The sequence below is a fragment of the Pezoporus wallicus genome, unplaced genomic scaffold (genome assembly GCF_028554395.1).
Source record: "Pezoporus wallicus isolate ANWC-B61680 ecotype Strahan unplaced genomic scaffold, APGP_CSIRO_Pwel_v1 contig_2384, whole genome shotgun sequence".
NCBI lineage: Eukaryota > Metazoa > Chordata > Aves > Psittaciformes > Psittacidae > Pezoporus > Pezoporus wallicus.
In genome coordinates this window covers 9,246,638-9,390,816 of record NW_026640488.1, presented here as the reverse complement: position 1 = coordinate 9,390,816, position 144,179 = coordinate 9,246,638, and the positions used below count along the sequence as shown (strand labels likewise).

The 144,179-nt window shown below is 36.3% G+C and overlaps 1 protein-coding gene across 3 annotated transcripts; it reads left to right on the top strand.

Annotated features, from left to right (window-relative positions):
• Positions 1-34,124: 34,124 nt before the first annotated feature.
• On the top strand, positions 34,125-108,376 carry GLRA3 (glycine receptor alpha 3). 3 transcript variants are annotated; one of them, XM_057419154.1, is made up of 10 exons: positions 34,125-34,248; positions 51,163-51,290; positions 56,175-56,242; positions 75,000-75,223; positions 78,445-78,527; positions 88,661-88,798; positions 97,210-97,424; positions 99,048-99,194; positions 104,216-104,335; positions 107,515-108,376. In XM_057419154.1, exons 1-10 carry the CDS (start codon positions 34,130-34,132, stop codon positions 107,782-107,784), a joined length of 1,512 nt encoding a protein of 503 aa, XP_057275137.1. In that variant the 5' UTR covers positions 34,125-34,129; the 3' UTR covers positions 107,785-108,376. The 3 variants fall into 3 exon arrangements, with proteins under 3 accessions (XP_057275137.1, XP_057275135.1, XP_057275136.1); XM_057419152.1 differs by lacking the exon at positions 104,216-104,335; XM_057419153.1 differs by lacking the exons at positions 34,125-34,248; positions 104,216-104,335 and adding an exon at positions 48,481-48,509.
• The last annotated feature ends 35,803 nt before the right edge of the window (positions 108,377-144,179 follow it).

Below are 144,179 nucleotides of genomic sequence, written 5' to 3'. Positions count from 1 at the left end.
TAGGGTTTACATTTATCTAAATAATTACATTTGCATCTATTTGCAGCATAATAAACTACAATAAAACCAATCAATCTGCTTCTCTTACCTCCTAGTAACTTCTGAAATAACAGACTAGAGCATACTAATAGCTAGTATGTGCAAGTTTTACATTTCCTTCCAGTTTCACCATTACAACACTGTATATTACTTGATCCATAACCAGTTATATTTAACAGAACCAACACTAGTTTTGAATCCTGCATTTGACAAAACTTGTCAAACTGCAGCATTATTCCATAACAAACAACATGTTATATAAATTTCAGGTTTTCCATGAAAAGGTCCAACATCCAACACAATAGGTCATAATGCAAGTCTCTACTAGACGTAAATGCTTTGGCAAACTGATGTTGGAAATATGAACCTTACCTAATATTTGTGTCTTTACATTTAAAGTCTATTTTCCAAAAGACTGTGTTGAAAACTTGATAATCTAATATATTTTTTGTGTTTTATGAGCTTTTTTTTTTTCTTAGGAGCTGCATATTAAGTTGCATCAATATTTTTCAGCAAAACTGTATAGCACCTACTGCCAGCTAAAAATATTTTTCATTAGGATGACATGCAACACATTGCCACAGAATGGCAAAATATTCATTTTCCTTCAGAAAACTCCAATAGAAAAAAACACCAAAACAAAAAAAGCAAAAGGCAAACAAGCAAAAACTATAACACAGCATGGGTTTAATACTTATTACCCTTCTTGTACACCAGACTGCAAATATTGATACCCTGCTTTCCCTCAAGTAACGTACTCTTTCAAATCGTCCAATGTAACAAACTCATAAATCTTTTCAATTTATGCAACATATGTATTCTTGAAATTATATTTGAGATTAGTCATCTCAAATCAAGTCCCACTCTGATATAAATTGGTTCTCATTCAAAGCCAGTAATATGCCACAACTGCCTACCAACAGGTATTTTTCTCCATCAATGATTGTTACAAGTGGAAATGAAATATTTGGATACGTATAAGCACAGGAGTAAGAAAGAAATAATCTCACAAATGTAAAAGCTGATGCCTTCTCCAAAGAATAGCATCCTTACAGAAAGAAAAAAAAAAAAAGAAAAACCAAGCAAACAAACACCCAAACAAAACCAAACCTTAAAGGATAGTGCTAAGGATGAATACATCTGGTGTAAAGTTGAGAGGAGGTTAAGAGGCCAAATGTGAATGGCAAGTCAGGAGAAAATAGGAGCTTACATGTGTCACCAGGGAAGCTAGTCTCTGCTCTTCCAAGAGCTGGAGGAGTCAGTTACAGATTGGTCTTTCTGAAATTTTTCTGACCTCTACTCAGTGTATAATTAAATCAATAAACCTCTTCCTAGTCCCGCTAGGTCTACTAGCCCCTAGCACCAGGAATATAATCAAATTCAAACCCACATATAAGGCTTTCTGGTAGCAGCAGACTACTAAGGGACAAGCAACAGATTACACTTCATACTAGAAGGCAATGTTTAGTGCAACAAAAATGCCTATGTTTGAAACATAGATATTCCCATGAACACAAGAGAAGTGAAAGACCGATAGAATTTGGGAAGGTACATAAGAAACATGGTCAGAGTATGTGAGGATGTAAGTAAGGAGTATGTTAGTAAGATGAGATTGACCTTACTAAACTGTGAAACATTTTAACAAAATAAAGTTACAGTCCTATCACTTGATTCTTCGCTCCCCCGATATTCATTCTTAAAAAAAAAAAAAAATTATGAAGGTAAAATGTATATTGCTCTACTAGATACTTGTTTACACCTTCCCTCTGGAAAAACAGACCATCATTGTAGTTAACCTTCCCACAATCTGGGGTATTTTGAAAGGGAAGTTTGTTTTCCATTGCACATGAAAGTCCATCAAAAAAAATCTGTTTGTAATTTCCCCTCCATCACCCAACGTGCAACATATCTATCATTTAGTAAGGCAGGAGGTTTGGAAGAAGAAAAGTGCCAGAAGATTCCTCCATGCCCCACAGTAATAATCTTCCAATTTCTAGCTGTCACCTATACATCTCCAACCAGAATATTAACAGCCAGAATATATAAAGAAATTCTATCTTCTTCTTGTACATTTAAAGACTTAATGTTTCCCTTACTCCTGTCATACTCATTTCTGTTAGTCTTATGAAAACTTAATCATCTGACATCAACACATGAAGACTGAAACAAACAGTTAGAAATAGAACAGAAACAAAACCAGCTTTCTATATCCCAACTGACTTTTGTAACCACTGGCACAAAGGCTTGAGTGGAAGAAAATCCTCTCATTAAAAAAAAAACAAAAACAAAAACAAACAAGCAAAAAAAACCCACAAGAACTACACACACACATAAAAAAAAAAAAAAACAAAACAAAACCCCACAAACACACCCCAACCCCCCCCAAAAAAACACAACCAACAAAAAAAAAAAAAAAGAATCCCTGAACACCCCGCACACCCAGGGCTGCTTATCTCAGCAGAGATTAAGCATTTCTGTGTATTTGCAGACCACTGCCAACAGAACTAGGTGAATTTTGCAGGTCACAAGCTTGATCTGAAGAGGAATATCAGACCCTTCTGCATCTGACCTGTTAGAGTCACAAAATGCCTTCACCAAGCCCCATCCCAGCAGTGTACTGGAGTGTGTAAAAATAAGATTTCTAATTATGCTTATTATACTTGGCGAAAACCAGCAGAAGGCTTATAAAAAGCACTTTAAACATTGTCATTTACAACACAATGACTTCACAAATAAAGCAAAAAATTTCACATTCATTTCTATTATGCCTAAAGCATCACTGAACAGTGAATAAACCTGCATCGTTCTGATTTATTGTAGTACAAGTGGCAATAAAATAAGACAGATTCTGCAACTGCATTCTAAAAAGCTTCTGTATTTTATATAATAATTCAAGTCAAAGCTCTGAAGTGACTGTGTTAAATTTATCTGTGCTTGAAAAAAAATTTTTTTATATCTCATTATAAACTGTCATGGTTTGGATATACCTGTATTGTGTAAAATTCAGTTTGTGACTTTTAGTAACGAAACAAGAATTGGTTGATGATTTATCAGTGTTTACAACATGAGGTGAGATTATCTGAGAAACAGTGAAATTTTATTATCAAGTAATATTGAATTAAAATAAACTGCACATATCTGATCCTGCGATTTTTTACTACAGGATACCTGCACCCTGAAAATATTCTGGGAAGATATATCCAGAAACTCCATCTTCTCCCTTTCTCACCAGATCCTTAGGATGTAGGGTCAGTATCTTGCATGGGGGAAAGAAGAGATTTCATCTCTCCCCTTCCTTAAGTGAGACATCTGTAAGCCAGGTCTGCAAGTCAAAGTATCTTCTTTATTGCTGTCCAAGATGTTCCAGCCTTCAACTCCCAGTAGTGTCTAGAAAGCCAAATATCGATCTATCAACTTTATCATAAATTCTTACAGTTGTAATCAGCACTAGGCAGCAGCTTAAGTTGTTTTACTTCAACAACATGGGGGAAAAAGTAAAAAAAAAAAAAGGGGGGGGTCCTTACTTCTTCCAGCTTTAACTTGAGCTATTTTTATTGAGAAATAATTGCCAGATAATACCATTGTTAGATTAAATAGCCTGGAAACTATTTCCTCCCTGCTCATAAAATCTGCACAAAGAAATTGTTTTTCCTGTCAAATGTTAAGACCACTCATGAGCAATCTGCCTTAAAAAACCTCACACTTCCACTGATAGCTTCTCAAATGGTTCACTAGTCACTGAGAACTCAGAAGACAGAACTGATTGTGTGAACATGAAAGTGTATTTAAAATTCAATTATAGACGTTGCATTATTTTTCATAATAAAGTTTTTAAACTTCAGATGTCAATTGATTTAACATCAGCTATTAAATTGTGATTAAGTCATGACTCATTGCAATAGTAAACATGTCTGACCCACACTCATATTTCTTGTTGAACCTACCTTTCGGCTAGGGGGCTAAAACTGTTTTCTGCACCTTGTATATTTGTGCATTTCACTGCAACATTCAGATACAGGATCAAAATCTGGCCAACTAAAAATTCACCTGATCCAACATTAATTCAAATATGTATTACATGGTACTTGAAGTAAAAACAAATCAAGCTAAATTTTTGGTGACAAGGTTCAATTCTTTTTCACATGTCTACATGTTGTTAAGATTCAGGACTCAAAACCAGAAATAACTTAATGCAGCACATCTTTGTCTTAAAATTGTATCATACTGAAAATTCGTCAGCTGCAAGATCAAGCTCAACAAGAACTCTCCACAACATTTAGATTAGAGGTTACAAGATGTTTCCCGAAGTATCACAGATTCAAGGAAAAAAAACTTTCCATTTTTCTTGTGCAAAACATAAGTTATTAAGTAGATTCTGCATATGGCTGAGTCAGTTATGTGACATTTTATGAAGCTAGACAGTCATCTTCATTTATTCTGCTGGACTATGTACCACAGAAGGATTGCAAAGAGTTACACATGAGGTTTGCGGCAGGCTTGAAAAACTGTTCTGGACTTTGATTAACAGTATTTCAATATCTAGTTTATAAAACTTAGAATGGACGTAATTACTGCTTTTGTAAGTATAAAGTTACAGGAAAGAACTGGAGAAAGACAGGGTGACTGACACCTTAATTTCTAAACTGCCCTGGAGCAAGCTATAATACTTCCTATTCTCCCCTAGTAAGAGATTTGACCTAGCCTTGTGGTAAATCAGATCAGAGGCAAGACAGAGAATCACAGACTCATAGAATAGTTAGAGTTAGAAATGACCTTAAGATCATCAAGTTCCATGGGCAGGGACACCTCCCACTAAATCGTATCACCCAAGGCTCTGTCCAACCTGGCCTTGAACACCGCCAGGGATGAAGCATTCACAACCTCTCTGGGCAACCCATTCCAGTGCCTCACCACCCTCAGAGGAAAGAATTTCCCCCTTATATCCAATCTAAACTTCCCCTGTTTAAGTTTTAACCCATTATCCCTTGTCCTGTCACTACAGTCCCTAAAGAAGAGTCCCTCCCCAGCATCCTTACAGGCCCCCTTCAGACACTAGGAGGCTGCTATGAGATCTCCAAGCAGCCTTCTCTTCTCCAGGCTGAACAGCCCCAACTTCCTCAGCCTGTCTTCATATGGGAAGTGCTCCAGTCCCCTGAATGTCCTCATGGCCCTCCTCTGGACTTGTTCCAACAGTTCCATGTCCTTTCTATATTGAGGACACCAGAACTGCACACAATACTGCAAGTGAGGTCTCACAAGAGCAGAGTAGAGGGGCAGGATCACCTCCTTCGACTTGCTGGTCACGCTCCTTTTGATGCAACCTGGGATACGGTTGGCTTTCTGGGCTGCAAGCACACACTGCCAGCTCATGTTCATTTTCTCATCGACCAGCACCCCCAAGTCCTTCTCTGCAGGGCTGCTCTGAACCTCTTCTCTGCCCAACCTGTAGCTGTGCCTGGGATTGCTCCGACCCAGGTGTGGGACCTAGCACTTGGCATGGTTAAACTTCATGAGGTTGGCATCAGCCCACCTCACAAGCATGTCAAGGTCCCTCTGGATGGCATTCCTTCCCTCCAGCGTATCAACCGAACCGCACAGCTTGGTGTCATCAGCAAACTTGCTGAGGGTGCACTCAATCCCACTGTCCATGTCAGTGACAAAGATGTTAAACAAGACTGGTCGCAGCAGCTATCCCTGAGAGACACCACTCGTTACTGGTCTCCAGATGGACATTGAGCCATTGACCACAACTCTTTGTGTGTGGCCATCCAGCCAGTTCTTTATCCACCGAGTGGTCCATCCATCAAATTGATGTTGCTCCAATTTACAGACAAGGAAGTTGCGTGGGACAGAGTCGAATGCTTTGCACAAGTCCAGGTAGATGACATCAACTGCTCTACCCCTGTCCATCAGTTCTGTAGCCCCATCATAGAAGGCCACCAAATTGGTCAGGCAGGATTTCCCCTTAGTGAAGCCATGCTGGCTGTCACCAAGCACCTTGTTGATTTTCATGTGCCTTAGCATGCCTTCCGGGAGAATCTGCTCCAAGATTTTGCCAGGCACAGAGGTGAGACTGACTGGTCTGTAATTCCCAAGGTCATCCATTTTCCCCTTCTTGAAAATGGGTGTTATATTTCCCTTTTTCCAGTCATCGGGAACTTCACCTGACTGCCATGATTTCTCAAATATGATGGCCAGCAGCTTAGCAACTTCATTTGCCAGATCCTTCAGGTCCCACGGGTGGATTTCATCAGGTCCCATGGACTTGTGCACGTTCAGGTTTTTAAGATGGTCTCAAACCAGATCCTCTCCTATGGTGGGATTAGAGTTTTCATTCTCACAGTCCCTGCGTCTGCCTCCCAAGACTTGGGTGGTGTGGTCAGAGCATTTGCCAGTGAAGACCAAGGCAAAGAAGTCATTCAGAACCTCAGCCTTCTCCATTCAATTCCAGGGTAGCCAGTTCTCCTGATAGCTTCCTGAGAGGGCCCACATTTTACCTCATCTGTCTTTTATTTGCAATGTAACTATAGAATCCCTTCCTTTTACCTTTATTATCCCTAGCCAAGTTGAATTCTAACTGGGCCTTAGCTTTCCAAACCTGATCCTTAGCTTCCCGGACAATATCCCTGTATTCTTCCCAGGCCACCTGTCCTTGCTTTCACCTTTTACAAGCCTCTCCCCCCCCACCCCCCCCACCCCGTAATTTCCTCAGCAGCTCCTTATCCATCCAAGGAGGTCTCCTGGCCCTCCTGCTGCACTTCCTTCTACTTGGGTCATAGAATTGTTTGATTGACATAAAAGTTGCATTTTATAACCCATACTACACTAAGTTCACTAGGCTGTTGCTTGCCACTTCAGATTGTGCTGACATGTATGTATAAAAGTACAAATAAATTCATAGCTCCTCCCCTTTACTATAGGGTATAACGTGTTTATTCCATAAATTCTTCTAAGGCCAGTAATCAACAGTTATTGATTCTAGCCAGAAAGTTGTTACCACAAGGAATTACTGGTACCCTGAAACCATGTAACAGTAGGGAATTAAAACGTCCCTATCATTGTACACATTCCTATTATCCCTATCACTTCTGTTTGACAGATTTTCATCAGTGTAAGAACAAATTGTAGGAATTATACAGTCACTTACCTCTTCACAAATCCAGCAATGACACTTAAACATCTAGGCTATTATAAATGAGGTATGGATAGATAGAACAGTTTGAAAGATCCTAAATATAAGTGCTCTAAACCAAGTCCAAGAGTGCTCCATGCAGGTGCACTTGCTTCTCTAAATCTGTCAGATACCAACAGGACATGTTAGTATCCAAAACCAGCAATAAGCAGAGCACTGATTGTGTTGAACTGTTGCAACTCTAAAGAATTTCAGGTGTTCTGGAATCATATTACTCTGGCAAGTGACAAAGTCATTTGGTACAACACAGGTATGATATTTTGCATTAGTGTCAATAGTTGCTGAAGTGAATTCCCAGTTCTCTTACCTCCACTCCTCCCCAGACTTTTCATTGTACAAAGCAAAGTTTTGGCACTTAAACCATAATCTTGTAACTGATATTAGGACTCAACCCCAGATATAATACTTCAGAGATTTTAAATACATTATACCCAAATTAAACCAGGAAAAAAAAAAAAAATCCCTGAAAAAAGTAAGTTTACTGAGCTGTTTTCTCCAGCTAAACCAACAAAAATTCTGCTGATATATTGAGAAGGTAATATATCAGAACTAAAATTCTGGAATTATTTCAGAACTAAAAGTCTGGAATATCAGTTCAACTAATACCAGTCTCACAAGTTTCATGTCTCTGCAAGGAGAAAGGGTTTTTTGCATCTTTGTCGTTTCATGCATATGTTAACATAGTCACAATAAGCTTACTTATATTTTTGACAAATAAGTAAATTTGGATACCCATTTCCCTTTGGAAGGTCAGAAATATGAACAAGGATTCTTAGAAGTAAATTCAATACTTTGTTTTTTCTGCATGAGACAACAAATAGACTAGGAATATCTGGTAAAATTCAAGTGGCATGGGTGTGCACATAACTAAACATCCCGCAGTTAAAGAGTACTCTATGGCTGTTTTAACTTTTTTTATTTTTCTTCTTTCAGCAGCTGAACAGTAAATACATTTTATGATTGTATAACAGCTTGTACCTGTTACTGTGGCTTAAATACACACTTGGTTGGTTGGGTTGAGCTTTGGATCAGAAGGGAATCAGAGCAAGAGAGCAAGAGTGCTACAAGAAGTGCTACCAAAAGACAGGTGGTAGAGACATGCCTGTCTTTCAAAATATCATTTACAGGAATCACTTTTCTCTGATAAGCATGCCAATCTCAGTAGTCACCGTTACATTTTATAGCTTTTATAAAGGCCATGCCTCGAATTCAGTGACTTTTTTTCTACTTTTCTGGTTGAGGAGCCACACTGCACTCACAGCAGCATTAATAGTTAATTCTTAATTGGTGATAGACACAGAAAGCCATACCCATAGCAATGACCCCATTAGGGAAAGAGAAATGAAAGTCTATCTAAAAATCAGAAATAGCCACATATTTAGATACAGATCAACAGACAATCCTCAGGCATCTTCCCCACAATCCTGATCCATCTCTCTCACATTGCCTAATATTGGATTTCAGTCTTTTTGAAGAAACATAGTTTCAGCTCCTTAGTACCCTGCCTTTTCCTCACAAGCTTCAAAAAGCAGGGAAAATGTGAGGAAGAAAGTCTGACATGAAGACAAATTTCAGTTCAGTAAGTTTGCCATTATCAGCCTCTACATTTACATCTCTTTTGTAAAACAGCAATTTAACACCTTACAGAATATTTCTGAAATTATTACTAATGCCTGTTTTCTAACAATTAATATTTACAAAGGCCAGCTACAGCAAACCATGTACCATAGCTCTGATTCAGCAGCATTTAAAATATATCAATCAATTGCAGGGGAAAAAAAAACAACTGAAAACAACATTAGATTAATGTTTGTCCCTCTTTAAATAAAGATAAAAAACTGTTTTCCTGGTCAGATTGTTGTTATCTGTTCACATGGTTTGTGAGGCTCAGGGACGGAGGGAATCGAAAAGAATGCTGGTCATTACAGTTCACTGCTGCTACACTAATGATAATAATGATAAAGGAAATAACAAGTATAATCAGGACAACCTCCTCCAACCCTGCAGTCTCTCATTCCGGCTAGTTATCCTGGGTATGACGTGCTGTGGTATAGTAGGTCAGTCTGGGTCAGGTGTCCTGTCTCTGCTTCCTCCTGGCTTCCCCTCCTCCCTGGCAGAGCATGAACAAAGTCCTTGGCCAAACCAAAACATCCTTGTTATCAGCTCTGTTCCCGAGCTGAAAGTCAAAACACTGCACTGCACCAGCTACTGCTGCTGTGAACCCAGGACAGCTGGTCATTGCAAAAATAATCATGACAAGCTGTTGATACTAGTTGCTTTAAAAAACTTTACTTCAGCAAAAGGTAACCTTAGGTTAAGGTCACTCGCAAAGCTTGCTAAAGTTTTATATACAAAAACTGCTTGTGTTTTTTTTTAAAAAAGAAGAACCAAACCTCCAAACCATGCAAACAGGTACCACAGCAAATTCTACATAGCAGGTCCATTAAAAATATGTACGTTATCAACTCCCAAAGGCTAAGGCCTGATTTCAGGTTAGGACTGGTAGCATTTATTACTTCCAAAAATTGCAGCAGTTGCAGAGTAGTGCATATTAGGCTGAACAGGGAGCACGCTCTTTTTTCAAAGCAAATGGGGAAGGACCCATGGGAAAGCACAAACACCCCCGTCAGATATACTTCTTGTGCTTACTATGGAGTCTGAAATTCACCATGCTTCCTTCTGTGGCTTCTCCTTGCTTGATCTCTGTGACTGGGAACCAATCTTGAGTAGATTCAAATGCGTGGGTATTTTTTTTCACTTATTTAATTAAATAAGCTTTGCCCCAGTTACTAAGGAGCAACACAAACAAAAAAGAATGTTGCGGCAAAACCTTTTCAGTCCTACTACTAAAGGGGCTTGAGGGGGCAAAAGAACACACCACCAAGAAAATCCACACATCTTTCTGTGAGATTTTTAAATGCTCTTACACTAGCCTCATTACTATCCTTTTAAATAAAACACCCTGTTCATTTGTTAGAGTATCAGCTCCCAGGGAAAAAAAAGCTTTAAAGCAGCATGAAAACAAAAAGGAAACAAAACCATGATTCACAAGAAGCATTTCCACTGGCTGTGAAAGACGCTCCAAAATGATCTGTCTGGTCATAAAAGGAAATCTCTTTGAAATTCATTAAGTCAGACACTATCAGCCCAATCCTGCAATTCTGACTCAGGCAAAACTGACATCAGTGAAAGCTTTGCCTTTATGAAAAAGTGAGAACAGATTTCAAGGCTGGAACCTAGTTGTGTTTTATTTCATTACCATCTTACTTCACAAGCAAAAAACAAACATTAAAATCAGAATTATATTCTAGTCTAAAAGAGAAACTGTACATCCAGGGAAGACAAAACAAGCCCAACATGAATTGCAGTGGAATTTTATTGTGGCCTTTATTTTAACTTTCCGTTAGATGTCAGAACAGTGCAGAAATCAACATATATTTTCTTTATGAGTTTTGGCTTCTCTCAAAGTGATTTATGAAAATAGATCTGCTGCTAGAAGTGCTGTAGGGTAGACAGAAGGTTGCAGGGAAAATGCCAACACACTAAAAAGACTAAAGAAAAATAGGCAATAACAAAGCATAGAACAAAGCAGTATAGGAATATTTGAGTATTTCCTAAGATCTTACAAACACAGAAGCAGCCATCCTATTCATATTCTGGGAAAGAAAAGAATAGACTAGGTATTTTATCAGAAAGACTGTTTTCAAGAACTCACATAATATTTGGGATTACAGATGTCCAGCTGTTTCTCACTTTTCAAGAGTTCCAGCTTTGCATGTGAGTCTAACTAGAAGCCTAATTATTTTTAAATTATCAGTTTTCCAGAGATGCAATAGCACACTCTATGATACTTTGAATGACCTTCTTGGAACAAGATTTTGCAAAACTGATTTGTCAATGATAGCTTTTTTTTTAAAACTTCAGTGTGCAAATTTCTAAAGATACTTATCATCAAGAAAATAATGGAAATTAATAGCTACCTTAAAACTATTGAATCCTCTTTCAGTTTTCATTTACCATAGCTCCTCTCTTGTTTAGAACAAATTACAAGAAAATTCTAATGTTACGGTTTAGAAGCAGACCAGGTTCAGGTCTATAAAATCCACAAATTTGAGGCTTCTCATCAGGAAATGTTACACCTGCATTTCATAGAATATCTCCAATTTGAATGGACCAATAAGGATCGCCAAGTCAAACTCCCTCCTCCTTGCAGTTGGCACTATTCAAGTAGTAATATAGCCAATCACAACCCAAAACCTAAAGAAAAATAATGGCATAATTGACACTGGTTTAAGTCTTACTAACACTTTAAGCTCTTACTTAAGTGTTGAAATAAAATGGGTCTGGAACATTTAGGTTTTCTACACCTTTGTGGAATTTATAGGTTTTCTACATCTTTGAGGATTTATCAACTTCTAGGAAGCATTCTGCTTCAGTGTACATGGGTACACTCAAGGTAGCTGACATGCTCCTACACTATATTCAGGACCTTGCTCATTTAGTCAACACAGAATCATAGAATCATAGAATAGTTAGGGTTGGAAAGGACCTTAAGATCATCAAGTTCCAATCCCCCTGCCATGAGCAGGGACACCCATGCAGTGAATTATACTGAGAACCTGTGGAGTCTGACAGAGTAGACTTTATTGCTACATAGAAACCCTGATTTTTATACTGAACAAGGTAGCCCAGTGACTCTTAAACCGCAGAAGTGCTACCATGGCTGGTATTCTGCCATGCTGCTGTTTAATATTTGTCTTACTATTCTTGAATTATATTAGCAAATATTTAAAGACAGAAAATTTACAGTCTTAGCTTCTTTTATTAATTGAATTGTTCAGAGATTGTTATAATGTGTGATATTACAGATTCTTAATGAGCATCAAAGTAAGTTAAAAAAAATGACTGAAAGTATTTCAGACCTCCTAGGTCCTAAGTTAATCACAATATTTGCCCCAGTTTTTGTTTAAAGTTTGCTTTCAATAGCAATCTCATAGTCATAAAACTACAAGTGTTGAAAAAGCTATCTTTCCCACAAATTGACTTCTAAATAGGTGGGGAGTCATAAGGAGCAAATTCTACCCATGCAAACAACCATGAACCCCATCCCAATAGCCTCACCACATGTACATCTTAGGAACCAAAAGTGACAAATCTGTCAAAACTTAAATTGTCAATACATTTTTCTGTTTTTAAACTTTGGCTTCGTTTAGTATCTTAATTTAGCTTCTATAAGACATTTAAACATGAATATTTACTTTCTTGTCACCTCTCCATGGTAAGTTCACTACCCACTAATATTGTATTCCAGGAAAAAAAAAAAAATAATTTTATATGACCATTCAGAGAAGGAGGTTTGGAATTTTAAGATTCCTTCCAACCCAAAACATCCTATGATCTGTGTGTTTAATACACTGCTATTAATTCTTGAAGCAGTGGTTTACCAGTTTCTATTTTTCCACTTTATTTGAATAAAAGCATGACTGCCTTTGTGTATTATGTAAACAAGTGCAAAGATGTTTCTTATGGGAAGCATAAACACAGGTAATCAAAGGACATTTTTTCAGATCAGCCCAGTACTTTACCACACAGCCATTAAACTATTACAAGCAGGTCCACTTGCAATAATGCTGAATCCCACTGAATTAATTTCATTATGCTTCACAGTCTTGGAACTGAGTGTGCTTTGCCTCCATAAAACTGCAGTACAGATCTCCTATTTCGGAGCCAGGGAAGCAAAGATTTTAGCTACCTAGCTGAGAACTTTCTTAGTTTCTGTTACAGTCTTTGAACTGGGAACTGCAGTAACACCTGCAGCAGATGAAGATCTGCCAGTCTTGCTTATATTTCAAGTCTGAAATTGTTTGCCCCTCTGTGGTAAGCTATGACTTCATCCACACGTACTGGTACAAAGCTTCTATTTCTATTCACAGAATCAGAATTGTTAGGATTCAAAGGGACCTCTGGAGACCGTCTAGTCCAACCCCCAGCGCTCATGAGCTGGCCATCATGGGTGTTAAGGAGAAGGAAACCTGTAACAGCTCAGTGAAAGACAGACATATCTCTAGCTCCAGAGAATCCTCATTACTGTCTAACTCCAGAGTTGCTGCAAGTCAAACTTTACCCATACAGTAGAGTTAGACCGACAAGAGAAATCCTGGAGTTCCCTGCCAGGAATGTGTCTAAATACCACATATAGGAATCTGCTTTATGTCTATTCAGACAGCCTAGATATGGCTTAGCCAAAACCCTTGACCAGGCATCCTGCTGAACACATTGGAGAAATCACTTCAGATAACACCTTATCCTTTTAAAAGGATTTTACAAATTCACAGCACATTAACAGCTTTTTCTGCTACATACTTCTCAGAAATTAGCAGTTAGGCAGCACAGTGTCAGTAAGCTTAAGTGCAACACCATATGTCAGAACTCTGTTAGAATTAGCAACAACAGATAAACGTTTGAAATCTCCAAAATGCACAAGCTCCTGAGCACACAGGGAGTCAGCACACATGAATTTTTACAGTCTTTGAAGATATGTCTTCAAGGCCTGGGTAAAATATTGCATTTAAACTCATTTACACTGCCCAGCTTGGGGGAATACAGTGAATGCCTTTTGGATTTCGCTTGTACTTTCTTCCCTCTACCACTCAGCTGAAAGCCCAATATAATTGTACTGGGAATTCTCTTCACAGATCTCAAGCCATTAAAAACTGCAGCACTGCTTCCTCTTTGGGCAAAAAAGTTTTGTGAATCTGGTATATTTCTGGATAGTGACAGATCTCATTTGTGAGAGGGTAACAGGCCATCAAAAAGCAGTTTTCCTAGCTTAAATAAATAAAGCATTTTCGATAGCTTTCAGTTGCTGTTTGAATTTTCCATTGGACTCTTGCCTATCGTTTACTGGATGCTAGGTAGATTTAAGTAGGGGACTAGTCTACATTTATGCAAAGCTGATCCATCTCTTTCTTCTGAAGATTTAATTAAAAACATGTACAAATGCTTATGTTTCCTTAACAGGCTATCCTCATGTTTAACAGAAATGCATACACACACACACACATATATATACACCCTACAGACCACAAAGCTGAAAAGAATTATCATTACTTCTTTAGCTTCCATTTTCTACTGGAGAAAAAGCGACACTTTCAGTGAGAAAAACTACAGAAAGAGCAAGTTGTTTTCCTTGTCATTTCACTTTGACAAATGAAGGGATGTTTGCTTCATGCCTATGTAGTTGCTTCATGTCCTTGGTAGTTTTGTGAAAGAACAACATAGCATAAACTAATTTTCATAAAGTAAGAGATGCAAAAATATTTGGAAAATTATCTGGTGCTGAAAGCTGAGTCCCGTAGAGTCCCTCATTGTTAAGTATTTTTTCATTTCACAGGCTGCTTTGGAAGGCCACTCTCAGGCTTTCTCTGGACTCACTTCACCTCAAGTAAAGATTTTGGGGTCTTGGTTATGTTTTTTTTATGAGCCAGCAAGGAGGTCTAATCAACATTGCACTGCCAGAATGGCCCTGTCTTAGAGCTAGTCAGCTAAGGGAAATAGTACAAGCTTTTCCATAAACAGAGCTGACACACAAACAGCAGTTTTTTAGTTTATTTCACTGTCTGGAAAGTGACTGATCTCAGACAAGGTATTTCGATCACTACTGGTCATAAGTTAGGGTAGTCTTTGACAAGTTGCCCGTAAAAAAAAAAAAAAATCATATTTCAAAACTATTAAGGAACAGCTCCTCTAGCCTTGGCTGCACAGCAGTAAACACAAACCCTTTAGAAGTCACTGGCAAGAGCCATCAACATTTGAAAATGATCAGCATGAGCCCCAGTACAACATATATCTTTTAAAAGCTACTTATTTCATAGGAACCATAGAACAGTTTGGAAGGGATCTCGATAGATCATCCAGTCCAAACTTCCATGGGAAGAGGAGCTTAGATGAGATTATCGAGCACCTGTTCAATTAATTACATCTTTAAAACCTACAGTGACAAGGATCCTTGGGACAACCCTGGAAAGACTGCTCCCAGTACCCTCGTATTTTATACTAGGATGTTCACAGCATTCTGAAATTCCTCTAGTTTGTTTTCTTTCAATAAATAATAGGTTACAAAGAAAGCCAACCAAAAGAAAAAAAACAAACCCGCATTAAAACATCCAGTTTGACACATTTACATACAATAGCTGCACCTTAAAACTTTTTAATGCTATGCTGGGAAAAAGGAACTGCAAAGCACTGAGGCATCTTCCTTACTTTGTTGAGATAAGCTGCTTGGCAATAACTTATTTTCAGAGAAAATATTTCAGAGAACTGATTTTTGCCTTTCCTGTGGCTGGAAGAATCTGGTTCACTATAATGGCAGGCTCCAGTCTCATGGTTTCCAAGAGAAATTTATTTCTCCCTGCCAACTGTGCAAAATGTCTGTGCTCTATCCAAATTCCGGGTGTCTTTCACATGTACATCCTACCCATAAAGGATATTATAGCTAACTCTTGCAAATAGCGAACAAATAGCCTTGTTATTAATTCTAATAACCCAGGACTTTTTCCGTTTTATATTTGTTTCACCTAACAGCCTTCACTTATTCAAAGCAGGCTCCCACAGGTATCTAGGCCTGCATGATAATTAGAAAGCATGTTTCTGAAGTAATAATAAAAAATGTGCTACCTTTAAGAAACAGCACTGTGAAACAAGGGTCATGTCAGTTATATTGAATTGAAGGTTTTTTCAAAGCACACTAGTTGACCTCACTTTTCATCAGTTTTACATACAATCCTTTAAATAAAACATATCAGTAAAAGCACAAATGCTAGCATAACTCTAAAAACATTTCTAAAACTTTCCTCCTCTCTCTGCACCCACTACAGCATTGTGACAAAATTACTCAGCCTCATCTTTTAATATTGAAAGAAAAATAATCATCATAATTGAAGCTTGTATTCTTAATGGGTATTGCTCAGATATCTGGAACACAAAAAACACTTGCATTTAATTTTTAAGCAGTTTTAGTGAGGTTGACATTCTTATTAACATCAGAGTCCACTCTAGTCACTGCTAATATTTGTGAGATACTGAAATAAATTGTAAAATAAGCAAACAATTTATTGTCTGAAAAATTAAATAATTTAGATACTTTAAAGAATTCCCTATGAATCAGTTTGTTTTAAACATAATTTTATGATCACTTCTTTGTGAATGCAGTGCATTTTTTTTTGTTGTTTGTACAAAGAGCTCCTGAACTAAGTCAACATTTGTTACTAGTGTTGCCGAATGCTGTTCAAACTAAATGGAGATAACAGTCATCTTTCTAAATGTGTTTTGTGGCCTTACAGGCTGACAAGGATGTCTTAAAAACTTCAACTCTTCAGCTATTCTTAGAAGCTTTTGATGAATGAGGTATTCTTGCCATAGCAAAGAATATTTTGGACCTTCCTCTAACAGAAGTATCCTGACATTCATGAAAACTGGGTAAAGTTTCCAGCAGCTCAGGCCTACTTGAAAGCCCTATGCATATGTTAGTAACGTCTCACAGATGGCATTTCTTCTTTAAGTCCATCATTGGGGTTGTATTCAATGAGCTATATGGATCTTGCATCTATATTCAGTCATTCAGCTATGCCAAGTAGCTGATAAGAAAAGAATTTTTACTTCCATTTTAGACTTTGGAAAGAAAAAAAAAATGAAATAGCAGTACCATATAACAGATTTTGAAAATAACTATAGATGTTCTCCAGATTTAAGAACATTTCTGTCTCCAAAGGATTTGGAGACAATTAGGTTCTTCTGAGAAACAAAAATCAACTTTTTGCTGACTTTTGTATTTCATTCTATTCCCCAAAAGTGGTATGAAGCAATGCCAAAGATACAAGAACAGAACTGTTGACAGCATCAGTTTGAATCTGTAGTTCTCAAGACTATATTTTAACACTTCTGGGGCCCAGGAAATGCATAGTAGCTTATTTTATGTTTTGCCATTACTGTGGTCCTGTTCCCTTGGCCTCATACTGCTAGACATCCTAATTGGTGAACTGGCACACTACATTTGCAATGCAAGGCTGTTGACATTCGTATTGAAGTTTTTTCATCCAATTTTTTTATTCCAAGGAATAGGTCTCAAAAATCCACTACTGTATTTCTCACTAGCCAGAGGCTATTTAAGCTCTGCACATTTAGATCTCCAGATTGCAAGTGTGAATCACCCTTCAACATCATCTCTACATATAGACCACAGCTCCATATCAACAATTACGAATGATTTGAGCTTAATCCATCGGGTTCTCATCTGTTTCAAGATCTTACATGGAATTACAGTCATATTTCTTATTTGTGTCTCTCATATCTTTCTGGAATGAAATGTATTTTGATGACATTTTCAGTAAGAAGAACACTTACTGAAAACAAAAAAACAGAAGTACCACCTATATATAATAGAAACAGTGATGATAAATTGATATCATTAGTTCTTCCAGTAGCTCTAGAATTGTGCAGGGTTCAACTGAAACTGCAGTATTAAAAGGCATTCTAACAGTATACCCCAATTCCCATATGCTTTCGATGATTTCAGTGGAATCTGAACCTTTATATGTGTATCTGTGAATGAAATAGAATTGTTTCATGTTCTGCCTCTCCACAGGGTTAAAAATTAAAGGTGCAAAAAAAGGTGCAAAACTATAACAAGAGCACCATTCAAAATGAAGCAGCTTCATACTCCAGATAAGACTGCAACTAGTGTAATAAACAGAACCAAGACATTGTCCAATGATGCAAGTTGCTCAAGTCAACAAAACCACATCACAACTCTCTGCCTCTGAAAGAAACATGTAGTAGCTGTTCCACCACTATTTTGTCGGAGTTCTCCTATTTTTGCTGCAGTTTAAATAAATTACTAATTCCATTTCTTTCTTGCCTTCCAGCCAATATGAGGGCAAGAAAGAAGTCTTCCTCATCTCGTCTGAAAAAGTCAAGACGCACTTTGTTCAACATACAGTCATAAACTGCAGAATTTCATTTCCATTCTCCTCTTCCCATTTCTTATTTCTACTGGTTATCACTCTCAGCAGTGCATCCCAGTTGCCTGAAGCTGAGTTATTCCAGACTCCCATCACACTGGTGAATGATAAATCAACCAACGCAAACTGTTGAACAGTACTGTAGACCACATCAATGAGCAATGCGTGGACTCGACTCTCCTAAATAAATATCATCACCAGTGAAGTATTTAAGTGCACACACCTTAAATTGACATTTTTGAGATCAAGTTGGAGTCATAAAATTTCCTTCAAAATATCTGAATATACCAGATGGGGAACAACTTAAGACAGCTTCGTTAGAGTCAGCAGTTGTGTCTTCTGAAGTACCACATCCCTCTGTTAAAAAAAGAAATTCCTTGAGGCGTGTGGGCATGCAAAATATATGCGGGTGGAGGAGTGAGTGCATACAGAAAATACATCCTTTCCTTCTATAAATCAACAAAATAATGTTTTAACAAAAACAAACAAACAGAAAAACCACTCGAACAAAAAAAAACCACAAGCTTAGAATCAGTTGCCAGCTAGATACTACAGATAGAAGCCAGTTTTCCTTACTAATGTAAATATTCTACCATTACATAGCAGCAAATTGATTTGTCTGGGTTTATGGTTTGGGGTTTCTTGGTTTTGTTTTGTTTGTTAGTGTGTTTTGTTTTAGCTGTGGGTTGATGTCCATCCATCAGTCCCGTCCCCCGTGTCCCCCCCCCTTTTTTTTTTCTTTTTGTTTGTTTTCGGTTTTGAGATTTTTATAAACTCAAAATAAATTCCTTTTGCAGTAAAATGCACCCTTTTCCCCAACATACTTCCTAAATGGAAACAATAACTCTTCACCTTATCTGCACAAAGGGGGCTGATAATCACAAGAGATATTTCTGTGCTTTCATCTTTTTAATGATGAAATTAATTTCATTTTTTATCATTTCCAAACTCCAGTAAGGTTAAAACTATGAGATATATGGGAACATGCCATCCTGCCAACATGCGTGGAGCTCCCCTTCATGCATTCTGTTTTGTAGATGTAGAAAGATTTTTCACCCTGCAGTAACTAGGCATTTTGTTGTTATGGGAACTCCAACATGATCATGTGAAGCTACATTATTTCTACTGATCACTTTATCTTCATGTCCCAGAGAATTCTTGAGGATATTGTAGTCCACAAGCTCACAAAAATTAGAAGCTTTAAGCAACTGTTAGCTTCCTATTCATTAGGTAAATTATTAAAGTTACAGTAAAATGCAGCTTATGAAGCCTCACTGTTGTAACCATGTAATGCAGAAACTGGAATACCACTCTGAATGACCACACACCAGATTGCTAATAGAGCAGAGCACACTTCCTCCTAGGTAGACAGTACCATCTAGTCTTTCATGGGACTGTTTTTCTAACATTTTATATTCTAGCATGCACAAGTTATAGAAGCAGCAGTTAACCTTTAAATCTGACAAGCAAGAAAAAAAATGGTGTTTAATTATCTTGTTTGTTATCAACCTAATCTGTAACCCATAAAATTTCTGCCAGAAAGAATACTTATGAAGCCCCATCTTAAATAATGAATCGAGATATTGACTACAAAGTAGGTCTTATTAAATATAAGTGATGAGCACTGTTACTGAACAAATTTCTTCCTTGGGAACAGCATGTAGATATTCACTGCAAGACACAACAGTAAGACACTAAATGCAAAAATGTAATAGTTTTTTTAAAAGGATTACAATGATGTGTATATCTGACAGAACCAAAGATTACTTATTGGATATAGATACTTGGGGACAACACTGCATGGATATCAGAATCGCATATCAGGTCAGGACAATAATCTTCATAGAGCTAGGAAGACAGCTACTGATTTTGAATTATATCAAATGACACAGTTTCTTATCAGTAGATATGAGAACTTTAAATTCAGTAGAGTGCATGTAAATGATTGGGCATCAAACTGAACTTCAGAATCACATTTTGTATGAACTATTTTAATACATGCTTAACCAATTTAAAAATTAACTATTTCATATAAATCATAGAATCATTTAGATTGGAAAAGACCCTTAAGATCAAGCCCAACCATTACTCTAGCACTGCCAAGTCTGCCACTAAATCATGTCTCTAAACGCTACATCTCTACATCTTCTAAGTACCTCTAGGGATGGCAACTTAACCATGTACCTGATCAGCCTGTTCTAATGATTGACAACCCTTTCTATGAAGAAATTTTTCCTAATATTCGGCCTAAACCTTATCTGACGAAACTCTGAGCCCTCCTCCTCTTTTCCTTACCTAGAAGAGAGTGATACACTCCTTGCTACAACCTCTTTTCAGGTAGTCATATAGAGTGATAAGGTCTCACCTGTACCTCCTTTTCTTCAGGCTAAACAACTCTAGTTCTCTCAGACATTCCTCATACAACTTGTGCTCTAGACTCTTCACCAGCTTCATTGCCCTTCTTTAGACACACTTCAGTTTCACAATGTCTTTCTTGCATTGGGGGGCCCAAAACTGAACACAGTATTTGAGATGCAGCCTCACCAGAGCCAAGATCACTTACCTAATCCTGTTAGCTTTACTATCTAACACAATCTAGTGTTTAATAGTCTCAAAATCTTGTCCTTTATGCATTTCTGTTTAAATACACATGCTGAAGAACTGTCCCACAGTCTGCATGTGCCAATCATAGAGAAGTGAGCCTCAGCAGGTGGACAGACTTGTTCCATAACACAAGTGAAAGAGGTCACCTGGAGAAGCAGGTGAATCTCATTTGTTCCAATTTTCTAATTTTCAGGAACTCTTACTACAAGAAGTCTGTTACTCAGTTTCAATACTACTGAAAGTTTAAGATCTCAAGACTTGCATAATGTTTTCAAATTGTATCCCTTTAAGTTACAACTGTATGATGCACTTATCCCTTCTTCCTTCCTAGAAGGACAAGGATAGCAAAACATTCATTAAAAGGTCTGTCAAATAGTTAAGTGAATAAACAAAGCAGGAGAAACTGTGTAGAACTACATCTCTCAAAGCTTTCCTAGATGCCTCCCCATATAAAGTAATTTGCCACACACATATAAAAGCTAGACAGCTAGAGAGTAGCACAGTACTTCTAAGAACACCCAGTGGTCAATTACTGAAACAATCTTCTCCCACTATCAAGCTACTGTTAAGCAGAAATATATATGTGCTTATGTATACACACCCCATTGGTTTAGTTGCACAACTGAATTGCAGAACACATTATGTCTGATCATACAAAAGTTCTTGCACTCTGGCACCACTTTCCTGTTTGCTCACATCAGCTCACTAAGCAATGCTCCTTCAACCTATGCTTGCTTCCATTTCATTATGTGCACTCATGTTGGAAGCAGAGTCACCTAAACAGTCTTCATTTAGGGCAAACCCAGGAAGAAAGGCAATGCCAAACACCACCTCGAAACAACTTAAAAATATAGGCACAAAACCAATACCAACTTCGGAAATGCTGTATTAACACCAATTAACAGTCATTTTAAAAGCTCTTTTCAATACATGTTTTCTCTCACCAGATCTGTAATTCAATGATGATCAGCACTAGCTGGAAAGGGTTAAGTAGAAAGCATTAGAAGGAAAAAAACAAATCTTACAAGTTTATGAGTTTATTTCAGGGGAAGCAAACAAACAAAAACCCCCAAACAAACAAACAAACACCCCTAAATGCTAAAACAAAACCAAACTCCAACCCTTAGAGATGTGAATTACAGATACTGTAAACATGAAATACTGCGTAACACAGTAAAAGCTTAAGTTAGAAGGTAGGTTGATTTAAGAATTAATACAATGAAGCAATCCAGCAGGGAAATAATATCAATGTGGGAAGCCAAACAATCAGCTGTGTCTTTTTTATACTAGTAGTCAGCTAAATTTTGTCAACACAACCTCCTCTCCGCTCAGAACTGCCTCTTTGCCTCTGCACAGTAAGCTCCATGCTGAAAACTGGAATAGAAAGAAAAGGTGACAAGAACGCAAATACTTTCTCCAAACTCTTTATACTCCAACAGCACACAGCTACAGTTATAAAACAGCTGAAATAGTCCCCTAGCATCCAAAAACAGAACAGTATTTTTCAACATTTCAAGGCATTCCTAGAATTTGTCAGAGAAGCATATTACAAAGAAACAGCAAGCCATCAACTGCATTAAGCTTCCGTACATTAAAAAATCATTACTCCATGTAATGGGTCCCTGTACTTAAAAAATACTCATAGAATGAAAACAAAAAAGCAAGCTACCTCCTCCTTAGGCAACTCAAAAAAGCCAGATTCCCAAGGAACAAATAGCAGCCCAGCAACAGGAAACATTTAATTTAAAAACATAAAAGCACTGGGGGGAAAAGCAAGCAAACAAACTTAAAAAAAAAATAAAACAAACCCAAAAATAAAACCGTATGTTTATTACCTTTCAGGGTAGCTGTACAGGGTAGCTTCAGCAGGTTAGGACATCAGAAGAACGTATCTGATTTGTTTCTCCTAATGTAAAGAAAGGAGCAGTAAGTAGGAATCCAGGTTTTTTAGTTAGCTTGTTAGGAGCTTAATTTAATTCACTTGCTGGCTGTCTGATTTGGCCTGTACTTGCACTAGCCTCCATCTAGAGTGTGAATTAGAGTGGTAGGGGCTGCGCTTGGGAAGAAATAATCTGGAGACAACTCTTCCCCCTCAAAGTGGGTTTTTTTACACTGTTTTATTACCAGAAGTTTTTCTCAAAACTTTTATAGGAGATAAATAAGTTTTTGCTTCAGAATGTTTATGAATTTTAAACATGCTTTGTATAAACATCTGAAATTTTGTTTATACTTTGACATGGTGTTTATTAAAGTAAAAAAAAAAAAATATCCATCATCAATTGGTCATGGATGGTGCCTGTATTAACAACATAGCAGCATTCAAGTCAGCAGATTAATGTACAAAGTCACATATTTTTGTTCTATGAATTTCTGCATTAATAAATATGTATTAGTACAGGAAAAAATGAAATTCAGTCAGGCATATCAAGTCGTTTAATACTTTTAGTTTGAAAGCTAGACACGAATTTATTTCATTGAAGTTGACATGCGAGTAATAAGCTAATGGAGAATATATTCTCTGAGAGCTGCCAACGCTAGCAAATATTTTTATATCATCAAAGCATGGATGTGGGCACAATAAGCTGTATACTGATGTCGTGGTTTAAACCCAGTCAGGTAATTCGTTCGCTCACTTCCCCCCCTTTCTTGCCCTCCCCCTGCTCTCGGAGGGACGGAGAGGAGAATCAAAAGAATGCAACTCCCACGGGTTGAGATAAGAACAGTTTAGTAACTAAGGTATAACACAAATCACTACTGCTACCACCAATGATAATAATGATAAAGGAAATAACAAGGGAAGAGAATACAACACCTCAGCACCAGCTGACCAATAACTCGCCCCCCAAGCCCGACCAAGCTCCGACCGATACCTCCTCCAACCCTGCAGTCTCCCAGCCCTTCCGGCTAACTCCCAGTTACATCCTGGGCATGACGTGCTGTGGTATGGAATACCTCTTTGGTCAGTTTGGGTCAGGTGTCCTGTCTCTGCTTCCTCCCGGCTTCCCCTCCTCCCTGGCAGAGCATGAGGCTCACAAAGTCCTTGGCCAAACCAAAACATCTCTATCAGCTCTGTTCCCGAGCCGAAAGTCAAAACACTGCACTGCACCAGCTACCAAGGAGGAGAAACATGACTGCTACTGCTGAACCCAGGACAACTGAGTGTTGCAGTCTTCACAAAATTTGTCCTTTTGTAGGATCAAATTAGGTGTAAAGTGCTACCATGTGAGAACAGAAGCTTTTCATACCCACTCTTCAATGCGCTTTCACAGAGATTTTTCATTTTCCTGGAAGCTTACAGGTTTCCAGCTACACGTACAGCAAGGCGTCAGGGAACCACAAGGGCTGGCTGACCCTGGAGGGAAGGTGATCCAGGAGCCAAGGGCATACCCAGTACAAGCCATACCCTCTATGGTGGGGTGCAGTCCCACAGTACCCAAGTAGGGTGGGCACAATCACCCTCGTAACAGGGTCCATTGACTATACCAGACATAGCAAGGGGTGAACCAGATCTGGGAATGAGATCTATCAAGAGAAAGCAGTAGATGGGGGAAAGGCTACAACACACGTCCAACCATGAGCAGTGAGACATGATTGGAAACTGGTACACCCACAGTATAGCACAGGCTGTTACCAAATGCTCAGTCTTGAGCTTAAATGGGGGTCCTGGGCCCAAGGAAAGTGTTGCTTTGCATTCAGGAGGTGCTGGTTCTTTCGGCATCTCAGTAAGAAAGACACAGGCACTTCAAGCCAGTTAACAAATATCTTCAGTAAAAGATGGAAATAACAAAAAAAGTGACAGCAATCTTATGACCCTCCTGATGCTGCACGTGGCTGGAGGCTACACATGATGCTGTCAGGGTCATTAATGTCACTAGTGCATTTAGGACCCTGACATGAGCATACAGGATCACTACAGTACATTCCAGAATGTGATTAAATAATTGATAAAATGTTTTAAAAGCTTCTGAATCCAGTAGATTTCATGAGCTCATGAAAGACCAAGATAAGCAACACATCTAAAATAAAATCTAACTAGGTCGTACAAAACCTATGAATGGAGAGATTTTTATTTTCTTTGGTTTGTTTCCAAATGAATACTGCTTATGTCCAGAATACTGGAAAAGTAGTTTCTTAAGAAAGTACTATGATCATTCTATAAAGTCCTGAGCTGCCCTTAGGCAGAATATTGCATTTTATTCTCATCATTTAGTTTTGAGAAAAAGAAATTCAAACTGGAAAAAAAAGGTGAGAAAAGCTACTCAGGAGACTGCCAGAGCTTGGTTTATTTGGCAAATACATTTCCTGAGGTAAACACAAGGGAAGAAAAATAATAATACTGTCAAAAAAAAACACACAAATAAACAAATTAAAAATGAACAAAATCCAACCAATCAAACAGAAAACTGTATGTGAATTTAAACCTGCAAGAAATAAATCAAGGTTTGAAATTAGGAAAAAAGCTTCTAATCACGAAAGCAGTAAGATGCTACTCCTCTAAGAGCAGCAGCAGAAAAAGATATTTTTACAATGTGACTTAACGTGTGTCAAACTGTAGATGACTTTATATGATGCAATTACCCAAAATAGCCATGGACTAAACCCAGTGTCTCAAAAGTCAACTTCCAGACCTATTCACTGTTTCACAGTACACACAGAAATACCAGTTTATTGAAGAAACAAAGGATCTCAATGGGTAGAGGAATTAGTGCTACTCAAAGAGGTGCATAACCTGTTCCCTTCCCAGCTCCTTCTCAAAACAACTAATTAGGCCAAGGGAGAGCATGGTTACTGGTGTTGCCAAATTATTTCAAACTGGCTGAAGCATCTTCATAGGTTACTACCCTGAATCAGGTAGAATCATAACACTTCATTCAGTATAGTGCTGCTCAGACCATTTGCCAGCAGATTCATAGGGCAGTCCTCCTCTCTGTTGCAGACACTGGTTTCATGTTCGTAATCAAGCCTACTGAAAGCCCTCTGTGTTGAAAGTAGTTCAGTGGAAGCTAGAATAAATACAAAGTAAAAGAAAATAACTGTAACCATGACTAATTGTTAGTATGTGTTACTTTTCCATTTTTTAATGCATTTAGTGATTAATAGTAAAATAAACAATATAAATATATAATGCTACTAAATCCCACCACTCTTAAGACAATTCTAAAATCACTACTAAAACTAAAGTATCGAACTGTAGAACATTTGCTTTGTAATGAAAAATTTTCAATCTTTTGCTAATACTGTTGCAATTTTTTTTATATTTGAGAACTGATACTGATGAAGAAAATGATTTATGTGAAGTTGTTTGCTACACATAGGTAATTTCAAAATATCATGCACAATTGACTTTGATGCTTTAAATCCTTCACCCTGACAGTCATAAATCCAGATCAAGAACAACTGTTGCCTTTTTTACAGAAACTAGAACTTTAAATTCCAGTTGATTTCAACCAAAAAGCAAAGGAAGATATTGACAAGGATCAGAAAAATTGAAAGTATTTGTTTCTGACTTAGAACATGAACATCTTCAAAATCTTGTGTGTTATCAGGTATTTTATAGTTTACTGGGATATAATGAAATATGAGATTAAGGGCTGGGTTTACAAAGGTTGAGGAACAACATTTAAGCCCAAGTTTTACTTGTTATTTTTCCAGGATCTTTTCTCTAAACTCATTCTGTAGCAAGTCTGAGGGAGAAGCCTTCACCTTCCCTTGAGTAGGTTCTCACTGGTACTCCAAAGCTGCTTTGTGAAAACATAAATCTCCCTTAATGAGGATTTAGTTCACAATGTACATCAGCAGGATTGCTCACATGAACACATTTTTCTAAATCTTAAGGTATTAGGTCACCTACTGTAAAAGGAATATACATTAGGGTGTGTTATAGTAATACACACTGCTCATAAATTATTATTTTACATACTGTCAATTTTTCCAAACTGTTATAACTCATATTATGACCAAATGGAAATGACTAATAGTTTGGTTGCTGTATGGAACAGTGAGTGATGGTTTCACTTCGTTTTATTATGTTTCTAAGACAATGTTTATTTGCTGTATTTCTGGAAAGAGCTTCCGAATACAGGATTCTCAAATAGACTGAAGAGGAAAGATCAGAAGGTGAATAACTGCACCTCAATGTAAATGATCCAGTCATCCATACCCTTATAAACAAGTCAAAACATGTTGACAAGCACTTATTCCGTATAAAGAGTAAAATGTATTAAAACAATTTTATGTAATTAATTATCACCAAAATAATATATTTTCCAGCAAATTAATTTGATGAAATAAGACAATAGGTGTCAAAATATTTTTAAAAGAGATACGAAGGAAAAAAATAGACAAAAAATAATTTGGTTTTCAGTCACAACTCTGAAAAAGTTTGGAGTAGCAGTGTTTATAAAGTAACAGCCAGCTACCAAATTAAGTTATGCCAGGTTTCGCATTTTGGAATAATTTTCCCAATCACTGTAAAGGATCCCCTGCAAGTTATTTAAGACATGGAAGAATTCAAAAAGTTATTGAAAGTTAATACTGCTCCTAATTTTCTTAATAGATTTCTGCCCTTTCTTAGTCCTTAGGGTAGATGTAGCATGTACAGTCAGCACAAACATTGGATCTGAGCACAGACCATAACAAGAGAGAGACAGTGGGAGATTTTCCACATTGGCCCACATCTTTAGAATTCACACTCTCCCTAAATTCATACTTGTGTTTTTACCTTCCAGAACATGCTGCAAAACCTGTGTACTCTCCAATATGAAAAAAAACACTGTTAAGTGTGGCAGGATGAGAAAATCTGGGTTCACAGGTTTGATTCCTTCTATTTCACGTACACTTGGTATCACTATGACTTTGCTGCATCTGCTCATGGTCACTGAAAAGTGCTTATTTAAAAGCTATTTTATATATTTATATATATATATATATATAAATAAATGTAAAATACTCCAGTAGACACAAATCTAGTCTAACACAAGCAGATTTTGAAAATGTCATATCTAAACCCCTGACTGAGCACAAATATCAATGCAGCCCAAACTATAAACCACTGAGGTGTCCTTTTAATAATTCCACTCATTACAAGAACCACGTTTTCAGCTGTATCATTAAATAGTCTCAACCAATACTATGTTTTACATATGCAAGCAATTGTATTTCTATCATCAAAATCCATGTGAGTTTATTTACACAGGTACAGTTTGCTTCTCAGAGTTAATTTTTTTTGTATGCAAAACTATCAGGCAAAGAGAAAAAATAAAAAACACTCAAAAAAATGGAAGAAACTTAAAAGTTTCACACTGGGAAAATGGCAGCCTACTCAGGATATTTAAGCACTGTTCTGCTATGATTAGGAGTAATTAAATAAAAACAGAGGAACGCTGACTAACTAGCAGGAACTGCCTCCCTTGAGGCTTGAGACAATAAAACGTTTACAGGGCCGCTGACTCCAGCAGAACAGCTCACTTGCTTTGAGCTAAACAGTGTTTAACGGACTGAAGCCTTGATTAACAAAAGGAGCTAATAACAAAGTATGAGATTAGATTAAAAATATTTCTGCTTTTGACTGATCTCTGTGCACAGCAGTTCAGACATTTCTGCCTCTATTAGACCACTGTTTCTTCTATTCTTTTTTTGTAAAACAGAGAAAATACTAACTTCCCATTGATTCTCATTATCTAACAGAAAATCTGTTTATAAGCACATAAAACAAAGACCAGATTTTGCTCCAAGGCACTCAAGACACTGTAGTGGGTATAAACATATCAGCTACACTTGAGAACTTCTTTTCAGTGCTGACTACTTGTGGAGTACAAATTTGCACTGTATATCCTTGCTTAGTTATTTTCATATAAAGTGAATATGTATGCACACATTTGGTAAACATAATTGCCGATATTTGATAATAGTGTTACATTTAGATATTAGACAATTTCTGGGGGGTGCTGTTTCCATTTATACATGTTCATTACAACACACAGTGGGGTTTTTCATTGAAGTTGCCAATCTGTTCTCCCTGTATCAATATATTTTCCAAATTCTGGTTCATATGCACTTGATACACACATGTGACATGTTATTATTCTGTAATGTACCACTCATTAACATTGAATGAGCTCTAACACTGAGAGTAAAATGCAGACCACCTAATTTCTGCTGCTATGACCCACCTCCCCAGAGGTTAGGTTTAGCACACGATGACATCAGTTGCCACTGGAACTGGGCAACTCCATCTGAATGAAGAGAATTAAGGCTTAAGATAGAAGGTGCTTGAGAAGAAAAGCTATCTGGATACATGCAATTTGCCGGTCATGTTTCAATTTGTTAAAAGGCTGATAATCTAATTAACCATGAATTAGGAACAATTTGTATGCATCCTGAAATTAAATGCAACAGCCAAAAGTTCTGCAAACCCGACTAAAAAGCCTATTTATTTTAGTTACACCAAGACTTACTTTGGAGGTAATACATTCTGAAGAATGCTATGTTACATCCTTGTGGTGAACACCTATATTTCTCATAGAGAAAGCTGGCAAATGCTCTTACACAGACTCTCTATTTTCAGAGACTGAAATACATTGCTAAGGATTTTGTTGCTTATTGAGGAATACTGAACAATTACATTTTTCTTTTTAGTAGTTTTACTCCCATATTTTAAAGTTGGTCTTTCTATTTTAGGATTGCATTTATCAAAAAAACTCTCTTCTGTTTGTAGCTTGTATTTAGTAATAGGTCAAAGCCTCTGGGGTTTCACACTTCAATGAATTACATCCTGGGGAATCCTGTGTACCGAGATAACCAGATTAATTAACATAATCAAACATGTCTCAGTAAAACCAGAATCTAAAACTACAGTGATGTCATATCCCATCACAACACCCTCCTAAAATGCTGGAATATTCAAACTGGCAATATAATTGTGGTAAAGACTACATATGTGAGATCTTTATTCCTTACCATTATGATATACGTGGTTTTCAACTCTGTCAACTTGGAAGCCAATCTTTTGTTTGTAAGGTCAATTTATTGCTTTTATAAGAAAGCCCACAACTTTAACTTTGTAGCTGAATATATCATGACAAAACACTTTGGGTTTATAGACTCACATGTTTTAACATGGGAGCCATTAGTCTGAACTTCTGAATCTCAAGGCTCGTAAAATTTTACCCAGTGGCTTCTGGATCAAGCCCAGAAAATACAGCTGACCTACATTTAAAGAATTTAAATGGTGATCAGTTCTGCTCCCTTTCTAGTTGTTTCAAACTTTCAATTGCTTCAAAGTAGGTTTGTTGTTTCTTTTTATTATTATGAATTAATCTTTTATCAGTTTCCAGTCTTGTTAATTTACTACCTCTGCTTATTTAAAAATGGCTTTCATTTCACATACTTTTTTCCATCATCAAGGTGCCTAAAGACAAATCTAAACTTTTCTGTTTTTCACAAGTTAATCTGCTTTTATCTTATGTTAGGGAGGTATTCCAAACTGTAATGTTCTTGTAGTTCTTTTCAGAAACCTTTCAAATTTGTCAGCAGCCTTCTTACAGAATGATTATTTAAACATATTGAACTACAATATATTCTAGGATTGGGCACACTAAAATAATTATAGCAACTTCTCATGACTACCACTATGATTAGTTTAATGTTCCACAAGGACTCTGTCACACCAAAAAGTACATGCAGTAATCCTTCAATCTACATCTGCGCATTGGCTTGTCTCACTAATACTGTTGAGTAACTGCACTATCTTGCATTCAGTTGTATAAATTTTGTGTTCAAATGAAAGTGAGTTACTCTATTAAACTGATTTACGTTTATCTTGCTGAGTGCAAATACATGAGGTTGTTAAAGTATCCCCATTTAAAAGGCAAACTACTGTTTTGATTCACATTAGGATCATCTCCTTCTAGTAACCCTATGGCATTTTTGACTCCTAGGCTACTCCTGGTGTAGATATCTCAAGCTCATAAATACAAGTGGTTTATTTTCAAAAATACCTAAATACATGTTGGACCAGAGAAAGAGTAGCTATACACCCTGCTAGTTATGGGGAGAATTAGATATTGATATTGATGTATTCTGGTGAGAACTTTTCATTTCAATATACCAGTGTTTTCCATTTGTGAAGAATATGCTTCAATTAACCTGCAATACTACTGAAAGTAAATTAAACAGCTCAGCTTTTTATGCACATAACAACATTGATATTTGAGACAAATTCATACTACAGTGACACTGCATGAATTTCATTTTTTAAATGGATGTTCAAACAAGTCCTACCTTTTAATTTACTGTATCTACCAGAAGGATAAAAAGATACCATAAAGATCTTCTAAAGACTGAACACAGCTTTGTGTACAGCTTTGTTTAATAGATAAGTCTACCAGTAGCAATATGGAAGGAATAAGAAGATGGTAATTAAAACAATAGTGAATTAAAACACTTTAAGCAGAGAATATTTTATCAAAGCTTGTGATTAAAAACTAAGTACGCTTCTATGCTTCTAAATCTCACTGAAGTCAACAACATGTTCTTTGTTGAAATGGAACTTTTAATGAATCAAAGGGAGTTGTCTGAATCACTCAGAAGAGAGTATTTTAATATTCAACACTACCCATACGAAAATTTTCAAGAGCTTGAAAACAAAATTCTTATTTAGCAGAACAAAATGATGCAACAACAAAGTTGCTACTTAAAGCAGAAGCAAGTGTATGTCTTTCCCATGGGGATTTTGAGAAGTTTGAACTCTGCAGATTTAAACTATAGCCTATATTTATAATTAATAGAACTGTTCCTACTGGAGAGTTCATGCTGGTAGTTTTAACTAATAGTATCATAAAAAAAAAAATCACTTGCTTCAGCATAAATAAATATTAGACCAATTCACTGTTGAAGTACATAATGCACAAAGATAAACAGCACAGGGAGAAACAGCCTTACTAAACACTAGTTTTAAGAGGAAAGATAAGATTCAAACATTCTGAATATAGAAGGGAAAAGGGAAGCACTCTACGCTGATTCTGTAGAGCACCTGCCTCGACAGACTGTCCTAGAACAATACAGGTATTATTTACTTTGTTTGCTATTATGTTTTCAGTTAAGGGTTTAAACAGCTTCTGTTCATGACCGCTGTTTCCACACAGAGAGAACGGGAACAAAAGGATAAACTTCTCGAAAATTTGGAGTACTGAATACAAAGGGCTCCTGAATTCATGTAACCACTACTACTGAAAAAAAAAAAAAAAAAAAGAAAAATTAAGAATGAAACAGTTCAGGGAACAGAGGAAATTTAGTGATATTCTAGGACATTCTTAAGCCATACACTTGGTACGTATCAAAAAAGAAATCCATACTGGATTGAAAATGTGTGGTAGGTGTTATTATTTAGTGATACCCATTGGAACAACCTTGAAGAGCTAAAAAAAGTGTAAGGGTATGGCAAAATAGAAAATATAAATTAAGAACTGAGGTAAAAGCAACATGTGAGATATTTTTGAAAGAAAAAAGACAATATACCTGGAGGTGGAACATGTGATTACTGTAAAGATTTCTAATGAAATACCCTATTTCTAAAACACACTCTATCCTTGGATATGAGGAATGCATAAAATCCCTCTTTCTTATTTCTTTTCTGCATCTTCTCTACTGAATGATCTTTTAATCTTTTCTGTTCTGTGTAAAAAGTTTTTCTATGTTTCATTCACTGTCTTTCTGCAATTACTTCATTATGCTTCCCTCAGATTTCAGTTTCTTTTACTCTGCTTCATGTGCCTAATCTTGATCAACCTTTGCCTTTTTCCACATCTGCTTCCTTCTTCAGCACTTGAGCTTTTTATAGCATTTTAATAGTTAAATTAGACTCTGGCCTGAGACAATCACATGGTCTGTGCAACTAGTGGAGCTGCACACAGAGTGGGGCCGTTGTCTAACACCTAACACAAATTAGTGGCTATAGGGGAAAGGAAGCCAGCAGATTATTTTGAGGCTAACACTGAGAAGGAAGTGCCTAGCCAGATATATTTCACATATGCAGAGATCTCTCCCTGAACTACTCCCATAGTTCCCCTTTCATTGGCTCTCCAAGACATGATACTGGTGTTCAAAGGCCATTGCTTTTTAGATTCACAGAATATCCCAACTCTACAATCTTAGACATATTTTCCCTTTCTGTCCCTCTCCAGGTATATGTCCCTTCCTCACATTTATTATTTTACTGCATACACAAACCATACAGATTTCACAAGAATTTCTCAAACAATATTTCTCAAGATCACTCAGAAATCTTTATCCTTTTCTAATACAAGCAGCTCCTGGCTTGCATGAAATGTTGTTTGCTTTCTTTAACAATAACTGTAATCATTTCTCCTTCCTACTGTCACCTGTACTTGTAAACTCATTCTCTGTTCCTCCCTCTTCTCATTAACAACTTTCAAGTTTCCCCCTTACAATATTCTTTCCCTGTTGCTTCCCATAATCCCTTCCACTCTTCTCCCCAGAAAAACTTTCAAACTCTTTGGATCTCCCTAGTAGTCTGCCTCATGGCACTAGACCATCTTTTCGAAAAAGTGAAATTGAATTGAACAGGATAGACTTTTTCTGTGTCCATCAGCACTGAACTCTCAGGGAAAAGACTGAAATAGGATTACACACACACACACACACACACATTTCCTTAAGAAAAGCGCTATAGGTGCTATAGGCAAAGCAGAATAACTCCCATCCCTCTTCCCATAGGGGCAGACATTCCGTCAGGGGCTCTTCTGAGGGCAAACACCGGACCCGACCCCCAAATAAGCCCTCCCCGCGCCCCCAGCGGTGTCATCTTCCCTTCCAGGGGCAGACCCTTCAGGGCGCCCCTCGTTGTCCCCGGTCCCGCCCCGCCGGCCTTCGCAAGCCACGGCGCTGCGGGGGGACGGCCGTGTCCAGCCCCCGCCTTGCCACCCCGCCCGCCCCGCGCCGTCGGGGCCGCAGCACCCCCCGCTCCCGGGATGCGGTCGGCTGCGGGGTGCCGGCTGCTGGCAGGAGCCGGGGCCAGGCGGGCGGAGCGGTGGGCTCCTGCCGCCGCCGCGGCTGGGATTAGGCGGCCACTCTGCTGCGATGCGGAGCGGCGGGGCGGGCGCGGCGGGGACCAGCGGGAAGGCGCAAGGCGCCGCAGGCAGCTAGGCGGGCGGCGGGCGCGGGGCTGCCGGAGCTCTCCAGGGTGCTTAGGACGCTCCTGCCCGCGAGGAGCAGCTCAGCTCCGCGCAGAACCGAGCCGAGCCCCGGAGCACTTCTGATGCCTCGGACACCACCGCTCCAGGGCTCCGCTGAGCCTCCGAGCAGCATGGCCCGGATTAGGTACCTCCGAGCGGCTGTGTCGGGATTTTACCTGTGGGAAGCAGCGGTACTGCTCAGGTGAGTTACCCTCGGGGAAGCAAAAGTCCCCCCGCCGGTTTCTCCGGGCGGCTGAAATACCCCGGACTGACTTGGAGGGCGACCCCGGTCACCGCTTTTCCTCACCACTAACGCCCGGCCGGCTAACCTGCGGCAGCCAGACTGTGGGCACAGGAGCTACATGCATGGGGTCTACGCTTCGCAAATGACTTTGTAACATTGCACTGACTCGAATTAGATTTCACATTTTGCGAGCTGAGGGCTGTGCTTGCCCTTCACCTGTACGTAGTAAGGGTTTCCCTATTTTATCACTGGTTTTTTTAATCACTGTGAATTGTAACATTAGTGATCTTGAAATTCTTCAGGTGCAAAGTGTCTATATGTAAAAGTTATGGAAGATAATCTGATTTGGGAACATATAGACTTCTTTTTACTGTCAGTTCTTTTCAGTAAAATAAAAATCAAGGATTGCGTTAGGTCAGAGAAGTCTTATACAGGAACAGAAAGATGATAGCTGAGTGAACAGAGGATATGGTCTGCAGGATTTTCCTTGAGAGGGAAAGCGTTTGCTGTACTACTAGTAGCCTAGGATTTGTATTGTGAAAGATAGCAACAGATCCATAAATTATGACCTGAGTAGAAAACTGAGGTTCATATGTTTTTTCTACTTTCTGCCCAGCAGACTTTTGCTAGCTGAAGTAATGCTATGATTTCAATGCAAGCATTTTTTTGATACATAGCTCTGGAATTGTGATGACAACAGACTGAAATAAACTTAAGTCCTCTGTTTAAAGATAAAGGAAACCTTAAAAAGAAAAATCAGACATGTGAAGAAGCAGAGTTCAATATCATTGTTCATTCAATGCTGATGCAGAGTTAGCCATGCTTGTTATCAACAGAGTCTAGCTCTGGATCACAATAAACAGACTGTGGCATACAACATGACAATTCTGGGCTATTTTAAGAATCACATTGTTACTTGACAAAGATAAGAAAGAAAACTTATATTTGAAAAGTGGTTCTCCAGGGAGACTTCAGGGATTATACATGTAAGATATCTATAACCTCAAAGTTAAAGTAGTAGCATGTAGCAGCCCACAAGGACGGCACACTTCACAGCTGCCCACAGGTTTTTAGCAAGTCTTTCCTTTTGAAGTTAGTTTAATGGCCTGTTTTGTATCAACGTAGCTAAATAGTTTATAATTTTTTTTTTATTGTAACTGTGCTAAAATAAAGAGATTTTAAGAAACTGGGTCACATGGTAGGGATTAATTGATGCTGGGAGGAAAGAGTAAATGCATATTACAGTTTAGATTTTTACAGTTATTTGAGTATTTAATGTTCAAAATAGTAGTGTAGTGTAGGCAATGCAAGCTACGTGCTATTATTATTCTATTTCAATGTACTTACACAACTTATTTTTCCTTGGTGTATTACTTAAATGTCACCCTACTGTGGAATGATTCAACCTTTATTTTAATCATATAATAACGCATATTATATTCCAAGTGAAAAAAAGAAAAAATTTTAAAGTCAGTGTTGGAAAACATACATATATTTTGCATCACATAATTCCGTACTACTATGAAATTGTTTCAAGCTGCATACAGGCATCTTATTTTGCATACGTTCAAATTATTCTGTTCAGTGATCAAGCAACTGTTGCATTGCACTAGTCTTCTGCTCTTAAATTGTCATTTTATCACAGTAAACACAGTCACTGGTGCACAAAGACTATGTATTGTGAGAAAGACTTCAGAAAGCTGCTCAGAACTTATGTATATCTTTGGTATGTATCTCTATATAGAGACTGCTGGTGATTTTAGGTCTAGCAGTATTACCTGAGATACATGAGCCAGTTCAAGACACACAAGAGTCTTCTCCATGCTTTGAAATGGAAAAAGCATTAAAAAAAGGGGGGGGGGGGGGGGAAAGGGTTTAAATAATAAACCCTTTAAAATTCCCAAGCTTCCTGAAGCCATTAATTTTATTTCTTTTCCAACTGAAGTAATGTGAAATTATTTCCATTGGAGCAAAGGGAACAGGGAATAGTACAATGCTGCTTTCACTCTCTATAGGACTATAGATTTCAGCCTTAGCACGTATATAGCCCCATCTGTGAGAAGATGGATATGCTTGGAATTTCTAGGAAAAAACAAACCTTGTGGTTTGTTTTATCAGATATTATAAAAAAATAATGTACCTTTTTTTGCACCTTGTAACAGTAACACTTTTCTATTCTTCATTAACAAGCACTCAAGGATGTGTGAGAAGACTGAATGAATCTAACAGGAAAAACTTTCAATTCTTATCAAACAGCCCTGAGGCTCTTTAAAGTTATTGTTTAAATGATATGTCTGTAAAAATAGACATTAAGTTTTATTTTCAGTACAAGTCAGATGAAAGTATAAAGTTACAAGCTTGCTACTTTAAAGTTTCAGGATTGGCGTGTTTCACAAGATGAAACTGCACCCAATTCATTTATTTTTTTAATAAATTTTTCACCTCACATCTAAAGGCTTTTCAAGTTGAAACGACAGAAACAAGATATATATTGATCATTGTAGGATCTAATTATCAATTTGATTAATTTAATTATGGAAGACTTATGGAAAGAATAAAACACTGTCAATACTCTTTCATAATATTGTTCATGTTTTTAATACAATGTCTTAGATAAATAGTGTACTTATTGATAATATCTTAATAGATTTTAGACATAAAACGCAAGGGTCTAAGAACTCTATTACATTTTCAGGGATATATCTGAGAACTGAGAGAAGAGCCATGCTCAGACACAAAATAAAAAACAGTATTATTTTTAATAACTGGCTGGCCAAGCCCCAGTGTGATATTAAGAACAGGGTGGAGACATAAAATTAAATGTGAAAGGTGGGGAAAATAATTTAATGGAGTTTAAGAATAGGTTCTCACAAAAGAAGGAAAACAAATACTTCTAAGATATGCTATGAAGTTATAATAATCTCTAAGACCAAATATTCCTCTGAGTTTTCATTAATGTAATAGTGCTCACAAAAATTCATTTGCATTTACTTGGATTCTGACAGGTCACACTGCAAGCTAGATTATATGTGTAGTCAAATAGCTTTATGACAGCTCTTGAGCTTGCATAGGCACCAGCATAGGTCTGTTAGAACTACATTCTCAGGGAATTTTCACGGATTCTGCTTTCTCCTTAAAGAGTATAATATTGGTATTTTACATGTAGACCTGTGCATGGGAAAGCATAGGATGAAAAGGGAGGTGGCACTATAAAGATGCAAAATAGATTCTCCCTATGATATTTCTTTAGTTATCTATATTAGCATAGACCATGAAACATGCCATGATTAAATTAGTTCCTCTTTCCTTGTTCTTATCATTACTCCATCAGCCTTATATTGAAGGAAACAGTACCACAGACACAGCTAGTTGCACTTAGAGACCAGATTCTTCTGAAAAAAACTTCCATGTAACCTAACTCTGGGGCATGCCTGAGCTCACAGTTAACTGATTTTGAAATTATTCTTGCATTACATTGGAAATTGTTTTCAGATGAATAGCTTTAAGAAACAGAAGTCAATATCCTTTAAGCCAGCATTAGTTCCTCCAAATAATGAAAGAAAAAGAAATGACAGCTAAAAAATATTAAATCTGACATATCAAATCAAACAACTTTGAAAATAAAAATTTTCAGATGTTATAAAAAGACTTCAGTAGCTTATTATTATGTTAAGAATTATACTTACAATACTATTCAAGAAACAAAACTGTCTGTTAAAATCAGGATGTGAACAAATTAGCATGGATGTCTTAAAGGCAATATAGTAATTCAAGATGAGAGCACTGAGGCACAGTACCTTTCCTCATCAGCCCAGATTTAATTTGAAAACATAGTTTTCTGTGGGATAAATCAGTCAACAGGTTCCACGTCCTAATGAAAAAGATCTGCTATGTCTCAGGGAGCAGCAAGGAAAAGGAAGGTGATCTGGGAGTTCAGGCTCAGAGCAAGACAGGCAGGAGCAGGATCCTGCCAACAAAGTCTGCAGTCCCAAAGCCCCTGTGCAGGAACAGAGCAGATCCAGTCCAGACAACCATTCAGACTGAGAGACAAGATGAGTAGTGATGAGGTAGGTCCAAGGTCAAGCCCAAAAGTCAGGTCAGAAGGTTAGAATAGGAAGATACAAGGCTGGGTAAAGGTATACTTGCACAGTAGCTTGTGTAGAGTCCAAGAGGACCTCCCAAGAAATCCTGAAGGAGAAATAACAAAAAAAATAAATAAAAAAAAAAAAAAAAAAAAAAAAAAAAAAAAAAAAAAAAAAAAACAAAAAAAAAAACCAAAAATGACATCAACGAAACCACAACCCCAAACAAATAAATAAAAAAAGCTCCTGAGAGGAGTAAACCCCTGCTGAGGCTTATATGACTTTTTGTCAAACAGCTTTGCTTCAATGACGTGCTGCCAAGCTGGATTCCTACTGTGACCAGGTAGCCAAACCCCTGTGATGGAGAAAATGTGCTCAGGGTCCTTGCAAAATATTAAGGGGAAGAGCATCTGGATTCCCTTGGAGAATGTATCCATATGCAGGCATTTTACTTCCCAAAACTCAGATAACGAGAAAGTGTGTGCGGGGGGGGGGGGGGGGGTTGGTAGCCAAAAAATGTAATTCAAATATCAACTATACCAGTGAAAGCACTGAAATCCTTTTGAACCAAATAGCAGTTTTGTCATAAGTAGGAATTTGATCAAAATTTTTAAAATCCATTTCATATCTATAATTTAAAAGTTATGTGTATATTTTTGAGTTTATAACATTATAAACTGTAAGAAATATGAATAACAATGACATTTCAATTAGAAACATGAATCTTTTAATTCTTACTGTGCTAGTGGCATTTTCTTACTTTTCAACCTCTTCTAATTCATTCTTAGCCAATTGATGCTAACAGCAACTGAAAGCAAGTAATACTGTGAGTTAAGTGCTATGCTTCTCTATGATGAAAAATGCAATAGCTTCTCTATCAGATTAGTCTTGTCCAGATAGCCTAGGAATCATGACAATTAGAGAAAATGAAAATTTTTATAAGATTAAATCTTCTTGTTTTAACAGATTTAGAATGCAAGCTTCAAATGACCTTACTGGGTATTATGTAATAATACCTATAGGGAATTATTCCAGCAAATCAGCTTTTCTCAAGTAATGAACAATGAAGAGCCCTTGTGTGTGGTGTTGCATCTTCTCCTTTTATTACTTTTCCTACTGATCTTTAAGATATTTATTGGAAGAATCAGTAAAAGGAGATAGGAACTAAAAAGGAGTAGCTTTACTTTCACTGGTATGTAGGCGTTGTGGACAGATCAAGTAAAAGGCATCTTTTTGAGAATATCAACTACCAGCAAAAAGGGAACATCTCAGAGAACAGGAAAAGACACAGCTAGAAACTATGTGCAACAAGAATGGAGGCCTAAAGCAGAAAAATGAGAAGAGCACCAGGAAGCAGAACAGTCTTCACAGTAAAGTTAAGAGAAAAAAAGGTGAAAATATTTTATGCTATACTTTTTTCTAGCACAGGTTCTAGTCCTTATTTTGTATGGCTTCTGAAAGAATATGATCCTCCCTGACTGATGTTTTTAGGTGCTGTGTCAATACAAATGCTATGTAGTGAGATTAAAAAAGAAAGAATGAAGGAAAAAAGTACCAAAGTAAACAGCATATGGTTATAAAATTAGAAAAGAATGTATTTTATTATTAGTCTTTCAGGCAGCTGTCTAATGAATTGCTCCAACATTATTCAACAGCAAACAGGTAATAATTCTTAGTCTATACTGCACTGGACTTTCTACATAACAAAAACTTCGTCTATACTTTTCTTATGCCATGTACCACCATGAGACCATACCACCCTCTAGAACATACAAAATGAGCAGGGACAAGTGGGGAGTGCCAGGGACATTTGCATGTAGGAAGTTCCCTAAGGAAGATCAGCCCTCTTCAATATTATTATTACTGACGTTTCTGTTTGGTGAAATGGAACATTAAAGAAATGCAGTTTCCACGGGAAACAGTTTGAGACCACAGAAAATGTAGAAATGTTCAAGAAGGCTCTGGCCTGTGATAATCTCGTGGTGAGTGATGGACTGTTGGAATACTGGAGCTACACAAGTGGTGGGGCTCCTGTCTAACACAGATCAACGGCTATAGGAAAAAGCAAGCCAGCAGGTTATCCTGAGACTGTTTAAGTGAAACAATAAAGTGAGTAGAAAGCAAATGCAGGAGTATTAAATAATCTCAAACTGTGAGGTGGAGTGCTATTAACCTTTACATGACTTTCACAGATGAAACTAATCTAGGAAGGATATCATAAGCAGAAACAGTACAGCTATGACATTTTAAAAAGCAAACTTTTTGCCTCTTCCTGATTAAAATTCAAGCTGCAGTTATAACTACATAACCTTCTGTCTTAATATTTTGCCTTTTGTTGCATTCCATCTTTGCTATAAAATATGCATAAAAATACATTTGATATAAAAAATATTGCAATACGCTACTCATCTCACCATTGCCCAAGGCTTCACATACTGTGCACAGTTTGCATAAGACTCCACTATGTCTAGAATTTATCTCCAGTTTCTTACAAAATACTTTTTTCTCCCTTTCAGGCTTTTGAGAGGTAAAAAATGAGTCTAGTGTAATTCTACCTATGATCTCTCAGGATCCACAAGCACCAGAATATATAATTTCCCAGATGACTTTCTATAAAACTGGCTAATCTAATTATCTAGTTTTTACTTACAATTAATTAACTTAAATTTCACAACTACCTACTCAGCAGAAATGCCCAGAACATACAGTTATACCAGTATGATTCTTCAAAAGTTTGGATATTAAAATTATTATTACTTTATATCTTAGTGGGAGACTGCAGAGCTCATGGACTTTTTTGTGAAAAGTTGGTTTATAATGTTCTGGGGTAAAATGGGGCTTGAATGTTAAAAAGATCCTAAGGTTTTCTCCTGCTGAAGTGTTTGATTTCATAAAGTTGTGGAAACTGCACTGTTATCTGTTAGATTCAGTAACGTACAGGAGCATCCATGCCCTGGGCATGTGTAGGCTAAGACATATTCATCTGCAGAGAGCAACTAAACTTCCAGTTTTGTGAGCAACATGTCTGCTGGCTAAGGGTGCCCTACTAGGTAAATAAAATAAATGTCACAAAGCAGTAATTTGTTGGCAAAAGTAAGGTAAAACTTTTAATTTTTTGAAGGGAAAAACAAAGGTTTTGAAATCAGTCAGGACTAAAGCACTAACTTCACACATCTAAACTATGACTACATTATTCCAAGGTAAATGTTAATTCCGTGCCTAAGCATGTACACAATATCTCCATGAAGGGATGCTCATCTTAGCAGTTTTCCCTGATGCTCTTAGGTCAGATCCATTACCTCTGACGCAGCAGCATTAGAACTAAAGTCAAAATGGACAGATTTCAGCATCAAAACTGGACTAAATCCCATAAAAGACTTTTTTTGAAACCCATAGTGTGTTTTCTCATTGCTTTATACCGACAGAAAGAATGCTGGATGTAATTTTTTGGGTGTTTGTTTTTTTTTTATAAAAGAGGAAGCAGATTTATCTGCAGAGTTTTCAAGATTTCTTAGAGTTTGTTTTAACTCTTAATTTGTAAGAGTTAAAGTAAAATAAACTATTTTCTGTTTTGCTGCAGATCTTGCATGCTAAATATTGGATGCTTAATTGTTTTCAACTTAATATTGTAATTTTTTACTACACAATGTGAATATGAAATGCACCCACTGGAAAGAATAACCATGATTACAAAAAGTACAATACACTAGAGAAATGGAATAAAAAATTATATTTGAAAAGAGTTTCTCATATATGCATTAAAATTTTACCTCCAAAAGTTATCCCAAGCTTCTAACACTGTGCAAGTTATATCTAACTCTTTATGTATTTTTATTGCTCCTATACACTGATCTTTGGATGTAAGAGTACTCAGATTTTCATCTCTAATAAAAATCTGAGCATAAATGCACTTTTTCAGATTCCTTAAGTAATGGTTAACAGAATGTCCTTTTCCATCCTTCTTAACAGTGGTGACTCCTCAGGAGGTGAAGTGTCTTGCATATCATAAAGGCTACAACAGCATTTGGGGATGTCCTCTATGCCTTAGTGGTCGCACAGGGATGAGGAGGGGGGAAGGTAGTGTACCTGCAGTACATAAGGCTCCCCACCCAGCCTACTTAGTATATGCAGGGGGGCAGAGGGGGATGAGCACACATCATGATCTGTCCTTCACCCAGCATATTTCCACTTCTTTATAGGAAGCTTAGAAGCATCAGGTGATAATTAATGGTGGTGCTGGATATGTTGTACTGGTATAGCAAAGACAAAATATGCATCTAAGGGGAAGTTTAAACAACATTTTCTGTGTGTAAAAAAGAATGTATGTAGCTGACCAGGATAATTGTGGTGGAAATATGAAAGGCTAGAAGCACTGTTTTTTTTACCTTCATATTATTTTCTCTGACTTATTCAATAAGGAATATGCTTCAGTGCATGCATTAGGGATGCTGGGGTCTGTCACTATGTGGCATGAATCCTGCCACTCCCATCATCACCCTGAAGCTCAACCCTGTAGTCTTATACTGAATTATTATAGTGTTGTTTCTAACAGGAATACCAAAAAGGAAAAAAATTAGGTAATCCATATACCTCATGTAAATTAACACGGTTGATTGAACATCACCATTTCTGTCTCACAGAAAATTCCAAAGCCCTGAAAATATTGTGTTGCTTTTTCAATGCACAAAGGAAGTCTAAGTTGCAAAAAGCAGGAAAAACTCTCTGACAATTCTGGGGGTGGGGGAAGATGTTCAGAGAAGTTTTTGAAAATTAGAGTCCAAACCCTCAAGTTCAGTTGCTATGAACATTAGAAAGCTGATGGTGGCTGACAAAATGGAAGGGACACAAGAATATTCCACACAAGCCTGCCAGCATTACATTAAAACAGCATTGAAACAGATATGTTTCTGTAAAGCACTATTTCAAGAAAGCAGTATTTTTTCTACTAGAAATATTTTGGCTTAATGGAAAATTCTTAACCAATAGTAATAACACAGTATCTACACTATAATTAGCTGACTAATTAAATTTAATGAGAAGTGTTTTGGGAGAGAACTTTATATAGCACTGGGTTCTATTTACTGATCAGTTTTGACTTGTCTGGGTTGTAGGCCTGTTTGTTGAAACATTTTATTTTCAGGCAAGTGACTCTTTAGGATATATTCAGCTTTTTTTTTAACTGAAATTATATCTTATCAAACTTATTTTGGAGATAAAGTCTCATTCTGAGCAGCTATCTGACATGCCCACTGAAGATACAGAACAACACTCTTGTACTGATACAAGCAGATCTTTCTTCAGGCAAATGGAATAGTATTTAATTGAATTGCGCTTCAGTCACCACAAACCCTAAGGTTTTAATTCAAAATAATTTTTTTATCTAGCTTTGATAAATCTCAACCATTTCATTCTACTGTTTTTCCATGAATATTTTTATGAATAATAAAAGAATTGCTTGAGAAGAGACATATTGAAGAAACCCAGTTTTTAGTTTCAGTTATGGTTTTCAACTCATAAATTGGACTTTTAAAAGTAAAACAAGGCAAAGGAGGAACAGAAGACTTAGGACATTCTAAATGGTCATTAAATATGGTTACAACAAATATCTTTTTTTTCCTACAGACCTACAGTTCATGGGACACTGTTGCTGTTATATTGAGTCAGAGTAAAACAACCTAGTGGATGCAAAGTAAGCTGTCGGGGCAATGCCACAATAATACTAAAAAATCTAGGCAGTGAATTATAACTAGAAGTCACAGTAATATGCATCTCTGAAATTTAAAGGACATATGCTGTATCCAAAATACAGGATCAGCCAAGGAGCTATAATCTGTAGAATTCTGTTTTCAGTATTCACAAGTTGTTCCTAGATTTGCAAAGAGTTTGCCTTGGGAAAAAATAGTTTGACGTTTTTAGTCTGGCAAAAGTCTTTTTTTAATTAATTCTGCTTTCAACCCGATGTTGCCTCATTGACACCAGTTGAATTGCTATTCATATGCTGGTGAAAGACATCAGCTAGTTCCTGCACAAATTAATCACAAAAATAAATGTAATTATTCAGCTTTGGTATGCATTTATAGAAGGACATCTGGTTTATAAAAGATAATATCCTGAAATTATTTTACTTGGTCATTTTTTCAATCTATCCATTATTCCAGTAACTTTTCTTTGTTATTCAGTGAATATACAAATTATTCATTATACTGAGATAGCAATGCAAGTTCAGACTACCATAAATTTGAGATTTACAATTTACAGTTCCCATTTTCAAAGATATTCTATTCATTTTAGAAAAGTATTATCTGTCTTAAAAAAAAAAAAAGTGTTAATTGAATTTGGGAAGATCTGACTATCTTTAATTAAAAAATAAGTTAAAATATCTTAAGAAAATTCAAATGCCCTATGGATGAAATTGGCAACAATAAAGTTGTCTTAAATAAGAAAACAAAATTAGAGGGACAACCTGTAGTTTATTGAATCCACATCTTAACTAGAAAGCCATGCCCATAGGATCATAAAGAATGCTGACAAATTAGTTTTCTTCCTTTACCCTAAGAGGTTATTTTTGTTCCAAGAAGCTGTTAGTAAGGCATTGTGCTTTACGTACTGTCACAAACAAAAACAAGTATATGTAAATTTAGCCTTATCTGGAATATAAAGCCCTCTGACCTGTAGAATGATGACCAGGTCACAGTGACTTAATCAGAAGATTTAAGACCCCATTATTCTCTATCTTTCATTTCTGTTAAGGAAAGATGAAAGACTCTACAGTAATCCAAAACTTTTTTAAGCTATAGTCCATAAAGCAAATAAGGTATAAGCATTGTACCATTTCACTTCCATGACAAACGTGACTGAGGAATTCTCAACTTTATTAAGAAAAGGAAAAAATTATGACACCATAAGGGATCAGGAACATCATAAAATAATACTTGCAACTGTTGTCTACCTTGCAAATAGCACCAAAAAAGCTATGTTACTTCAGTCACTGAAACAGAAAAAATTAACTTTTACAAATCTGAAAGGACATTTTTAATAGTTGCATTGAGATGCAATTCTATATATTCTTCATGTAATTTTAATTTCTAGCTATTAAAATAATAAAGAATGGATAACAGTGATCTTAAAATGGAAATTGTTTCACATAAAAACTGTTACTGTGACTGAAAATGTGTTCTGATGTAACACTACTTATCTTTGTAGCATTATATTGAAAAATTAATATGTCCATTCAAATTTATTTAAAATAAGAGGAAAAAAGGGCAACTAGAAATATCTACAAGAAAATCAGTAAAAAATCTAATCACATAAAATATTTAATTTTTTCCTGAGGATTTTTATCAGAAAAGACCTCTTTAAGATCTTGGTGATGCAACACTTCTGGTCCTGTTGAAGTGCCAGGTTTTTTCTCTGGCAAACGTGAGTTAAGAGTTCTGTGCTTCTCCCTGATATGATAATTATTGTTATCTAAAACATTAGAGGATAGGAAAAGCTGAATTTTCATTGCATTAGGAACTGACAACTTCATGACCTACAGGAAATAAAATAAATTTCATTTTTAATTAGCAAGAACCACTTTTTCCATTTTAACAGAAATAATAGGAAATTTGGAATCTCAGCCTTTTTTGAAACATTGTAAACTTAATTCTTTCTTCATATACTCTCTTTAGATTTAGTACCCTCTTCCACTACTCTTTCACCACTAGAAACTCACTTTTCATTTTTCTTCTTATCTTTTTTGGTCCCTCAGAATTAAATTAATTTATTCACCAGTAAAGCTCGAGTAGATTTTTTTTGTGTTAGAATAGAAAGGTGTTGGAAGGAAATTATGTCCTTGCATTAACCTTGAACTGTAGAACTCTGACAGAGTTCATAGCTTTCCAGAATGGCCCTGGCTTTTCATGAATCAATATTGCTGATGAATAGCCTCCAGTAAGAGAAGTGTACTTGTCTTCTGTGAAGGATTTTAATTTCCAGCAGAGCGAAGAGACTGCTTTAAAATTTTATTGCATATTGGCTGCCTGCAGTTTTTCCTTTCCTTATGAGTGTGTAATTAATTTCCTTCAGCTTCTCTTCAAAGATTTTTAATGTAAAGTGCATTTAAAACATTCAATCATCAGCTGGACAGAATGGACCATAAACATAAGATCCAATTGCTCCAGGGGTTTAGCCACACTTGCTGTCTGAGAGAATAAGCCAAGCAATGAAATGAAAGAGCTACTGGACCACCATAACATATGCAAAGCATCATATAACAGCTCTCTAGCATGCATTGTAAGATGAAATACAAAATTTCTATCGCTGAATGGCTACGATGGATTGTGTCTGAGATAGAAGAAATAATTTACGATCAGATGAGAAAAATCAAAACCAAATAAGAGATGTTAATATACTTGTTAATATAAAGACAAGTATATTTACTTTCAAGGTAAAATACATAGGTAGTTTAGCGATGGAAGAAAATGAACATACCATCAGATTCAAAGAAAAGAATTTCTTCCTTAAATCTAACCTGAACTTCCCCTGTTTAAGTTTAAACCCCTTACCCCTTGTCCTACCACTACATACCTTGATGAAGAGTCTATACACACTAAAGCTATTTTTAAGAATCCACCTTGAAGATGAAAAGTTTGAAAGACAGGAAAAATCACTGAAAACCAGTACTTTCTGTAGCACACAAATGATATAAAAGTCACAAAGGCAGTACAATTGACGTTAACTTTGAAAATGTACTTTTAAAAATAAAGCTTTGGTAAAAGCGTACTGAAGTTTGGGACAAATAGTGAAGGGACAGCTTATGAGAAGGAATATGGTGACTCTTCAAAAAAACATGGGAAAGCAATCTGATTTTTGTAGCTTTAAATGTTTTAAAGAACAAAACATTTGTAGAGGTTGTGAAATGGAAAATTTTTTTTAAGAGTTTTTCTCAATCATTTTCTTTTGGAGGAAGGGAAGAGAGTGAGGTTTTCTCTCACAAACATGCCTACTTTAAATAGACATTTCAGAAGCAGATTCATGATCCATGATTTTTCTTGCTAGCTAAATTGCCAGCTGCTACATGAGGTCTCCCATTTAAATTCTGTAGATGTTGGTGCTCTGGCTGTATAGCTATGCTAACTTTGGTAGGTTTTTTTCCAGAGCTCTGTGGTTGTAATTATTTTAAATACATAAAAGAATCAGCAATAATGCAAACATATCCTCATCTGAGGGGTTAGAAGTGAGTCCCATCACCTGCAATTGCAGTCATACATGTCACAGCATCATTATTACTTCCATCTTGAAACAACATGGGGACTTTCTATCTCTACTCATAGTGCTAAACTATTCCTGAACTGAAGCGCCTCACTAGTTGAAAGGCTTTTAATTCATGATCTAAATTTATCCCTGGCCTCTTCATATCCATTTGCTTTCATGACAGTGTTATCTTTTAGTTTAAAATTCTCTCCTCTTTGCAGGGGCATGTCATTCATAGAACACCAGTTTGTTTTTTCCTAGTAGTGGTCAATCTCTGATATTTTAAGATGTCTGCAGTTTATGGAAATCTCAAGTGCAGTTTTCATTCTTAGTTCCATAATGTGCAAGGAGCTGATGCTCATGCAACTGTTTGGTAAGTCAAATAACTAGCTATGAAAGGAATTGAGCAAAATGGGCTAACATTATCACATATAAACTGCAACCCAGATTACACGTTACAGTACAGGCAACTACAAGCCTGCAACCCAGTCCAAGTATAGAAGGGCCCTGAGAAGACACAATTTTCCACTTTGAACTATGTCCATTTTATCCGTTCCTTAAGATTTTCAAGTCCAGAAAGTGTCTTTTGGCAATCTGATTATTTCTGCATGATATTTGTAATGTCTACTCTGAATTTAGTCTGCTTTTATATAATATATTATAGGTCATTCCTTTTCACCAAGCTAGTATACATGAAAAACAATACTTATATTTTGCTGAATTGTTTCTTCCAGAAAGCTGTACTGTCTTGGCCAGTACAATTTGGTCTTCTGTTAAGTTACTTTTACTATTAAACTATTAAACTGCTCGCCTAAATTCCCATTTGAATTTGTCTGTTTCTCATTGATTTTTGTTCTGCCTTTCTTCTTCAGATCAATGCCCAGCATTTTCTGCCCCTTTGAGGTATTTACACTTCAATGTTATTTTTCAATCTTCTTTTTGATAAACTAAACAGGTCAATCTCTTAAAGTCTCTTACTTTAAGATTTCCCTAACTCTCAGAGCTTTAGTGGCTTTGTTCAGTACCTTCATAAATGTCTTAATGTCCTTTTAAACCTTGGACAAGGAATTTGATGCAATATGCAAGAACTAGTTTCATCAATATCATATAAAATAGTAAGTGAACATAATGCTTCTACTCTCGATATTTCCACACTATTGGATAACACAGTAGTGCAGTGAGAACTTTACCACAATAGTGCTGAGTTCTTCAACATGAATTATGAACCCTTCTTCAGACTCAGCTGCTTTTTCCAACTCTGCCCACACTCCCAATTCGTCTATCATCTCTTAACATCCTTCCTTTGTTTATTTTAAACTATTCTACTTAAATGGACAGAATGTAGGATATGGGTTATTTTATTGGCCTCCTCAATATTTATAAATTATTTATTTATTTATTTTCAACTCTTAGTCTTAAACCATTGATAATTTTGTTTTTCCTTTCCAGATGGTAGATGGCAGTGCTGAACACCATTCTTACTATGACTCCCTACAATATCTTTTTGTCTAGAATTTAGGATGTGGGTGCTGTTCTAGACAAGCCGCATCTTGGCTGTGATGGGCTGCTTTTCATTGTCTAACATTTTTATCCCAATATAAATGTCTTCAGCTTGACCTAACAGTTTCAGACTCAAATATGATTTTCGGTAGGTCATGCACTGTGGCAGACATGTTTTTCTATCTCAGTCCATGAAACTTCAATGGCAGTCTTGAAGGTACGGCGTAAAGCTAAACTCTCCTCAGATTTTAAGTGAACACTTATTTAACAGACAGAATAGACCAAAGACAAGAGTAATTATAGACGTGGTGATTCCAATTCCAATTTAGAAATTTATGAACAATCTATAAATATGCAAATCAACTCACACATAGAATAGAATAAACACTAGATAACAAATTAAGCAGAAGGATTTCAGTTCTCTGTTTTCAGTTGATATTATTATTTAGAAATTGAACTGAGTTTTAATTAAAATATGAGTTAACCACAACATTCTAGAGGTTTCTATGTTCATATTCTGTGCATGTCCAAGTTTGTAATACTCAAGACTTAATATGACATAATTGCTAATTTAAGATATTAAATCCAAAGTTCACATTTGAAGACAGATATTTTTTAGCAGACCTTCTAAATGGAGTTTGCTGTAAAACTGTAACTTCTCATGTCCTGAGTAACACAGTGTTTGGAGGAAAAAAATTACATTCCTAGTCTGCAGTTAACATTGCATCTGCATACACACATACCTGTATGAAATTTTCCCATTTTGGAACTCCATCCATTGCTAACAAGCAAAGTCCAGCATAGGTTTTTTACATGTTAGAAAATTCCTAAGGATTTTAGGGTTTTCCCTGGGCTTACTTCTAAACAAAAGCATTTTTAAGCACTTCTAAAAAAAGTGAATTGGCAATAATAAGAGACAGCCAAGCAGGTAAGAAGTCAGAAGAAATGGGAAAAGCTCTTTATCTTTTTTGAGACTGCAAAAGCCATGAATGGTTTTATTTGCATTGTGTATCACAATGTTACTCAGAAATTTATATGTGTATATATATATATATATATATATGTATTTGCTGACTGTATTGTTTTTTCAATGCATTGGCCAGCACTCAAGTAAGGGTTCCACAATAACAGTCTTTTTCATTGGGTCCACATGGCTGATTGCACTGCCAATACTCTTCTCACTTAGCATGTGTGGAGCACACTTTAGAATGTCAGTGAGAGTTCTGTATGCATATGGAGAGGAGGCTATATGAGATGACATTTGCCATGTGGCCCTGAGATAAAAATTTTGCCCTAAATTTTGCCCCTAATTCCTTCAGTAAGTTGGTTTTATTCCACTGCGGCAGGTACTTTTTTTTTTTTACAGAAAAATAACCTCTAAGACACAGATAAAGAATACCATTTGCCAAGAGACTGTTTAATATGTAGAGTTACGTTTAAATATCAATATAAAACATCAGCTGAACAAAAATTGGTGTAGCAGTACTATTCCATGAAAGACAAATAAACTAGATTGGAAAAGACCTTGAAAATCATAAGGTCCAGCCTTTACCCTAGGACTGCCAAGACCACCAATAAGCCATGTCACCAATGGCCTCATCTACACATTTTTTTGAAAACTTCCAGGGATGGTGATTCCACTATGTCCTTACTATTTTCTTTCTCATCTGGACTTCTGTTACACCACACCCAGTTAAAAAAGATTCATTACAGCATAGACTCCAAATTATGACATTCCACATGCACAGCTTTTGTGTAGATGACATAGTTTAACTACGTGATGATGAAATGACTACCATTGACTGAAAGTCTTATTAATCTACAAAATCCTGAAGAAGAGGTAACAGCAACCTATAACTAAGCAGCTTAACAAAATAAAATTTACACATAAAAAAACAGATAGGAAAAGCATTTATTTGTTACTACTATTCTTGAAGTATAAACTAACTGGAAAGGCAATCTTAGCTTTGCTATTTTCTTGTTCATACAGAAAGTAAATTACAAAATCTCTAACAAAATTTCATTTGTTTGTTTGTTTGCTTTTCCTTGCTGTTAGCTTGGTAGCCACAAAGGAAACAGACAGTGCAAGATCGCGCAGCATGCCGATGTCGCCATCTGATTTCCTGGACAAGCTAATGGGAAGGATGTCAGGCTACGATGCAAGAATCAGACCAAATTTCAAAGGTAATTTCAAATCTAAACTTTTAGTTTTTCAGTATTTCAATATTCCTTCTCACACAAATGCAGTTCCTGAAATAAGTATGAAAACTAAGAAGTACACTCACTGAAAAAAAAACAAACAAAAAAAAAAGCCTTCTTTTGCCTTTCTTTGTTGTGACAGTTCATTTCAGCAGTAATATTCTCTATTTCTGTCATTTTTACAGCTTTCCAAATACAGACCTTTTTCAAAATTAACCTATCACTAGGTTTCAATTGTCTAATACAATTAATTTTTTTTTCTTTTTAGGGTTTAGTGGTTTTTGTTTGGGTTTTTTTGGTTTGGTTCAGTTTGGTTTTTTGTTGTTTTTTTTCTTTTTGTGGTGGTGGTGGGTGGTTTTTTTTCTAACTTTTTTTATAATTTTTTGACATCTCCAACTCCCAGAAATGTAAGTGGTTATGACTCTATTTGCTAGTGTTGTCAGAATTTGTCCAGATTGATTCAAAAAGACCAAGTTGTTTGCCAAAGTACTTCCTCACAGTAAGCTATAATCAGTTGGTGCTGTGTATATACAGTTATTAACCAGGATTTAATGCAGCTGGAAATGTTTTGCTTTTAATAAGTTAGTGGTGTTGATATTTCTCAGAAAATGATAAATGTGCACTGGAAATTCAAACACATCAGTAAGCGATTTACAACAGTGATCAATATCCCAAGCAACCACACAGTATAAGTCCCTTGGACTCTCCTTGCCAGAACTACTTTGAAGGATGTTCTGGTTCCTGGCTTCCTGGAGGGCTCAACAATACCAAATTTTTTGAAAGTAATGTAAAACACTCCATTTCTAATTTTTTTTTTCTTGTTTGAATGGTAGCTCTTACTTTATTTTTCCTCCTTATTAAAGTTACCTTGACTTGTTGCCACAGTATATTCTTTAGCATGCAAACTGCAGGTTCAACCTAAGGTAAAGTTTTGCTGGGCAGAAGACCTCAGGCAAAGTCTAAACCCTGCAGTTTTTCTTCTTTCTTCTTTGTGTTTCCTGAAGACCTGCATACAGGCGTTTAAAAGTGAGTTTACAGCTTAGGAGTTGATTTAGAGATTGGATTTTGGAGATTGCCATGGACATCATGCAATCACAGTGTTCTGATGGAGCTACAGTGAAGAACAGGCAGATGATTTAAAGACTAGCAAATTCAATACAGTACTTCTTGAAAGTATAATTCAAAAAACTTAGAAACTTGTTTTGTAACAATTGAAATTTAAAGAGACAAAACCTAATTTGACATTGTTCTTTTTCAAAAAGTGCACGTTCTAAATCTTCTAGACAGCTACACACTTTGAACAAATCTGCCCAGAATGATTCAGACCTATCACTAAGAATAAGTATCTCCTTCAGTGACTTTGTCACTTTCTGGTGGCAAGTGTTGGGGTTTAATGCCTTTTTGAATTTGTAATGTGGCAACAATTTTAAAGAAACAGAATGAGTACTAATAAGAGAATTCAGCCAATAATTTTAAACAATTTATTCTTCCAGTAAAATTCCTACTTAGACAAGATCTTTAACTACTGATTTTAGTCATAGATAACTTTGGTCAATAACATGTAATTATTTTGTCTGAATGCCCTGCTTTTGGATAAGGAATTCTGCATATCTGTTCTTGTTCAGCAGAAATAATAGAGAAGACTGTTGGTATTTATTTAGCTATGGAATAAAACCAGAAATTTAAGAAACCTTGCAAAATCTTTGTTCTAGCCACAAATTATTTACTTTACCCAGTAGATCAAACCTATATAAAGATGCTTCTCTTCTTACTCAGCTGTCCCACATCCCAGACTCTCTGTTTCTTATAAATATGAGAAATACTTTATCGCCTTTCAAATTTGGACACAATTATGTAATCCATGTGTAAAAACTGTCATGGCCTCAAGATGCTCAGAATTAATCTGATACAGAAGAGGTGTTATAATTTTAAATCTATATAGCCCAGATCACAACACTGATAACAACGTGTTAATTTTGGAAACGTGGAAATTTTGGGATTTACATAGGAAAGTGTAAAGCATTCCTTGCCTTTGTATTGCCAAAAAGTACTCACCTAAACATTAGTTTAGGAGCTTCTTAAACCAAGATTTAATTTAAAAAAATAAATTAGATAAATATGTTCATCCCATCACTTCTGGAAGCAGTTTTGGCCTTTCAATGCAGATCCATGGGGTAACGCACCAGCAATCACCTTGCAGTTTGAAAAATCACTATTTATTCCTAAAAGCAAGTAACTTTAAAGCAAAAGGCACCGTCTTTCATTTAAGACTAACATCTTTAAAGACCCTTTGAAAAAAAATCATGTTGAAAAGTTATTAAAACTCCAAATAAACTAGTTTAATTAATTTAATTATATACTACAATTCAAGTTAATACTTATTTAATCTTATTAGACTGCCTTTACTCATGCGCTCATCAGCTCTTTCAGGGAGTTTCAGTAGATCTGAGAGACACTATTTCAGCAAAAATACTATTAATCCACACCTGTTAATCACAATAGTTGTCCTAATTTCTACCAGTTTGGCTGGTACAGAGGTAAGGTTTACAGGGATAAAGCTCATTGTCAATGTCATCCACTATCACACCTGAAGTCTGATTAGCTTTTTTAATTCAAGTTACACTTGCTTCCGCTGATAACAAAACTGATGCAGGTTATAGCTGACTCAAAGTGATTTATATTTCCACACTTTTACAAAGATTTTGTTATTGCCTGGCTTGATATCACCTCAGCCTGTCAGTTTGTCCTGATCACTTAGTCTGAAACATCTTCTACAGTCCTCATTCAAATCTTCCATCAGAATAGCTACAGTACTTGACACAGCAATTGGGGACAAAAGATGCTCAAAGACTTAGTTTTTCTCTTCTGACCTTCTTCACTTTCATGGATACTTTTAATCATCTTTTCTTGAATTCACCTTCCAGATGTTGGCAGGATTCTATTTTTAACTCCTTGCAGATAGTTATCACTGTTAGCATTTGTGTGTCTAGTGAGTGTCAGCTCTGTTTTTTTCTCCTTGTCTTTAATCTGTGTTCCATATGTCTGAGTTCCTGTGTTTGAATATGACTTCCAGTTATAACAGCTTCATTTGTGTTTCTTTTTAATATGTTTTGGGAAGTTCTTTTTTACTCTCAGCACAGTATCTTTAAATAATCTCTAAATCATTTGTAAGCTGGTTTTAGCTTCTCCTTTTGCACTGTTTTTAACTAGATGTTAACTATACTGTTGTAATACTGCTTTTGAAATTAAGCATTGTAGTGATTTATGGCTTTTTCTTTATAAAAGCAACTATGTTTTTTGATATAGCACACTTATACCTCAAAGCATAGTAATAATTTAAACAAGGTAGTACCATACCAAATTTGAAATGATGACAAACACTATAACATGAAAATGCTTTAAAAGAAAGCTGTGTTGCAAAGAAATAATCTAACATAGCCAAGAAGTACAATTTTCTCCCTGACAGTTTTTATTGACTCTGCCTTTGTTCATCTCCCCTGCTTTTTCTTTTCCCCTTGATCCTTTTCGGGAGCTGTCTATGTTAAGCTTTTACTGAATTCTAAGAAATACTGAATATGCTCAAGAACAGCTCTAAATAATTAACTGGATATCAAAGTGAAAGTAGTGTCAAAGTGACTGCAGATCAATACCTCCTTACTTGAGAATTCTGTTCCATGGGATGCAGTCTTGCGTATTACAGTGACTGAAGTACACGTAGTGATGTTTTGTTGAAATTGCTACACAGTATTTCAAAACAATTATTGCTGTGAAGAAAGAAGAATGTTTCAAATTTTTTCCTATTGGCAGAATTTTTAATGGATGTTCTGGATCTTCAAGTATTTAATATTGAGTTCATTGGTCACATTAGATTTTTTTAGTTGCAAAGCCTCAACAGTTGCAGGGAAGATGTTTCTTCAATGACCCTAAAAAGAAATATTATGTAAGGGTTTGTAAAACCAATCCTCAAATTCCAGATACAAATCTTTCATTACTAGTGGCTGCTTAAAACTACAAAAAGAAACCAGGTTCTCCAATCCTGAACTGGATTATTGGTATAGAAGAATATTAAAGGGCAAGAGGGTGATCAAAAAACCTTGTAATGGAAAAATCTTGTTTCTGCTGCACAGAGATTGAAAATGATAAGATTTAATGGACAAATTAACATGCTCTACCACCATGCCATTTTTATAGAGACTTTCAGAGAAATAATTTAAAACCTTTTCCATGAAGAGACAATTCATTGTTCAGTTATCATAATGACTGCGCTGCCACTACTGATTCATCACACATGCAAGATAAGACAGAACAGTTGCCTGAAGACTCATGGTAACAGAAAATTCAGTTTAAACAGATTATTAACCGTTTTGTGAATTTGAGACGAATGAGAATAGAATCTTTCTTTCTTATCCACTTTTTTTCCTGTAAGCAGTAGACATAAGAGCAGAAATGTATTTCTGTTACCAATGATGACAGATAACATTAAAGGTAGCAGATGCCTTGAGTGAAGGCTATTTTTATCCCTAATTGTTGTGAGAAGCGCATACACTGCTTGCTGAAACACCCATGAAAACCTGGGTTACTATATATTTCAAACAGGTGCTGTTTTTTTTTCTTTTTTTGCACAGAAACATCTGTGCAAGTTAATAATCAACTTTGTCTCTTTTTATTATTGCTAAAACTGTCCAGTCAAGTAGCCTACCTTAGAGAAAAATCAAAAAGAAATTTATTAGGAACTATTCAATTTGTGCACTAAATGAGTTGTGCATGTAGCATTATTTCATCCTAATTAAATTTTTTAAAAATCATATTTTTTTATATTTTATAGTCAGTCAGTAAGGTAAAGGAACTGTTTTTTTGTTTCTTTTGCAGGCCCTCCAGTTAATGTCACATGCAACATATTTATAAACAGCTTTGGATCCATTGCAGAGACAACCATGGTAAGATATTTTACCTCAAGCAGTGATTAAAGTTCAAATTAAATGTGCTCAATGAGCTCAAAAGCTAGCTAAGGCTTCTCTTCACCTGGAACTAAATGAAGAAGGAAATCCACTTCTAAGAACAGAAGTGAGAACACTTAATTTGGCAACTGATTCTTTCAAACAGAAAATTCATCATTATACCATCAAACACACAAGTAAAGCCAAGGGTTGGCTTTTTTTTCATAACTTTTATTTGATAATTGTAACAAACAATTTTCAACTAGATAGATATTAGTTTCTATAGTGTTACACTTTTCTAACCTCAAAAATGTCAATTCATTAAGTTGTTTTGTTAATAATATTTTATAATTTCATTATATACAGTGTATATAGGGATGTATACTTTATTTTAAAAGTCCTTCATCAATAGAGCTGTTGCACAGGCATATTAGAATAACTGAAATAGTGATCTAGTATATTATGAATTCTATGAGTGTGGTAAATATGCTTTTTGTATGTACAGTTATAATTTGTCTATTAAAGAAAGGCAGAAGATAGAGTTCAAGAAGACTGGAGATATTAAGAAAATAAGGAGAAAGAGAGGTTCAAGTCTAAAGAGAGTAAAACTAGATATTGAACTGTGAACTGACAAAGAAAACTTAGATAATATTACTTAACATGTAAAATATACATGCTAATAACTTGGAGCACAGATTTACTCTTTAAAAATTGGTGAAAGAGGTGATATGGGCATTCTTTCCCCATAAAAAAACCTCATATATTTTGAAGAAAGGCAAACAAATACCTTTGAAAATAGTTAGATAGTAATTTGGGGACAAAGAGGTTTAAAATATAGAGAGATGAAGGAAAAACTATGAGTCTGTAAGATCCAAATATAGTAAATATTCTGAAATCCCAACAGTTTCAGGGGTCAGGATACATACTTGGAATGACAGAAGAGACTAAAAATAATTGGTGTAGCCAAAAAAAAGAGGGAAGGGAATAATCCTAAGCAAAAGCCATCCTTCTCAATTACCAGTAAGAGCAAGAAAAGACCTTTGACTTTTGAATGTACCAAGAACCTATACTTAGAAAATCAATAACACAAATTCATAAAGTCAAATATTTATGCAACCCATATCCAAAGTGATAATCACAACTGCCTGACCTTTACCCACCTTGGAATATAGTGGTAGATGTTACTGAGAAAGGCAGATAATTTTTTCCAGGTAGAAAATTACTTTAATTTGTATTTGGGAGCCTTGCCAAATTGCAAATCCCAAACAGATTGACATGTCATCCGAGGAGATTTAGTCAGGTTAGACCAGAGGATTAAGCAATATCCACATGATTAGAATAGTGTTCCATAGCTGCTTTTCAATGGCTGAATGGGTGTATCTGGTACAAACCAGGAGACAGACCACGGGGTCAGTAAAACACAAAAATCCAGCAATTAGATTTCTATAAAAAGCATATTTAGAAATACAAAGTTGCTACCAGTTTAAAAAATTGTCCTGAATTTGGGAAGAGAATGCCTGAGTTCACATCTCAAGTGTGTTTTCTCTCTATGACCATAGAATTAGAAACATTTCCTTTAAGTGTTATTTAGTACAATACTTCTATTTTATAATGGTATTCAATTCTGTTCTGTGTTGCATTGAAAGTACATTAAAACAGTTGAGATGATAGACTACAGCCTGATCTGTAAAAAACAAGTAGTATGTTACAGAAGATACCAAACCCAGGCAGAAACACAGGGTTTTTCATTCGATCAATTATATGCATTCAAAAACTGAACAATTAAGTACAACCTTGACTTTAAGAGAAATGCTGCCTTTATGATGCTGGTATTCTGTGTATAATGTATTCACTGATACACAGTATGTTTCGTTTATGGTCAGCAGCTGTTGACTCCTCAGAAAAACAAATGCTTTTATGGAGATGGGACTTTCAGTCCTTTATTTTATTAGCTTTAACTTCTTCACAACTGAACATCTGAAGATGAATATCTTCTGAAAAACATGAACATCTGTCTATCTTAAAATTACAATCAAAACCATCTTTCATTATTTTGCAAGCTGAATTTCTGCATCGTTGAACAAAAGTCACTTCACTGCAGTTCAGTATTTTACCAATCGTCACTATGTTACTATTTATTTACTGTAGTTCTTAAAATTCAGGTAGCTGTGTTCTAACATTTATTCTAAATCTTTATGCATAAAACAAGTCATTAAAACAATCTCTTAGACTCAAAAAGAGTCAAATTCTTGATAAATACTTTTTTTTCCAAACTGTAAACAAAAGAGCTCAAGTAAGAAACAAGTGCAAAATAAAACCTGGCCACTAAGTGGTACCTTGAATTCTCACTGATATTTAAAACTACCAGCTGAATAATTAGCTTTCAAGAAGTCCGAATACACCAAGCCGCTATTGCGATTGCCCTTGGCGCTGTCGGTCTCTCTCCCAGTCTCTGGTTCTCTCACTGATGACCAAAATCTTTGGGCTCCCTCTGCTGCTTTGGCTATGTATAACACAGTAAAAACAGAAAAACAATGGGTTAAAAAAAAAACAAACCTGGATCAGCTGCAAAATAGCACGGTGCCAACTTTACATTATAGGACTCTATAGTTTGCAGTAAGGAAGAGGAATTTGTCAGTGCACAATGGGAACTTACAGCATGTGGCAGAAATCAGCTTTCAGTAAGTGCATTCTCTTAAACCCATACACACCTGGTCTAGCTATCAGGAGAGACAGCCAAACCAAAGCAGCTTAATTTGGCTTACAGCAGCTGGTAAACTCTGTAAATTGGTTCTTTCTTCTTTTGGAGGTTTGCTTGGGTGTTTTTTACATTTCTTTTGACTTATTTAGAGTATGGGTTACTGTTGGGAATTCATATTCCCTTTCTTTTTTCATAGTGTTGAAAAGGCATGCCACCTCTTGCTTAGGAATTTATGTCATGTACACTCTGAGGAGGCAGAGAAAAAGTAAACCACATAATCTAAAACTCCCTCAAACAAACTTTCCTGATGGGCACAAGTTAAGGTCCAGCCTTGCCAATCTTTCTGTGCTATTGAGCCAAATGGTAGTACCAGACCTGTACATGTCTGATGATATTCACAAAGCAAGTATTTTACAGTCATCCTCTAGTCAAGTAAAACTCTTGTTTAATCACATGTATAAGGGAAAATCTACATCCAGTCTTTCTTTCTTTACATGGTGCTACTATTACGCTTTTCTTCAATCAGAATTTTGAAATCTTAAAGAATATGAGATTAAATAAAAATGTGGAAGCCCAGCATAAAATTACTCTTTCATTATAGGAAATTAACATAAATAACAGAAATTAACATCTTGCATTTTCTATTTAAGATAGTGACCTACCGAAGTACACTTAACCTTAAAAATCTGATAAATCAATAGTATTGCTTGGTCATGTTAAATTTAAATGTATATTGTCAATGTGGGAATTGTATCCTACAGGAAACCAAATAATTTTCTTATTGGTACACTGGAACGGAAATTTCAGGCTTTATCACAACAGCCTCAAAAGCTTACAGAGGGTTTGGTGGGTTTTTTTGTAGCTCAAGCTGTGCTAACCTTGTATTTGCACTGTATCTCCGAATAAGCAGTGTCAACATAAAAAGAATATACTGTTCAGTTTTACAGGGTGAGAATAACACCAATGCCAACATTTTCAGCTACAAATATTTACAGACACAGTAAAGAATACATGGAGCAAAGGCTACAGAACAGTGAGCCTAAAGAGCAGATAGCAGGCCACACCAAAAAACCTTTTATTCTAGTAAATATGACTGACCAACTTCTGCAAGGTCTTCTGAATTTTAAAGGTCAGGAACAACACTTTGGTCTTAATCCAGATTTACAGCAGTATTTACCAAGTATATATTAATATGCTTAGCATAATGTACGTGCTAAAAGTTTATTGAAAGGGACACTCATTGAGAGACCTAATCGCAAATTATAACAGTGCAGACAGTTAACACATTCAAAAGCATAAGTCCCTTACTTCTTCCTGGCACATTTTTGCTGATGTGTATTTCTTGATTTAGTCTCTAAAGAACTGTATTATCCTGAATGTTGTTAGGAAGCAGGTGATATACCTTTTTGTAGTCTAAAACACTAACAATTTTATCTTACATTTACAAATAAAATGTGCTTTTAACCTACATTAACCCACATTAACCCATCTTTAAACCATCATAATTACTCTCCTTTACAAGTCACAGCTTTTTAATTTCATTAGTTTCATCTTCAAGTGAGTATTTCTGTTTAAATTCTATTCTACCTATTCTCTTTAAATAGAGTGCTTGAAAGGAGTGTTCACTTGTATACATTGCAAAGCTTAATGCTGAAGCATTTCACCAAATATTTTTCCTAATTCCTTTTTAGTTGATTGTCTCAATGCAAGGAAATATGTGGCTTTATTTGGTGAAAATATGCTGAAAAATTCTGTGCAGTGGATATAGTAATGCGTTAATACTGACATGACAGACAACTACCTACATTGCACAATATTTATCTCAAATTAGTGAACATGCAATAAAGGCCACTTTATAGTTTCAAGATTACAAAAAGTATTCAATATTTTTACCTATTTGATAACTCCCTTCAATCAAGGCACGGAGAAGTAATTAAATTGTTATTGTGTGAGTTTGAAAGACAGATTATTTAACATCCTTCATTTTATCATTAACTTACCTCTGACACCCTGGGCCTGGGTTGTAGGCTCAGGAGTAGAAAGAGGTTTTTCACATTATAGTGGGTCTGCAGCTGTCCAGTTTGTTATATGTCCAGATGAATCCATGCAAATCCCCCTGATGAGCTTGCATTCTAAGCAGGCAGCATCATATCACCCTGCCCTGATACAGCATATTTTCCACACCATACGGAAGTTCTATAATATGCAAAAAAAGAGCTCCAAATCAGTCAGTTTTATAAACAACAATGGGAAATACTGTTTTATGCAGTTCTGCTCTGAAACTTTTAGTCTATTGGATGATACTACAACAGTGCAACAGCATGATGAAGCAGAGAGGAACAAGGAAAAGTCAGACAATGGTAACACAGACAATTCCTGTACATCTAACCAGGTTACAAGATGTGGCATGGCACCAGCTACTTGCAACACCTGATCAAGGGTGCATGTTATGTATCAATATTAGGTGTTGAGGAGAAGAGGTGGTTTTAGGTGCCTATTAAGAATGAGACCAACTGGAGCTGTGCATAAAAACATGAGGGTTAGGTATCTAGTTTGCTGATAAACTGTAACAGATAGTGCAGCAGGTGGATAGATTGGTTAACACTATGCAGAGAAGAGGCTAGTACAGATAATATTGCACATGATGGTTATCAGGTACCAACAGCTGAATTTCCAAATCCTGGGAAATCCGGTTCCCTACTAACACTGAAACTCATCCTTACACCACAAGTCAGAAATGAGGAGAAATAATCTCACTGTACTTATCTCCTGGCCTTTGGAAAGTTTATGAGGATGACTGTACTATTCTATACTTTTTACTAACCTTCTCTTTCTGTGTTATCTGAATATTCCTGTATTCTTTCCTGGCATCTATACTGGAGATTTTTCTCAGGAAGTAATTACAGCATTTTGGGCTCCTTTGATGACACTGACAAAGTAAAGGAAATGCCAATTTTTCCTTTTTGATTCCTTAGATGATTTATAAATGATTCAGAAAAAAAAAATATTAAAAAATAATAGACAGTGTTTGGATTGGATCCTTCCAGAATTAAATTTCAGGAATTTGGGCAGAAAATGAACTTTTCAGTGATGAAAATAGTTTTGACTCATGTTTGGTTTAGGTTTGGACCAGGAAAAATGACTACTTAAATTGATCTTTAAAAATCACCAGCAGCTTTACCTTTGCTGAAGTTAATGACCATTGCTGAAGCTGGTGGCAGGCTTCTTTCCTTGGTCCCTCCAGTGGTTTTAAAACTGTTTTCAGACGCAACTCTCCAGTGAGTTAGGGAGCAGTATTCTTGATTCCTTGGTTAACAGAGTGTGATTATGTTATTTGAAAAAGAGGCTCAGTTACAGGATGGTTTCCACGTATTTTATGTTTGGAAGCCAGTATATTCAACATAGATATACAGAAAAACAGAAATATAAACTACGAATTGAGATATGTCAGTAAAAAATAAATAATCTTATTAAAAATGAGGTTAAACTTTTTTGTTTGTCACTGCAACAAACCAACTCAAGAGCAAGTCTCAAGTTTATTTTAGATATTGTCTTGAGGACAAATTCTGCTGAAAGCTTTAGAGATACAGTGCAATTCCACCTAATAACAAAGTGAATTTGCCTGAGAAAATACTGGAAAAGCAGTCAGTTCTTGCTTCCAGGTTTTAAAACCTCCCTTTTCTAAATAGCCTTTCAATGATTTATGAAGAGCTGAAACTTTCTGTATGAAAGGAAAGTATTTCATGCAGTCAACATCTTTAGATTGACTGTGAAGTTACAGTCTAGAATAAGTGATACTGTAATGATGAAAAGCTGCTTGAAAATGTCTCAGACATTTTTGGTAGCCTTAGATGAGAGTTCTGCCACAGAGGATCCAACTCAGTATGTGTTTGCAGCATTAATGGAAATTTAAAAGTGATGCAGGAACTGAAAAGGACTATATTCTGTGCACAAACATGTCATAGGTCTGAAAAGACAGTAGCATCTACAGTAAAACAGAAGTTCAGACTGATAGCTTTTACTGACAGCAGTCATGTAATGGGCACAAACAGAGTAAAGGTGTGGTCCCTTTGCAAAAACTGAATTCCTTAAAAGCAGAATCTAGAAACCTAGAATACCAGGTTTTCACAATCAGATACTAAAATTCCCCTTTCAGTTGTCCTGACTTGTAAATTTAATTCATTTTTGCGACTGTGACCCATAATTTATATGAAGATTTTTTGGAAGAAGATGAATTGAAATAGGTTTTATATTTATTCCAGTAAGGCTTGGTGTCTGAGTCACAGCCAAATTCTGTAACACTTTCAAGAACTTGTAGCTGAAATTCAATGGGATCTTTATGTAATATGAAGAATAAATATATGAGTCATAGATAAAGACTGCTGGTTCCATTTAACATTCCCAACAGATTATCTGGATCCTAATACCCATCCGTAAGGGTAACTTATGACTAATTACAGACCTGTGTGATGCTGTAAGGGTTTCCAGACATAACTTTTATTTCTTATTTCCAGCAGACAAATATCTCAAGTTTCCCAACATCCAAGAACACTGTTTCTAGACTATGGTACATGCAGAAGACAGGCATTCTGAACTCAAGTAGAAAAGCTGCAGGACGAGGCTGACAACAGGCTTTCTCATTTTAAAGCAGACTGCTCATTGCTGATCTATTTTTGTGGTGCTTGAAGATGCAGCTCTACACCTACAAAATAAATTAATTGAAAAGAACTGCATACAGACTTTTACAAAGAAACACTGATTGTCTTCCTAAATTTTAGTAGGTTTTTGTCATTCAGTTGAACAAAAGACCAAGACATGATACATAAACACTTTAGTACTCTTTGCCAATACATAAATCCACAAACAAATGTTTTCAGTAATGAACAACAGCAACAACGAAATGTTAAATGTTGAATAAAATCTCCAAGATTCTTCATGAAAAACAATCACCAGTTTATAGTCCCAGCTGTCACACACAACATGGAAGATACTCTAGTACCTCAAGGCCTAGTGCTGAAAGCTGAGTGGCTTTATCCACCTGTTCAAGCTGGGCATCCGCAAAATCTCTCTTCAGCTACCACCAGACGTATGCAGTGTCTTGTGCTTTGACTTCCTAGTCCTGGGTGAAATGTCAAATCAGGTATACTACTATCAATACCAACTTGAGGTATACCAAATTCTGTAAATGTTTTAGAATACAGCACTGAGAGATTGTTTCATTGGTCTAAGGAGCAGGCAGCATGCTGGGCCATGTATTTTTAAAGTTTTACTTACATTGAGGGAAACCTACCTTCACATATTTTTACCTCATTTGAAGAAAAGAATGAATCCAGGCTTGCAGTTGCCTTAGTACTCTAAGCCTAGTAGTAATTTTTCTATTTTAGCTAAAATAGATACTCCCCAGGATAGATGTTATAATCAACTCTTCCAAACATGCTATGGGAAATACTTTTCCCCGTCTGATCCATTTTAACAAACATTCTTTAGATCTAAAGATAAAATCTTTGTATAAAAAAAAAAAATAAAATTTTACAATACAAAAACCTGAACAGCCCAATTTAAAGACACCATATTTTCCATTTCCCCATAGCTATATATTGCAACTAATAAGAACAGAAATCTTGAAGGGACCTCTTACATGATCAGTGTAAGTCTTTACTACTGCAGTTAATTTTGCTTTATAATCCTATTCATCACCGGTTCAATTTTGCTTTATAATCCTATTCATCACCTATTCTAATGCTGTCTAAAACCCATGGTTTCTTTACATGTCAGCCCTTGTGAAAAGTTCTTCCAGAATCTTTATCTCCTCATTCCAAGGGAGACTTAGCCTTTAGCCAAATATTTATGTACTCTGTTTACCTACACCCATCTGATCATGTCCTAGAAAAGCTGAAGTTCACACCTCCGATTAATTCTTACATATGTTTGCTTACATTGACTTTTCTTTTTCTGCCTGCTTTTGTACAGCATTGCGTTATAAAAGCCTATGTCATTACTCTCATCCCATCCAGCATTTTCTTACTTACTTTTACATTTTCATATTTATCTTTTCAACCTGTTTGAATAGGAGCTATCAGGTTAGCAGTTGCTGAAGGTCTATATCCTGCTATAGTGATTACAGCATTACCCAGAAAAAGACTACTAATTTGCAAGCTGAGATCTACTCAGTCACTATTACAGAAAAACTGAGTATCTGTAAAAAGATGATTGTGGCATCACTACATAGCTCTGTTCACACTGTATGAGGTATGCTGCTTATATAAAGTTTTATATTTTGTTGCAATCATATAAGAAGATTAATTCCATTGAGGTTATAAGTATGTAACACTCATAATTTTTTTTAACGTATAAGAACACAGATACCATGTAAAGACATAGTAAAAAAAAAAAAAGCAAACAAAATAAAAACAACAAGCAAAAAAGGACTAGGCCAAAAGAAATAGTTGTTCAAACATCTTTAGTGTAGCTGCCTTATAATGTGTATTTAAGCAATGGAAATTAATCTCATCATGATATAGGGGGATTTTGTCCTTAACTCCCATTAGCACTAATAGGAGTTAAGTCCATAAATCCCCATATATCACTGTAAGAATATAGCCTTTCTCCCTTGTTTTTCCATCAACCTGTAATTTACTAACACTGTGTTTACAGAAACAAACACTACAGTTATCTTTAGAATAACGGTTACATTAACATGAATTAAAAAAATTAAGGATTCTTCAATTGTCATTTTTGTTCCTGGTTTCTGTTCTCCAGTCTAGTAAATACGTGCTGGAAAACTTCTCCAGTACAAATGTCTTACATAAAGCATTAACCTGGAAATTCTTTCTTTGAATAACTTTGAGTTATTTTGGCATCATTTAAAAACTCAGTTCTGTTCTCATATCTTCATTCTATTGTGAATACTTGCTACTTCATGCACTCTGGGTGTGCATTTTTAATTACAATAGCCAAAGTAATCATTTAGCATGAAAGAGCTGTGCACTCACATATTTTATACATCATGCTCATATTGCAAAGAAATATCCTAAATTGTATCCCAAAAGTTGAAACCATCATATAATACTTTAATATTAAACTATAAATTTATACCGTTTATCAAAAGAGATGGTAAGAATATGTTTCATACATAGCTATTTTCCATGAATACACAGCATGTGATCAAATATGGGCATTAGCAGCTGGTAGAAAAAGAAGTATTATGAGACTGTGATTCAGGCTTTACTTTTCTTCAACTGCCAATGGGATCAGCAAGGTGTGGTCTGATAATGCATTTTAACTGACATGCCTCTCCCTGTGTCATTACGGGCATTATAACAATTGTGCTGGATCTCTTTTTTTTTTCTATTTTTTCCCCCTAAATCCTCCTAGATTCTAATACCAATTTATACAACGGTAAAACTCAGCATCTCTGAGAGAGATGGCTTTCTTCAACAGTGCAAAATAACCTGTGTGTCTTGCTTCTCGCATAGACTTCAGCAGGCCGAGTTAGTTGACTAAAGCACAATAATTGGGTTCTGTACCTTCTTTCACTCCCAAGTAATTTCCTTTGTCCCTTCAGCTCATAAACCATCTTACCCAGGAAGCACTACCCTGCCATCTAGATTCACTATACAGGTGTCTCAAAACAGGGATCAACAGACTGCCACCTTCCTCCCTCTCTCCAAACCATATGTAATCAATCCTAGCTCACAGGCTTCTCTGCTCCTCTGCCTCTAGGGCTCCAGTTTGGTGAGGCATTTATTTTCTCAACAACTTCAATCCAGGGCTTTGACGCAGCAAAGCCAACAAGCATTAGCTCCCTGTAGCTGCAGCCTTTTCCACAACTTGGAAAGGTCCCAGATTGGAAGCCTTTACAAAATATTATCAAACCCTAGAAGCAAATTTAATCCCATATCTTTCATTTAAAAAACAAACAAATAAACAAAAAAAAAAAAAAAAACAGCAAACAAAACAAAAAGATAAAAAAAAAAAATAGGAAGCTACCTCCTCGAAGCATTTGTTAGACATTGTGAGCCATTGTGAACAGATATTGACCAAACACTATCACAGTCATAAAGATATTGAAGGTAAATTAAAAACAAATATTTTGAATACACATAATGAAAAACAAGTATGTGTTCACTATTTCTTCTTAACCTGTTTTTACTGATAATAATTTAACAATAATCTTCAAAAGCACTTCTGGGGAATCTGAATTTATTCCCTTGCTTTAAAAAATAAGCTGTCTTTGCATTGCCTGATCTTTGAGTCACTAGATTTGTTTTTCGGTTAATAGATTTCCAGAACGTAAATGTACAGGAACATATAAAAGCCAATATATCGGCATAACACTACTGGTTAAAGAAGATTGTTAGTCTGCTTTCCCTCTACAAACATTGATACAATATGTGGGATCTGCCACAGCCTTCTTTTTAGTTCTTTTATAGACTTAAATTGAATAAGGGTTTAGCTACTTGACTCGTAGTAAAATTGACGGGATAGAATACTGAAAATTTGATGTTTCTAGTCAGTCTAATAAATAGTTCTCTGGTTTGCAATATATTTTTCCTTATTTTTGTTAATTTTATGAAGTTGGCTACTCTATAGTTATAGAAAACAGTATAGAAAATACATCATTTGCATACCTTGATATAATCTATATTATATAGAATATAGAATACATATCTATATAAAACCCAACAGTTTTCAAGGTATATGTTTATACTTTACACTTGTTAAGTTTTTCATTGATTTTGGATAACTTCTTTGCAGATTTTAAATATTTATACTAGACCTTTTAATGTAACAAGACTGTTTCCCAGCTTACCAAAAAGCAGGGAAAATGATTCAGATTTGTGTCTGTGACTACTGTTCTGGTAAAACTGTAGTATTACAAACTATGGTACTTGAGATATATCAAAGTAAGATTAGGACTGGCTTTTCAATTAGTAACCTCTACTTCCCCCTTCATAATGGACCTAGAGGATGATTTCAAGTACAAGTTTTTAAGGGAGATTTCTACTTTTAGCCCATTCAGTCAATCATTGAAACCAGTCATAAACTAAGTGTTAACACATAAAATGTATTAATAAATAACACTGTGGAAAAATATAATACCAAAGCCTCATCTGAACAAATTAATAACCTCAGAAAAGCTCAACTTTTCACTTAACAAGAAATACTTTCTGCTGGTAGAAAAGGAATCTTCGGGGACACATCGTCTGCAGCAAAAAACCCAAACCAAAACAAAAACACCCCAGAATCTTTTGTCAACTGAGAACATAGCAAAACTCTACGGAGAGGCTTAGTGCATGATGTTTGTTCATGTAAATGCCATGCACATTTTCATCTAATCCCTTATACTACTGCTTGAAATTTAAAGTGCAAACATTTTAAAAATCCCTGAGCTAAAGCTTAAAAAAAGCAATTACACTGAACAAGTTGAAAAATGTGATTTTAGAGTAATGCATTAGGAGTTGAGAACACGCGACTTCCATGAAAAATGGAAGTAGTCAGTCAGTCTTCAGTTAACAAATTTCTAGGACATGCAATAAGAGCTGTGACAAATGTTATTACACAATATGTCAGTACTGTGTTTAATTACTTTCTTAAAGTGTAAACATCCTAGATATTAACTGGCTTACTGTCTTTGACTTTTGATATGAAGATTATTTGTGAGCACAGAAACTAAAATACAACCGTTCCTACTCGTCATGAACCAGAAAAAAAAAACAAAAACCAAAAACCAAAAACCAAAAAACTACTAAATCTGTCCATTTTGCAATATTTCAATCCTAAAACCTGGAAAATAAGTAGGTTCTGTGGCACAATACTGAATTCAACAGATTCTCAATGTTTTGTAATAAAGACAAGGGAGTCAGATGCCAAAAATCCAGGAGTTCTCACAGAAACTACTAACTATATTCTTCTTTTAACTATGGGTTGAATGGCAAAGACTGATAGCTCTGTACTAATAAGCATCCTGTAAGTGGGCCCACACTTTCAATAAGGGAAAGACTGAACAGGAATAGTGACAGAACAGTTCTTATCCTCCAAATCCATAGCAGTGATGATAAATGACATATTACTCAACTCAGAAGAAAACAGTAACATACATCCCAGGCAGAACACCAGCAGAGATCACACTACTTCAGAATCAAAGGTTATGAAAGCAGGTGACACACCTAGGAAGAGTACTTGGTGCACAAGTAGTGCATATACTTATTTGCTGAACTCTGAATTTTTATTTTGTAAGGGAATCTGAGATATAATATTACAGGTAGCAATTTTGAAGTCCTAATTTTAGGAAGTTCTTTGCCAAGGATGTTCTGGTTCTATTGACTTCAATATGAATACTGCTAGGCAGTCATTGGAGTCAAACTCTGCAAGGGAATTAGGAAAAATTTAAATAAAACTTTAACAAAACTATTCACAGGACACCCACCATGATACTTGGTCGTTCAGAAGCACAAGAAAAACAAAACAAAACAGAACACCAGAAAGATTAAAAATATTAACATACACCTTAAAATCTGCATTTATACATCCATGAATAAAGAAAGAGAGAACTCTTCGTTCGAAATCCATCAGCAATCTTTTCTGAATAGCTCAAATAATTTCCTAAATCTTCCTAAGGTCAGAGGCAAGTTAGCCCTCACTCAAATCCCCAAAACATCTGGCCTGTTCTACTTAATGGAGGGGTGAGAATACCCACAATTTTAAACTAGTCTAGGATTAGAGCTTTTATCCAGGAGCTCAACAGGCCCTACTGCTCATCCTCAGCCAGCAAGGGCTTAAGTTTAGAGATCCTAATCAACAGCAAAGTGCTTAGCCAACTAACTTCAGGCAGGACTAGACAGGAAAGTTTTCTGTACTTTCATGTGAGGAACTTGTCTTATACAGCAAAATTTCAAGAGTCACAAGATTAGAAAGAGGAAGATTTTCTCTTAAGGCCCATCAATAAGGACATGAGGGAGCAGTTATGTGGTTCTGGAAAATTTACAAATCTGTTTCTTACTGATGGAGTCGTACAGTACTGCAGTTGCTCCCAGCTTCTCTATGGGTTCCGTAATTCCATATTGAGAACAATAAGGTCATCCTTCATTTTACTGCCAAAAGCTGATCTGGAAAGAAATATTCCACCTATGGAATTATCCAGGGACTGATCATCAGGAAGGATTCTGTGAGTCAGACAAACTCATAATCAACAGCATATCTACATTGCTTCTTGTAATGAATGCCCTACAGCTCTTCAGTACAGAAAAGCATGTTCTTAGGGATGTTTGGCACTAATCAAATCTTAGTACTCTGACACAGATTGGATGTGTCAATTAAAGTTAAGTACTCAGCAATCAATTTAAATCACAACTAATTTCTCTTTAGCTGCAATGGTATATCTCTGACAGATTAATGAGTTACAGTTTATGGTGTAGCATGGAATCTGCTGTAATTTTTTTTCACTCAATTGAACTGCCATAGATATACGCACTATCCTTGCTGCAGTTCAGACCTGCAATAATGCAGAGATGTAATAAAAAAAGTCCCCTTATTTGCAATAATAAATCATGCCAGTGAAAACATCACCATTGTTTATTAGCATGACAAGCAAAAGGATGAGCCATTTCACTCTAGCCTAAATTTTTTGATAATTAAGGAAGTTCTTGTCCTTAGATTTAAAATGTTTTCTCCCTCTAGTATTTACCCTTCAATATATTAATAGATATCAATCAATTAACTCATAAATTCTTTGTACTACTGATTTTTAAAAAAGCAAACTTTTCCTGACTATTTTCAACAGAACTGGCTATCCTGTGCAGTCCTACATCATCCTTTTCTGCACCTTCTTCTATATATTCCTTTTCTGACCATACATGACTACAGAATGGGCCTCATCATAAATAATCTCAGTAATCATGAGGAAATATGGGAGAATCCTTCAGATTATACAAACTATATTTACATTTTGTTTATATTTACATGTCAGTGTAAATTTCAAGGGTCTTCTACTTTGATTTTGCAATGACATTGGTAATCTGCATGGAAAATTACTTAGCAATTTCAGGGGCTTAAATTTAGATACTTGTGTTTCTATATTAAGGATATTTTATCAAGGCATATGGAAATCATTAGCTAAATAGCTTTTGTTCCAGTCTGAAATTTTCAGTTATGTAAAGGAAAACTAAGGAAACTCCATCAATTTACCCAAATTCAGTTACCTGAAGTGCAGGCACAGTGTTTAGAGCCAGTGAAGAAATCTGAAATGGAAAGATGTTATTACCACAAATTAGCAATATACCACAGAGCATCCTCTCTAATTATATTAGTCAAGGAAGCAATAAAAAAATGTCAAAGTATATTGTAGATGCATAAGGCAACCACAGCATTTTGTACAACAAAGACCAAACATTTTTTTCATTTACCCAAGAAGGAAAATGGAAAATGAAGTGAAAAATGCTCTACATATTTCTTCGTCTTTTGGCATACCAAGGATGTTGTTCTGAAATATGAAATTACTAGTACTATTTCACTAGCAACTGAATACCTGATAAATCAGCATCTGACAACTTGGGGGAGGGAGGGTGGATAAAGAGAGACCAAATAGTCTCATTCACTGTGGCGTGATAAACAAATTCAATAAATTAAATAACTCATTATAATTATAAAAGTATACTTATTTTGAAGTGGCTCTTCAAGACATTGGTTACTTTTTTAGGCCAGGATTCCCTTGGATCTTATTTTTCCTGATACATATCCTTCTCCCTTGCGACACCTGCATAAACCATTTAAATCATCCCTTGTTTCCCCCATTACTCTAGTAGTTCTCTAGATTTTTACCTTCTAATTTTCATTCCTTAGCAGCAGGTAACCCTGCTAATTTTCATTCCTAACTTCAGTCTTCTTGTGAGCAGCTCTTTCCAGTACATCTGTGGTATCTTCTTAGGAATAGAGGATAATATCCAGTTTTCATTACAACAAAGAGCCACAGTTATCAAATTTAAAAGAAAAAAAATCTTCACAAAAACAATATTTCTCATGTTGTTCATGTGAAGAATAATATGAGAAAAATAAAGCAATAAATTTAAAGTGGCTTTAAATTTACTCTTAGAAGTGTTCATAGAAAGTCCATAAGATTTTCATGTTAAAATTTTAGTGAACTAGATCAGATAAAGCTAGAATCATTTTATAATGTTATGCAAAAGACAAGTCTAGGTTTCACTTGGATACATCAGGCAAAATTGTAACAGTATTTAAAACTTCAACAAGTAGAGCTCTGGAAGATTATTCATTTATGCATGAAGATTTGATTATTTGGTTCCAATGGCAGCATTCAAAAATTATGACAGCAGGTGATATGCAATGTTCAGATGAAAGGCACATTGGAAATTTTTATATATCCTTCTCTCAGATCTAGAAGGATTCCACATACAGTGCAGATCAAATAATACATTAAAGAAACCAGTAATAGTCAATTAATGAGGATTTGTGCAGAAATTTCCATTAGGCAGTCTAGCTATATTCTGTATGCTGTGGGAATATAGCTCTACCTGTATCAGTATAATGAAGAAGAAATCTGTAAGCACTTTAAATTTTACTATGTGTTGGAAATTGTTAATTAAAATGTTAGTACTAGAGTCCATAATAGCCTCAGTCTCGGCTTCAACAAAGCACAATTACCTGGTCCCCCAATTTTTATTTTGCTGAGCCCTGTGAAGCTGATGAACAGAATCCTGACCCTGTAAGAAAGTTCACCCTGTGGCTAAGGGTTTCAAAGGACCGTGGATCAAGTGCAAACCCATAAAGACTCATTCTATAGAACCAGGGTACAGCAGCTGTTCAGACAATGGTAGCCTTCAGGCTCTGGAAGTCACCACAATTTAAACGATGATTTGATGATTTCTCTCTCCCCTCAAGGAACCTCCCCAGCACACAGTTATTTGAGCTGGGAGTCACCCCCTCCAGGCAAGCAGCACGTGAGAATAGCAATCCTCTTGCAGGGAAACAAATCAATTCTGGCAGTTAAATTCTGGTCTCTGTGTTTACATCAAGAAACTCTACTTGTTTAAAGCAGTTTAACCTTATGCTCACAATGTGTAATTATAAACTGAGACTATGAATTCTTGTCTTTCATACAGTAGCAATCAAATATATATCTTTCCTTTTGATAATCAGGAATTTCTTTTCGTGAATAATGACAGCCAATTTAAGTCAGACTTGTCAAGGGAAAGAACCATGAAAAATAGCTTCACTTGTTTCAATGAAAAATTTAACTAAGGTTCTTTTCATCTTAAGAGCTTGAAACAATTTAAACCAATAAACTTTATGCGAAATGCCACACAGAATAGCTTAATAGAACCTTGAACAGATTCCTCCATTTGTCTTTCTCCATCTTCACTCAGCTTTCTGCTATACAGTTTCCACCTATTCTATCTTAGATGTTTGAGAAGTCTCATTCAGAAATTCATCATATTCTACAGAGAAAAGTAGAATAAATAGGCACACTTTGGGTTATAAAAATTTACAGGTAAAGCTTAGGTTTGGCTGAAGTGCAGAGGAAGTCCTGAGAGCTGCAGTGCTCACACCCAGGGCCCCAGGTTTAGAGCTAGTGTTTCCTTCAGTGCAAGCTTTACACATGTTTGGGGCAGATAGTAGAGCCATCAATCTTCCCACATCCTGCTTCTTCCTCACCTTTGATTTTATACAGGAATTTGGAAGGGGAACTGGTACTATGTGGTATTTGAGATATCATACAAATAAATAAGGATATGTCATGGGATATTATGTTTTCTTGCTGCATGGAAGAAAATAAAAGCTAAGTTTTATGAACACTGAGCACAGACTTGTCTAAGGGTTTTGGCTTACTTTAGAAAAAAAAAAAAACCTAGCTCTGTTTTCTTCACAACATGTTGCTAATTATTAAAAGTACCAAGAGTTTCTCTTAAAACGTTTTTATGGCTCTCGAGGCTGCCACAAGCCAGAAAAAGAGGGGAATTTTCTCTTAGTCCTTTTCTGAAAGGGGGGGGTTAAAAAAATAATTCATTCCTTAAAACAAGTAATAGCCTTTAAAAGTATAGTTCCTATGTCCTTATGCTCAGTGTCTCAATTCTCTCAGTTCTTGAGATGCTAATATAATGAGATGCTAACATTCACTTTTATTAAAAACAAAGACTTTCACCTTTCAGTGATAAAGTTTGAAGAATATGTGCAACCATAAATACAACATTGTCTCTGACAGAGAGTATATACAACTCCAAAATTAATTCCAGGAGTTTAAAGCACTCCAATTGTCTTTTCTATAAAAGCACCCTTGATTAAGACAGGACTATCTATAGGAATTAAGCTGACTCCACTTGTACCTAAGCTAATCTGTCATAAGGATTTATATGATCTTATACATGGCCAGGTTGGATGGAGCTCTGAGCAACCTGGTCTAGTGGAAGGTGTCCTAGCCCATGGCAGTGGGGTTGGAACTGGATCTTTAAGGTCCCTTCCAACCAAACCATTCTGTGATTTTATGATCTCCAGCTATTTGAGAGGAGGAACATGCATCCTCCTCAGACAGTTGTCTGGCAACTTACTTCTCACACAATTTTCAACAGGGAATTGAGGCACAGGAAGTGTAAGTGATGGGTCTAAAATATGTAAAGATTAGAGAAACAAACAAAAAAAAAAAAACTTCCCTTATAGTGGAACAGATTCTCACTGCAAAAGAAAGAGAAATGGGAAAGCCCCAGCCAGGAGTTGGGCAGAAAAAAGTAACTCCATAAAACTCTTTTTATGCTTCTCTCATTTTGACTTCAAGACAAAGTTACTGTAACGGTAAAGATATATGGAGTTTTATGAACTGTACATGGAGGCTGGATTTTCTTAGCTTGGGATTTTTCAATAGCCCTGAAATACATCTTTATTCTTATCCATTGTGTCCCCACTAATACAAATAGGTATCATGCTGGTATTCAGCTAAGTAATACTTTTGTCATCCACAGATGGACAGGGGATTACGTGGCTAGGAAATGAAATAAAAGCTAAATCCCTATGCTCAATAAAGCCTTGCTTGTTTTCTCTTTCATTCAGGATTACCGAGTGAACATCTTTCTCCGACAGAACTGGAATGATCCACGCCTCGCATACAGTGAATATCCAGATGACTCTTTAGACTTAGATCCATCCATGTTGGATTCAATTTGGAAACCTGATTTGTTCTTTGCTAACGAAAAAGGTGCCAACTTTCATGAAGTTACAACAGATAATAAATTGTTGCGAATTTTCAAAAATGGGAATGTACTTTATTCCATCAGGTGAGTCTCTAATCAAATGATTATTTTTTTTGCAGATAGAAGCTCAAAAATGTACCAAAGAAATCCTAATGGTTATGTTCGGTTGCTAGTCATGCAGAGCTATATCTGAAATAGTTGTGAGTTTTGAATACAGATTTTTATCATCATTCTGTTCATTGTTAATACTAAAATTGAAAATGATTCCTCATTAGATGCACATAGTAAAAATAGTAAGAAAAGTATATTTCCCATTTTAAAATACAGATACTGAGCATAGTGGAACTAGGACACTTGCACAAAGCAAATAATCCTGGAATGGTACAATCTGAACTGGCCTATGTATGAGTTTCACATGCTGTAGCCTCCAAATGTCATGACAATCCAATTTTATTTAATTTTCACCTTTTTGGATATTTCAGTTGCACTTCAACATGGAAACATGACCTGTTTGAGGAAGCATGACATTTAAAGAATAGATCACTTACTGCTGGAAATGGAGAGAAAAGTGGGAAGTAAACTTTTGAAAAGGTTTAAGAAGCAGTGAGCAGCAATCATAAGTATTGACAAAATCTAGTTATCCTACTTCTTTTCTCTTATCTTCTTACCACTTTCCTTTTATTGATACTGACGTTAGTAGGCCTTTTACCACTACCTTCAAAAACCTGATCTAGTGAGAAACACATCAGATATAAGTATACTAAAGCCCCATTAGATATGGTATAGATTTGGTATTAATACAGTGATCTACATGTGCAAAATGTTACACTTTTCAAAGTAAATAAGCCTCTCGTCCAGTTAGCGTTTTGCTTCGCATGTTTTTATGACACTGCATTAATAGGTAATTGGACTTTTTGAAGAGACATCAGGATCAGGAATTTGTGAAGCAATTTGTATACTAAAAGAAAAACAAAACATCTGTGACTTGCATGGATGTATCAGTGGCAAGGGAGTCTCCTCCTTCCTTGTAGTGCAAGTGGGCAGTGTCTTGCCACGCTTACATAGGAAGAAAGGGTTGGGTTAAAATTCCTGTGTTTCATATCCAAAAGGAGGTTAGCCTGCCAGTCTGGGAACATAATCATTCTTCAGTGTCACAACATGTATTCTGTCACTAGAAACAGATGGAAAGCAAGTAAAAAGGATTCCTTCTCTGGACCCAAGTAGAAAGAAGAGGTAAATCAATTATCTCCAGACTGTCTGAATCACCCTGAGAGGCACTGGCAGTTTTTCCACTCTAGTCAAATAACTCCTCCTCTTTATCCCACTCCCTCCAGATACATACAACACAGGGTGTAGACACCACCACTCAACTGAAGCAAGTTTGGATTGCAATTTCAATAGAATTCAGACCAAATTCAGGGTCACATGAAATGGGAGAAAGAAAACAAACATGAGAAATTTATAATACTAAATTATAAAAGCAAACACTGATGGTGATGAAAGAAAATTATAGCTCTTCTGTTTCTTATGGAGACAGAAACTTTATGTTGCCACAATTTAATTAAGAAGTATTATAATTTCTGAAACAGATTTAAAATCATATAACCGCCTTCTAGCTGAGTCAGTTCAGCTTTTGATGAGGGGCAACATGTTAATTGCTAACATGCTAGATTTAATATAAAAGGAAAAAAAAAAAAATATTTCTAAATTTTCCTTTCATTCCCTAACGATTCCTCCTCCCCTAATTGCATTGGAATTATAATATTCCCATGAAAATAATAAGGTTACAGTCCTTGATTCAATGAACACCTGAGTACTTACTGAAGCACAAAGCGAAGTCCAGGTGCCTCTTCTCTGAAATTACTTGTCATGTTATAAGCCTACTAGTCAGATTTTGTATATGGGACCATTTTTAATTGCATGGTAATAGGGTCTGGGTCTGAATTCCCTCCTCAGGCTCTCCCCCTGCAGCTCTGTCACTGGCAGGCTAAACAGAAGTTATAGTACCAAAGAATCAAGAAGCTTTGGAGAGCAAAAAAGAAAAATGTAAGAAATACACAGACACCCTTCCTACCTAATGCCCACTTCCCTTTAGCCCTAATTCCAAAAACAGGGGAATGACTAGTGTAAGGTTTTTGGAGAACATTCTATCAACTGATCTGATAAACAAAGGTGCAGTCATGATACTGGATGATGAATGGATAACTAAAGAACAACAATGAGGAAAAACATATACCTTTACCTCTTAGAACCATAGAATCAGCTAAGATGGAAAAGACCTTTAAGATCATCAAGTCCAACCATTACCAAGACCACCATTAAATCATCTCTCTGAGGGCCTCATCTGCATGCTTTTTGAGTACTTCCAAGGATGGTGATCCCACCACTGCCCTGGGCAGCCTGTTCCAATGCCTCATTACCCTCTCTGTGAAAAAGTTTTTCCAAATATCTAGTCTAATTCCCCCCGGCAGAGCTTGAGGCCATTACCTCTTGTCCTATTGCTTGTTACTCAGGAGAAGAGACCAATCCCCAAGAGACTGATACTCCCTTCAGGTAGTTATAGAGAGCAATAACGTCCCCCAGAGCCTTCTCTTCTCCAGACAAAACAACCCCAGTTCCGTCAGCTGTTCCTCATAAGACTTCAGAGAATAAGTCTTCACCAGAAACACCAGACCCTTCTCCAGAAGTGCTACTTTAAAGATAAGTTACTGTATTGACATAAAAAGCAAAAATACCCGTTTTGCTTATAGGCTGCAAAGTATTTAACAGGAAGTATCAGGACTAACATGAAACACAGATGCAGTTCAAAATTACAGGCATGTTTCAGTGTGCCATCTGTATCATAAAATGTTATCTTAAACCTTTTGTTGGCAAATTAAGCACCTTATTTTAGAACAATAACACAGAAATTACTTTGCCATCATGATTTGCAGCTGACATCTGTTATGAAATTCTTGTAGGTCTGGGTGAATTTTATGTTTGAAACACTGTACCAGTCCAATAATTCTGCTGTAACACAAAAAACATGCTGTTGTTGAATTCCTTAAGACCTCTCATAGATTTAGGCAACCCCACTGAAAAACTGCTTTTCTGAAAGTCCGTCATAATTTTTTTTCCACATCATGAAACTAAGCTGAGTGAAATGGCTTCAGATATTCTATAGCCCTTTTGAGAGTTTTCTAATTGAAAAAAAAATGCATTTTCTTCAACTATTAATGACTTCCAGTATTTTCATGAATCCTTCCTCTGCACTTCTATGGCATTTTATGATATATTATTAATACTTTTTCTTTGTGTTCTTTCAGATTGACTTTAATACTGTCCTGTCCGATGGATCTAAAAAATTTTCCAATGGATGTGCAAACATGTATAATGCAGCTGGAAAGCTGTAAGTTTGTGTAATGTATTATCCTATAAATACATTTTCAGGGATTACAACAGCTATGCAGGAGGTAGATAGAACAAATTTTCAAAGAATCTTCTATTTTACCAAAAGAATCTGTGAAACATACATGATTTTCAAAGAAGGCATTATTTCATCCTTACTTGTACAGAAAATCTGAAGTTACTACTGAACTTAAGTACCCAGTGCCAATTTATTTTTATGTAAAAACTTATGCACATAGGAATTCACCATTAAGTCTTCCCTCTGTTCACACATACAGGGGGCAGTAATATGGAAGAGCATAAATGAAACATAAGGATAACTTAAAGAAGTGATTTATACGATTTACGTGAATATCCCCAAATCAGTAATAACTCAGTGTCCTAAAAAGCTGGAAACAAGATGATACATATTAAGTTCTTGCTCTGCAGATTCCTGCCCTAGATCTTCACCATGCCTCCATATTCTAGCTACATATATATAGTTTTTACCTAATCCTAGAAGGGATTAGGAAAAGTGTTTATTACAAAAGAGAATTGTAGAAGATTGCAAAGAATATATATGCATTTATGTATATGCCTATGCACTGTAGCTACACAGGATATATCACTTACACAGTTCTCATCCCCTCATCTGGGGCAGCATCTTGGATAAGTGGGCCAGCCCCAGAAATATTTTGGGAAGGGATGTAGTGCCCTTGCATTATAAGGAGGAGGAAGTCCATACAAGGTATCATTTAGTGAGGGATAAGATGTGAGTATGATCTGACCATCAGTCATAACACTGGAAAAAATCAGCATCTTCTGAAGACTCTAGACTTAAAGGAATTTGTAGCAGCACAGATGGCTTGACATTGACACCACGTTGCAAAACACAGAAAGAAAAAAAGACCTAAGAGCTTTCTCTTGCAGAGAAGATCCAAGAGTTTGCCCAAACCTGGTGTTACACTAGAATTTCAATGAAAAAGGTAAAATTACAACTCCACCTATTTCAAATAATCTCTTCGTAAAGCCTTATTTTGCATTATATACAAATATCATGAGGAGAGCAGAGAAGGTGAAACCAGCTTAGATAAAACAGGCTTTGCAGAATTAACTTTCAGTTAATAGCAATACTTTTTATGTGAAATTAAATTAGCATCTGTTAACTCAACCCGTCATACAGTCTACTTATCTCCCTCGGTATCTTGCTTAGAACTTAAAGTGGATGGAAAGCATAAAACAGATATGCCATTTCAAGGCACAGACACACAAAAAGTCAAAACCAAAGGTTCTGTCTGATGCCATGATCTAAGCTAACACAAGATGTGTGAGGAGGAAGGCACAGATATGCATTAAATTCTAATATTCCTTGTAATAACAAAGTATTTGGAAATTGCCTTTTCCCCCTAATTTATCTATCAATCAGTAATTATCTATCAATCAGTACGTCGCAACTGTTTGTAGCATAGATAATGCAATGCTTTTACAAAAAATTTCAGGGTGAGTATGAAAGCCTGTTCTGACTTCCATTACAATGGACAGATGGTAATGTTATAAAACAGGCTTTCAATGTGACGGCAATGGAAGAATCTGACAGCAGAAATTTTCTTGACTGAAATTGAAAGATAATTATTTGCTGCAAATGTCGAGGAGTTTAGGCAATATTATATATTCAATATTGAAGCAAAGCTTCACAGCCAACCCAAGCAGATAATCCTCCTAATAACCTATGTCACCTTTGTAATTAACGTGGCTAAATAGAAGGTTAATATGAGGCAGTTGTACCAGAGTACATACAGATGGCAGGAATATTCACTATATACAATTATGCTTCAAACAGAAAGTACCATAGTGTTTCACTGAACAAGCAAAAGGTAAAATTTTTAAATTAATAATAATAATTTAAAATAATAATATGTTTTAAAAGTTAAGAAACTGTTGCTTTAACAGCTTCATAAAGCTCAGATGTATTTTTCCTCTCTTTCAGTCCTTGTGAGGACAAGTTGTACAATTGGGCATTCTTGAACAAATAGGCATCTGGTTTGCTTTATAGAAACCTTGCAGGAGCTCACAATTCCCACAAACTACACCACAGGGATCCAACACATATTAGCTGAATAGTACTGTAGATGTTCAACTGTTTTTTTTCAGCAGAATATTTTTCACTGAAGTCTTGTTTTTAATCATTTGGTTCAGTGGGAGTAAATTCCCTGCTGCACATTCACAGAGCAGAGAAAGGCAGTGTTCACAAAAGAAGACCTGAACAAAATACAAATGAGCACTTCAAAATCTTCTAGTTACAGGGAAAGATCAAATCTGATTTCATAAGGAAGTTACAAGTAAGAAAGCTCTTCCCATATCGCCTTGTCTAATTCTATTTTACATCTCCAGACACTGAAAAATAGAATATAGGCAAAGCAGCTGGCCTGAGGCAGAAAATTTTGCAGCATGTAGGAGCAATGGCTCTACCTATGTGTCTGATATGAGAACTACCAGTTAGGTTTGCAAGAACAAGACAGCAGTTCCCTGAAATGGCTTTGGGACAGATCCAAAGAAGTTAGGCACAGCGGCATCATTTCCAAGCTCCTAGATCTTCAGAAGCAGGCATTCACCTGCCCAAACTCAGTTTCTTTATACAAGAACTGCAGGAAGGGAAACTGGAGGAGTTACAGAAAATATCTGCATGCTGGACAGGAAAGTAACAAGGTTAAAAAAATGTTTTGTACAAGTCTGAAAACTGAATAATTCCCAAAACTTAGAAAAAGGTGGGAAGAAACATTCCAGAATCTTTGGCTAAGAACAGACATCTAGTTCTCTTTAAAATTATAGAAGAAAAAAAGGAGGATGGGTGTATTTAGCATTTTCCCAAGGTTTATAGCAAATGTCCTGAGGTAAGAACTGACATAACCCCAAGAGGAATCCATCCAAGCATCTCTAATTTCTAGGCCATGGTGTCATCCTCTCCTGTAGCTGTCTGACTTATTTGTGCACAGTGAGACAACTTAAACAGGGGAATCAAAGCACTAACTCTGGTGATTAATGCACTGTCTGGGGAAGTGGAATATGTGGGGTTTCAAAGCAGACAACACAGGCATGTTATGCCCTGAGTAAATGATCTGATCATCAGACTGTGTTATAAAAATTAAAGTGGTTGCAGGAGCAAGACAGCAGCAACCATGCTTCCAGATGTTTCTTTTGAAAATGATGATCGTAGCTTTTTTTTCCACTGAGTGACAAGTTGGGTAGGACATTGTATAATTATGAATCTACAAGACCCATTTATCTCAGTTTCTTTAAAATGTATCTGATCTTGGAAGCCTTGCTCCTGCATATGTCGCTAAGTAAATCAGACTAACAAATCCCTCATCTTTTTCTTACTCATTTTACCCTCAGGTCTCAAAGTGAGACTGACCGTCATTTATAAAGGACAGATTATAGGTTTTAGCTTTGCTATAAAATAATAATTTTGTTTAGTACTAGACACTTTCCTTCTATATTGATACTGTTGCTCCAGAGGAAAATTCATGTATAGCTTTTCTTCCCAAATGATGTATGTATTTTTAGCCAGCTCATGTAATGTTTTTTTCAAAGTCAGTCTAAGCAGTTGAATTTACCCCTGGTTAAAGTACTTCACTTATATCATGAAATGCCTGAAAAATATTTAAGTGGAAATGTCTTCTATTTTTAAAAGATTTATTTTATCAGATGATTTCTCAGCAACTAGAATGAGCTGCTGAATGAGCAAATGAAAATGCACATATGAAATGATCCCTTCTCTATTTCTGTGCCTTACACCCGGGTAGCCTATAGGCGTGTGAGATAATTTTAGTTTTATTCTGCTTGAATAAGATACAAAGAAATGTCAGCTAGATACATATTTATTTCTGTGGCCTGTCTCCTAGGAAGGAAATGTTTTTCTTTTACATACTAGAGCTTGCTGTCTCTTTTCTTTAAGTTTCACTTTTATCTCATAGCATTCCTTTTTTCATATATTACAACTTGATGTGACATTCAATATCCCTGAATATTCAAATAATAGTAAAAATACTAACTCAGCTACAAAAGAAACATATTACATACTAGTAGAAACATAATACAACATATGTGAGCGCTTTGTTCCTCTTATGAAACATATTACAACATATGTGAGGGCTTTATTCCTGTACTTTCAAAATTGCATGAATGAAATGTTATATTTACTATTAAGATTAATAACAGAGTTAAAAAAAACAAACCACAGACACTATATGTGTTTTTATTTCAGGGACCTCATATGGGTGTTGATAATAACTTGTCAACACCATTTTTTAAAAGATAAGATTTTCTGGGAAAGATGACCAAGACCGAGGGAAAAGTTTGGTTTTCTTTTTTTCCAAACACTATAGTTTCCCTTACTACTTAGAAATATGTTAGAAGGATCACGTTCTTTTTCCCTGCAATTTTCCCTGAAACCTGAAATTGAACGCGCTGAAAATTTTCACTCTAGTTAGACAATTTTCAGTGTTGTCTAAAGGCTAGCATTAGTACATCTGTCTTGTCCACCTTCTGCCAGAGTTTTGCATAGATTAGATACATTAAATAGACTATCACTACAGTTCCATTTTATTTTATGTCTGGATATTCAAGGCACAAGTCCTGACAACCACTCTTCATCCAATTCATTATCTTTTCCACCTCCTTCCTCAATAGGCATGACCACATCATTTTACTTTCATTTTTTCACACTTAGCAGCAGCTCTGTGACAGACCATTTGCTAAAGAAAAACTGCAGGTCAAATTCAACTTTCCCAATTGTTTCAGGCCCTCTACACTGTCATTTAATTCTGAATTCCACTTAGTTTGCCAGTTCTTCATTTTGGCCACTACGTGGTTCGCTAGCTAATTACGTGGAATGACTTCAGACTCCTAAAAATGAGTTGTCTCTTTAAAGAGAGCTGTTTGCTGAGAGGCTACAGTGCCACGCATATACACAATTCCTGAGTTTTCCTGAGAAATACTCCCTCTGGCAAACTTCTGCTCCTGGGATGAGAACCTTGTTATTAACAACAATTTATCGTCTGCTTTTGCCTTACAGATGTGCAAGACCTCAGACTTTGAGTTAACAGAGGCAGTATTAACATAACCTAACCAGTCATGTAATTTCTGAGCAGTGCTGATCAACATTACATGTAGGGGTTTTGTTCTTTCTTCCCAGTTCTATGATGATACCACTTAGATTTTGTGTGATTAGTAATATCTTTGTAGAATTACGTAAGAAAAAACATCTGGACAGTAGCCAGACTGAAAACTGCCCTGTACTTCAGCCACAGCATCTGTTCTGTATCCCGTAACATACACAATTTGGCACCTTTACTTCCTTTCTCAACCTTTGTGCATTTGCATATGGCAAACCAAAACCCTAGCACACTGCTTTTGAGTGACAGAAATCCTTACTAACTCACCTTAGTTTGGCCTGGTCCTGCTGACCACTATACTAGGTGCTAGCCTCCACTTCTTTCAGCTATTTCTGTAATATCAAAAGATCACTTTTTGCACCAACAATGAAAAAGTGAGCTATGCCCTTGTATACTAATTAGGCCAGTGACTGACTGTCCTTTTTCAACACTAACAGGTAGCCACTAGGAGTTTCCTTCATAACATTGTATTTCCCAATTGCCAATAATAAAAATATCTGGTAGCAATTTATAATAGTCACCAAAACCATCTTATAGTCAAAAAACTGCCTTTTAGAGAGAGTTTGAATATCATGTTGGGCTGCAGAAAATGTAAATAAGAGATATATATGTTCTGCTTGCAAAGCAGCAGGAAGAGAGGTAATATAGTAGGACTGAACACCAAGAATTTAAAAGTAGGAATAACCATTATGTAGCAAAAATTTACCCTGAAAGACAGGTGTGCTCAGAAATAGGTTCACAGATTTTAATTCAGAACACATAGGCTAGGACTCCCTTCAGGCTGGCACATCACATTTCATGTGGAAAGCAGAATACAAAGCAGAAACAAGGCCCAGAGAGAAAATATTTTATTCTCATACCCATTCATACCCAAGAAGTCAGAATTCAAGAGGTAAGCACTTATGTCTACTACAGAATAATCTCCATACATCTAGAAACAATAAACATTTAAAGTTATGTGTAGTTCATAAAAGCGCTCTTCTGATTGACTTTAAATCTTCTCTATATGCTCAGAGTTCAATAGAAGGACACTGAAACAATTTCTCTACACAAAATACAATGCCTTCCTGATAGAAATGTTAGAGACATGCAGAATGTGATTATGTATTTTGTTATTTTTACAAAAAAAAAAAAAAACAAAACTGCAAAATTCATCACTACATTAACATTTGGCATGGCCTTCTGTGGAATAGCCATCTAGAAACAGGTATGACTGGGGAGATAGGGCTTTTATAGGCATGAATCTGAACTTGAAAACCTGCAAGATGCACAGTTCCTCATTCTATGACTTTGGTGCTAGTTGATTCCTCTTATTTCCATAAAATCGGGGTCCTAGGTTATGCTAGCTGTTCCTGACAGCTAGTTTCTCTGAATTCAGTATTTATGGACCTAACAGCACAATAAAGTTGTTTTATTCTTTATAACTACTACATATTTCAATGCACTTCTTACAAGACATGGAACATATTTAAGAATATATGACATACAGTGCAAGTTTGTACCAGTATATCTACTGAGACTATAGTCTTCACATTTGAAGCCCACAGATTTTTTGCAGCAGCTAATCACTTCCCTTTTGCAAATGTAGGCCTCACTATTGCAAATACATATGCATGAAAATCTGTATCATCCCATTGAACTCAGGCAGTGGCATCAGAATTTTAAATTAATCCATATAATTCTGATACTGTACACTTTTATGACTGGCAATTCAAGGATCCTAAATCCAAAAAATAACACTCTGACCTTGAAGCTTCAAAATTTTCATTACCAAAGCTCCTTACATTTCTGCTACTTGCCGTGCACTTAAAGCCCCTTCCACCCCCTGCTCTTAATGGCACTGTGCAATTTGGTGCTTTATCCATATCAGTAACTTAAGACTCTACTTTGCTGCTAAGACTGAACTTTAAGGCAATTTCAAAATCTGCCATGATGTTTTCTTGGGAGCCCAGACACTTCAATAAGGGACACTAACTACATTAACCAGCAAAACTGCCAAAATTAGGAGGACTGATCTATAGGCTTATTGTGTATATAAATGTAGTAGTATATACGCTACAGTATGGTAACCACCAACCGCTTCAAAAGACCATTTCTATAGAAATGTGTTTTTTCCCTTATGCATAATGCGCATAATACCATGAGCATTCTGAGTGTGCTATTCAGCAGTTCTTCATAGAATTATTTAAAAAACAAAAATATTTTCTTGGTTTTAAGATATTTAGGAAGCTCAGTGAGTTCAATTAGTATTGCTGTTCCTCCTGAATAACTTCTAAAACAGAACAATGTGCGTAGAATGCACAGGGATAGGCCTAGGATATGAGCTGCAGTTTGTTCTTGCAAATTCTCCTATTCTGCATTATTTCTGTTGGTGAGTAGATACTCTTCACTGTAGTCTTTCTTCCTTTTCTCTGTGTTAAGAGCAATGACAGTTGGAAAAAAAGAGGAAGAAAGAGATTTTCAGTTTATTTTGAACTGTACCAAGTAACAAAATTGTTCCAGTTGGAAAATCAAAAATATCTGTCCTTATTAGCAGTGCCCACTAAAGAAAATTTAGAGACAAATTTTTGCTAGCAAATAGTTCAATATACTTAAATTATGAATGTTTTCTCACTTCCCCAATTACAGGACTATTACAGGATTTCATATTTCCTTAATTCCATAGGCACATTTGAATGGGCCATGTATTTCATATTTAATAAAGGTCCATAAATTTGATATAGATTTAAGTTGTTTAACATAAGTAGTGGAAATATTATATACATTATACTATTTAACATTTCTTTGGTATAACATATACTCACTTCACCAATAAGCTTCTCTATATTTTAAGACACACTTACTTTATAGCTATGATCTTGACTTACAAAAGGGAAGTTACAGTATTGAATGCTAAAGCTATATTTGGGTATTTTAAATGTAATCATGATAAAAATTACCTACTACAACAGCTTTTTTGCATATATTGCTATTATTTTTACCAGATCACACTAGAGAATAATTAGTGGGCAGGGTAGATAGATAATAAAAAATTAAAAGCATGAATTAGAGATGAATGAATCTGATTTACGGAAATACATTTTGACACAGCAGTTGTTTCTTGTCAATTCAATAAGTTTCACTCAGGGGATACGACTTCTGGCCATAATCTACATGCTTCAGATGATAATCTGCTTTACACATAACTCCTTTTTGTCTGAATTCATGCAAAGTTTGATAGGACACATACTTTTGATATTTTTATAGTTTGTGGCATTTAATACTGAATTTTAATCCTGTGTATATGGAATGTCATGCATACAATAAGACAGAAAAATAAGTTTCCTTGCACAGTTAATATATGGCTGTAATGACTTGAATAATTTCTTATCTTAATTACTTGTTTAAAAGGATATGATCTCCTTTTTAGCAAATCCATCTAGTCCCAACAGAATGTCAAAGTAAACCGCCAGTCAGCCCAAGTGTCTGTGGTAAAACTGTGCATATAGGTACTCCCCAAAAGAAAGAATCTGGAAGGAAGGAGAGGTCTTGAAAACAGTTTAAAATTTATAAACAGCAAAGCTTATAGGTGGATTCAACATTGACCAAAAAAGATGATGTCTCAGATTTGAGGTCAGCATATAAGGGCATTATGGCTGAATCGCATTTATTCATATTTACGTATTCATAGAGAAATGAAGTCACTGAATATAACAGGGGAAAGATTTATGCCCACACATCAAAGAAGTTATTTCCTTCACTGGAACTCAAGATTTCAGTATTTGCTGCAGACAGTTACTCTTAGAAAGTTCTGAAAAAAAATATACATTGAACAGTAATTTGCTACTGAAAGATTAAAAAATATTTGCAGTTATCAATAGGTTATCCTCAGCAGCTCATGACTACTGGACTAAAGCAGAAAGGAAATATTGCAAAGAAGCAAAATAAATGAATGAAAGATATAATTTAGACATAAAAACCCTCCCTTTTATTTCTGGTTCAAGCTATTATAAGTGTCTCAACTGTGCCCTTGTTCAAACTATTACAACAATAGAAGCTATCTAGTTTTAGATTTCAATCTTAAAAACTCATTTCGTCCAAATCTATTAGATTCTGAGAAAGTCTTAATCAAAACTGAACAAGAATAGGAATCTTTTTTTTTTTCATTTATTATAACCAGATAAAATATATTCAGAAAAGTAATAAAATGAAATGTCAGGGATATACCGGAAAATTAATATATGACATATTCAGAGGAAGTAGAGATATTTCCCCCAGTGATATCCCATGTGAATATTCATTTGAGAGGGGGAAATAGCAGGGGAAAGTACTTGCCATTTACAAAGTCTGGCCCTTGATTAGTACTTCTATTATGGCTTTTGCTGTTTTATTTAATCTTATACAAACATGCATGAGGTATGGATAAATCCAGGAATCAGGATATTAAAACTGAATGCCTTTAAATGCCATAATACATCACAGTCAGCTAATATGAGAAGATTACGATCAATTTCTCTCCCTTGTTTTGTACCAGTTTCAGAGAAAAGTACTTTTTCAATTCAAGGAATACCTCACTCTTGCAGAAATTTTCTTTCATTGTTCTCTGTGGAGAGTTTGCACCTTACAATTCAAATTCACATACGTCTATAAACTATCCACTATTTCATCTCGAATAAAAGGAGGAAGACACCTGCGTGTGAAGGGCCTACTGGATCCTTCACAGGAAGGGTAGATTAAGATGATCCCAAGCACCCAAGAGAATTGGATGTTTAGTTCATTTTGATGCTTTTGTTAATTCCATTAATAGACTGACTATAAAGATTTCACAAAGGATGCAGAAGACTGGCTTTTTTTTCTAGTTCAAAATGTTTGGTGATACAAGCAGACCTCTGTATTATCTCCATTTTGTGACATTTACTCAACACTATTTGGTATGTCCCTGCTTTTTTAAAGCTGACCTAAAGTTGGTTTGCAATTTTGTTTATTTTGCTTTTCTTTTTAGTTGGATACACAATGAATGATCTCATTTTCGAATGGCAAGAAAAGGGAGCAGTTCAAGTAGCAGAAGGTCTCACTCTGCCACAGTTTCTGTTGAAAGAAGAAAAGGATCTATGTTACTGCACCAAGCATTACAATACAGGTAGGAAAGCATGTTAGTGATTAAAACTGGAAAGACATTTAACATTTATATTATTTTTGAAACTTGTTTTATTTATTTAATTATTCTTACTGAACTCCCAAGAAGATTAAAATGTCCAGGTGCATTGTGCAGGATAATGCAATCTTAAATAACAGATATGATGAAAGAAAACTACCTGAAGGCTGATCAAACTTCTATTTTAGTAAATTTAAGAAACTACATAGCTCACATAATTCAGAAGCAATTCAGCCAGGAATTTTATTTTTACAGTAGGTGCCATGAACACATCTACACAGAACTGCTGAAATTAAAAGGTATTATGCTGTGCACTAAGCATGGCCTGGCTCAGTGAGGAAAAAGGGACACGGCATCCCTATGAGCTGCTGTCACATTTAGATGGGAGAAAGGGTTTATTGTCATAACTCTAGAGGACAGCATGGTCATTGTTATATTTCTGCATTCCTTTGACCAAACTGCATTTCTGTGGCCAAACAAGTGCTCTAAAATATGAGCGCAGCCCACAACCCTGAAAAGATGGCTGAGGTTTGTGCCTCTACTTGAAAAAACAATTGGGCCATATAATTTGTCCAGAAAAGTCAAGCTGTTTACAAGTACAGAAAACTGGGAAACCTGGATGCAGGCACCCATCACATGCTTCAGGATAGAGACTTTAAAAGACCTCAGCAAGCAAGAAGACAATTGCACAGATGTGGGACGTGCCTATGATGAGCAGGGGGAATAAAACGCAGTGCTGAGTGGCACCAGCTGCAGGCAGAAAAAAGGGTACGTTCTCACCAGAGGAAGCAGCAGAATGGCCTGCTCTGAGTTACAGAACCAAAGTTAGGGGTACAAATCTAAAAGAATTCTGTCAGGGCAAACCAGAGAGAAAAGACAGTGCAGCACTGCATTTTTTGTGAGATTCTCCTCTTCGAGTACTTTCTCCAGGGTATTAAGTTTTTTATTCAGGTCTGCAGTACGAAGCTAATCAAATTAGAGGGGTTCGATTTGCTTTCTAGGAGAGCAGGAGTGCCTTTCATTACTTTCTACAGCCAGAATTATTAACTACCAATTGTAGCTTAAAAACCCCTAAATATTATATTAAAAGACAACAACTAAGAGTTTCTTTTCCTCCACTATATCACTCAGATATGAGACTAGTAATGTGCTTTCTTAAGGCTCCTGCAATGAGGTGATGTAGACCGATACCCCTTAAGGACACTCCACAAGAAACAAAACAAAACAAAACAAAACAAAATCAAAACCAGAAATAAAGCCTATTTTTCTGACCTACAACAGAGTAGATAAAATGAATTCTTAAAAGAACGCTAAGCAACTGCTGCTTGGTATGCAATAAGGGACCAAAGAAGAGTATTTAGTTTCAATTTACTTACAGCACAGGATGAAAGCTCTTCCAAGACATCCCATAAAACAGCAAAAAACCAAACCAAACCAAAAGCCTTCCTGTGAAGCAAATTAATGTGAAGCTTCAGGACAGTGTGTGGAAACTCATCAGTGCATGTCTCATCAGTGTTTCATGCCCAACTGAAAATGGATCACTGTAACCACAGCTTGAAAAGTAAAATGCTTCTAAATATAGGGATATAACAATTTCAGAACAGTGCAGCTAAATGGCTCATCAAGTTTTGTGTTTTGAAGTGATGCAACAACATTTCTGAACATTTTCATGTTGTTGCGGCCACTGGTATATGTGACAAATTTGGGAGGTGATGTAGAATCATAAGTAGAAAAATCACAATATTCAAACCATTCACATTACAAGGATCGTCTTTCTCTACCATGTCTTCATTGACTTCCTGTGTGACACACATTGCTCCCCTGGCCTCTCATGCAAAATGCAATTTTAATAGCAATCACTTTGAAAAACTAACAGTCTATGACAAGCTGAGGACATGACAATCTGTAGACACAGAAAACAACACTGCCTGACTCCAAAAGGGCATTTTTCTCTGCAGAAAAGACCTCAGTTATCACCCCTGCACTGATAAAAATTGAAACATTCGACCTTAAATATTCATCGCATAAAAAAATTATCAGCTGTCCTTGAAGCAGAGACATTACGTCTAGATGTCCTTGCTATTTATGTTGCTGTTAGATTCTCCTTAGTTTCTACTTCTCCCCTCTGTAACACTGCTAACACAGTGGAGCATGTGACTATTCTTTCATCTTGCAAGACTTCTGTTCAAGTCATTATCTACCAGCCTCCCAGACCTTTCCTGTAGAACCGCTGCCTACCCAGTCCATCCCCAACCTGTATCAATGCATGAGGTTACCTCACTTTCATTGCAGAACTGTGCATTTATCTTTACCAATTGCCATGATGCTGCGGTGGGTCCTCCAGTCTATGGAGATCCCTCTGAATAGCAGTTTGGTCCTCCATTCTGAGCAAGTGCAAATTCATCAAATTGAAAAAAAATTAGTTTATCCTTCCTACATTTATTTTCAACTCTTTTTACTGCAGTCATTACCAGTCTTGCACCAATGTTAAGCTTACCACCTGCCACAGAACAAGCTATGTAAAGTCACTTCCTTCCTGGCCAAGAACTTAGACTTATGTAGTCAATGGCACATGAGAGCATCAGCACTGATATTCCCCAATATGCCACTGATATTTGCAGACCATGACTTGAAAGAATAACTCAATGGTAGTACATTCCTACAGCTGGTTTGTGAATCTTAGTTTTAGATACATAGACACCAGCCATATATATGAGAACATGCCTAGTTTTATGTGACAGATGCTTGAAAATTATTATTTCTAGTCAGGCTGCATGATCATAGACACAGCCTGAATGTTTTACAACAAGGAAAAGACAAGTACTTTTACAAGCAGTTTTTATCTCTTTGACTATTCTCAGTGTGTGTTATAGTGCAATAGACATTTGTTTTGAGTAAATAATGGTCCTTTTTTCCTTCATACAAAGGTACAGAGATGAAACAAGAATACTCAGAGCATTACAATGGCAACTATTTAGGGAGGACCTAGGAATCCAAGATATTAAATGTTAGAAAACAGTACCATAAAGTGCAGCAGCCACGCTGCTTCAATCCATGCAAAATCTGTTTCTTGGGTCTATCTATTGAGTCTACCTATTGTTTTGTCTTAGAAAATGAGTCTTTCGACTTTTGCTTTTAGAAGAGAGGACTGTCTAGTTTTGCCCTATAGAGAAAAGTGCATCAGCTGCCTTTTGCAGTACCTCTTTTCCAGACAAAATGACAAACTCTGCCTTCTACAAATCTAGAAATGATAAACACTGCAGCAGTTCAGGACTGCACCTAGAAATAAAAGCTCTAACACAATGTTCAAGCTCAGACTGAGCTTGAATGCTTAGGACCTTTATGGGTAGTACAGGAATCAGCTGCCTAAAGAAGTGATTCCAAGAAGGCAGACAATGGTAGAAGCCCTATATTGTATTAAGGGATCTAAATCTAAGTCAGTAATTTTGGCTAAGCCAGGGAAGAAATCTCACTCTCCATTTCTCCTTTCCTGCTATCTCTCAGTACTTAATTTCACATTAAATCTGTGTCTGTCGCTGTTTATCAAGGAGGAAAATGCAGTGCTAGAGGAGAGGAACATCATCACATCTCACTTGCCTCAGGACTCTTGTTAGCAAATCTCCATAGATAGCAATATTTTGGCCATTGGGCTGGCTGGCTGGCTGTTTTTTGGTCATTGGTCTTCAGTAAAAACAGAATGTGTAGTCCACCTCTGTATTGGCAGATGCGTTGGAACCAGAATACAGATCTAACCCTCATACTCTGCAGGGTTCCATAATGATTTATTCAGATTTGCTTAATTTAGTTTAGTTTGATAAGCCTTGAATTATTCTCTATTCAGCAAGTATAAAATTCTTACTTAAGTAAATAGTTTTATGAAATTTCACTAAGCTATACAGTCTTTAGGCCACAGTCTTCTCTATATCCATAAAATGTTTTCACAGTACATTGGCTATTAGCATTACCAATGGCTTTTCTTACATGAAGTCCAGACTATGACCCACTAGCATCTAAAGTAGTATCAAGAAGCAGATCCTTCAGCAGATATCTCTCCATTTGCCACGGATTAACAGTTAAATCTCTTCATGCTTAGTTCCTTTATTTTTTATTTTTAATACTTATTCCTTTTATATTTTGCTGTTATTAATTTTCAATTTCATAGTGTTTTAATAAATATTATTACTTTTATCTTTATTTCTCAGGCATGCTATTTCTTTGGCTGAGTTTCCTAAGGTGATTCTCCATTATGAAAACTTTCTATGTAGCTTCAGAAATAGCTCCTCAGCCTTCCTGGGAACTGTAAACGTGACCATGATATTATGAGGGTACAGTAACGAAAGCTTCCCACAGGGAATATCTTAAAGGTTGCTGAAAGGGGACAAATCTATTTAAGTTCTACCTATTACTGCCTCTGGAGCAGTGTGAGGCAGAGGAAACTGAAAAGGACTCCTTATGGACTGAAAGATACTACTTACGTTTGCTTTTGCTTGCACCCAAGCACACTCCTACCTGTATAGCTCACTACTTAAACAGCACCTGCCATTGTCAATAGAGGTTGTACAGCATGAAGGTGTGCTAAGGTGGAAAATTGCTCTTCTCAGATTACTCACAGTTGGCCACAGCAGCAACAACCAAAAAAAGAATACGTGACTTAAATACTGACTCCAAAGAAAAGCCACTTGTACTTTATGGGGAAAAGAAAAATCCTATAGAATGACTGGAATATCAGTTTCAGTGTGGACATTGCATGGAAATCATGCCAGCCCAGCAGATCTGACCTTGTTACTAAAGAACATGTGTAAGAGAGAAAAATGCACCATCGCATACATATATACCAGTACGTTCACTTCACATGCATAGGTACAGCATTCAGCAAGACAGTACTTTTGGTGCCTTTAGCACACTTGAATCCCTGGTTAGGCTGGACTTCAAACATGAAGAACCTCTGTTTTGGGAAAAAAATGTTTATCATCTTTTAGGAAGCTCTTAATAACTGTTCTTTCTTTTGCATTAGAAAAATCTGTTCATTTTATGGATTGTGTGCACATCTAGATTTACCCTTAGTCTGAAATAGCATCAGGCTTTAATATGTTACTCGGCCTCAGCAAAACCACAATACCACAAAAGTTTCATGTGTTCCTCCTGGCTACTCTCCATGACAATTACAGTGAATATCAGAATGAACTAGAGTTTACCTTCTGTGTGCTGCAAATGAATTATTAGAACAATGCTTTTAGCTGCTTGGATATTTCTTTCCCCAGCTGAGATGACTTCATGGGTATGTCTCTTCTGATCTAGTCAAGCATCCAGTCAAAAAGATTAAAGCACAGCTAACCTGGCTTTGGATTTGAAATAAAATACAGGATGAGAAAGGAGACCCACAGCTGGAAAACAACAGCACAGCCTCTGCTGACTGCCTCCTAGCTGAAGTTCACAGCTGCTAGTGCAATCTATTTATTTTTTTTTTCCATTCTGCTTCATTAGCCAAATTTATGCAAGTGGCTCTGATCTCAGCCAGGAAGGGCAAAAATTAACATCACCCCTTCCACACTTAGAACAGTAACTGTTAGAACTGCAGTGCCAAGACTGACTTCCAACTGTTGCCTTTCTCCAATAGTCAGCAGTGGAGTAACAGTGAGAAGTCTACCCGGGGAGACAGCAGTCTCCCAGGGAAGCTGCCAAGTATTAATTTTTCAGTGCTATTCTGGAACAAAGCAGATGAGGAATACCTATGAGTGGCATGTCCATAAACTCACTGGGCCTGAGACAAAGGCAGGAATCTAAAGTCACACGTTCTGTACAGTTAAGTATTTTTCCACTTCATTTTCTTATTTTCAATTTTTGACTGTCAGGGATTGGGGCTTTTCATTTGTTTGGGGGGTTATTTTTAACCTTGGTCAATAATGTCTAGAAAAATTCAAATCCATGAAAAAGAATCTTTCAGTATAGTTCCTGTAACACATCACTCAGACTGAGTTCTGGCCTCTTCATTATCCCATCTCTTTTCTATACTTTTCTATGATTACAATATATTCCATTGGTACTTCTCTCATTTAAAATCTCTTTCATTTTCTCAGGGTTCTGTTCTCCACAGCTGTTCTCTCTCCTTAGTTTAGATGAACTCAGCAAACTTACAACCACATAAAAAAAAAAAACAAACACACCAGACCTAGTACATTATTTATTGCTCCCTCGTTAGGACATGGTGGTGAGAGCTCTGTAACAGTTCGAGCCCACTTGAGTACTCAGGAAAGAGACTTAGATCTCTTATCCCACCTTTCTCTGGAGAAAAGAAAAAAAACACAAAAAAACAAACAAATAGTAAAAAAAAAAAAAAAAAAAAAAAAACAAAACAGTGTACAAGCTATAGCCAATGTTTACTGACATTCCAGTTATGTACATATTACACTTTCTGATGCTTCTTAGTTTTCCTTCCTAATTTGTTTTCAAAGAAGAACATAGGACCCTAGAAGAAGGAAATGCTCCATGCTGAACTGTAATTATTGTGATCCCAAATAAAACAGCTTTGCAAGAGACCTAGATCTGGTTGATACATTTCTGTCACTCCTTACCCTCATGATTTCCTGTGATGTATGAGAGAGAGAGACCAGTGCTGTCCAAGTCTGCTGTCACAAAAACACAAATCTTCAGGGTAAGGATCAGTTTGAAGTAAGAATATGATTTTGACAAAGGCCCAGTGCAGAACTTCTAGTTATGTGAGCTGTACTGAACTGCTAAGTAAAAGAAAGTATCTTGTAGTTATCTTTTTGAAGATCCTGGGAGAGAAATATAAGGGAAAATCCTGGCCTTTTCCTGTTCACTTAGTTAAACCAGGACCTCATCCCTTGATTGAAGCAGAAATCAGTTTTGAAGCTGGGGCAGCAGATGGTTGAGACAGGATTTGGGACACAGATTTCAGTAGTGTAGATAGGATTCAAAAAAAACAGCAATTAGGAATGGAACTAATAATCGAGCCAGCAGATATAAAACTCCTGGGATATGCCATTTTTAAAATTGAACATCATAACTACTGTCTTTCTAAATAATTTCTGTCTCAACAGAATAAAAATTTTATACAATGATAATTACTATGACATCATAGAAACAACAGCCTGTGAAGAGAACTATTATGAAAAGAATTAAGTTCAGAAGATATTTCCAAGCCTAGAATAACAAAAAATTCAGTTTGACTTTATCTGAAACACATTTCTGTGTGCCTAACACTTGTCACAGCATAATATACAATATATCAAATTAGTATGGCATAAGCTCATAAATAAGTCCATTACATGAATTTTGTTAATATGATAAATATTAAAGCATTATTAATGTGGAACTATTTTCTATAAAATGGCATTTTGGCAAATAAAAATGGATTAGGAAAGTATCCATCAAAATAGATACATTCTATAACAAAAAAAAATTGCATATCAATTAAGAAATAAACAACTATACAGCTTTCCATGTTAAATTAGGAAATTCTTTCATTCAAATAAGGAAGAAATCTGAGCTATGCATATTTCCTGCTGTAAGAAACTGTGTATTCATGTATACTCTATTTACAGTAACAGCATTGCCGTCAGCACCATTCATATGTGACTAATATGAGCATTGAGCAGAATTAGAAAATCTGATGAGACCAGGTCAAGAGCTGTGAAATAATCTACAGTCCATAGGGTAAAAAAAAAAAGCAATCTGGACAGGAGAAAAAAAAAATGGGTTTATGGCATTTCTATGAAGAAACAATAATATTTTTGTTCTGGTTTAAGTTGTTTAATATTCAGTATCTGGGAAAAAATAGGCCATTTAATTAGCTTCCTAAAGTTAGTTAATCTCAAATCCTCAATTTCTATTTAAATCTCAGACATTGTACTTTTGAACTGGAACAGTTTGAATGGGGATAAAAGGCAAGACTTAGCAGAATCCTAATGCCCAAATTGATCTCACTATATTTTTCTCAAATTCATTGAACTAAAAAAACGAAATTTAAGCTTCAAATTGAACCAAAAGATAAAGGAGATGATATACAATAGGAAAGGAACCCTTTTCTTTGCATACAGCAGTATTTCCAAGCAATAGAAAAACAAGTATGATCACACAGAGGAAGTTTCCTTTGTCATAATGAATTGTGTTTTGTTTTTTACAAGGAAAGAAGAGTTCCAGAGGTTAGTGAATTCTTAAGTTTTCAGGTTTTCTGTCCACTTTCTTTTCAGTACATACTCCTGTTATAGCAGAAATCATGCATATTAAAAATTACCGAAAAGAAATCAAAACATCCATCTTTCATTAGAGAACAAATATATTAGACAGAGTGTAAATTCTTTAATGTACGCACTAGAAGTTGACAGTAAAGAACATTCTATTTCTATTGAATATTTCTTCTTTGCTATAAAAAGGAAAGTTTACGTGTATTGAAGTCCGATTTCACCTTGAGAGGCAGATGGGGTACTATCTTATCCAGATGTACATACCAAGTCTCTTGATCGTCATTCTCTCCTGGGTGTCGTTTTGGATCAATATGGATGCAGCTCCAGCCAGAGTGGCTTTAGGCATAACAACTGTACTGACCATGACAACACAAAGCTCAGGTTCACGAGCATCTCTTCCAAAGGTAGGCAGAATTTCTTTTGTTTGAACCACATTAGTACAAATTCATAATGCTGTGTGACAAATAAACACCTTCAGTCAACATTACAATGTGTGTTTGAATTATCAATATTCAGGCATCTTCTAAAGGAGATAACCTTGAAATATTTAGGTGGGTTTTGAGTCACCAATCAAATATATTCCATTCCCACTATCTCAGCTATTTAGCCAACTATCTATTAAATTCCACAAACTTCAGTAAGTAACGAAAGCAATGTTATTCAGTACTATATAAATGCTGCTTAGCACTTCGCTAGCTCATCATTTTCCAGATCCCAGTATTTGATGACATATTAACGGATATCACTGAATTTCTAAAGTTCATAGATTCTATCCTTCTCTCAATGATATTTCTTTCTCAAAACCTGCCTACATTATGAATTAACTCACTAATCATAATTAACTAGTTAACAACTAGTTAACTCCCTAGTTACAATTTACATTAAAATACAGAAAAAATGTGAAGCTAAGTAGTTCCAGACAGCTGTATAAAGAATGGCTCACTACACACTGTAAATAGCTTCAATTATATTTGTGTGATTAATTATTTAAGTTTTCTGACTTGTCATTGCTTTAGAGATTTTCATTTTAAGGCTTATTCCTTGACCATCTTCATGTTTCACTGTACTTAACGGAAATAAAATATACACAATAAAAATACACAAAGTCCACTTCTGTATTTAGCTTTAACATGGTATTTTTATGATGGCTAATTAAATTTTTTTCCAAGTAAAATATCCCTAACAGGAGTGTGTCTCATGCCTCAAATATATGGATTTAAACGCATATGAATCTAGCATCAACAGATAAAAAAACAAAATTTTATAAAAACTCAAAAAAATAAGACTGTAAGAGGTTACCAAAGAGAGCTACAGATGTTTTTTTTGTCAGATTTTTTAAGCCTGAAGCTAGTTATGTTGGTTTATATGACAAAGCTCTTGTAAATCTACACATAGGGAGAGGCCCTACTTTCCTAGTTCAGATTATGTCCTGCAGCAGAGCTTGGCAGTAAAGGATTGCAATGAGTTCGTCTACTCTGTAACTGGTTTTCAGAAGTTCCACTCTGTCAAAATTGCAGGACTAATTTGAACCTATAACTTTAATTTACTGTGTCTATATTAGCAGAGAATGAACATACCGGAGTTATCCATTTATCTCCTGTCTTCTACTTAATTTCTATTCCAGGCACTTTAAATCGGATCTATTCTAATACAGGAATTCCCACTGGTCCCACTATAAGTTATTTTTTGGTTCCTTAGTATCGTTCACAGATCTCAGTGGGACAAATGGAGGAAGAGCATGTGCTTCTTCTGGATTATTTGGTTTGTGATACAGTGTACACAGTACCTTATAAGGAACTGTTAATAAGAAACAGTAAACATATTTTGCCAAAGACTACTTTTTTTAAAGAAACATTTAACACTTATAGCTTGAATTGTTGTCCCTCTTATTATCTAGCTTTCATGTTTTGCTTTATAAAAGTAGTGTTGGGAGGTGGAGATATTAATGGACTTTCTCCTTCCTGATACGAAATGCTAAACCTCACATCTGTGGTTTTAACACAGACTTTTTCTCTTTCTCTCTATAGGTATCATATGTCAAAGCAATTGACATCTGGATGGCTGTGTGTCTGCTCTTTGTATTTTCTGCACTTTTGGAGTATGCAGCTGTAAACTTTGTGTCAAGGCAACATAAAGAACTTCTGCGATTCCGCCGCAAGAGGAAGAAGAACAAGGTAAAAGTAACAACATTCACAACTTTGAAAGAGAGTCAGAGATTGATTTATCCCAGGATACAGGGTTAATTTGGTAAACACAGTCAAGGCTTAAAGTGGCAATATAAATAAAACAGCAGCATTCACTGTAGGTAGAGGGTCACTACAAGGACTATGCACTGCATAAATCCAACTTGAAGTCTCAAAGAGGGATTAAGAAGGATTTAAATGAGGCATGGACCATGTGGGAGCCATCTGCAGAAGCATGAATTCCACTCTGTTAGAAAAGTTAAGTTTTTTGGTGGATGAATGTTGCTGGTCCTGCAGCAGTTTTTATTACATTGAGATCTAACAAATAATATTTCCTAAGTTCTTCCTAGTATGCAGTTCAAAGCCTTAGCAGCAGTGTTTTATGTAAATATTTTAATATAAAAAATAATTAATATTATTGATGAAAAAACATTTTATTTTAAAAGGCTGAGAAGTGTATTTTTCTTCTAACATTAATCTAGTGTAAATTGTTCGTGCAACTAGTAAGAAACTTTAATATGGCAATGGTTAGTAACCATTTATTTTATAGCTGAAGCTATCTAGACTATCAGCAAAATAAGCCACTACCAAGTGCAAAGTCAAACAGCTAAGACTACAGGTTTTAATTTTAAAGTTGCAGTTAAATCAAGCAATAAGCAAAATTTCTTAAAACAATATGTAACTCCTACTTCGGATTTTTCGAAGAGTAAGTTTTTCTCCAACCTACTCATTAAAAGAATATGCATGTCATGCAGAACCCTTCTGCTGGCTTTTGGTGACTATCTAGAGTATCACTGTGGCTAAAAGCCTGACTGTAGCTCAGACTCAGCTCAGCCATCTTTTGTTCCTGAAGACTTACCTCAATTTATTGCTTACATCACAAGGAGAGGACATTTTACAGGTTGTTTCCCTTTTACTTAAAAGATATGGAAAATCTGTAATGCCACAAAGCCTACCTAAGCAGTCTCTACTAGCAAGGCTCCATGCTAAAGGCAGGCCAGGCAGTCAAATGAACATGACATTCTCATACATTTGCCTGTTTCAGTGTTTTGGGTCCTAGACTTCAGCTGCCGAAACTCATGTGCTGTAGCATAGAGGATGATTCAGACCACCTGTACCTGCTTTCAACATTTGCTCCTGTGAAAAAAAAATGTGTTTTTTTCTCTTCGCTGATAGTAGCAGAAAAAAACACTTTCTCAGACACACATTTTTGTGACAGATTATTTATTTTTCAATTGTGGCAGCTCTCTGAAAGCTGCTTAATGGTTTGGAATGGGTAAGTGGGACAGGCAGAGAGAGATTACTGGGCAGGGGACAGGTGAGCCACAACAGGTGTGTCATGTATTAAACAGCAGTGGTTAGTAATACGTTATGTGACTAAACCTCTAGTCTATACATTTTTTTCACCATGTGTTATAGCATCTTCTGGATGTCACACAAAGTTACCATATTCAACTTCAGCAATATCTTTCTTGAACACAAGTCAATTATTATAACTGCAGGGTTAGGAACTGGCGGGTAATATTACCTACCTTCCTCAGAATCAAACCAAACCTTTTTCAAGCCCTATCTTAGCAAGACTTCAAGCTCACCAAAGACACTTCTTCAACAATCACAATCAATCAAATTTCATCTTAGATATATGTGGAGAAAGATCCACAATATACGAAGTACTTCTAAGAGAAGACCACTTAACAAAAATGTATGCACATGAATAGTATCATTGACTTAAGTGTTTTGCTGGACCAGTGCTTGATATTATGGTATTACTGAAAAGACCTTATTCTAATTTTACGCTTCATTAGACAGTCTTCTACCTTCAGGTAGGTTGCCTGTTAGATTCTCATGAAATTAGAGGGTTAGAGACTGAAGTGTCTATAGTAAACTTTCAAGTACTACTGTTTGATTCTGTAGGATGAAGACACGCATTTTAATGCCTTTCTTCATAACATACGTAGGTGAGGGTGTTAAGCATATTCAGAGAGACATGGTTTTCCCTTCCTCCCTGTATTGCAATGTTTCATCATGAGACAGGTTTCTCAGCCTACATTTATCAAGAAATGCTTTGTTCCCATGCAAGGTTATGATTTTGAGAAGTAGACATTTTTTTCTGAAAAGACTAAATGAATGTTTCTTGAGTGACTCCATTCTGTGTAAATCTAGAGCTCCCAGACGGAGTTATCTTTTGAGAAAATACCTTCTCAAGATCTACAGACAGCTCAGCTAATTGCTTCTCTTTTTCTCAATGTTTTATTAAACCATTCCTTGCCCAACAAGCAAGCATGTTGAAATTTTACAGCATAGAGATACTCTCTCTTCAAAAAATTGGATGTCATCCAAAGCCTCTGGTATACAAATAGTAAATGACATCTTTCAGATTAAAAAAAGCAGTTAATAACTAGGCTTCCCTACCACAAATGTTACTATTTATTCACCACAGTTTCTAACATGAAATGCATACCCTAGGATCATAATTCAAATTAACCTTTGCTTACTTCTTCTTTTGTCTTTTTTAAAGTCAGTTAGCATAGCATGTGATCATAAAATTTTATATGTATTTGTTATCCCTTTGGACTAAGTTAAACTCTCAGGAAATTGTATTGACTTTTAAAATTACCATGTACAAAGAAATGTTCATTTGACCACAAAGTCAAAAGACATGAAAAAAAAAATAGGTTAAAAAGCTGTGTTTAAAATAAACTTCAGGGGCTTCCTTGAACATTAAAACCTCTTTTTTTTCAAAGTGAAAACTGCTATTCTATTCAGTATTTATGTCCAAATAGATTAAAGAAATAGGTTAGGATAATTTATTAGACTTTTTCATCCTATGCGCTTACCATGTGGGGACATCTTACCAGGATTAGGTTTTTCTACCAGGTGAATTCCAGCCGATGAATACAGAATTTTTTTGCATAGGCTTTTTACCTGCAAGGATAGAGCAAAATTCTTAGTGGTTTGACTGTGTTGCAAAAATCAAAAAACAGATGGGTTTAGATATGGTTCATTTCAGGTATATGTTGACAGAAGAGAACATGCATGCAAAATCTCTAATTGCAATAGGGCAGCTGAAGAATTTCCAAAGTTTATTTTCTTTTTAATTAAAAAGATGTGTTTGTTGCAAGAAATATTTACTTTTACCAGGTAACCCTAGCAATGGCCAGATGATTGAATTTCAGTGCTGGAATGCCCCTCAGACGTCAATGAATCAATTTTCTTGACCCAAGTCAGGATCAGTTGTACCTAATTCATCACACTCATAAAAATTGAAAAGCTCTCCTGCAATCTATTCCAATGGTTTAGATTTTTTTTGATGGCTTGTCTTTCTAAACACAGAACAGAATGCTGCTTTCCTTTATGTAGCCATCTCTACATTTCCTTTCATTCTTCTTTTCTTGAAATATTCCTAGTCTTTTTTTTTTTTCTCCTTAACTGGAAATCCACCTATTCTCCTAAATAAGTCCATGTAATTCCTCAAAACTCTGTTTGCAACATGAAGCCTAGCCAGTAACAGTCGAGAGCAGGTGAAGGATCACATGGTGTAAGTTATACATTTGTTTATTCAAGCCGGTTTGCCATTTGCCCTTTTAACAACAGCAGGTACTGACCCATACCAAGACTGTGACCTTCCATAACTAACAGGTCTTTCTCCAGAACTACTGCAGAGCCATTCACTTCCCATCTTATGTTTGTGAAGTTTATTATTCCTGGCTAAATGTAGTACCTTGTATTTGTACCTACCAACTCTTCTGTATTTCTGTCTGAATAATTGAACTCAACTTTAACTCCAGAGGTATCCCCAGACAAATTTGCAGTTTTTCCCAGGTTGGAGTCTTCTGTAAATTTTACCACACCTATGGGCTGTTCCTTTTCAACGCTGATTAAAAACAAAAGATGACTGAAATCTCTTTTAAAAAGCACATGCTCAAACTCAGATAAACCCTTTGCAGTAAACAAGTGCAGTAAACAAAAGAGCTGCTGAATTATGGGAAATTTTATAGTTACACAAAATGTAATTATGTACAGAGCTGTATCGAGACATTTTAGCATCCAAAGCTCATCTATGCTTTTTCCCCCTACAGTCACACCCTCTTTTTTACACCATCTAGTACTTTTGCAGCCTCCCTTCCCAAACAACAGTAACCTCAAGGCGCCTTTTAGTTATAACTAGATATAAACAATCACACCTCAAGGCGATTTTTAGTTATAACTGCACTCTCTGGCTACCATTTTTATAGTTGTAAGTATTGACCTTGCTCAATGACTCCAAATAACTGAAAAACAAATTTCCTTTCAGAGGCCAAATTCAATTTTCACAGAATAAAAAAAAATTTTGAAGCTCTGGGATTGTGTTATAAATACAGTTATAAATAAAAACATAATATGCAGTGTACTCATTTCTGGTTTCCAATAGGCATCACAATAGATATAGGATATTTTTCAAAAAGGCCCTAATTTCTTTGTGGTTACACAAATGGCATAATGAATCCTGAGAACAGGGGAATTTTTGGTTCCAAATTTGAGATTTCATTCGGTAGTGAGTATATGATCCATAGTAGTTTGTCTCCATCAGAGAAAGAAATCTGGTCAATGAACACAACTATTTCACAAATATTATGATGGAAACATTCCTTCAGAATGAACAAATATTACTTATTCATTTACAGTTACACTCCTTTCAGTATTGAAAGACAAAAGGAAAAAAATGTCAAAGTTAGAAGTCATACAGGGATACTGAAAAACACCTATAATCAATGCTTTTTCTTATTAGCATTTAGATTGTACGGGGAAAAACATTAACTGTATACATATACTGAATAACCTTTGATTTTAGATTAGTTTTTAATATATTTAGTTTTCAGGAACAGTCAATCTTTTAATTCTATTTTCACAAATCTAAAGATCATGGTATCTTTAGTGAGGAAAATAGACATGCAAACTAGATTGTCTTTAATGGTAATCATACCTCTTTTCTTTTGTTTTCTTTTTGGTCAACCCATCCGTTTTGATGAAAGTATTTTGAGGGAGTTCTTGATGGAAATGAAATCAGTGAATCATTGCAGCTTAGCAATGGCTTGAGATGTACACGACCTATAGACGGAACTTTGCCTCAAATCTACAGTACAAATTTAAGGGTAAACTACAAAGAAGATGTCCCATTTGTCATAATGTGATATCAAATCATTAACGGAGGCCTTATCCTTTTGTCTGAAATAATGTCTTCCCATGTGAACTTCATATACCTTCATTGCTACCTGTATGTGATGACGTGAAATGTTAATAAAGTACTTGTTTTGTTAATTTTGAAATCCATCTTGATCTCTTTAAGTCTGGATTCAAACATAGTATTAAAATTATACTTCCTGCAACTTCAAAGGAACAGTGACATCAGCTCAAAGAATAATCATTTGCTACCAGATCAGTATTTAAAACCAAACTGTAGTTTGGTTTGTGCAACCAATGTAGTACAAACCAATTCAATAATACTTTTCTTCTCAAAAATTAACAGTAAAAAATATAATATTAAAATAACCAAAACCAAAGCTTCAAATAATTCTTCAAGCTGTTACCATAGCCTACAGCAAAAGGCTATGGAGATACTCTTAGCCCTTATCCATATTACTCCTCAGGAGAAATGTATTATTAAATACATGGATAGAAAACAGCATGGTCACAGGGTCACAGAAACTGACAGCTTTCAATACTTTATTAACTCAAAAGTTAATATCAATAATAAAAGTAACTGCATTTTTCCTGCAAGCACCCTTAGATATGAACCTGGGGCCAAATTAATTTTTTTTCTGCATTATGAACCTGATGGAAAACTTACACAACAACAGAAAAAAGTTATGGTGATACCTGGCATATTACAATGCTCCAAAGGTGCCGTTTTCTGCATAGCCATTAACCTTAGCCCTTTGGTCTGACTTGGCAGGCTCCAGCCATCCTCCCTGCCCTAAGGGACACACCATCCAACAAACACTGGGCAGAAATGCAAGATTCCTAGAAGGACCTTCACATCACTTCCTCAACAACAGAGAGCATTTCCAAGAAGCCTGCTCACAAACTAAACTCAGGATGTATACAAGCAAAAAAATAAGCAGAGATCTTGCCTTTATAACATTTTAAGAAACCACTTAATTCGGGAAAACAGAGACAGCAAAATCTTAGCATATAGTACCTCATCTGAAAACATACCTAGCTGAAAGCTGCTACCCAGAAAGTTTATTTTATTATCCTTTTGAGTCTGTGCAATCATAAGGCATTGTTTTCTGGAGATGTATGGAAAGATTTAACCTCTGAATTAATCTATGAAGGTGTTTAAATAGCCAGTTTTGTGTAAATTCTCACACTCATTTGTAACTCATGTTAACTAGAATAAAACTTCAAAACTTTTCTGGAATGCAACTATTATAAAGATGTTGTTTCCCATTCTTTTCTGACAGGACAGGAACACTTTTATAGTAATTAGATCTTTGGTTTATCACGTCATCAAATAATGACCCTATCATTTTGTATTTCTGTTATTCATTTCCATATTGAAGTCAGTCAGTTATTTTCCCTCCTTTTCTTTCATGTTAATTTTTCTTTTTTGTTTCTATAGGAGAGTTCTAATACAGATTTTAAGTATAGAAATTTCAGTAAACTATATATTAGCCTATTAGTTTATTTGATTTACATGTATGAAAAACTATTGCAGTTGGGTAATAATTACAGCTCTGCTGGATGCTCATGATGATTGCCAACTAGTTCACTTCAAAAGTAATTTCTCTGCATTCTTTTGAGACAACTTATTCAACTAATATTGATGATAAACTTCATTGGATTTTTTTTTAAACAAAGTAATTAACAATGGTTCTTCTAGCAAGTACTACTTAAGCAAATATCTAAATATGTCTAGAATTGATGCTCCATTCAAAAACATTTTTAAATTTTCCAAATCTCACAGGCATTTTCAAAATGAAAAATTTAGGAGTTTGGATTTAAACTGTGTTCACTGAGAAACTGTGTTTGCATAAATTAAGAAATTTAAATTAAAAAATGTTTTGGAATTACTGAACTGAAACACTAATTATTTTACTCGCTTTGGTAAACAGTATTTTTTTATCCTTTCATTTTCATTTAAGCTAGGAAGAGCTTCAAAGATATAAAAAATTCTCTACAAAAGCAAAATTGCTGCTTAATTATTTTTTAATACAGAAATTATTTTCAGGAATATTTAAGAAATCACATATACATAACACTTTGTCATACTTCATAAAAGTCTAGAATCCTAAAGCAGGTAGGCTAAATTAGACATGTAACAGGAAATTCTGAATTTAAAATCAGTATGTAAAAAAAATGTGAAAACCATCAAAATCACATTAATATCCTAGAGTAGCATACATAGTGAAAGAATGCACTGGAATATACTTCAGAACAAACTTTGGGCCAGGCTTCACAGCCTATGTATCATTTATTTGCCTGCATTTGTACCTCCATTATTACTTGAGAATACCAATAGCCATTTAAAGAGAAGTACAAAATGTGTCTCCCCACAGAAGCCAAATTCTTGAAATGCATGCTATGAAAATATGTATATCTTCAGATCTCCTAGTTTTGTTTCTGTGCCACATGCTTAAAACTTGCTTTTCCTTACAGCTCCCTGAATGCATATAATGTCTTTGCTAGTTATCCCCTGAACTGTCAAAAGAACAAATCAGAAGAAAAATATGGCCTTAGTTTTCATTAATTTTATTTTAAAATAACACACTTTATATACTATTCTCTTTATCTGATGTATTCACAGGAAGACCCAAAATGAGGCATGCAGATAAGATTAACTAAATATGCAGTGATCAAATAGGCAGAATTCTCATTAATATATTTGACATCAACATCATTAGTGCTTCTATAATGAAAATCTCTAGAGGCCAAGATCCCATTTTATTAAGCAACATAGAGATTTAATGGCTGTTGTCTAAAAGACCAGAGTGAAGTTTGCCCACTTGAAGACTGCAGATATTTACTGTAAATGGGGAAAATTAAACTTATGTACCTGACTACCAATAGCTTACTAAGTTCTCTCTTTTTTTTAAGTAGAGAATCTATAAACAAATAGGAAAATTCTGCACTTACTAAGGCTGCTGCAATATTTTTGACAGACATTGACAGGGCTGAAATTTCAACCAGTTAAGATACATAAACTGTGGATTGAAGAAGACACTGAGGTAATGGTGCAATACGTGCTATTTAGCTGCTGGTAAGATTTCTGTAAGTAGAAAAACATTATTTGACTTTTCTCTTTCCTTTCTTTTCTTTTTTTTCCTAACAGGATGATGATGTAAGGGAAAGTCAGTTTAGTTTTACAGCATATGGAATGGGCCCATGTCTGCAAGCAAAAGATGGAGTGACACAAAAGGGGCCAAATAATCCTGTTCAAGCTGCACCAAAAAGCCCTGATGACATGAGAAAGGTATTCATCGACCGGGCCAAGAAGATAGACACGATATCCAGAGCTTGCTTCCCATTAGCCTTCCTGATTTTCAATATTTTTTATTGGGTAATTTACAAAATCATCAGGCATGAGGACATTCACCAATAACAAGATTAAGGCTTGCAATACATACAGCTCTGTCTGCTATGTTCAAGAGGACGCTTTCTGTTAGAAATGCACATCAGAAGAGTTGAATGGAAGAGTAACACCCAGAGAAGATACATATGTTATTGCAAACTTCTTGTGTCAAACTAAGTATCAACTCTTTTTCACTGTAAATCACTCTCTATTGAAGCTTTACTGCCAAGTGTTTATACATGCTGTTACATAGTGGTATAATTGTACAATACTCTTTGATGTTCCTTAGATTTTTTTTTAATTCTGGTATATTTTTAATTTTAAAAATGGATTCAGAATACCCTAGGTAAATCCCACAGTATTACAGAATAGATTAGCATTTGAAACCTTTAATTTACTTTAGAAGATAATGAAAAATTACTGATTTGAGATTACAGTTTTAGGGACATTTTCTTGTCTTAAGGATAGTACCTGTGGTTTTGCAATGAGTATATTTGACAGATTTAAGTTATGTAGTTTCTTCAATGAACTTCATATTACTGTTGCCCTGGGAGGTACATGCTAAAATCATCTCAGACAGGGCAAGATATCTACAGCCTAATAACCAGCATACTACATGATAAATATATCTAAATTTATGAAGTATTTATTTCTGCAAAGGACTTTTTTTCTTTTAATTGTCTACACTTTGATGATTGAAACCTATAATATTTTTTAATCCTTTTTATATTTTTTGGAGGACTTTTTTCTCAGTTGATAAAACTCATAAGCTTGTGAGATAGGCAAAATACATTGAAAATTTGCAATGCTTCATTCTGATTCAACACAAAGATATCTTGTACTAAAACTAAAAGCAAGTAGTCAACTGCTTAACTGACATATTTGGAGGAAAACTATAGATGTGTTAATGCACATTTATCTCCTACATTTTACATAAATACAGGAATTCTAATTTAGGAATATATCAAGCTTTCTGTCTCATTCTTTGAAGCATATTGCTATGACTTAGGTACTGGTTAAGAAGCACTTCACAATTGTGGAAAAAAAATGCAGTTCTAAAGCATAAAAAAGGATCTGGGTGGTCTTTTACATTTATTTTACTTCATATAAATAAACAAGAAACAGCTAATAAAACCCTTGGTAAGATCTTTCCTGTTTAGGATTAAACAAGTCATATTAGTTTCTTCTTTGAATTGTAACACAGTAGATCACATTTATGACTTAGTTTGTAGTCAAGTGAGTTTACTTTTGCTGATTTTGTCTATTGTAGAACAGAAACATGCTAAGATACAGAAATATGACATTTAGAACTACAAGGTACTCTAAGTCCAGTACCTGAGGCTGTTTCTCATTACAAATTTATTTTTTTTTAATATGGTTTAAATTTTTGGTTTGTTGTTCAGAATGTGTATACAAAAGCAAAATCAGCTGGAGGCAAACATCTGGTGCACTGCCAAAGACATGGTGCATATGAAGCAACAGAAGCAATGCAATTCTGCACTGAGGATTATAACACAGCAACCTTGGGTTTGGTTGGGTTTGCTATTCTTTTCCTCCAAGGATTAGTTAGAGATTTTAAAACAGTAGCCATCAGATTTTGCTCAGCTGTGTCTATAATCCTCCTTTATTTTAAAACTGCATTATTTTTTATAGTTTTACCTCAGTAATGATCTGAACTTAATTCAATTAACTTTAAACAATTATTGTTTGCTGAGGTTGTCTCTTGGTTTTGTTGATCTCTTTATGTGCACATTCCAAAATACATTGTTCACTTATGAAGGTGTGTGAGGGAGTATCATGAACTAAGGACTGACATTTCAGTTGGGTTATACTCATCTCTCTCAAAGTTATCTTCAGCTGGATTGCATGAAAAGGAATGTCAGAAAAGTCAACAGTATTTTAATTCTGCTGTCAGAAAAGTCAACAGTATTTTAATTCTGCTGTCAGAAAAGTCAACAGTATTTTACTTAAGGACTGGTTGAAGTACTGGATCCATAATCAAGAGGAAATCATAAAAAATTACATTATCTTGCAGGCTCATCTTTCTTCTAAAATACATGACTTGCACTCAATAAAGAATACTTGAGTGGGTAAATGCATAAAAAAATGCTGACCAGATCAGAATAACTCCTAGTTATTCTAATTTATAACACTTGATTACCAGCTTCATGTTGCCTTTTTCCGAATCATTCAATAGTCTATTGCTCTCACGCATGTAGTACTACCTTATTTCTAAAACTAAAAAATTCCAGTAATGCAGAGCTAAACAAATGTAGGGCTAATTTCTTTCTTCACTCTTTAAGGCAGAAAAATTCTATATTCTTAAACAGAGAAATCAGACAGGAAATCTTGAAAGTGATAGAAGAGAGAATTACAAAACTGGCAAAATATAATGGAGTCAGGAGGCACGTAAACTATTAAGCAAGAAGGACAAGATCCTTCATTCATATATGAACATATTACCTCAGTGAGGAGGAAGAACCCTGTATCACATTTCTCTTTGACTAGAGTATGCTAATCTAAGGAAAAATTACAGCATATACATAAAATAAAATGCATAAATCTTCATTATAATTATTTTCTGACCTTCCTAATGGATTGTTATGTACATGTTCTATTTTAAATAGGTGAGATCTGTAGATTTAATGACTGGACCTAGTGCCTAATGTTGTCCCTCAGGACGCATCTATTCAAGCATGCACTATGGTGAGAGAAGAGTGTCTTAGGCCTGGCCAATGGAAGCTATATGCCTTCCTCAATGGAGTTATATTACTCTTACATGGCAAGTTGAGCATACCTTACTTCTATAACTTAAAATTTACATATAATGCTCAGTTTTCTAACAGGAAACATTGAAAATAAATTAATATGTTTAAAACATCATTATGAAAACTCTACAGTGTTGATGGGACATTTTTTTGTTTAGCAATCCATTAATAACAGAAATATTTCAAACAGAGGGGAAAAGTAAAAAAAAAATGGTTCCATGATGATGTTTTCAAATGCAGGTAACATTTGCTATGTCACTCTGTTGCCGTCAGGTAAATAAAGATTCGCTATTTTGATGTAATGGAACCATAATCTCTCCTGAACTGTTAAGTTTGGGTATTTTTACTGAAACCATAACATTTGCCAACGTAACATAAGCCTCTGCAGTTCCCTAAGCAATGTTTTTTTCAAAAGAAAGAACTTAACTTTTAAATTTCATTTAGAATGACTTAATGTAAAAACACATGGTAAAGAAAGAGATAGATGTTATTATTTGAGATAGATAATAAGAAACTTCAAGGCATAAATGCCTACTACTCACCACTAAAGGAAAAGTCTAAAAATGCCAGCCCTCTGTACAAAGCTAGAATAACTATTGTCATCAGCTAAGATTAGTGTGGGAAATTATTCTTTTGTAAAGAATATAATATAATGAAATAGCAGGGAATAGCATTAAGAAGAATCAAGAATTGAAAGATACTATGCGGTATTTATCAGACTGCAGTATTAATGCTGCAGTTCTGTGAAAGAGACAGTCGAGAGGCAGAAAAAGAATCATCAGGGAGATAACATTTGATACAGATGGTACATTGCAGTTCTGCTCCTACATCTAAAAGGACCCCAAAGGCTGAAGTAGCTAGCTACCTCACTTCACTGTCACTGAACCTGGGCTCTGCAGGGTACAGGTCCTCAGCAAAGCCACATAAGAAGGCTTCTTGCAAGCACAACCTCTATGTGACAGGCCAATGCAACTTTGTCACAAGTCACTATTCACCCTAGATGCAGATTCTGTGCTGGCCACATCATGTTTTTCTGGTCTTTGTAGTCCAGTCCTATATAAACAAAATACTGTCATTAGATCATTGCAATACAAGGAAAACACTGGGAGAAACTGGAGGATCTGGAGGAAAGCTCCAGCTATCAAACAGGTGTCAGTCACCATAAAAGGGGAAAGAAGGAAGCGTAAGATATCCTTGCTACTTTCCCCCATTCCCCGGTATCCTTTCCATAGGTACAGTTGTTCATTTGGAAGCAATAGCTGCAGGGGGAAACAATTTATGTCAACTGCTGCCAAGTTTCTACCTGCACGGACAGAGAATTGAATTCCACACCGTCTGCGTTCTTAATGGAAATAAAAGTGCAGCAGGAAGGTACAGGATGAAAAGCATGGGTTGTGAGTAGTATAAAAGGGATCACGGAGAGAGGGAAAGCCCAAAGCAGTGCCTGGAACCTTTCATATGACTGTCTGTTCTTCCTGCACTAAAGAGAGAGACATGGCCAATACACGTCACCTCTTGTACAGCCAAAACCTTCAGGACTTTGAGAAAGATAGATACACTCAACTACCACACTACCAAACTCCAGCTTAAATTCTGAATAGCAAAATACATTTTATTATTAAAACCATCAACAAAATAGGCTTGCATGGTTAGAGGAATGGCTTATTTTTCTATAACGATGATAAACTTGAGGAGGCTTGAAAGTGGATACTACTGTAGATTTACCTATTTTAACACCAAAGTAAAGCACATTCTACTTTCAAAGATTTTTGACAGCAAGCACTACTATTTAAACAGGTTGGAGGAAATCAGGAAGAATGTGGGAATTCTTTTTTCAAATCAATCATATATTGATTTTCATTGGATTTTCTTTATTAGAGTTTGCTCCAGAATCTGTGTGATGTGCGAGAGATGATTCTGTTTACTCACTAAAAAGACTTATAGTTAGGTGATTTAGTTGTGCACTTGTAAGGTATTGCTTCCATTTTGTACTATAACCCCTTACAGAACGGCAGGTTGATAATGTAGATAAAAATATAGTATAATAAACTGTATAAAACCTTATATTTTTAATAGTAGGGAAAGATAAAAAGTCTTCCTTAAGCTTAAAAAAAAAGAAAGTATTATTTTTAGCAATAATTTTGTATTAAATAGAAATGAATTTATTTATACAGTTCCTAGCCCAAGTGGAGATGGTTGCAAAAGATAGATATACTTTATGTGCAACTTCTGTTCTCATTTGAACTATCATAGGAACAAAACTAATTCAACAGACCAGAATTTGGCCTTAAACTGTGAAACTGCTGAACAAGCTATTAATTCATACAGTACTCCTCTGAGGTAGTAAAATAACTTTATCCACATCTTACTGTAGAATGAAATGGTTATTTAGATGAGAACAATATCAGATCATTACAGACTTTTTTCTTTTTGAGACAACTAAGAAAAAAACATAAATCACAGACCAAACTACTTCTTAATAATAAAATGGGTATTCTGTTTCAGAGTGGTTATGGAAAAGGTGCCTTCAGGCCACATACATCACCTACAGTAGTTACTGAAATACTATCAGTTTGGAAGGCTTATGGAAGCAGGTTAGATTGCTAGAAGCAGTGGGTTAAATGCCAGAAGGATGTTGGCTCATCCTGTATTCTTGATATGCTTGAATATTACTGTACTTCTTCACTTTCATCTTTGTGAGATATGCAAGAAACATTTCTTATGTTTGTATTTTAATGTATGACAGAGTGATGTTAACAGATGAAATGGACTAAAGTAGTTACTGATGTTCCATGATGTAATTGTGAGTTGTATAAAAAGAAATTGTGCCATAATCTTTTGACATAAAGGTTTAACATAATATGCAGTACTTTGTGTGTTAGTGATTCTGGCTTTTTAAAGGCTACAGCAAGAAAAAAGAAAAAAACTATTATGATAGTACACTAATGACTTGTCTGTGAGTTTTCAAATTATTCTTCTGTGACTTCTGTCTGATGGCAATTTCATCTCAAAGTACTTCCTTTTTAGTAAATGTGTTGTGCATGGATTTGATTAAATTTCTTTTTATTGTATAACAGTATCATATTGCACTTAAACCGACATTCTCAGCAGACAGAAGTGTTAAAATGTGTGAAACTTATGCTGTCATCCATATCACTGTAGATATTTTGTTCCAAAAAAGAAAAAGAAATAAAATTAACTTTTTTTCAGAAACCATGAATTTATTTTTATGCTATTTTAATGGCAATGGGTTTAAAGTTACAGGAGAAACTATCAACACCATGGGAAAAAAAGGATGAAACCCTTATCAGTAGTTAAGGTGCATTACTGTTAAATACTTCACAAGTAAAAATTTGAGAGAATGAATACGGTGCCTTTGATATATTATTTAGCTTCAAAACACTTTAACAGCATTAATCAAATATGCAAAGAACTGTTTTTCAGGGAGCCTGATGGGAGATAACAGGCACTGAATTAGGAGTTTCCTCTTCCAAGGCTTCCTTTACAAGTTAGTGGACAGAAAGAGATACTTCTGGTGGACAGGCGAAGGATGGGCTCCAGTTCTGACAAGAAAAAACTAACAAAACCCTCATTCTGAAAACTCAAGGAAAGTTTTCTTGCTAAATGGCCATTGAATTAAGTACAGCTACTCCAAAATAGTCCTGCTGATCTTACCATCAAAAAGGCAAAGAAATTCACTTGCAGCAAAATAGCCTTATGGAAATTTCATAGATCCTTTCAGTACTCCTTGATAGACAAACTATTTTCCACAGAACCGCATGATCAGATCACTGCTATTTATGATAGCTGCTGGTCCAGCAGGTCTAAACTACCTTGTTTTCCCTCAAGCAAAGCATAACTGGTACCAATTCTTTTGTTCACATATGTTCTCAAGCAACAAGGTCATAAAATTACTGGAGTAGCAAATGTTTTCATGCTGAGATGCAGAGTTTCCAAATCATGAAAACTGCAAATACACTGTACCAGATGTACAGCAAGCAATTGAACAAGAAACAGCCAGGTAATGGGAACCAAGAGTCACAATTAAAAGAAGTAACAGATCTTAAAGAGAGCAGTCAGTCTCACCTCTGTGCCTGGCAAAATCTTGGAGCAGATTCTCCTGGAAGGCATGCTAAGGCACATGAAAATCAACAAGGTGCTTGGTGACAGCCAGCATGGCTTCACTAAGGGGAAATCCTGCCTGACCAATTTGGTGGCCTTCTATGGTGGGGCTACAGAACTGATGGACAGGGGTAGAGCAGTTGATGTCATCTACCTGGACTTGTGCAAAGCGCTCGACACTGTCCCACATGACATCCTTGTCTCTAAATTGGAGAGACATCAATTTGATGGATGGACCACTCGGTGGATAAAGAACTGGCTGGATGGCCGCACACAAAGAGTTACTGGTCTCCAGCGCAATGTCCAACTGGAGACCAGTAACAAGTGGTGTCTCTCAAGGACCGGTGTTGGGACCAGTCTTGTTTAACATCTTTGTCACTGACATGGACAGTGGGATTGAGTGCACCCTCAGCAAGTTTGCCGATGACACCAAGCTGTGTGGTTCGGTTGATACACTGGAGGGAAGGAATGCCATCCAGAGGGACCTTGACATGCTTGTGAGGTGGGCTGATGCCAACCTCATGAAGTTTAACCATGCCAAGTACAAGGTCCTACACCTGGGTCGGAGCGATCCCAGGCACAGCTACAGGTTGGGCAGAGAAGAGATTCAGAGCAGCCCTGCGGAGAAAGACTTGGGGGTGTTGGTTGATGAGAAAATGAACATGAATGGCTTCAGTGTGTGCATGCAGCCCAGAAAGCCAACCGTATCCTGAGCTTCATCAAAAGGAGTGTGACCAGCAGGTCGAAGGAGGTGATCTTGCCCCTCTACTCTGCTCTTTTGAGACCTCACCTGGAGTACTGTGTACAGTTCTGGTGTCTTCAGCATAAAAAGGACATGGAACTGTTGGCGCAAGTTCAGAGGAGGGCCACGAGGATGATCAGGGGACTGGAGCACCTCCATATGAAGATAGGCTGAGAAGTTGGGGCTGTTCAGCCTGGAGAAGAGAAGGCTGCCTGGAGACTTTATAGCAGCCTTCCAGTATCTGAAGAGGGCCTATAGAGATGCTGGGGAGGGACCCTTCATTAGGGACTGTAGTGACAGGACAAGGGGTAACGGGTTAAAACTTAAACAGGGGAAGTTTAGATTGGATATAAGGAGGAAATTCTTTCCTGTTAGGGTGGTGAGGCACTGGAATGGGGTGCCCAGGGAGGCTGTCAATGCTCCATCCCTGGCAGTGTTCACGACCAGGTTGGACGAGGCCTTGGGTAACATGGTTTAGTGTGAGGTGTCCCTGCCCATGGAAGGGGGGTTGGAACTTGATGATCTTAAGGTCCTTTCCAACCCTAACCATTCTATGATTCTATAATTCTATAATATGTGACTGTGTTGCATCTAATTTTTTACACAAGTTGAGGAGATTACCCCAAAACTGGACACAGTGCTCCAGGTGTGGTCCTACCAGTGCTGAGTACAGGAGAATGATTACCTCCCTGAACCTTCTGGAAACACTCTTAACACACAAAGGAAACCATTAGTCTTTGCCACAAGGGCACATTGCTGGCTCATGTTCACCCCTCAGGTCCTTTTCTGCCCACCTGCTTTCCAGTTGGTCACCACACACCAGTGCATGACATTGTTGCTTCCCAGGTGCAGAACTCTGCACTTTCCCTCACCATAGTGAAAAACTTTTCTTGTAGTGTTAGTGTCCACTTAAGTAATCTGCAGTTAAAACCTCTGCTGAGGCAGTGAGCTCAGCCTGAAACCCACTTATGTCACATGCCTGAATTGACTGATGGCTTCGCTTTGTGTGCAAAGATTTGGGAAGGGCTTTAACCACACTTACTACAAGCACAATGACCAAGGGCATGTGGGATATGCAAATCTGACTGGAAAAAAAGGGTCCTTAGGCAGTCAGAAAGTGTCCAACCAGGACTGTCATAACCTGAGCAACCCCTGTGCTGGTCCACCCGCACGCATGCAAGGTTGGATCTGCAGCTTCCCATGCACCTTGTCACCTACCGTTTTGACCCTCGCCTGTCCATACAGACAAGTGAGAGTAAGCATTACTCCCTTAGCAAACCACATAACACACCTGATCTGCCTTTAAAAACCACCCTGTTACTTTGGATATGTTTAGTCACTCTCATTAGGCATGCTCAGTAGCTACAAAAAACATTCAAAGGGTTTTTTTCCGAAAAGGCACATGATATAGCAGTTTGCTTGCCATCACATCAAGTAGGAGTAATCCACATGTAGATGTATTCAATCAGAACAAGCCCACACATTACTATAATTCGGCTAACTTATTTAAAGTAACAGGATATTGTTAACTATTAAAAATTTCAATTATATTTGATGGCATTATATGCAAAAAAGGCTTCCCTTCTGTTGTGGTTTAAGCCCAGACAGTAACCCAGAACCACACAGGAGCTTGTTCACTCTCCCCTCTTCCTCCCCCTGTTCCCAGAGGGATAGGAAGGAGAATTGAATGAAGGTTGAGATAAGAACAGTCCAGTAACTAAGGTATAACACAAACCACTACTGCTACCACCAATTATAATAATGACAAGGGGAATAACAAGGGAAGAGAATACAAGCGCTCACCACTCACTGACCGATACCCAGCCCAACGAAGCAGTGGTCTAGCCCTTCCAGGTAACTGACCCCAGTTTACACACTGGGCATGACATGCTGTGGTATGGAATACCTCTTTGGCTAGTTTGGGTCAGGTGTCCTGTCTCTGCTTCCTCCCGGGTTCTCCTCTGCCCTGGCAGAACATAAGACTCAGAAAAGTCCTTGGTCGGAGTAAATATAACTTAGCAACAACTAAAAACGTCGGTGTTATCAACATTGTTCCCAGGCTGAAAGTCAAAACCACAGCACTGCACCAGCTACTAAGAAGGAGAAAAACAACTGCTACTGCTGAACCCAGGACACCTCCCCAAGCATTTCTTATTTCATTGCAGCATCCTCATTTTTTAGGAAAGTATAAATTGCACCAGAAGATGGCTCCCTCTCATACAGATTGAGGGATACATGATTGTCTGCATTTTGTTCCAGGAAATGAACTTCCACAAAATACAGTCTTCATCTAGAAACTCCATGCACTGACATTCATTGTTAAGAAGGAAATTTATAAAGCATAAACACTATTCATGTTACAAATCACGCTTCATTTTGAAAACATTCTGCAAATGTTCTGAGGTGGTACTGTCTTAGAAACAAAACTAGCAGATGTTAATTTATTAAGAACAAAACCAAGGGTTTATGTCTAAATACACGTGAAAATGTAAAGGTTTGTGTACCTAAATATTTTATGATATAAAAATAGCATTTTAAAACAAACACCAATAATTTGTCTGTTGGTTGTCAAATACTTATTGCTACAGACATGATTTTTTCCAAGAGAAAATGAACAAGTAAACAATTTTTAAATCAATCTTTTAAAAAATAAAGATGAAATCAATAATTTAGACTCTGCTCCCAAATCTGCTAAGGTTAGAAGGTCTTTGGAGTACATTCCTCATGTTAAGGATGTCTTCAGAGCACAGGTACAGGTAAAAATACATCAGTTATTGGCTATGCAGAACAGCTATCCCACAAGATGTATGCTGTTATGCTGTAATAAATGCAAAGAAGGAAGCATATATGGCTTTTACTGAGGAACATATAACATTATATTACATCTAAAATGAGGTGAGCATATCCACTTCAACAATGTAAACAGTGTGAACCTGTAACTCAAGTGTGCCTTGCAATAGCTTGTTGTGTCACCACCCTCTCGATTTCCTAGCAGGCTTCACCCATTTACACATCCACGGAACAAATATGAGTAAGAGCACCCAAAACTTTCATCTGAAATGATAGTAAAGATATTAGTATAGATAGATACCAAAGGATAGTTGTAGACTAGAATAGGTACTACAGTGCACCACTAACATCCATTTATTGTTTTTCTTCAATGTCTCAAGAGATTACAACATATATTCTCTTTCATAATTTAGATGCAGAATGAAGACTATTAATTTTTACTCTAATACTAGTTAATAAATTGCCTGCCAAAAGTTAAAGACTTATATATTTAAGATTAAGGTAGCAGTATTTGCAACTTAAAAATCAGTGAGCATTGTATTTGTCGCCTTCTTTCTTTTTTGCCCCAGGCTTTGTAGGCTCTCCTGAATGATGAGTCAACTAAATTACCTTGACGTAACAACCAACTGTATTATTATATTTAACTGTATTGCCAATAAAAGCAGCTCAATAAAAATAAAAGAACATATCTCACTTTAATAGGAAACTTATCAATTTTATACAAATGCTTTCAGAGGTTATACAGAAACAATTTTATACCAACAGAGTTTAAAGAAGATAAATTTAAAAGCACTTTCAGAAGTGTTCTATCACATTTTCAGTAGCCTCAGACTTACTTAAGGTTTCTAAGTGCCAAAAAAAAAGCTCCCTGAATTTTATTATTGCAAATATATGAGACCAAGTAACTTTGAGAAGAGTTTTGAAGCAGTACCAAAGCAGCTTCTAGGTGAATGAACATAGAAAAGTAATAGGTCTTTCCCTCATTTCCTCTTTTTTCCCCCAATAGCTTTGTATTTCACAGCAAATCTGGTCCATCTAGGAGATTAGGGCATTCCTGAAGGATTTTGCTCAACAGTTGTAGTGCAAGGTATCACTGGTTCAAGTCTCAACTGGGTTATGGGTTGTGTCAGAAGGAGTTCAGTGTTCAGGTAAAACCCCTTTGTGAGAACTCCTTGCATATTGACCTGAGTTGATTTCACCCCCTTATTAATTCTTTTATTCCTTAATAACACCTTCAGAATGCTGCTTTCATTTGAGAGGCAGTACACCCCACCACCATCTGACATAGAGCTAAGTGTATTAAACTGTTCTGTTATGCCTACTCCCCTTGAAATCATTTCTCCCACTTCATCAACATCAACATTTCACACACCTAATCCACTTGTAGAACAATTGTATTGTCTTTTCATATTCTCAAACTTCTAATACTTCATTTTTAGCTAAAAAACTCATGCTTGTGCTCCCACTCTGGCTCCCCCTGTAAGGTAAAGTATGGACCCAGCTTAACACAAAAAGCTGTTCTCTACCCTGACACCCCAGGCAGCCACTTGGGATAAGAGTTACAAGAAAATTCAGGTACTTAGATCCCTCTCACACCTCTTCCCTTCCTTCCTTTACTACCTAATCTTGGAAAAAGTTCTCAGTTTTCAGTGTTAACCTGACCAAGTCATGCCTAAAGTCTTCTATAGGCACCTTATTCACTACACATTTTCAAAGTACAAAACTTCTGTCTAAATCCCATCAGAATTTACAAAATTTATTTATTCCTTCCCTGGTTTCACTTGAGGGGTACAGTTCCTTTGGGATGAACAAAGGGACATCTGGACAATCTCTGTAAAAACACAGAAAATCCTATACACTGTCTTTTACTGATCACCCTCATAATCTCTCTGAAACCTTTACTAGCTCTCAATCCAACCATACCTTATTCTCTAATATTTATGAGATGGCTGCAGGGTAATCCCAAGGTACAGGCAGTGTTTGCTCATCTGTGAATTTTACAAGGTTTCTTAACCTGTCTAAAATTAAAGCAAAATATTTCACTTGTAGTAACCAGAGCAACATATCCTACATGCTTCTTTGTGTGAAAACCATGCAAAACAAAAACATTTTTTCCAGTGTGATAGAAAGTGTTATCATTTTCCATTATTTGTTCCATGTCTAACAGTTCTCTAATTCAAGAGTCAATACTAAGCCCTAGTAAGCACACAAGTCCGACTTGTATGTTTATTTGTCCCTGCCAGGCTCTACATACATCATGCACAATTTACATATGCATCACAATTTTGCAGCTCCAGATAGAGCAGATCTATTTACCATCACAAAAACTGCACACAAATTCACAAGCTATGTTTACACATTCGTCATGAACAAAAGAGGATAAAAAGTTATTCTGTCATTGATCTCTAGGCAAAGATGTCTTACAACACACCATGATCTAATTTTCATGAAAGCAAGTGGTAAATATCTACACATCCAATGGAAAAAGATTCTGAGAAGCTGTCCTCCAAAGATCTCTTACTTCTGTTGGTGCTTTGCACATGCCTACCCAGATGTTCCAGAGCAAACAAAGCTTTTAGCGGAAATAAAGACAATCTGTGGGAAGTGTACTGTAAGACACCAGTCTGACTGAAGTGCTGAAAATGTTTATTTATATTCCCAGCAGAGCATTCATGTGGTACTTTGTGTAGACGCCTGTGAGTGAACTAAAATGCAGGATACGTTTTCAACAGAATTGTCCACCCCTATAATATTTTTTATAGACGTATATGTAAAATATATTAAAAATCCATGGTTTTACGGTTTTACTTTTCAGAAAAGCATGAAAGAGAATATGGGTTTTTTTGTTTGCTTGTGGGGTTTTGAGCTTTTTTTAATAAGCACTGCTGAAAGAAAATGCTGCTAGGCAAAAAGGTATGAAGAAGTAGTACAACAAAGTAAACTGACCTTTTACCCAATACTTAACCCACCAGAGGATGAATGGCTAACATGTAACTACTGTGTAAAGCCTCACATAGGTTTTCGAGATGAAAATATTTAACAAGATAAGAGGCCTTTTGCTTGTCTTATTCTTACTCTCAGAATAACAGTAATGTCTTTTAACCCCACCAGTTTCACACTACCTAGCACAGTTACCCGATGACTCTGAGCTGCCCTTCTGGGAGAAAAACCTCCTGATGCCACGTCTGAGTGGGAAAATCATTTAGGATATTGAAATTTTATGAATGATACAAACCATGCAACCCCATCCATCTTAACCTGTAAGTTTCCCATGAAAAAAATATAATCAGTTCTCCAAATTGTCTAGGCAATTGTTATAAGATCAGTGGGTGACAGTTCATTCTGATGTCATAATTTTCTGAACTTAATATCCTTGATATAGTTTTAGTGGCTGGAATTTCTGTGAATCTGGTTTGAGCAAGAATTTGCTCTCAAGCCTGCTTGAGTAGTTCCCAATAGCCCTGTTCTATAGGTCTGTAGTCAATGGAAAAATGTCTCAGGAAATTGGATCAGGCTGGCCTACCTGCTTATAAAAGGCAGTGGTTATATACCTTATTGCAGTTGGAACTTTAATTACCACTTTTCCAAAGGAAATCGAATCACCACTTTTGACATAATCAGCCTGAAAAATTTGTTTGCTTCAGCCCGTAAACAAAAGTTCTGAACTCAGGGAGTTGAGCTGAGTCCTTTCCAGTGCCTAATTGCTGTGCTCCTGCTATTTGAAAAAAGAAATCTGTTCATAAAAGTAAACTTCAGCAAAATCTAAACAGAACTTGAACCTATGAACCAAACTCAAGTATATGTAAAATATGCCTGCCGTCTTGCCTCTCATTTCTGCTGCAATCCAGTCTCACTCTGTCTGAAGTGGAAATACTTCTATGGACATCAGAAGTGGCTGGGAGAGGCCTTTCAAGATTTATTCCAGCCATACATGTATAATTTCAAGAGTTTCAATTACACTATAATATTTTAAATAGTAAAATAAACTTGGAAAATATTCTCAGAGATGGTAAGACAGTAATCAGGAAACAAACAAAGAAGTCATTTAATTGTACAACCCTTTAACCCTTCTTTTATCCTTCAATCTATTTTCTTTAAATTCTCAGGATAAAAGTACATAGAAACAGACTATATATTTTTGTTTGCACTGGTTATATTTGGACATTAAATAGTTATCATAGAAGTCAGAACAAGAAAACACTTAGATCCCCTCACTATAGACAAATGGTTTGAGTTAAAATCTAGAAAAAAGATAATTTCATTTCTTTTTATTTATCCTGTTTTAGAGAGGCTCTGTAACTACGACCAATGGTTCATGCTTTTGTTCCACTTCTACTTGAAAATCTGAATTGGAATTTTCTCTATTGGCATTTTAAATCTAGCAAAGGACAACAGCTCTTGCCTTTTCATGGATCCCTGGAGAAAAATCATTAAAATAATTCTTTATTAAATCCGTTGTGGAAGGAAGTGAGCTCTTCAGAATCTGGATGCCCCCTCCAAACAGACAGTTTCTTTGTTATATAACAAAGAACAGAGCTGTCATTAGCACTGCCTAATGTCCAACACATAAACTGCCACCCTAGAGTTTCTGTGCTGACAGGAACTTTGAACAGATCTCTCCAGAGCTCATAGAAAGAGGAGGGGAGAGACCTGTAGAAGTGATTGCATAGATTTTACCTGCAGAAGAATCACTCTTGGATGCTGTTGAACTTTTTCTGGAAAAAAAAAAAGAAAAAAGCAAAACCCCCTTTTCGATCAGCTCTTCAGTAACCTGTTCCTCCTTTGTATGTATGAGAAGTCTAGTCATTAAACTGCATCACTACACTATCCATTAGGATCACCTAAACTGGAAAAATAAATAAATAAATAAATAAAAGGAAAATTTGGCAGATTTATCACTCCATAGATGGATGTGGAAATAAGGCAGACTCTTGCTGTGCTTCTCTTGGGAGATATGTTGATTCAGAAGGGGAAAGGGTAGAAGAACAATGTGTAGATGCATTTTGTCCATACAAATAAATCCATAGAAGGTAATTATTCTCTAGCAGTTAATGTGAATCTTAGCCCAACTCGCCAGACTCCATGGCTGCATCTACATAGTTCGGAAGGCAACAGAATCAAAAAAATACTTGTGTTTACTCAACAGGACCATGCAATTACCTCCATTCTGAAATCATGTAATGAAAGTCACATCTCACTTGTGGAGAAGAACAATCTAAGATGTAAAGATTACTATTATTTACAGACTGATTAAAAAGCTATGAACCGAATCTTTTCATATGGCATTCATGACAATAGCTCTATGAATCTTCAGCATGTTTTACAGAAAAAAGTCAGCCACAAAAGAGGAAAAATTAAATTATCGTTCTTGTTTCTTCAGGATGACTCCCACAAAACGACTGGAATTGTAGAAGAGCAAGAGAGGATAACTTGGGTCCATTACAATCTCAAAAATAACCTTATTGCTATTAGTCAGACTTAGGGCCACATCCATACTGTAGATACTAAACAAATACATTAAGTGCCTTCAATTCTTGGTCCCTGTTTCTTCCTTTCCCTCCATGGCCTTATGATTCTTGCATATCATCTTCATATTAGTAATGGTAGATGCAGACTCAATCTTCAGGCCTCATATTGCCCAAAGTATCACAATATGAATAGTTACAATTTCATTTCTAAGCACAAAATGACAGAACTGTTTTAGGAAGTAGGAATATTTCCTTCTCACAGTAACTATCCTTTCCCTGACCTCCTCAGTCAGGCTAGGACCTGTATCTTACAGGAAATTTACAATCCAAGTAGCTTTCAGTACAAGACCCAGCTCAGCTCACTCTATCTAAAGTTCTTTCCCAGAAACCTAAGTTCCCTGCACGCTTTGCTGGCAAGAGGAAATAACTTTAGCAAACCAATGTAGGATTCTTTTCAAAACTGCTGGAGTGAACTGGCCATGCACAAATTACTGCCTGAAATCCTGGAAAAAGAGCCAGCAGGAATATAGTGGGATGAACAATAAATAGCAGGGCTACAATGAGCCAGGCTGGACTGCACAGGCACTGACACAGATCTCTGCCTTAACATACAGCAATAACCCAGATCCTCTGACCACCCTCTTGCAATAAAGTTTTATATTTGTCTCGCTCCTAGCACACACACACTCACATACAGAGGCACTAGCTAGTTCAGCTGTCTGGTGAATTAAAGAATGTGTGGAGACCTAATATTCCATGTGAAAAAAATCTGCCTGAATAATTGGTTTTCCTATACCTGTGCAAAGTAAAATTTAAACAAAAATTCCCCCTGATGGCTGTTTATTTTTAATCATAATAAAATTAATTTGCATGTGAAATGAACAGTTTTATTAGAAAAAAAAGTAATACATAATTACATTGAGTGAAACTCTACATTTTTACATTATTATTTTTAGGCTATTGTGGTGAGTTGACCTTGGCTGGACGCCAGGTACCCACGAAAGCTGCTTTATCACTGCCCTTCCTCAGCAGGACAGGGGAGAGAAAAATATAATGAAAAGTTCATGGATCAAAGTAAGTGAGAGATCATTCGCCAATTACCATCATGGGAAAAACAGACCTGACTTAGGGAAAAAGATTAATTTAGTTTATTACCAGGCCACAGGTCCTCCCAGGAGCCTGCTCCATTGTGGACTTCCCCTGGGGTCACATACTCCTTCAAGCATCCACCTCCTCCAACGTGGGGTCCTCCCAGACTGAAGGTGGATATCTGCTCCACCATGGACCTCCATAGGCTGCAGGGGACAGCCTGCCTAAATATGGTTTTCCTTGCAGGCTGCAGGGGAATTTCTGCTCTGGCACCTGAAGCACCTCCTACCCCTCCTCCTTCACTGACCTTGGTGCCTGCAGAGCTTTCTCTCACATATTCTCACTCCTCTGTCCTGCTGCAATTGCTCCCACATAGCAACTTTTCCTCCTCCTTTAAATCTGTTCTCCCAAAGGCGCTACCACTATTACTGATGGGCCAGTGGTGGGGACATCTTGGAGCCACCTGGCATTGGCTCTATCAGATACAGGGGAAGCTCCTTTCAACTTCTCACAGAAGCCATTTCAGTGACCCACCCCCACTACCAAAATCTTGCCAGGCAAAACCAATACAATTACATACCTAAAATGTTCCTTAAGTAAATGTTTCAGTTAAGAAAAAAACCCTGTAATACCATTTATGTAATGCAAATTTTTATATTCATTCTCTATGCCTAAAATTTGCACTGTAAGTGAACAAAGAATCACAAAGGTAATGGAGACTTCTGCTTTAAGATGGAATCAGATATATATGTCTGGACAGACACTCGTTAAACCTGTTTTTAAAGAACTTAAATGATTTCATCTTCACTGTTCCACAAGGCTTTATTCCAGGAAAACACCCTTAGAAGTTTTCCCTAGATATCTAATATAACTCCTGCTTTTTGCAATTTAAGGATATTATTTTTTATTCTATATATAACAAACAAGGAAAGCATTGTTCCTTTCCTCTTTGCTAATGGTCTATTTACCGCATTCCTTCTTCTCATCATATTCCTTTATTATTCTCTTCTTTAAAACAAAAAATTATCCCAGTGCAGAGGGGAGGGATGGCTTGGCATGTTTTGGACATAAGGTTCTGCTTATACATTTTCCTTTTCATAGCAGCATGCCTCTGTTGATTCCTGTTCAGCATGTGAGCCATACTAATCCACATTTTCTCTTTTGTGCACAAATACTAGTTAGCCTCTTGTTTTGCTTACTTGAGCAAAATATTTTGCTCAATTCTAGTGTGAAGTGACATGAAAACAATGTGATTTGAATCTTTTCCAAGGAAAAAGAGGCCTCCTTTAGAATTCCTTCCTCAGCTTCACAAGACCTTTCAAAATGTTTAAAGCTAGCTGTTTTAGTGTCCCCGTCACTCAATAACAGTTATAAAGTATCCCTGTTGCAGCCAAGCTACGTTACTCAAATGCTGTAATAACAGTGCTTTTAAGGAAGAAAGCATGAAGATTTCAAGTAAAATATTCATTTGATGCTCTTTCTTGCTTTCAGAAAATAAAACTCAGGTTTTCCATCCTTCCCTTACATACATGTACACTCACAGGCACAAATTAATTTAGCATGGAAGAAACAGGATTCTGTCACTGCTAGAGAGCTGTTCGAATACTTTCAACTTGCAGTCAGTGCCTAGAAAAGAGGACTTTCTGGTTTTGAATGGAAAAGTTTCATGATAAAAATTAAAGGAACATTTTAGTTGTAATTCCCAAAGTATTTCAGCTGCATAATAACACTATTCTAAAGAAAAAAAAAAAAAAATAATCTGGAGGTGATGGCTGAAGCACTGACACATTTAGGTCCTAGTCTTAAAGCAAGGAATTCATGCAAAAAAGTGATTTTAAGTGAGACACAGAGGGTAACCAAAATGCAGGGGAAGAGTCCAATGAAACAAATAAATACTCTACTATTTTGAAAATGGTTGGATTACTCAAGAATTTCAAATAAATAAAATTTACAAGTTCATTTTAAATACTTGGTTTATTTTTTATAACCAATAACTTTGGGTGGTTATATGAGAAATATTAAGCAGATAAATGAAAAGTTTTTAAGGAAAATAATGACTTCTGTGAAAGAATTGTGGAGTTTCTACATTGTGTTACTGCCAAATTATGTGATTTCTCAGGGATGACAGCTCAACGTCAAGGTAAAATCAAGCTAATAGATTCGTGGAAACAATACCATTGCAACTGACATCATACAAAATATGAAAGTAACATTGTGTTACTCAAAGCATATTCACCTTTCTCTGAACATGTCCTTTGACTTTTTGTTAGCTCAACAGCCCAACTTAAAGCTTTTCATTTCCAGATATTGATGTTATAACTAATTAGGAATTAAAAACAGTTCCTGAAGAATGCCTTCCAAACACCAAGTGATAGACAATTTATTTATACATTACATTTTACTCTAGTAGCATAAATATTATGAAACCTTATAATATCAAATTGATTTACACTGACAATTCTCAGTTTAAGATTTTTCACCTATTCCTAACTGAATACAACTTCTGGTTCCCTGGTAAAAGCTAAGCTATCATTATATAAAGTATTTCTACTAAGAATATGGAGATTATTAAGGTTATTTTATGCATTTCTGAGGCTACAGTTAGCAAACTCAGGGAAATCTACCCTCTTGTTGAGGCTAGATGGTTAGCATTCATTGACCAAGTTAAGAGCTACCTTAAAGGCACTTAACAAAAAGAGAAAATTTACTGCCAGAATAAAAGATTTCAGCGACAATCTATACAAATGATAACATAAAGATTAGAATTTGTGACTACTAATGATGACAGATTCATATAGAAAAATTAAACATTGGGTTTTCAGAATGCTAGAAAGCTTGCCATCATGGGATAAAGGTAACATTGACACCATCACCTCTCATAGGGAAAAGAACAGAAAACACCCATCTCCAATAAGCAACTGAGATACTTCAGCCCATTTTCATCTGAGTATCTAGATTCAGCTTCCAGGAGAATCCACTGTAAATTAATGTAATTAATGCAAGTGACGTGACCCACTGCAAACTGGTAATAAACGTACTATTAATTTTTTTAATACTTTTCATTCCACTGGGGGTATAGATAATCAGAACATAAATCGATCTTGCAGCATATGTTGCCCAGTATCTAACTCTCCACCCTTTTACTGATGAAAATGGTTTCTATCCCCCAGAAGCTCTACTTCGTAAAAGCTAAACTGATGAAGAGTAAGCCAAGCACAGCTTTTTTAAATGTCATATTCTCATCTGTGTAGCACAGAACCTTTACATTTCCTTTAAATGAGTTTCAGCTGTTAGCTAATAGAGAAGATAATATAATAACTTTTTAGCATTCTTTGCCTGTAGGCCCAATAGTTATATTGAAGCTATACCCAAAAGGCAGTGTCATTTATGGAAAGACAGCTGGATCTGGGGAGAAGAAAGGCTTTTCCAAAAGGTGGATTCGGGAAATCTGTAGAACTGCTATGAACAGCTGTGTTTCAAGTTTTTTTTCACTGCTCTTAAAGAAGATGCAGTTGACTGTTTTGAGGTTTTGTATAATCGCAGTAATATAAAATGCAGTAAAATATAGCATAACAACTTAATATCCTTACAGCTAGGTTTACAATACGTCTAAGAGCACACCCACACCACTTTTCCCTCCTTCCTGAGGCTAGGGACAGTATGGTCAAAATCAATACTTATTTTTAAAGGACACTTTTCTCTGAACTTACCAAACTTTTCAGCACTTCAAGAATTATTAGATGGGAATGCCAGTTATTTTAGAGAGCACATGGGAAAGAAAAAGACCTAGATAGTCTTCCAAAACCCTGAAACGTCAGCAAGTCCAAATGCTTCCTTTGATGTAATTTCAAACATCTGAAAAATATTACTAACCCAATGCTAAGGATTCCTCTTAAATCATTAAAGACATAAAGGAGATAATAGACCTGATTCTCACTGTCTTTTATCTCATATAGTTATGAGCTATTTAAAATGCATGCACAAGAAGATACTAATTTTAAAATTGAGAGGGAGGGCAGTGAAATATTTCATCTATCAAAAGCAAGCTCTTTGGTATAAGTAGGAAGACAATTTGATATCAGCTGGCTCAGGTGCACTGTGGAATATTTCTTCTGTTAAACATTTTCTAAAAAAAAGACGTCAACTATCAATTGGTGAAGATGAGCTGTCCTTTTACTTCCCTCTTCCATATCAATTGTATCTCTGATTCCCAAGTGGGAGAGGGAATATGAGGTTGTGTGCCCTCTGGGAAGTACAGTAGTTAGCAATGAATAATATATTAAGAACTTCAAGATTTTAAGAAAAGGCATTTGCTCTCCTTCACCTGAATTTATTTTTCTAATAAGGTTCTTCTTTTGTACTGTGGTTCATGTTTAATGGCTGTTTTGGTTTACTAGATATATTGAATTATGTAACAGAATACTATTTCAGTTATGCTATATCTGTGGTGCAGAAAGAGGTGTGCTCTGTTGCAAAAGAAATGTAGATAGAGTACATTATAAAGCATGGTAAAAAAGCATTCCCTTGCCTTTGTTTCTAATTATTTCCCAACAGGTCTGGGAAATTTATGTATTTACTCATACTGCATCCAACAGGTTGCCGCTATTTTGACTTTGCTCTTTTACAGACTTCAGTGGTGTAAATAACTACAAAAATCAGAGGTATTTATATTTTATAAGATACTTTAAATACATTTACTTAAACAATGATATAGATTTTAGAAGTTATTTATATTTTATAAGACAAGAAGGGCTGGTTGTGACCAGGGACAAATCTGGCAGAAATTCTTTAGCCAAACAAATTGTGAATTTGTAGTAAGGTGACCATTTGCTTTGATCACTTTTTATAATTACCATTATTATTTTTAAGCCATAAGTAAGAGGAGCCAGTGAAGAGATAAAAAAGGCATAGCTGGCTGAATTTTCCATATGAAGGTGAAGCCTCAATAAAATGCATTACACTGAACATGGAAACTTCCTGGGTGGTTCTGGGCTCCTGTCACATTAGAGCCATTATCAAATCACAGACATACATATTCCCGGTAGCAAAAACTTTCTCTAAGAAATAGATGCAGTTGATTAAGTTACATTTAACAGTTACTGCCCAGTCAACCATTTGACTGCATTAGAAGGACAAGGTACAATGCCAGATCAGCACTATCAGCACTATCAGCACATGTGGTCGATCACAACAACTTCTGTAACTATCCATTAGTGTGTGGCTTAAAATTCTGTTTCACAACATCTAAACACAGTTGTTTGGAAAACAGTTTCCATAAACTTTTCAAGGATCTTGTATATTGGAGAAGAGGGAGGGGCTGATTTTCATTCAATAGTTTAACACAGAAAGTCTTAAAATTCTGCTGTAAACTGGAAGCTGATCAACTTCCAGAAGAAGGAATTAAAGATGACTATAGAATGATAGTAAACTTTCACATGTTGCAGGTGAGAAAAAGGCAAAAGGAATCCTAGGAAATATCAGAAGATACACTTTTATTAGGAATACATCCCATTCAATAGTCCTAAAAGAGGTCTGAATGCATATGTTCAAAAACCTAAGAGAAATCCAGGGGAGGACTACTTGGATTACAAGAGATGATGAAACCTGTCTTTCACATGAGAAGGCTTGAAGAGTTTATTTTTTTTTAATCTGCTAGTAGAAACAGCAAGAATACATGACTGATCTCTGGAAACTGAGCATATCCTTATAATCCTGATGATGGATAAACACCAAGGACAAAAAAGAGCTCTTTAAACTAAGAAAGAATGTCAGGAGAAAAAAAAAAAATAAATAAATAAAATTAGTCATTAGTATTTTAGGCTTTCTTCCTACAGATGAAAGAGTTCTAACATCGGAGCATTCAGATTTCGGAATAGACTTCAAGTGAAAGCAACATGCATGAAAGCCTTCAAGGAGAGAACTCCTTGTATCGAACATAAGGTGATTGCCTATAGCAGAATGGGATTTCTCTCGATGACTAAGTAATTTCCTTCTAGTCTGCTGTTTCCATTACTGTGTGAATATGTACCTGTGCACATACATATACACACATATATGTATATGCAGATAAAATTTTCAGTACACAGACACTACATGTTATTGTATAATGCATCCAACCTGGCCTTCCCAAATTATACCCAAAAATGCACTCATTTACATTTAGTATATTTCTAGTAAACTATTAATCTTTAGATCTAAATTTCTGCTGGATAGGAAAAAATGTGCATGTATTTGTGCATTATACACATATAAATAAAGAACTGAGTTACCCATTTCGTATTTCAAAACCTCTGATTAACATTTATAGTCAAAAAGACCTGTGGCACTGGTGAATTTCTATTCTGGATAAGAAAGGGAGGAGGAGAAAGAGTATATTCAAAGTGGTTTAATTGCTTGGGATTAGATCTGCCTTGTACTGACAAGAAATTCTCAGGAGACAGATTTGTATGTTGACTAGGGCTTATAAATCTCAGGTTGGTAGGAATCTCAATATTAGTGACAAGTAGCCAATCAACATGGCAAATAACCAACCATAATACATTATGTAATTACACTGAAATAATCATTTATCTAGTTAAGTCTATCTACATACAGGAATACAGCAAAATATTCACTCCACAGTCATCCTTGACCCACAGGAACCATTACAAATCTCTAAATGAGGCTAGATGTTCTCAGCATTTTCCTACATAAAAGTTGTTCTCATCTTTGGGATAACTGTAATGTGTTCATTCAGATTATTCAAACTTTAAAGTAAGAGGCAGAAAATAGGATAGAAAGTATCTCTGCTTATTGACTTAATATTTTTTAATTGGATGGCTAAAGTGAGATTGCCACATCACTAGCAAACGTCAAAGTAGAAAAAACTAATAGCTGCTGAACACTTAATTCCCATTAGTGACAAGATTAATTTAATTTACTGTGTCTGGCATCATGTCTATAATCCTAATTTATCTCCATTTATTATTTGATTTCATGGTACCTCCTCTTTAGCAGCAACAACAACTTTTATTGTCTGTGTTATGTAACAAAGCATATTAAAAATAGGCACAGTATTCTGGAATAACCATATAAATAGCAGGTAGCTGTTGCAGTGCCTATTATAGACAATGCTTTTGCAATAACAGTTCTTTCAGACTTTAGAAACAGTGACAAGAGAAGACAATCAAACTGACTAGAGCTTCTAGATTAAAACTGCAAACAAGGAAAGTTAGTTCAAAATTTTGCTTAATGGACTCCATAAATACATGGGTCTGAATCAATGTACATCATACTCATCCCAATTGCCCCTCTGAATGCAAAATAGTGACCAGCCTACCTAGCAAGAACAAGCAACAGTATTTGCTCTCTACTACCTCAGGGTTTCCTGGGCATTTCTAAAGAAACAAAAGAAATTATACTATTACTAGAAGCAGGTGACAAATTCCTTACTAGAGGCCTTTCTTAGGCTAGTGGTCTGTTAGCTCAGTTTCCCAAGCCCCTAAGCAACTTTCTTCAAAATGAGCTCAGTTTGTTTCAACAACTGGACTTTAACTGGTTCATTTTGACTAAGAGGAATGAATATACAAATAGTTCAGCTAGCAGAGTTAATGGGATAGTAGGAGTTCATAATACATATCCAGGATTAACCTATTCTCTTCTATCCACAGAGGGACTACTGAAAGAAAGCAAGCCCTAAATGGCCAATGTTTAATGACATGTATTAATTAAGGTCTTTCCTCCGGCACAGTTCTAGCCAGCCTACTGCATTTGTGATGAGGAGCCACTGCCTCAAGCCCCACATGAGAGGCAGGGATAAGACTGGTGGCTTGCTATATCCAGCACACACAGGTAATTAAACAAGCTGTTCCATCACTGCTACTGCAAAACAGAATCTGGACATCGTCACTAAAAAAGCCGAGGTTTTTTACATTCTATTCTGCATTTTTTAATTGTATCTAATTGGTTTACATATACAGTGTCATTTCTACAATACTGAACACCACATTAACACCTCCATTTGCATGTTTACAGTATCACAGAAATGATGAATTAGTACCAAGAGAAATTATTTTAAAATTTCAAAATCAGAAAAACCCTAAAGGAGATGAGCAGAGGAGATTACACTGAGCCAATAGCAGCATCAGGCTTCCTCCTTAAGTTCTTAAATGATGCAATCATACCACAAGAAACACTGGGTCAATATAGTATTTTACTTTACTGCTTTCATCTGTCTCATATGCTTACTGGTATTAACAACAGCAGCATACTCTCAGCCAACAGAAAAAAATACAATAAGATGTAGGCATGATGCTGAAGTGACAGTTAACATCAGACCCATGGATCTACAGATTAAAGTATGGTTTTGTGCCTCAGCAAACAGATTGCAATCAAATTTTTATGAGTACCATACCTTTCAATTCCCCCTAAACTCTCTAGATTCCAATTCCATACGTATTTTTGTTGAGAGGTTTCCCATTGTGAAGGGAATTACTTGAAAAGCACAAGTGCTCTCAGTGTACTGTGGAAATATTGTTGTGCTTCGTTACAAATCAGACTGGATGGAGTCAAAACACTTGACCAGTTCTTAGGAAAGACTGGTTGAAAATAATGAAAATCTTCAGATATATATCTGCTTTCGTTGAGTTTATAATATCTGGGCTGAAATTCTTCCATCATCCAATTCCAAGTGATGCACTCTTTTTCCCTTCCGTCACTGGGTCTACTCTGAACTACAAATTCATTTTTTTCTTAATTAGAAAATATATTAAAAAATCTTGAAGAAAATTTCTGTATGACATTTATGATGTCTACAGTCAGAATAGTTTCTTTTGATTCCTCTTTCACATAGAGTAAGTGGTGAACTTTTGTGTCTTTATGTGACACCAGGAAGCTTTATCTCATATGACAGTAAACACAAAGTCAAAAAAACAAGTTATAGATAAGAGCTTCACTATCAGTGTAATCAAAACCAGTGACCTTTGCTCTTCTTTCTCTTCTGGTATCTTTAGCTGCATTTTGCACTTCCTGACACTTCTTCAAACTGCAACATTTAAATGTGAATGTAAATACTTGTGCAATTTTATAAAGCTGTTTTTTGGTATGGCACAGAGCTTTAAACCTTGCTTCCTCACAACCATGACAATTGCCCTTCAGAGTACACAGTCTCAGAAAGAGGATTGCTATGAGAAGGGGGAAAAATTGGAGATCTAATATGTGGCTGAAATGCTCTGTAGAAGTGGGCGTTTTTGGAAGTTGAAATAAATTATTCTTTTTCTGTAATTCAGATTTTTTTCCTTAGAAATGCAGACAGATTTCATTTATTTGTTTTTTCCTTTTTGTTTTGTTTACTTTTGTTTGGTTTTAACTTTTACTCTGGAAAACTCTGAAATAGCTGCCTGGACTGCAAAAGTGGTATTTGCTAGATTCCCCAGAGAGTGTCTTTTCAGAGAGACCATAGTCCAGGAAGTTAGCATGCAGGAATTCGATTTCATGTCATCAGTGGGTGTGGGGGATAGTGGGTGTGTGCTTGCAGAAATAAAATATAAGTCTCATATAAATCAGAGAGGAAACTTCTCCTGAATCTTTTCCTTCTGTTTAATCATTACCTCAGCAGCTTCATCTGTTTATTTGAAAGACTTCTCATCTGTGTATAAGAGGGCTGATGGACTACTGTCTCTCACTTGATTCTGTTAACTCAAAACCATGTAAAAGGGAGGTTTTGGTGCCGCTGATGAGCCTTCCTACTTGTGATGAATAGCTTATTTCATATGGCCTAGAAGAACAGGATGGAGAACTTTTTTTGCCCTGATAATTCATGTTACACAGGAGGGAAATGGTATACAGAGGATTCAGAAGAATAAATTTGTTTCTTTTGTTCAGTTAAAGCTTGAAGTGATCTCCTAAATTTAGAATTCTCTTTGCCCTCAATTGTGTACATATTCTTGTGGACAGTATGAAAACCGTAAGTATTATAAGTTAGTTGTCACATATTAAATTCATGCTGAGTAAACTTGCCAAGAGTGTTGTCAGTTGACTTAGAAATATGTCAAGTTATTGCCTTGGAAAACAGGATATTAAAACGCCTGCTGATAATTTTGTTTCCCTTGGGGAAACAAACAAACAAACAAACAAACAAAAACTAAGTCAAGTTCCCTGAACTGTCATATGATGACAATGACCGTGCGTGTTTCAAATCACATTTATTTTTTGTTAAAAAATGCATGAAATTGACTAATTACTGATATGTGTAACTGTGTCTGCCAAGTTCCAAAAATAAAAGATATGCTTTTTAGTTCAAAACATAATTAGTTCCAAGATGTGTTATGCTATGCTTTTGCCATTTTGCATCCATTGTTACTATTACAAATAACTATGTGATGCTATTAGACAAAGAGTAATCAGTCTAGTTGAAAATGTTTAAGAATATTAAAGCTTAATAGAATCCTAATTAGTTTTACAAGACTGATATATAAAAGACCCTGTTCATACTAAAGGCATCTTTGCTTGGGGACTGCATACAGTGAGATTACTTTGCGTTTTACAATCCCAGTGAGAGCTGTAAAGAATAATCTCATTATTGCTACTCTTTAAGTTCCCCTTTTTATGAATTCAGCAGTTTCAGATGGACATACGTCATAACTGACCAAAAGTTAACTTCCCTATCAAAAAGCTGAAGAAATATTCATGGAAAAAAGACTTTACACCACAGATATGTATTTTTGCCTCTGAAAAAAAAAATAAACCTTTAATTATTTTTCAAAAGAATAATAATAAATAAATTGAGAAAAATGTTATTAGTGCAGTGTGCAACTACTCTATTTTAATTTTTTTTTTACATAAGGAGTCAATCTTCTGCATAAATTTCATCTGTATAACAATGCAAATATAGAATTTTCTCAAGATTGAAAAGAATGATTGAACCCAAGGTCCACGTAGTCCAATAGCCCCTCTGTGAAAAGAGCCAATATTACATACCTAGAAAAAGGGTAAGAACAGGAAAAGCACATAACATACCTTCTGTTAGTATTCCTGATTACCAGTGTCTGCAGGTTTTTCCAAGCTATAGGAAAATATATATAGCTAATGCATACTTAGAAACCCCTACTGGAGTTCTAGCCTGTGAACTTGTTCACGTTTCCTTGGGAGCAAATAAAAATCTTGGTATGTACAGCATCTGTAGAATGGAGTTTCAAGATTCAGCTATGCATTGTATGAAAAATACTTTTGATTGGAATTCAGGAGTTATTACTGATTACAAGACCAGGAATTTCTTAGCTACTGATTGTTTTCATGGTAATACATGGAGGGTTATTTTGTCGCTCAGCATTCATACACGTAAAAAAAAAACCCTAAAGTACAACAACAACCATTTTTCAAGTTATCTTAAGTCATTTTTTACATAAGCATCTGTGAGTCGGAAGGATCAAATTGCCTTAAAATAAAATCAAATCAGACTCAGCAGAATTGTCACATTTCTGTGTACCTGTAACAATTCTAGGCTGCCTGGGTAAAACTGCATCAGAGACATATAGCACATTCTCCAGATGGTGCTAGTAATTATAATATAAATTCTCCAGAGATCCTGTCTAAGTGATTCAGTACCAAGTGCATGTGAAGCTCATATCGCTACATATCATTGCTAATATCTACAGTGCACACCACTAGTCACATACTATCCAAATAACATCTGTGTGGTACCGTATGCTGAAAATCCAACGTGATTTTCTGTGCAAGCTTTTCTCTGTTTCAAAGCATGTTTTTACCTCCAAATATACAGTGGGATTTTTTTTTTTTTCTATGGTGACCTTGTATTCCTAAAAACTGCCTGGCCGAGAAGACAGCTCTTGTTTTGTAAGACAGAACTAAGTAAAATGTTGCATGGAAAAGCACTTGTTCCTCATAGCACGTCATCATTTTTTCTGGTTGCTTCCTTAATCCAGTGTTGGCCTCTCAAATACAGGTAGTTTACCTCTCTATATTGAGAAACAGCATATAAGAACATAAACCAAAAAAAAAAAAGTCCATTCGTTGTGACAGTAAGGTCACTGTTGCCTGAATTTACTGGACACATGCTAGTTTTTAATCTTATCATCTCTGAAACTTCTAAAATACACACAGCTTCCACACTGCCCTGGTTTTGATTCAGTAGTGTTATTGCATAGAAAAAGCTATGGAAATCACATCAGGTGTTAGATAAAGGCTCTAAAACATATTTTCTGAGTATCACTTTTCCCCGTTGGCTCATTTATATAATCACAAACCAGCCAAAAAAGTATCGTAAGTCCTTTCTGAAATATGTCATTAAAAGCAGGAATTTCTTCTATATTTCCATTTTAAAAACAAACTGAGACATAAACAGAACTAGCAAGCAAACAAACCAATACTATTAGCAATCAGGTCTCATACACTTTTAATTATACAAATTGCTAGGCAAATTGCAAGGATGAGGCTTCGCCCTACACGCAAGTTCATATTCAATTAACTTCTCTCTCTTTCCAGAGATTCCAAGGTGAGTCAATCTCATCAGTTAGTATTTAGCCATTATACAAACTAAATGAACGCAGAAGGTATCATATGATCTAGATTTTTAAAGTCTCTGTGTATACGATTTTATAACATTGGCTGTACCCCGATGTGATATATGACCCTTAGCAGATAATTACTCCGCATTTTACAACCTTGAATAGGTAGGTGTACATAAACATAGCCTGCCACATAAAAAAGCCATGCTTATTGGACAATCTTAGGAAGGCAAGCAATGGGTTTGAATGTTTTTATCAAAATAAAATAAAAATAAAAATAAAGGTGTAACCAAAAGTTGTAGATGACCTCAATATTTTAAATAAACTGTTTCATTTTCAATTCTTAAAATAACATATAGTCTTGTAACTTCAAGGAAGCCAAAAAGAAATTCAGAGTCAAATTAATTTAAAGCATTGTTTTGCACACTGAACTGGATTCAGGACAGTAGCACAATAAAAACATTTAGGCAAGTATCAGATTAATTTGCATAACTAATCCTTCCTGCAAAAGACCTGTGTCACAATGTATGCAGTTATCACAATAAAACTATACCACTTTGACAATTACTGTTGGAGATTTCACTCACAAGTTTCTTGTTTTCTTTTCACTAGGCCCAGTAGGTAGAACAGTTAGATAAAAAAACATCCAAGAGCAAGATTTATTCCACACTGATACAAGCTGCTATTTCACTGCAAACAAATATACATGGCAGTTGTCAAGTGAAATGCACAATGACAAAAACATTATCTGACACATTTTATGACTTGATTATGCTCTGTGTAAAGCCAGAGCAATCATTTTACTTATTCATCTGAGTGGAACACCAGTGAGAACACAAAGTTAGATTCTATACACTCACCATGTTGTACAAGCATCCTCTGAGAACTAATGTGAAGCTAGGTGGTTGTTGTTACTCAGATGTTGCTGAGAGGGAAACTGAGATAAGCTAGAGATCTTACTAACAACTTGTTGCACCCTACACAACAAGTCAGAGCAGGTCAAGCAGCTTGTCTTAGACCCAGATGCCTTACTGTCAGCAGAACAAAATAACCTTTACTTTGTAATCTTGTTTGAGCATATTGTGCTTTCTGCTCAAGTAAAGAACTTTCATAAATTGAGTATACATGCAAGCATCCATTTCAGTTTGCATAATATACCTTTAAGGGCTCCATGTATTCTATGCTTACTTTTTTCTTGGATCAGAGTTAAGAGCCCTCTCTATCCTGCCAAAGTGATAGGGAGTCAAAATATTGCTCCAAGATGTTCTAGAAGTAAATCAAATTAACTTCAGCACATGCTGAATTTAACATTGGAGAAGCAATGTAAACTATGCCTTGTGTTCACTGCAATCATTGACCTGAAAATGTGAGATTCTTCAGAACACCTACATCAAAACCTTCTATTTGGGAAATAAGCTCTGTCATGCTAGATGTTATAATTACCATGAATCTTAAGCATAATTACATAACTGATTACAGAATGACCTCCACTGTTATGGAACTGATTCAAAACACGGTCTACAAGAAAAAGGGAGAAAAAAAGAAATCAGTTTAGATAAGAGTATAAGATGTTTCATAATAGTTGCTGTTAATTTCATTGATTAGTTCTTGAGCTACAATTTTTATCAGTTTCTATTTTGTATTAATTTGTTGAATTAGTGATACTCATAAGGTGAGAAAACAAATGGTTAAATATTTCCTAATTCTTTTGAATTGTATTGTTTAAATACATCTATGCCAGCTTATGTATGCTTATACATGAATGTAAACAATACCACATACATTGGGCTCTTTAAACTACCACTATATAATCGACATACAAAAGGTGTAATTGAATTAACAATTTCTGTTAAGATTATCTGTCTTAACTGCAAGAGAAGTACCTTCCTAGATCCTCAGTCCATTCCTATATCCCTTGCTTTCTCACAGTCACAACTGGCTTAGTAAGACAACTTTTTCCTACATTGTTTGTTTTCAGTCTTCCATAACATAAAAAAAAACAACACTCATGTATTAAACAGTTATTGCAAAATGAATCATTATGTGTCATACATCACAAAACAATTATAAGATTAATTATGGCATGTTGTAGCTACAGCATTTGGAATCTTGCCATTTGCTAAATTTGTTTTCAGTTAACTTTCTGGAAAACAAGTAAAACCCCATCAGACTTTTTTAGATAGTAGTTCCTGTCACATTTTCTTAATCTCAGCTGGGTTGTTTATCTACCCTGTAGCACCATTACTATTTGTTCTTTAGGTTCCACAAACTTTCTACTACATGAACATCATCTCATGCAAACGAACTAAAAAATAAAACAGTAAAACAAACAAAAATAAGCAACCTCCTGTTAAGAATACAAATATTAGCTAGATAAATTAAACACAACCCTACTGTACATAGCTCTCTAAGCAAAATGTTTAAAGGTCTGCATAACACTATCTTCATAAAGGTCTTGACAGCAGAAGGGGGAAGGGTCACAAATTCCAAAATGTAGGCTGTGAGCCACAAAGTATTTAGCAGCTGCTTAATTTAAAGCAGGCAAGTAGTCCAAATGATAGTAAACTGTGTTTAAGTCTGTTTGCTTACTTACTTGTCTGCCTGCAGCTAGCAAAATCTTTTCCAAGCATTGAAGCCACTTTCATGGATAACGTGTCTTTACTAGGAAACTGCGTGTCTTCACCTACGGTAACAAATGCCTATTAAATTCCTGATGAAGACAGGCAATTTGTAGCTTTCACACATTATTAATTTGCCATAGCATCTTATGCCGCAGAAAATGTCCAGCCTGATCTTCAAATTCATGTTGAAATTATGAACTGATTTATCTCCATTTAGGATTTTACCTCATACTGGTAATCTTTGTTAAATGCTAGATGAAGTAAGTAACGAACACCTTGATTTTTTGGAGAAAACGATGTATGAGATAGCTTATCTGTTTACCTGAGGTCTAAATTAGGATTCATCCGAAAACGAAATCTACTAATGATTACATTGAGAATAGTTAGTCTGCTGATCTTTATCATCTCAGTGTTAACAAAAGACGGAAGTTTCTCAAACTGTTAAAATGCAAATAACTCATAATGATCCCTGCGGGGTGGGGAAGGACTATGTTTGGGGATAGATATTTGTCCTTTGTCAAGGGCCATTCTTGACAAAAACTGTTAGACTCAGTCACATAGGGGGTTTCAAATAAAATAGTTTTGTTGTTGTTGCAGGTTTACATTCTTTTAAAAATCTAAGCCAGGTTTGTAGTGACTTGCCTGATTTTCCAAGTGAAACATACACGTGTGATGTTCCTAGAATCCTGTTTGGTCGTTGTTTGTTTGTTGTTTTGGGTGTTTTTGGTTTTTTTTTTTTTTGGTTTGTTCTGTTTTCCAGTGAAGATAATTTCTTGTTTTATTACTTTAGAAAATGGTAATTTGAGATGGATGGTATTTTATTGTTCTTTTTGCATTGCTGTATATTTACATCAGGAGTTACAGACCTATGCTGAAGTAAAAGCCTGATAAAGGCCAGATTCTTTAGTTTTGCCTTTAGGTAACACAGATTAGGTCAGCAGTATGCCTTCAGGTCACTTTTTTTTTTTTTTTTAGTTTTTCTACCAGGTAAATAAATATTAAAGTTCCTTGTCACTGTACACATTTTGTCCTGTACTAGTTACCCTGAAGTAAAAGTTTATTTAATAATGAAAGCCAGTTTAAGGTTTTGTAATTATGGCTTTTGGAGTGGTGGTTGCATGACATTGGTAAAAATATGAAGTCTGATGCCTGCCCTGGTAGTAGTCTGAAATTACTACTGTTTAATGAATACTAACAAGTTCCTTTTTGCCTTCCAAGAAAATATGACATGGAACCAAGTTAACGTCTGTGTCACTTTCAGACAATTTTTTTCTCATATCATGTCCCTTGATACATTCTGACTAAAAGTTTAAAGCAACTCTGTACTTTATCCTACAGTACCACACCTTTACCATGGCTTCTCCCTTGTCTGTTTTTTATTTGCTATGTACCTGTAGAATCCCTTCCTGTTTTCCTTAATATCCCTAGCCAAGTTTAATTCTAACTGGGCCTTAGCTTTCCTAACCTGATCCCTAGCTTCCCGGACAACATCCCTGTACTCTTCCCATGTCACCTGTCCTTGCTTCCACTTATTATAAGCCTCTTTTTTCATTTGAATTTTCCTCAGCAGCTCCTTATCCATCCAAGGAGGTCTCCTGGCCCTCCTGCTGCACTTCCTTTTGGCTGGGACACAACACTCCTGAACTTGCAGCAGGTGATCCTTGAATATCAACCAACAGTCTTGGGCCCCCCTGCCCTCTAGGGCTATATCCCATGGAACCTTCCTAAGCAGGTTCCTGAAGAGGTCAAAATCTGCTCTTTTGAAGTCCAGGGCAGTGAGCTTGCTGCACACTCTTCTCACTGTCCTGAGATCTCAAATTCACCCATCTCATGATCGCTGCATCCAAGGCTGCCCTGCAGAGTCACATTCCCAACCAGCCCTTCCTTGTTGGCAAGCACGAGGTCAAGCATGGCACCTCTCCTTGTCGGCTCCTCTATTACTTGCAGAAGGATGTTGTCTTCCACACAACCAAGGAACCTCCTGGATTGCTTGTGCCGGGCCGTACCATCCTTCCAACAGATGTCAGGGTGGTTGAAATCACCCATGAGAACAAGGGCCTGTGAGCGTGAGGCTTTTCCTATCTGTCCATGGAGTGCTTCATCCGCAGGTTCTCCTTGATCAGGCGGTCTGTTACAGACCCCCACAGAAATATCTCCCATAGCTACTTTTCCTTTAACCCTGACCCACAAACTCTCTGTTAACTGATCACCTGTCCCCAGACAGAGTTCCATCCTCTCCAGCCTATTCCTAACATAAAGGGCAACTCCCCCTCCCAGTCTGCCAGGCCTGTCTTTTCTAAAAAGCCTGTAACCTTCCATTCCAACACTCCAGTCATAGGAGCCATCCCACCATGTTTCTACGATGCCTATTATATCATACCCCTGGAGATGTGCACACATCTCTAATTCCTCCTGTTTGGTCCCCATGCTAAGGGCATTTGTATAGAGACATCTAAGCCAAGCTCCAAATGAAGCCAGCTCATTGGCTGGAGTGGCTGGAATGTATCTACATTGCTCTTGCATTTATTATAGGTGCTGGCAACTGACTGGGTGTGTTGGGATGGAATGATGTCCCACTTCCCCAGCACATCTAGTTTAAAGCCTCCTTGACCAGTCTGGCAAGCCTCCTACCAAAACTATCTCAGCTCCACCAGCCCCCACTAGACCTGGCCTACAAACTTGGGTCCCGTGTTCAAGACACCCAGAGCCCTGACTATAACACCATTCTCTTAACCATTTATTAACCTGGGCAATCCTCTTAGCTTTTTTTTAGGTCCTCCCCTGTATCCTGGGGAATTGACAAAAAGACCATCTGAGCTCCAGAGCCCCTAACCATCTCTCCCAGGGCTCTGTAGTTCTTCTTTATGTTCCCCAGGCTACTACTATCTATATCCCTAGCACCCACATGTATCACCAGAAGTGGGTAATAGTCCGTGGGACTTGCTAGAGCAGGCAGCCTCTCTGCCACATCCCTGATCCGTGCCCCTGGTAGGCAGCACACCTCCCTTCAGACCGGGTCAGGCGAACAGATGAGTGCTTCTGTCCCTTTCAACATAGAGTCCCCTACTACTAGGACCTGCCACTTTTTCCTGGCAGCACCAGAGATCTTCTTTACCGGTGCATCAGCCGGCTGTTTCTGGCTCAAGTGTGTTTCTTCATTAGCCCCCTGCAGGACAGCAAAGCAGCTCTGTGTGGGGACAACAGATTTAGGAGGAAGCCCCTTGCTTTTGATTGTCCTTTTCCTCCTTTTTTTGTTTTTGGTTTTTTTTTTTTGGTCACTAATTCCCAGCTTCCCGGGTTAACAGCCTCCTTCTTTCCTTCATGAGCTAGAGGAGAAGCTCAAGGCCCCTGCACGGTTTGGGCCTGGAGCAAGCATTCCTGCTTCCTCTCAGCTTCCCTGACATCTCGCAGCCTATTAACAGCATCCCGCGGCTCAGCCACCTGCGGCAGGAGGACCTCCACCAGGGAGCACCGAGTGCAGCCCAGCCCACTGTGCACCCTCCCCTCACCAGACCGGTGCAGGCACTCTCTACACCCCGAGCTCTACACTGCAGCCTCCCCTCTCACCGGCTCTGTCTGGGTGCCTACGCTGGCCACCGCCGGGGCAGCCAGAGCAGAGCTCCCGGACCAGGCCCTGGTCATACGATGAGTGCTCACTATCCCGCTTGCCAGCCCACGCAAACTACCGCAACGCGGTCCTTTGGGGTAGGCTTTTAACCAGTCAGGGCTGGTGCCGCTCCTCCTGGCTCCGCCCCCTGTGAGTCAGCTGCTCGCTCTCGTCAGCTGAGCTGCCGGCTCCTGGTCAGGTCCTGTCGAGGACTTGGGGTCCCTCGGTGGCTCTTGCCGCTCTGAGCTGAGGCTCCTGGACGCTGATCTGCGCCCCGCTCCGGTGTTGAAGGCGTCCTCTCTCGAGCTACTCCCCTCAGAATAAATTAACGTTTATTTTTGTCTGCTGCTGAATAGTAAGCTGATGTTTTGACTGAACTATTTATCATAGCAGCAGTTCTCTTGTGAATGGTAATGGCATAGTTGCAGACTGCCGCTTCACATGTGAAGTTAGGATTGTGTTTCCTGGTGTGCATCACACTGTAGATATTTACAATGAATGCCAACTTCCCCTTCATTACATAGTCACTTAGACTTCTATGGTACTTTAGCTGTCTTCAAATGCTCTAGTAAATGATACAATTTGAAAACTGTCTCACCCACTGATAATATAATTTTCTAAATAATTTATAAATATGTTGATGAGCACAGCTGCAGTGGACCAACAGTGGTTAGCTCCCTCTATTATAAAAAAAATTATATAATCCTTTTTTATT

Coding starts and splice junctions, on each gene's coding strand:
- GLRA3 (XM_057419154.1), top strand. CDS start 34,130: ATGCCTCGGACACCACCGCTCCAGGGCTCCGCTGAGCCTCCGAGCAGC. Junction 75,224..78,444: donor AATGTACTTTATTCCATCAG/GTGAGTCTCTAA, acceptor GTGTTCTTTCAG/ATTGACTTTAATACTGTCCT. Junction 88,799..97,209: donor CACCAAGCATTACAATACAG/GTAGGAAAGCAT, acceptor TGCTATAAAAAG/GAAAGTTTACGTGTATTGAA.